Consider the following 120,286-nt stretch of genomic DNA (forward strand, 5'->3'; position numbering starts at 1 on the left):
GGAGGGGGCTTCCCTGGTGGCGCAGTGGTTGAGAGTCCGCCTGCCGATGCAGGGCATGCAGGTTCGTGCCCAGGTCTAGGAAGATCCCACATGCCGCGGAGCGGCTGGGCCCGTGAGCCATGGCCGCTGAGCCTGCGCGTCCGGAGCCTGTGCTCCTCAACGGGAGAGGCCACAACAGTGAGAGGCCCGCGTACCAAAAAAAAAAATAATAATAAAAATAAATTAAAAATAAAAATGGGTGGAGGATCTAAACAGGCATTGTTCGGAAGGAAACATACAGACATCCAACAGATAATCACATAAAAATTATGCTCAGCGTCACTAACTGGGGAAATGCCCATCAAAACCACAATGAGATATCACTTCACCTGACAGAATGGCTATCATCAAAAAGAACATGTGTTGGTTTAAAAGGATGTGCTAATAATCACCTGCCCAGGTGACCCACGTCTTAAGTTGCTTCTGCCACAACCTACTCGACTCAGACTAATTTCTCGATCCCATCCCACACATTAGTCATAAGTGCACCATTGCTTCATCAACACATTCTTACTCACATATTTGAAACTTTCCTCTCTGGAATATTTCCCCAATTCCCACCCAGTTCTCCTAACATGCATGTGGCTATATTTCCTATAGGCTGAGTTTTGAATACGCCCCACAGCAGATGTATGATAAAGGGTTAGTATCCAAATTCCCGGCCAAATTTCATAAAAATGACTCCACATAATAATATGATTCTCCAACTAGACACATTTACGGATAGCAACCATTTCATTTCTTTGCACTCTGAGCACCTGGCTGGTCAGAGCCTGGTTGGGCATTCCAATACTGCTCCCACATTTAAAACACCTGGGGATCACCATTGCAAGATCAGCTGCTACTTACACGACTTTCTGGAGATGACAGGTGACATGGGTTATCTGCTCACAAAGAATCCTCACTGAGGACTGACTCAGAAAGCTTTCCCTCACATCCAGGAAGTTCAGGTTCTTGTTTGAACTGAACACAGAGCAGAGATCTGCCCAGAGGTGAAGAGAATGATGGTCGTGCTGTGACCTAGGAGAAAGGCATCGACAAGACCACCTATGAAAAGCACGTACAGGAAAAGCAACAAGAACGGGTAGGCTGCACAGCCAAGAAAAGCATCGGCAACATAAACATGAACCTACTAAATGGGAGAAAATGTCTGCATACTGTATGTCTGATAGGGGTTAGTAGCTCAAATATATAAAGAACTCATACAACTCAACTCAACAGAAAAGAAAAACGATTGTAACATGTGGGCCGAGGACCTGAACAGACATTTGTCCAAAGATGACATACGAATGGACAACAGGGACATGAAAAATATTCAACATCACTAATCACCACGGAAACAGAAATCAAAACCACGGTGAGATACCACCTCACACCTGTAAGAATGACCATCATCGGAAAGACAAGGAACGGACTTCCCTGGTGGCGCAGTGGTTAAGAATCCGCCTGCCAATGCAAGGGACATGGGTTCAAGCCCTGGTCCGGGAAGATCCCACGTGCCAGGGAGAAACTAAGCCCGTACACCACAACAAGAGAAGCCACCGCAATGAGAAGCCCGCGCACTGCGACGGAGAGCAGCCCCCACTCGCCGCAACTAGAGAAAGCCCGTGCGCAGCAACAAAGACCCAACGCAGCCAAAAAATAAATAAGTAAGTAAATTTATTTTATTTTTTAAAAAAGTGGTGAGCTGATCAAAAGGTACAAACACCCAGTTATAAGATAACTAAATCCTGGGATGTAACGTAGCATGGTGGCTGTGTATTAAAACAAATTTTTTGAAAGAATTGGCAGGGAGGGAAGTTATATGAAATGTCTAGAGTGTCCTGAGCCCATTTGCCACACGGAAACTATACTACTACAGTATTGTACTCCAGTATTACAGTATTATAAACTGTAATATAAATATAATAAATAATATAATAAAACTATATAATAAATATAAATATAATTATAATATAATAATAAAATATAATATAATACATATTATAATATAATATATATTATTATTATATTATAATATAATTATAATATATAATAAAAATAATATACTATATAATAAATATAATAAAAATATAATATAATAAATAATTTATAATTAATTTATAATTTTTATAATATAATAAAAATAAATATATATAATAAATATAATATATAATATAATAAAACTATAATACTAAAACAAAGTAAGGTTCCAAAGCTCCCATTCCTAATCTGAACATCATGTTTCCCAACTTTAATGGTGAGTTGGCAGAAAGAAATTTCAGCCAGGCATCCCAGAGGATTCTGACCCTAAGCCATAGGGAGTAGTAGGGACTCTGTCCTCTTCCTAAAAGAGTGTGGGCTGAGGCTGAAGATGGGAGAACTAGTAACATTAAAAAATATATATTTTTTAATGGGTTCTTACCTCTCAACCTGAGCATCTGATTTCAACGTGGTATCATTCTCCAGGAATATCCTCTTTCCTACCTGCAGTGAAATTTTCTGCAAGTTTTGACAATGTTTAAGGCAGAAAGAAGACTGCATCATTTCCAATGTACTTGTCAAGTGGATAGAGATCTCCGTGACAGCGGCCACTGCATCCTCCACAAGCTCCTCCTCCTGAGATTCATAAAGACAATACAAAACCTCCTTCGCGTCCAAGGTTGAGAAGGGTTTCTTCCCCTGGGGCATTGATCTGCATTTCAGTAACTGCTGCTTGACCTCCACGGATACCAGGCAGCCAAAAGTCGTCTCCAGCTCCATGGCCCTTTCTTTGTTGGAGAGGCCAAATACGAAGTAGCCCACCTGGGTCAGGTTGGGGTTCTTCAGTCTTCCTTCCTTGGACAGCAGCTTCTGCACATCCCCAATGTGGCACCTGTGGCCACCCACGCCCTCCTTCTCCGTCTCCAAGACATAGAACATGGCGGCCAGGAACTGCTGGACGCTGAGGTGGATGAAAGAGTAGCAGGCCTCACAGTCTTTGCTCTTCCGGAGAATATTCTTGTCCAGGAAAGGACGGAGGGCAGACTCCTTTACCCCAAGTCTCCTGAGGTCTTCTCCATCGAACACAGATGTCTGTGTCCATATGCCCTCAGCGGCCAAGAGGCACACAGACTTCAACGGAGCTTGGAGACAGTCACTGGGGCAGCTGCTGCGAGCTGCTGTGAACTGGCTGCAGAGAAAACGCAGGAACAGGGACGTGGTGGTCCGGCAGGTCGAGGCAGGGTCCTCCCCCCTCTCCATCTGCCGTTTCAGACACGTGCAGACAATCCAGCACACGGCAGGCGCTGAGCCCATGTGGAACAGAGCTGCGTTCTCCTTCATCAACTCGAACGCTCGCAGGGCTTGCGTCTCCTCTTCAAAGTGTTTCAGGAAATACGCCTTCCTGTCCAGCTCCAAGAACCCCTCGATCTCTATGAAGAGTGGCTGTTCAACCAAGAGCCGGAGCCCCCTCAGGGCCCCCGGTCGAGTGGTGATCACTAAAGTGGACCTGGGTAACATCTTTCTCTTCAGCAAACTCCCCAGGAGGACGGGCACTGGCTTCTGCTTCTTCCAGTCACCGCATATGTCATGGATGAGCGCCCCCGAGGGGACTCTCAGCTCATCAAAGCCATCAACGACAAACAGGATTTTCCGTGCTTGGGTGAGGATCCCTGGAATGGCATCCTGCAAATCCGGCCCGTTCGCAGATATCAGCTCTGCAAAAGTGCACGTCCCCTTGTGGTTGAGGCCCTTGCAGCTGAGATAGAAGGCGGAATTGGATGTCTCCGCCTGGTCGTCCTGTGTCCAGTCCAGCATCAGCTGTTTGGCCACTGTGGTTTTCCCGACACCGGCAGGACCATGCAGCACCACTGTAAGTGGCATCGACTGTATGGACGTTTGGGGCTTCAAGTATGATATCAACTTTGGGCTTCTCTGGGTAATGTTGTGGAAACCACCATCAGCTCCCGGCCAAAGTGTATTCTTCCAGATAGAAAATTTCTCCATCGTGTTTCTCTCTCTCCTCTTCACCTATATTGATCTGTAATGGGAGAGAATTGAGGTACCAGTGATTACACTTAGCTGGAAAATTCATACTGTGAAGGACCAGCGTCAGGGAGGAAGTAATGTTCCTCTACCCTTCTGGGCTCTTCCGGCTGGTCTAAGAATTAAATTGACATGAGACGGATTAACAAGAGAAAAAAACAAAATTTTAATAATATATACATGACCCGGGAACACTGAATTACTCACCAAAATGGCTGAATCCCTCACCTTAAATACCATCTCAGCCAAACAAAAGAAGGAAGATGTTGAAGGTAATGGTTTGGGATTTCAAAGGGGAGGAAGCAAATACACTTGGAAATGGAAAAGCAAATATTCGGTAGACAAAGGTTTGCTGGGCCAGCAGGAACTATGGGACCCAGAGTGCACTCTGGTCTCCAGATCCCGCTGAGTTTCCCCACCACCCTTAGCCCACGTTTTTTGCAGACATCTCTGGTGACAGCTCTGTTCCGGGAACAGGGTCTCTATCTAAAGTCTTAAGGTGGTTAAGAGGAAGTCAAAGTTTCTTCCTGAGTAGTTTGGGCCTCGATCGTTTCAGCTTGAAATAATCTGCAGGCCAAAGAGACATTTTGGGGTGGTAAGTTTTGCTCCCCTACACCAGAAATGAGGAAGCAAGAAGAGGAAAATTACCGCGCACACGACCGAACACCAAAGCTACGACTATAAGACAGTAGTTCCCTGGCGGTCCAGTGGCTAAGACTCCAATGCAGGGGGTGTGGGTTCGATCCCTGATAGGGGAACTCAGATCCTGCACGCTGCATGGCCAAAGGGAAAAAAAGGGGGGGGGCAGTAGTTCTCCACCTGCGTTTTCTAACCCCCAAGTCTCCTTTTGCCTCTTCCAATGATACCTAGCAGGGCCCTGTGGGGCTCCTGGGCACCAAGCCTTTCTGTGTCCCCCCATTTCTTGATTACAGGAAACAGCCTTCATTCAGCCTCCATGACCTTCCCTGGGTTCCAAGAAGCAGGTTCAAGCGGTTGTTAATTAGGGGGAAGGAGGGGATGTGAGACCAGGGAGAAACAGTCAAGAGAAACATTTGTGCTGCCCTGGGGGCAAGGTCCTGGTTCCCCATCAAGGAATACACACAACAACATCTCTGAGCTGTTTTGCAGATACTGAAACCCCTCCAGGTGGGAGAAGTTAACAGTTAATGATGATATGCTGCCCAACAGCACGTACACCCCAGACCAGTTGTACCTTGAAGGTTGATGACGCTGACCTCCACTTACCTCACTACCAACCAGTCAGAAGAAACGCCCATGAGCTGATCACGGCCTCTTTGAACCATTACTATAAAACTTCTCACTACCCTCTCCAAGGGGGTGGGGGGGCACAGTTTTGAGGGCATGAGCCCGCTGTGGCCCCCTTTGCCTGGCAAAGCAATAAAGCTATTCTTTTTTACTTCACTCAAAACTCTGTCTCCGAGATTTAATTCGGTATCGGGGTAGAGGCCAGGTTCAGCTGCACTAGCTTTGAGTTATCTATTCTTTGCACTGTGAACGCTTCGTTAAACCCACATGGGTGAAAGCTCGACCCACAAGGCTATCTGTGCTTCCTAGATTAGACATTATTGTAGATAAAGAGAACTTTAAGTATTGAGTCTACTTTATTTTTATTATGGTAAAATACACAACATTTTTAACCACTTTAACGTGTACGATTCAGTGGCATTGAAAACATGTTCAGAGCTATGCAACCCCATCACCACTATTTAGTTCGAAGACTTTCATCGCCCCAAACAGACACCCCATATGCATCAAGCATGCATTCCCCATTTCCCCCTTCCCCAGTCCGTGGCCATCAATCACCTGCATTCTGTCTTGGTGGATTTATCTATTGGGCACATTTCACATATGTGGAATTATAAAATGTGGCCTTCTGTGTCTGGCTTCCTTCACTTAGCATAATATGTGAGTTTCATAGAGACTCTACTATTAAGTCTGTATTGCCTTCTTGGCTCATCCATCTTAAACTGTGACGTCAAAAGTAAACCCCGGGCTTCCCTGGTGGCGCAGTGGTTGAGAGTCCGCCTGCCGATGCGGGGGACACGGGTTCGTGCCCCGGTCCGGGAAGATCCCACATGCCGTGGAGCGGCTGGGCCCGTGAGCCATGGCCGCTGAGCCTGCGCGTCCGGAGCCTGTGCTCCGCAACGGGAGAGACCACAATGGTGAGAGGCCCGCGTACCGGAAAAAAAAAAAAAAAGTAAACCCGAAGAATCCACACGCCATTAGAAGTGATTGAATGGCTCAGGTCTCTATGCTGGGGGGAAGAGTTACATACGTATACACCAAATACCTAAGAATAAGTCTAGGATCATGCATCCCATCTCTCCCTTGAGAGCCACAAGTCTGTAATAAAAAAAAAAGTTGGGGTTAGGACTCCGCATTTTCACTGCCAAGGGCCTGTGTTCAATCCCTGGTCAGGGAACTAAGATCCCACAAGCTACGCCGTGTGGCGCACCCAAAAAAAAAAAAGAAAGAAAGAAAAGAAATCATCAGTAAATGGAGAAATAACATTCATGAGTTGGCAGGCTCTGTATTACAGTATCCGTTCTTTCCAAATTGTTCTACAGCTTCCATTGTAGGGAAGCAAAACTTGGTGCCCCAAAACGTCTCTGGAGCACGTGCGTTATCTCAAGCTGAAAACAATGGAGGCCCAAAAGACTCAGGAAGAAACTATGACTTTCCCCCTAACTTCCAAAAAGTTTTAGACAGAGGGTCTCTTCTTGGAATAGAGCTGCCACCAGAGGTATATGCAAAGAACACGAGCTAAGTGTGGCAGGGGAAACTCAGCAGGGCCTGGAGATCAGAGGCCACTCTACGTTCCTGCCTGGCCCAGCAAACACTTGTTTACCAAACATTTGCTTTTCTGTCTTCAGGTGAATGGCCTTTCTCCCCTCTGAAGTCCCAAACCGCTACCCACAACATCCCCTTTTGTCTTGAGAAATGGAATATTTCCTGCCCTATCGGTAAACAAAGGATGTCACAGTCATCAGCGATTACAGCCACCAGCCACCAGTCAGCTGGTGAGCCCTGAGGGAACTCAGGAAGGAAACAAAGGATACCCGCCATCTAGCAGCCAGCAGACTGCAGCCACTCCCCACGATGAGCCCTGAGGGAACTCGGGATGAGAAAACGGGGGATACTGACCTCAGCCAAGGTGCCTGTCAAAGGAATGGTTTCAGTGAGCCCAGACTCTTGCATCTTCCTATACAGAGAAAAGTGCTAAGTGCCTTAACTCGAGATATCTGGTTTTCTTTTATTAACGGTAACCTTTTGCTCCTACCACCTGCCCTTTATTGCAAAACTCCTGTATATCCTAGCTCCCCCCTCACCTCCTCAGAGCAGTTCTCTCAGGGTTACTTGACACCCTGACTCCCAGGCTTGAAGTCCTCAGCAAATCCCCCAAATATAACATAACTCTCAACTTTTAGGTGGTGAAAGTATTTTTTTAGTCAACAGTCTTTAGCTGAAGATGGTACTTAAGGGTTTGGGCCATTATGGCCAGTTATGCAGTCTCCCTGACTCTCTCCCATTCATACATATGGTGCTAAACAACTGGCAGATTTTTTTCTTGTTTATCAGTCCCAGGTCAATTCTTAGGCCAGCCAGAAGAACCTAGGAGGGTGGAGGAACAGTTCTTCCTCCCTGACATATTAAAACAAGATAAAACTCAATGGAAAGAAATCAAAAGATGTGGAAAAGGCACTTCAAAAAGGAATGGCCAAATAGCCAATAAGCATATTGAGACCTTCAACCTCGTTAGACTTCAGAGAAATGCAAATTAAGAACCTGATGAACAGAAAAAAACGACACCCCCATCAGAATGGTTAAAATTAAAGACGGGCACAAGCACTTCACACAATGAAGGACAACTCTTACATGCTGGCACGAGTTAAACGGAGAAAACAGGGACTTCCCTGGTGGCCCAGTGGTTGAGAATCCGCCTGCCAATGCAGGGGGCACAGGTTCGAGCCCTGGTCCGGGAAGACCCCACGTGCCGCGGAGCAACTGGGCCCGGCGCGCCACAACTACTGAGCCTGCGCTCTACAGCCCGCGAGCCACCACTACTGACCCTGCACTCTAGAGCCCAAGCTCTGCAACGAGAGAGAGAAGCCCGGGCACCACAACGAAGAGTGGACCCCGCTCGCCGCAACTAGAGAAAGCCCACGCGCAGCAACGAAGACCCAACGCAGCCAAAAATAAATAAGTAGGTAAATTTAAATCGAGAAAACACCACTGCCAAACTTGCGGGTGATTTTCGCTACAGCTAACTAAGCACATGTGCTCTATGACACAGCAATTTTACCTCCAATTAGAAACCCCACGATAATCAGTGCTTAGGTCTGCAAAAGATTCACGCACATCTGTTCACAGAACCTTTATTCTTCATGTCCCCAAACTGTAGTTGTAAAAGAAACCATACAACGAGAACTCTGAGTTGATTCAATGTATGTGAAGTTTACAACAAGCAAAACGAACGTGTGGTGGTAGTAGTCAGAATAGAGGTTGCCTTTCCCAAACAGCTCAGAGAGAAGAGTAAACCTCCCCTGGAAAAGTTGTCTATTGACCTGGTAAGTGATTACATGGGAGTGTGACTATATACATGAACATACACTGATGTAATCGCTCATCAAGTATGATTAGCTAATTAAGTATGACAGTAAATATGTACAACCAGAGATTATATTTATACATATACAAATGCACACACGAAAAAATGTTTCAAAAACTCAAGAGGAAGTTAGCATAGCTTTTTAACTGAGAAGTGACAGGATAAAAGACAAAATACGCCTACATAAGATGTTCACTTTATAAACATACCCCCTTTATCTGGATAATCTCTACATTTTCTGTCATCCCTGTCTTTCTAAGGAGCCACTATGATAGTCAACATCTGAGTATTTACCATGTACAGGAACTATTATAAGCTCTTCTACAGATCCTATTTTTTTCTTCCAACCATCTTACTGGGTAAATTCTATTATCTATGCTTCGTATGAGGAATCTGAGGCTTAGGGAAGTGGTTCTCAAAGTATGGCCCGCAGACCACAGCATCATCTGGGAACTCACGAAAATGCTGATTCTTAAGCCCTATCCCCAGCCCTACAAAATCAAAAGCTCTGCAGGTGGGCCCAGAAAACCGTGTTTTAACAAAGCTTCCAGGTGATTATGATAAATGCTAGTTTTAGAACCACGGGCATAGGGAAACAAAGGCCCAAGCACTCACATTTGCTCAAGTTGAAGCCAAGATTATATCCAGGAGTTTAACTCAAGAACCTGTGCTCTCAACCACTGACACTTCCTCAATGGAACAAAAAGCAAATAAATAAACAAAAATCCTTATATCCTCGGGCATTAAATGGGCAACACTGGGGAAGACTCACAAGAAGAAAAACACTGTTAAGTAAGCACGTGGGGGAAATTACACCCAATTAGAAGATTTACTGTGAAAAATGTTTCAAATCACAACATATAAGAGCTCACAAGTGTTATATTTAATATAAAAATGCTCATGCTAAAATGCTAAGTCATGGGCTTCCCTGGTGGCGCAGTGGTTGAGAGTCCGCCTGCCAATGCAGGGGACTCGGGTTCGTGTCCCGGTCCGGGAAGATCCCACATGCCACGGAGCAGCTGGGCCCGTGTGCCATGGCCGCTGAGCCTGCGCGTCCGGAGCCTGTGCTCCACAACGGGAGAAGCCGCGACGGTTAGAGGCCCGCGTACCGCAAAAAATAAAATAAAATAATTAACATAACTTAACATAAAATACAATAAAATAAAATAAAATGCTAAGTCAGAAGAGCACAATAACCAAAAAGCATCATCACACCTGTAACGTGCCGACTGAAGCAAGACAACCACCCCCTCAGACAGAAAAGTGCTGGAAGCATACACACCCCCAAAACCCAAGGACTGTGCCTGAGTTTCCATGCCATGGATGATTTTATCCAGGTATTTTCCCTTTTTTCAATGCTGCCTCTGGTGAACATGCATTTGGTTTGGGGAAGAAAAAATGTGAAAGGGAAATGAGTCACCCAGGTCACAGAAAGTCAAAGGGTAAACACGCCGCCTGTCATGTTTTCCAGTTGAGATGAGGAGGAAGAAGTTCCAGGAAGGTGGCGGGTGATGAGGTTAGAAGCCAGACTGAGTAGACGGGGACACACAGGAGTGATGGCGACTTGGAGCCACACAGAGCTCTTCTTAGAAACCTGACAGGGAGAGTGAAACCTACATTTCAGGTTTAAGAGCCCACAGGTGAAGGGAGGGGTGAAGGTCCTCGACAAGCATAGGGAGGGGGACACGAAAGCTGCTGGAATTTTGGATCAGACAGTGACGAGGAAAAGGGCTTGCGTCTGAAGACGGAGCGCACAGCAGCACAGCGTGAATGAAGCGGACCATTAAAGTAGGCAGAAAGTCACCATCTCGTTCCAGCCTGGGCGCTGCTTACACGTCAATAATGTGGTTCTCACGTAACTGAAGGACGACCAGTTAGGATTGCAGGTAACACCACGAACCGCTCGTTGACTAAAGGAGGTAGCCCAGTACAGCAAAACCGCATTAGAGCCACGTGGGAAAACAAGGAAGGTACATGCCCAAGACTAAAGGGTGCACAGAGGTAGTTAGCTCTCTGGACCCCCCAGGAGACGGAGCATAATTCCTTGAAGGAGATATTGGGGGGAAACCCGAATGAAGTCAGAGAAGGAAACAAAAGAGGAATTTCTGGTTCCGTACGAATGGCTAAGGATGAACATGTACATGTGAGAACCCCCGGAGTGGAGAGTGACATAACCTCTGGCTTCCTACCCTAACCCTGCTCAAGTAACTGGATAAGTCATTTAATTTCCAGTTCCCACTGCTAAGCCTGTTTGGCCAAGAGCCACACCTGAAACCATGCGATGCCAGGAATATAGAGGCTCCTTCCCTGAGTGAAGATGCCTTGTAATGACAGCAGCAGAGACACTCCCGCTTAGGTCATTCTCTCTGCTCTTACCATCATGAAAGCGGATTTTTCCCACCCAGAATGAATGGGTGACGGGAGAAGGGGGGAGTCCTCGACTTGGGTATATTCATAGGCAGATAAAAGCAGGACCTGAGAGGTAGCCTTGAAAAATGAATAACAAAATGTGTTGATGGAGTCAAATAGACTACAGGTGAATAGCTTTACCCTTAGCGGAAAGCAGTTCTTTGTTTTGGTGGGTTTTTTTTTTTTTTTTTTTTGGCCGTGCCACGGGGCACGTGGGATCTTAGCTCGCAAACCGGGGATGGAAGCCGTGCCCCCTGCAGTGGAAGCTCAGAACCCTAACCACTGGACGCCGGGGAAGTCCCAAGCAGTTCTTTATTTGAAATAGGTATGAGTAACGTAAGGGTGAAGACCAGTGCTGAGAAACTTAGGACCTGAGCTGGAACAAGCCTGAAAGGCTCTGCTGTCACAGCAAAACAAATGCAAAGACACTTGCTGAAAAGGAAGCGATATGCTGCCGCCTGGAACTACAAAATTGCTCAGGACTCTGCATCTAATTAGCAGCAGTAGTTCCCCTTGATGCTCTGTCACCACAAGCATTTGGGGGGAAAAAAACACAAATTTATAAATTCATGACCACGTCGCTGTCCCCCACCCTTCATGACAGTGACACCTGGATCCGTCTTTTGAGATCAAGGAGTGACACCATCCCGAATTATAGATGCAAAACTGAGGCTCTGACACAGTAGTCCTCTGCTCGAAATTACAGTGGGAATGCAAAGATACCGCAGGTGGGCCGGAGGGATCTCTTTGGGGTGATGGAAACGTCCTGAAATTGGGTTATAGTTATGGTTGCACAACTCTGTTGTAAGTCTGGTAAAAGTCACTGTACACTTAAAATGGGTGGATTTTGCAAGATGGAAATCATACCTTAAAGAAACACTTAAAAATAGCACTGGGGGCTTCCCTGGTGGCGCAGCGGTTGAGAGTCCGCCTGCAGATGCAGGGGACTCGGGTCCGTGCCCCGGGTCCGGGAAGATCCCACATGCCGCGGAGCGGCTGCGCCCGTGAGCCATGGCCGCTGAGCCTGCGCGTCCGGAGCCTGTGCTCCGCAACGGGAGAGACCACAGCAGTGAGAGGCCCGCGTACCGCAAAAAAAAAAAAAAAATGGCATTGAAAGAAAAAAGTTACACATGAGAGGCTTCCCTGGTGGCGCAGTGGTTGAGAGCCCGCCTGCCGATGCAGGGGACACGGGTTCGTGCCCCGGTCCGGGAGGATCCCACGTGCCGCAGAGCGGCTGGGCCCGTGAGCCACGGCCGCTGGGCCTGCGCGTCCGGAGCCTGTGCTCCGCGGCGGGAGAGGCCACAGCAGTGAGAGGCCCGCGTGCCGCAAAAAAAAAAAAAAAGTTACACATGAAATCACTGGCAGCTGTCCCCCCCTCCACATCTCGTCTCCGCCTTATAAAGAGAGAACTCACCTTGAGGCCCGCAAAAACCTTCTCGAAGTCTCACGCCGCCATTCAAGCTCGCAACATTCTGTGCAAAGGCTCCACCAATAATTGCCACTGAGTTAAGAGATCAGACAGAGAAACAGGTACAAGAGTAGGTACTCACCTCCCTTCGGCTACGACTCAGTTGCAACCTGTGGGTTACCTCACGCAAAGCAAAGCCTCCACCAAGAGGAAGTCTTCTACCAGCCCGCACTCTGTGATTGGCCCGTGGGACCTGGCGGGAGGGCAGGACTTCCGGTCCAGGGTGCAATGGCTCTCCTTATAATGGTCAACCGGTGGTTCTCAATCTTTAAAGTGAGACTCACATTGAAATTACCCAGGTCCAATCCTTGGTCATCCTACTCGAATTGGTCTGGGGTGGGCTTTAAGAAGCCAGAAGCCTTCAAAAGCCCCCCAGGTGATTCTGCTACTGACCAGGGTTCTTGACCTTCCCCAATCAATAGAAATTGATCAGAGGCCAGACAAGAAATTCGTGCAAGGTTTTATTGGGGCACTTGCTGCAGCTGGGGGGAGAGAGAACAAACTTCAGGTTCCCTTGCTGGCTTGCTCCCCAAGGCAGGGGGAGGGGGGGTGAGCTCTCTCCTTATATGGGGAGAAGGTAGGGGTGTGTCGGGCTGGAGGGGGGGCTTAGGTGGTTTGCCCACCCATGAGGTGGTGTTTTGTGCAGGGGGCATGCTCAGTACCCTGCTTTTGCTCCCAACCCCCCGCCCCCCCGCTTTTGCTCCGGGCTCTTCAAAATTGTCAGTTGCGTTTTCTGGTCTCTTTGTATCTCTTGTCCAGAATTTGCCCCACCTGTAGGTAGGCACGCAGTTATTTTTAGTCCCATGTAGTTTCTTTGTATTTTGTTGCTCGAGGAGTCCAGGTGCAAGCATTGCAGCAAAGGGTCCCAGGTCCCAGCCCGTCTCAATTCTTGTATTTTTTTTAATTTTTAAAAATTGCTGTTTACTATATTTTATTTATTTATTTTTAATTTTTGGCCACACCACGCAGCATGAGAGATCTTAGTTCCCCGACCAGGAATCGAATCCACGCCCCCTGCATTGGAAGGCGGATTCTTAACCACTGTACCACCAGAGGATTCCCCAGCCTGTCTCAATTCTAATGTGCAATCTCTCTCCCAGACCAACTAGGTCAGGTTTTTCAACCTTGGCACCTAGCAATATTTTGAGATGGATGATTCTTTGTTATGGGGAGCTGCCCAGTGCATGGTAGGATGTTTAGCAACATCCCTGGTCTCTACCCACTAGATGCCAGTAGCACCATCCAGTTCTGACAACCAAAAATGTCTCTGAACCTTGTCAAATGTCCGCTGGGGAACAAAAATCACCCCAGGTTGAGAACCACTGACACAGGTGCAATTAGCTGACTCCATCATACCAAGGGTATTGAAATGCATCCATATTCCATGTTAACTAAAATGTATCTATCACAATGGTCAAGTGCATTTGTTCTACAGTTGATGGTATTAGTTACTGTTGACATTTAAGCGTGCATCCATGTCACTTATTTTGTATCAATTCTTATAGGTATTAATTTTAACTCATTTTGCCTCTTTGAGAGCCAATGTTTTTCAAGGAAAAAAAATTGAAAACCTGAGGACTCTCCAGGCTCTATGACTGGAAAATAGCCTGTGGCTAAATAACAATATTTAATATCTTGTAAGAACCTATAATGGAATATAATCAGAAAAAAATAACTGAATCACTATGCTGTACACCTGAAACTAACAATATTTTAAATCAACTCTACTTCAATTTTTTTTTTTTTTTTTTTTTTTGCGGTACGCGGGCCTCTCACTGTTGTGGCCTCTCCCGTTGCGGAGCACAGGCTTCAGACGCACAGGCTCAGCGGCCATGGCTCACGGGCCCAGCCACTCCGCAGCATGTGGGATCTTCCCAGACCGGGGCACGAACCCGTGTCCCCTGCAACAGCAGGCAGACTCTCAACCACTGCGCCACCAGGGAAGCCCCTACTTCAATTTTTTAAAACCATAAAATTTAGTGATGATAATATGTCACGTACATTCTAAGTCCATTGCACATATTATCTCATTCAATCCTCAAACAATAATATGAGGCAGGTATTACTATTATCATAACTGTTTTGTACACCTGAGGCAGAGCGTGTGAAAGGCAGTCAAAATCTAGAGCACATACTCTATTTTTTTTCTTTTAATAAATTTATTTATTTTTGGCTGCGTTGGGTCTTTGCTGCTGCACACGGACTTTCTCTACTTGCCGCGAGTGGGGGCTACTCTTTGTTGAGGTGCGCGGGCTTCTTACTGCGGTGGCTTCTCTTGTTGCAGAGCACGGGCTCTAGGCATGTGGGCTTCCGTAGTTGCAGCACGTGGGATCAGTAGTTGTGGCTCACGGGCTCTAGAGCACAGGCTCAGTAGTTGTAGAGCACGGGGCTTAGTTGCTCTGCAGCATATGGGATCCTCCCGGACCAGGGATCCAATCTGTGTCCCCTGTATTGGCAGGCAGATTCTCAACCACTGCGCCACCAGGGAAGCCCTAGAGCACATACTCTTAACCAGGGGTCAGCAAACTTTTTCTGCAGAGCCAGATAGTAAATACTTTCAATTTTGCAGGAAATATATTATCCGTAGCAACTACTCAATTCTGCCATTGCAGAAAGAAAGCAGCCACAGATAATATATAGTGAATGGGCTGACTGTGTTCCAATAAAACTTTATTGACAAAAACAAGTGGTGGTCCAGATTCAGCCACTGGCCACAGGTTGCTGGTCCTTGCTGTTGTCTGTTATTCTCAACTTTCTATTTTATTTGTTTTTTTTGTTTTGTTTTGTTTTTGCGGTATGCGGGCCTCTCACTGTTGTGGCCTCTCCCGTTGCAGAGCACAGGCTCCGGATGCGCAGGCTCAGTGGCCATGGTTCACGGGCCTAGCCGCTCTGCGGCATGTGGGATCTTCCCGGACCGGGGCACGAACCCATGTCCCCTGCATTGGCAGGCAGACTCTCAACCACTGCGCCACCAGGGAAGCCCTCAACTTTCTATTTTAAATTGGAGACATAGAGGGAAAGGGTGAGGGAGAGAGATGGGGAGAGGAAAGGAGTTAAAGGAATAAAGAAGACAGAAATGAGAATTAACTAATATCAAGGACATTCTCCAGGTCACAGTAGGTTCTCTACATAATTAAACATGTGAAATCTCCACCACACGTCTGTGAAAAGGACAATATTTCAACTATACTATTGAGAATTGAAGTTCAAAGACATTGCAGAGCTTGACAAAAGTCTCAGAACTACCAGGGTAGATAAACCCAGAGCAGAAAGATATTAAAACCTCTCTCCAATAAAATTCTTCTCTAACAGTAGAAGGAGGTCATATCCTCCAATGCTGCACACCAGGATTCATCAGACATTAGGGGGATCTTGTAGCCTTAGCTGATATATAAGTGACAGATACAGTTGTGTGATTTTAATCCAATGTTTATTATAGTTATTCTCCGTGAGACATTTGGTCTGATACACCTGGGATAGCTAGAAATGGGAGTTACTGAGGGAGATTTTAAATTTCTGATTTTATTTCTTTGGTTTCCAGAAATATTTACATTTTGCTCTATTACATGAGTCTGCTTTTTTTCCGGCTTTATTGTGATATAATTGACAAAGAGAAATTTTATATATTTAAGGTGTACAGTGTGATATTTTGTTATACATTTACATTGTGAAATGACCACCGCCATCAAGCTAACACATCCATCACCTCACACAGTGTGTGTGTGTGTGTGTGTGTGTGTGTGTGTGTGTGTGTGTGTGTGTGTGTGTAAGAAGTGTTTTCTATTTTGCCCTGATTTGCTGAAACTGAAAGATCTTTGGCCAGAGACGTTCTGGATATTTTTACTCAAAACATAGGAGAAAAACCTTGATAACTGTTGTCAACTTTTCTTTCTGTCTCCCTTGAAAATAAATTAAACTGTGTAATATTATGTTTGCCCTTATCAGTCAGCCTAAGCCAGTGGGAACTGAAATCACATCCTGCTATGTGTCAACTTACTGTTTATAAAAAGCACCTGGCACTTTGATGCTTCTATACACACACGTACAACACAAGCCCTGAAGATACACTTCTCCTTCACTGTGTAAAAAGTCACATCTCATCCTCTTTTCAAAACTCACACTTAGGGCTTCCCTAGTGGCGCAGTGGTTGAGAGTCCGCCTGCCGATGCAGGGGACACGGGTTCGTGCCCCAGTCCGGGAAGATCCCACATGCCGCGGAGGGGCTGGGCCCGCGAGCCATGGCCGCTGAGCCTGCGCGTCCGGAGCCTGTGCTCCGCAACGGGAGAGGCCACAGCAGTGAGAGGCCCGCGTACCGCAAAAAAAAAAAAAATACTGAATATGTAATTACTCCCATTCCTTTCTCCCCTCAACCCCTGTCAACCAACCACTCTGTTTCTATCTCTGTGGATTTACATATTCTAGCCTTCAGAACAAACTTAGTTAGGACTTTGGACTTTTTTTCTAATATAAAGGCGAGCCACTGGCATGTTGGTTATAATTATTATTATATTCTAAGGGGAAAGAACAGAATGCCCCAAAGCCTGAAAGAACCAGGCACATCTCGAGAAACAAAAGGAGATTTTTCAGACTACAGCTTAAGATAGGGCTAGAGCAAGGGTTAGGTTTGGGGATAATCAGGAAAAAAAGCACAGAACTGATTCACTCTGCTGTACACCAGAAACTAACACAACATTGTACATCAACTACACTCCAGTTAAAAAAAAAAGAAAAGAAAAAAAAGCACGGGGTGTGCACGGGGGAAACGTGGGAGAGTTTTGTGCAAAGGATAGAACAGGTCAGCTGTGAGAGGTGGGAATATGAGAAGTCGATCTGAAACTCGTATTAGGGAAGGTTGAAGAAAGAGTAAGTGTGATGGCCCAGGTGAGGTGCCACAAGGTCCACAATGAGCAAGACATCAGTGAGGAGACTACGGCATCCACTAGATTCCTTCCATCCCAAACAAAGAGAGTCCTGGGACACACAGCCAAATAGACACTGACTCAACGCCTTGATGGGGCCCCAAGAACACCCCCCCCCCGCCGCCCTCCTTTTCCACAGCTGTAGGCTCTATCCTTTCACTCTCACACTCCACACCAAGTCCCCTCCCCGCTCCCATGACCTATCTCTTAGAGACAACCAAGCCTTGGGATTCTAATGATGGGATCCTCAGTTATGATCATCTGGTCGACCCCCATCCTGACAACTGTGTGACTTCTGGGTCTGAGGGAGGGGTGGGAGTGGCCTGTGGACAGCTCTGACCCGGTGCGTCAGGGGTTTCTTTCGGCTGTGCCAATCTTCTGCCAGAAGCCCCACCAGGAGTATTAGGATCACGGCCCCAAGGCATATCCGGACCAGATTGCTCCTAGTGTAATACTGGAAGGCAAGACCTGGAGGAACAAGAGAGACAGGAGCAGATGATAAGAGCCCATCTCCACAGGGGGCCCAAGTTCGATCTCCAGTCAGGGAACCAAGATCCCACATGCCGTGGGGCAACTAAGCCCACGTGTCACGACTACAGAGCCCACGCGCCCTGGAGCCCGAGTGACACAACTAGAGAGAGAAACCCTGCACGCCACAACTAGAGAGAAGCCCTCGCACCACAATGAAAGAACCCGCCTGCCTCAACAAAGACCCCGCGTGCCGCAGCTAAGACCTGACGCCACCAAAAAAAGAAAGAAAGAAAATAAATAAGTGAATAATCAATTTTTTAAAAAAGATCTCACATGCAGCACGGTGCAGCAAAACAAAACAGCCCTTCTCCAAGACCCACATGCATATTGGGTTTCTCATAGCCGTATCCCTCATCTGAGACTCTGTTACTCCCGGCTAGCTAGGATGCCAGTCTCCTTTCTGGAAGGCTCCTCTCCTCCTCACCAAGGGTTAGGATTAGATAAGCCCAATTGTCTAAGTATCACCTCTTCCATACACCCCCTCACAGGCCTCTGATACAGCCTCACCCCACACACAGACACTACCTGGTTATTCGGCTAATCGTGGATCAGGAGACGGTTGTAATGGGTGGGGAGAGAGATGAAATTTATCTTTCTCTCTCTGACCTTTGAGAAGGTCACCTTCACACCTGATCCCTGCCCAGTTCGGAGCTCCACACACTAACAGTCCCCCTCCACTTCATACTTGACACACCAGAACCCAAGATCACGGAGCTGCAGCTCCTGTGTAGGGAAAGCAGCCAGCTTTGGGTAAAGACATGGGACGGGGAGAGGAAGTTGGTCCAGAGAAGGACACTTGCTCACCTGTTGGAGGGTCTGACTCCTTTGGAAGGATGGTGATATTCCTAGAAGTTTCTGGGAAACAAAAAGGGTAAGTGTAAAGGGGTGGAACCATCTCTTCTCCTACCCCTGCTTCTACCGCTATCCTGAACACATGCACTTGGGAGCTGGAATTCCAGGGTTATAAGAAGAGCATGAACTGTAGAGTCAGGGTGTTCCAATTTGAACCCCAGACCCATCACTTATTAGATGCAGGGTCTCGGGCAAATGACTTCACATGTATGAGTCAGTTTTCCTATCTGTCCTGAGAGTGACTGGGAACCCAGAAAGGTTCTGAACAGAGGGTGAAGAGGAATCTCATCAGGGTCTTAGACCCTGCTGGCATCGGGAACCTAAAAAAAGCTAGAGCTGTGTGGACGCAGTGGAGATATCTAACCTGTCCTCTGGGGATCTGTCAAAGGTTTTCCATCTTGGGGGAAATGGAGACTTTTTTCTGGGGAAGCCAAGGGCAAAGAGAATGGCAACATAAAGGAAGCATATTTGCATTGGACTGGAGGAATAAGAAAAATGTACTGTGTCCAGGTAACTATGATCTATTTGGGGCTGAAGCATGGGCTCTGCCTGGAAGCAATGGGAACGAGATTACACACATGGATCAGAGCCAAGTCAGAAGAGCAATGTGTAGGGACGAGCAATGGCCTTCCCATGATAGCCTTGGTGCCGCCATCTTGGAAAGAGCCACATTACCCAGAACACTCTTCTGCCCCCAAGCTCAGAGCCCATCTCCATCCCATCCTCATCTTCAAACCCAGGACTTTCCTGGGAAGAATCAGGTGGTTTGAGAAGCAGATTAAAAGCCTACAGCCTGACACAGACGTAGAGAACAAATGTATGGACGCCACAGTGGGAAGCGGGGGTGGGGTGCGATGAATTGGAAGAGGGGGATTGACATCTATACACTACTGATACTATGTATAAAATATATAACTAATGAGAACCTACTGTAGAGCACAGGGAACTCTACTCAGTGCTCTGTGGTGACCTAAATGGGAAGGAAATCCAAAAAAGAGGGGATTATACGTATATGTATAGCTGATTCACTTTTCTGTACAGTAGAAACACAACATGGTAAAATTTTTAAAAATTAAAAAAAAAAACGCCTACAGCCTGAGCTGATGGAAGAGAGCCCAATCCTCCAACCCCTTTCTGCTGAGCAGTGGGCGCCTGGCTACTCACCAGTGGTGGCAACTTCGTTCACGAGCGAGTGGTTCAGTTTCTTGGGGGCTTCTGAGAATTCTAAGCAAGAAGATTATAAGGAACTGGGTAATGCCAGGTTTGCCCAGTAAGTCCCTACTCTCCATACCCCTTCTCAGATACCCAGTCTCCCTGGAACCCATTTCTCTAACACACACTGCCCAGACACAGAGGAAAGACAAACTCAAAAGGCCCAAAATATACTGCCTTCTACTTCTGAGTGGCTTAATAAGAAATGAGGTGTCAGGGGTCATTTCGAGATGTCACAGCCTAGCGTACTATTTCTTTCTTTCTTTTTTTTAAATTTATTTTATGTATTTATTTTTGGCTGCACTGGGTCTTTGTTGCTATGGGCGGGCTCTCTCTAGCTGCGGCGAGCGGGGACTACCCTTCGTTGCTGTGCGCGGGCTTCTCATTGCAGTGGCTTCTCTTGTTGTGCAGCACGAGCTCTAGAGCGCAGGCTCAGCAGTTGTGGCACACGGGCTTAGTTGCTCCGCGGCATGCGAGATCTTCCCGGACCAGGGCTCGAACCCATGTTCCCTGCATTGGCAGGTGGATTCTTAACCACTGCGCCACCAGGGAAGACCTAGCGTACTATTTCTTAAGACACAGGCTGACATCCGATACCGCCGGAAGCAGCTGAGATGCCATGAAAATTGGGAAGACCATGGCTCACACAAAAGTTAGTGCAGTGGTTCTCAAAGGAGCATCCCCAGACCAGCAGCATCAGCATCCCCTGGGAACCTGAAAATTATTGGACCCCACCCCAGACCCTCTGAATCAGAAACTCTACGGGTCTAGGAATCTGTCCTGTATAAGCTCTCTAGGTGATTCTCAAGCCCACTACAGTTTGAGAACCACTGATCAATGGAATCAGAGACTCAGAACTGGAGCCCAGGAATCTACAATTTTACAAGCCACCCTGCTTATTCTTCTACAGGTTAGACATCATAAACCATCCCCGAAAGGCTGGAAAGAGGTGGAGATGTGGCACAGGACAGTCATATCTATACATTTATTATACCTTCTTTACAAGCAGAAATAAGGAATTTTTAAAATAAAGCAAATCTGGGAAAGAGGCAAAGGAAATAAACTGAGAAATCTAGACAAAGAGGAGAAAGAAAAGGGGGTCCATGTGCCTTATACCACGGAAACCAGGGTGAATCCTCCGGAACTTACCTGTCACAGAGGAAGGTGGTTCTGTAGGCAACCAGCTGGGGGTAAAAGAGGTCCCTGAGAAATCAGAAAAAGAAAAGAGAGAGAATTCTGTGCTCTGTTAGGTATGGAGCCTGAGCAAACCCAGTTTCCTCACCTGGAAAATAAAAATAAAGACGCTTCCATCATTGGACTGTTGTGGGTGTTAAATAGCATTTGAAAGGCACACCTAGCACATTCTGGGGCTGATTAATGACACTCCCTGCAGCTGCCTTCCCTGCTTTTCGAAGCTCAGTGCTTTCCTTTCTTCTGGATCTCTGTGACCTGCCGTCTTACTTATCTGCCTTCCCTGGGAACAAACCGGGCTCTTGCCTCCTGGGAAGCAGATGAGGAGACAGAAACTATGGGATACATCTGGGGAAGACAGGCATCCCATGTGGGGAGAAAAGGGAACTGCCTACGGAATAAAACACAGCCCCGCTTTCCCCTCCCACCACCCTTGCTGCTTGCTTCTGGGTTTTTTTTTTTTTTTTACCTAGACAAGTCACAAGGCATTATTCATAGTATTAAAATTTCTTTTTTTTACATCTTTATTGGAGTATAATTGCTTTACAATGGTGTGCTAGTTTCTGCTTTATAACAAAGTGAATCAGTTTTACATATACATATGTTCCCATATCTCTTCCCTCTTGCGTCTTCCTCCCTCCCACCCTCCCTATCCCACCCCTCTAGGTGGTCACAAAGCACCAAGCTGATCTCCCTGTGCTATGCAGCTACCTCCCACTAGCTATCTATTTTACGTTTGGTAGTGTATATATGTCCATGCCACTCTCTCACTTTGTCCCAGCTTACCCTTCCCGCTCCCATATCCTCAAGTCCATTCTCTAGTAGGTCTGTGTCTTTATTCCTGTCTTACCCCTAGGTTCTTCATGACATTTTTTTTCCTTAAATTCCATATATATGTGTTAGCATACGGTATTTGTCTTTCTCTTTCTGACTTACTTCACTCTGTATGACAGACTCTAGGTCCATCCACCTTATTACAAATAGCTCAATTTCGTTTCTTTTTATGGCTGAGTAATATTCCATTGTATATATGTGCCACATTTTCTTTATCCATTCATCCGATGATGGACACTTAAGTTGTTTCCATCTCCTGGCTATTGTAAATATAGCTGCAATGAACATTTTTTTCTTGGGAATTCCCTGGCGGTCCAGAGGTTAGGACTCTGTGCTTTCACTGCTGTAGGGCATGGGTTCAATCCCTGGTTGGGGAACTAAGATCCCACAAGCTGCACAGCATGACCAAAAAATTTTAAAAAATAAAATTTAGGGCTTCCCTGGTGGCGCAGTGGTTAGGAGTCCGCCTGCCGATGCAGGGGACGCGGGTTCGTGTCCCGGTCCGGGAAGATCCCACATGCCACGGGGCGGCTGGGCCCGTGAGCCATGGCTGCTGAGCCTGCGCGTCCGGAGCCTGTGCTCCGCAACGGGAGAGGCCACAACAGTGAGAGGCCTGTGTACCGCAAAAATAAATAAATAAATAGATAAATAAATAAAATTTATTTTTCTTAGTGTGTATACCCAGAATAATGGCCTCCCAAATATGACAGTATCCTAATCCCCAGAACCGGTGACTATGGTACCTTCCGTGGCAAAAGGGACTTTGCAGATATGATTCAGAATCTTGGGCTGATTTGCAGCAACATGGATGGATCTAGAGATTGTCATACTGAGCGAAGTAAGCAGGACAGAGAAAGACAAACATCACAAGATATCGCTCATATGTGGAATCTTAAAAAAAGGGTACAAATGAACTTATTTACAAAACAGAAATAGAGTCACAGACATAGAACAGAAACTTACGGTTACCGGGGGAAAGCGGGGGAGGGACAAATTGGGAGATTGGGATCGATGCCTACACCCTACTATGTAGAAAACAGACAACTAATAAGGACCTACTGTATAGCACAGGGAACTCTGCTCAATACTCTGTAATGTATGGGAAAAGAATCTTAAGAGTGGATATACGTATATGTATACCTGAATCTCTTTGTCATACACCTGAAACTAACACAACATTGTTAATCAACTATACTCCAATATAAAATATAAAAAAAAATGTTTAAATAAAAATAAGGGACCTCCCTGGTGGTCCAGTGGTTAAGACTCCACACTCCCAATGCAGGGAGCGCAGATTCAATCCCTGCTCGGAGAACTAAGATCCCACACGCTGCATGGCCCGGCCTAAAAATAAATTAATTAATTAATAAAATAAAGTAGGGAATTCCCTGGTGGTCCAGGGGTCCATGCATCCACTGCAGGGGGCACAGGTTTGATCCCTGGTCGGGGAACTAAAGCTCCCGCATGCCACGCGGTGCGGCCAAAAAAAAAAAAGGAAAAAACAAAATTTTAAAAAATAAAAATAAAATAAATGAAAAGACTGCATATATGTATATGTATAACTGATTCACTTTGCCGTACACCTGAAACTAACACAACATTGTAAATCAACTATACTTCAATAAAAAATTTTTTAAAAAGAATCTTGGGCTGGGGAGATTACCCTGGACTACCTGGGTGGGGCCAATCACAAGGGTCCTTAAAAGCATAAGAGAGAGGCAGGAAGAAGGAAGAGTCAGAGATAGATTAGAAGATGCTATGATGGGGACTTTGATGATGGAGCAATGGACCATGGAAGCCAAGAGATGTAGGCACCTCTAGAAGCTGGAAGAGGCACCAGAAACCTCCCCTTGAGCCTCCAGAAAGAAGGCTGGCTGACACCTTTGTTTTATCCCCGCAGGACCCCTTTTTGACCTCTGACCTCCAGAACTGTAAGGTAATAAACTTGTGATATTTTAAACCAGTGAATCCGTGGTGATTTGTTACAGCAGCACTCAGACACTCATACACCCTCCAAAGCCTCTGTCTTCTCCTGCCCTCCCACTGTCTTCATGCCTATTGCTCCCTCCCCTTGGAGCTTCCACCAGGGCCTGTGAAGGCTGGGGGAAAAGGTTTGGTCTGCACCCCTAACCTGTGACCACGAGCTCCAGGGGGTCGCTGGGGGCCGACCACAGGTATGGAGATGTGCTGGAAAAGCTGTAGCACTGGTAGGTCCCACTGTGGGCAGCAGTCACCGTGGTGATGGGAAAATCAGCCTGGTACCACCTTTCAGGTGTCTTGTAGGGCCCAGTGTCCCCCTCCTTGTACAGAGCAAATTGGTCAAAACCATACTGGCTGTGACACCGTAGAGTTACGTCCGCTCCTGGGGCCACTGCCGTGCTGGGCTGGGCTGAGAGCGAGGGCTTGGTGAAAACTCCTGGGAGAGAAGAAAACTCTGGTATTAAAGATGGTGGCCCCTGTGGAAAACAGTACGGAGGTTCCTTAGAAAACTAAAAATAGAATTACTATATGATCCATCAATCCCACGCCTGGGCATATAGCCGGACAAAACTCTAATTCAAAAAGATACATGCACCCCTATGTTCATAGCAGCATTACTCACAATAGCCAAAGCATGGAAACAACCTAAATGTCCATCAACAGATGAATGGATAAAGAAGATGTGGTACATTTATACAATGGAGTACTACTCAGCCATAAAAAGGGATGAAATAATGCCATTTGCAGCAAACTGGATGTAACTAGAGATTATCATACTAAGTGAAGTAAGTCAGAAAGAGAAAGACAAATACCATATGATATCACTTATATGTGGAATCTAAAATATGACACAAATGAACATATCTATGAAACAAAAACAGACTCACAGACATAGAGAACAGACTGGTGGTTGTCAAGGGGGAAGGGGCTGGAGAGGGATGGAGTAGGAGGTTGGGGTGAGCAGATGTAAGCTTTTATATACAGAATGGATAAACAACAAGGTCCTACTGTATAGCACAGGGAACTGTATTCAATATCCTATGATAAACCATAATGGAAAAGAATATTTTAAAAAATAGAATATATATATATATATAACCAAATCACTTTGCTGTACAGCAGAAATTAACACACCATTGTAAACCAACTATACTTCCATTAAAAAAGTATTAAAACTGAAAATAAATAAATAAATAAAATAAATAAAGATGGTGGCCAGTGTCTCAGCTGTAAACCAACTATACTTCCATTAAAAAAGTATTAAAACTGAAAATAAATAAATCAATAAAATAAATAAAGATGGTGGCCAGTGTCTCAGCTGTGGGGATGAGTTCCCCACCTCTTCACAGGCTAGGGAACTTTCCAGTTGTATCCAGCCTAGAGAAGCTACTCTTCCCACCACCAGCTCACAAAGTGGTTAAGGGAGCATGACAGGAGTGACATGACGGTACCCAGGCTCAAATCCTGGTTTTGCAGCTTAGGGGCTGGACAAATCTCCCCCTATATCTGTGCCTCCGTGCTCTCTACTATAAAACGGGAATGATTGGATGAAACAATATGTGTTAAGCATTTAACAGAATACGGAGTGCATAGCAAGCACCCAAAATATAATGGTAGTAACAAACTAGCTTAACCTGATACTATACCGTAAGCTTGTATTACAGTATACGATAGTTATATTGTAAACGTATTAGAGTGCCAGATTCCAGGTGCTGTTCCGAGACCATGCCATTTATCAATTCACTGAACCCTCACAAAGACCTATGCATTCATTCCTATAAATATCCCCACTTTATATATGAAACTAAAGTCCACAATGCTGAATCACTTGTCCGAGGTCACAAGATAGTATAAGTGGCGGAGCTGAAATTTGCAATCACGGAGGTTGGCTCCAGGCTGTCTGCTCCTAAAGGCGAACCTATCCTACTATGTAAGTTGATATTATTATCATCATCATGGAGTGTCACAAGCCACGCCTGGAAAGCCATACTCACAACAGCCAAAGTTGCCTGATAATTATGGCTCGTTCATTCATTCAACAATTTTTTCCTCTGAGCAACTATTATGTATTAGTCTCTAGAAATAAAAATCCCGTCAGGAAGAAAGAATAGCCAACAGCTAATAGATAAGTAGGGCTTCCCCGGTGGCGCAGTGGTTAAGAATCTGCCTGCCAATGCAGGAGACACGGGTTCCAGCCCTGGTCCGGGAAGATCCCACATGCCACAGAGCAACTAAGCCTGTGCACCACAACTACTGAGCCTGTGCTCTAGAGCCCACGAGCCACAGCTACTGAGCCCACGTGCCACAACTACTGAAGCCCGCACGCCTAGAGCCCGGGCTCCGCAACGAGAGAACCCAGCGCACTGAGAAGCCCAGGCACCACAATGAAGAGTAGCCCCTGCTCGCGGCAACTCGAGAGCCCGTGCGCAGCAACGATAGACCCAACACCGCCAAAAATAAATAAAGAAAAATAAGTTAAGAAAAAAATAGATAAGTAAATGCGTGGCATACCAGATAATGATGAGTGCCATTTTAAATCGAGATGGAATTTTAAGTAGGGTGGTGAGGGAAATAATGAGAAGATAGTATTTGATGGGGGACTTCCCTAGCGGTGCAGTGGTTAAGACTCTGCACTTCCAGTGCAAGGGCGCGGGTTTGATCCCTGGTGGGGGAGCTAAGATCCCCCATGCTGCGTGGTGAGGCCAATAAATAAACAAATAAATAAGCTACCTTCTTTTAAAAATAAAAAATTAAATTAAAAAAAGATAGTATTTGAGTCAGCCCCCAAGGCACACTGGTGGACCACTGTACCTCAAGTAGTCAGGAGTTAGGGTGAGGCAAGCTAGGCACTCTCTTCGGATGAAAAAAAAAAAAAAACCTTCAGTAATCAAGATAAATATTATTTTAATGCAAATTTTAAAATAAAAATGAATGCAAACACATTTACAGGAAACAAAATATCAAGATTTTAAACAAAGACAGAATCCATCTGTGCCCAGGGGAGCCATGCTGAAGTCTGAAACATGAACCTACCCTGCTATATAACTTGCTATTATTATCATCACAGAGCCTCCCAATCCAGCCTGGCACACGGTACTCACAACAGTGAAAGCTGCCTGATAATTGGAGGCAAAAGGCTCAAAACGTTTTTATGGCTTTTTACGGTTCATTTTTTCCACGTTATGAACATAGCTGCAAAAAGACTGAAAAGTTTAAAAGTAGGTTACTAAAACTCACATTATTTTAAGTTTAAATATTTTATTTATACAAAAAATAAACAGAATTCATTTTCATTTTACTCTCCTGGCTTTGATGGAAGCAAACTCAGTATTTTGTGAAGCCACTTCAGAAAATAATCATTTAAAAATGCATTAGCTAGAAAAGCATATGCTGAGAACATTTTATTCCATCAAAAAATAAATAAAAAGGCATAAACGTGGGACTTCCCTGGCGGTCCGGTGGTTAGGACTCCGTGCTTCCACTGCAGGGGGCATGGGCTGGCTCCCTAGTCAGGAAACTAAGCTCCCGCGTGCCGCACAGTGCAGCCAATAAAGAAACAAATTTATTTTTTCAATGCGTAAATGTGGCTAGAGGGGTACGCATTTTTCCTCTTGTGTCAGGTTTGGATGTGGCTTGGAACGGCATTCCCGGAATTTGTCTTTACTTAAAATTGCGGTATTGTGTACATCGTGGATGTTTTTGCATTGATTTGGGTTTTGGGTTTTTTAAGATATTGCATTAACGTATTACTTATGTTGATTACTGAGTTTTTTGGCACCTAAATTTAGCACTTAAAGCCAATGCCTCGCTTGCCCCACCCTAAGCCCAACCCCTCTGGGACTCTGGATTGGGACTTCGGATTTACGGTCACCATAACCCCCACTGTCTGAGCCCAGAACTGAGGACCACGCAGCCAGGCGGCTACAAATCCAGCCGCACCCCACGCCCAGTTACCAGTGGCAACCAGCTCCAGCTGGTTGCTGGGGGGAGACCAGCTGGTCCCGCTCTGATAGGAGCAGCGGTAGCGTCCGACGAAGCGTTGTTCCATGGCCGAGATGGAGAGCTCCGCCTGGTCCAAATACTTCCGGGATATCAGTTCCTCCAGGCGGTACAAGTCCGCGCCTGGAGGGCCCTGACAGCTGATGGTCACCGGCTTCCCCAGGGGCACAAGGGAGCCGGGCCGGGCCTGGAGGGAGGGCTTGGGCAGCAGGCCTGGAAGGGAAGCAGAGTCTAGCAGAGGTCAGCTTCCAATAGAGCCTCCTCCTGGGCTCTCCCACCCGCTTCTGCCCTCTCGCTGGCCGAACCCAGAAGAGGGATCTGGACTCACCTTTCTGAGCCTGTATCACCTGCCCCAGACACAGCCCTGAGGAAAGAAGCAAAGGGTCAGTCACCAGGACCTCAGCATGAATCCACACTTCCTGCGTGCTGGGCACCAGGATGAGAAACTTGCATGCACTGGCTTTCTTTTTTTCTTTTTTTAAAATGTTTATTTTTTGTTGGGGGTATAGTTGATTAACAACGTTAGTTTCAGGTGTTCGCTTTCTTTTGTCATAATTTTTTTTCAAAGACACACATGCACGTAATTGAAGTGAAAGAAGCCAGCCAGAAAAGCCCATTATTGTATGATTCCATTTCTATGAAACATCCGGAATGGATCAGTCCGTCCAGAGACAGTAGACGGGGGAGGGGGGTGGCGGGTACCGGGAGGAGCGGGGATCGGGGAGTGATTGTAACGGGTATGAGGTTTCCTTTTGGAGTGGTGAAAAGGCCTCGGAACTAGAGAGACGTGTTGCTTGCACAACATTGTGCGTGGACCGCATGTCATCAACGGTAAATTTTATGTGAAGTGTATTATTTTACCACAATTTTTAAAAAGCTGAACGGGGATTCCTTGCCGCACCCCCCAGCTCCCTGCAGTACACTTCCCCGTTCACACAGCTGGAAAGAGAGCTCCCTGCAGTACACTTCCCCATTCACACGGCTGGAAAGAGAGGGGAGCTGTGTGCTAGCAGGGGCTCTCACTTTTTTCCAGTTTCACAGAGATGTAATTGACATGTAACATGGTGTACGTGTAACAGTGTTGATTTGAGACATTTTTCTGTTGCAGGATGGTTACCACCAGAGTACTAGCTGACACCTCTAGCCGGGCACATAGTTGCTATTTCTTTTCAGTGGTGAGAACACTGAAGATCTAGTCTCTTAGCAACTTTCAAGTATATATTACAGTATTATTAGCTATAATCACCATGCCATATATTAGATCCCGATGTGGTGTCTTGCATTAAATCATAAGTCAGGAGCTCTCAGGGTGCATTAATACTGGATTCCTCCCAATTTTATGCTTTTGGGTTAAATCAATATTCTCCCTATTTTGTGCTTGTGGGTTAAGTCATTATTATGACTGTGCAAATATTATTCACACCTGAGCATTATAACGTACCTACTATTTTTCTATTTATTTTCCCTAGGATCAATAATTGTATGTTTTATTTCCATCCACATAGTGTTCCTTGAACCTATATCTAATGCTTTTCACAATTTTCAATAGCCTTTCCATGTAACTTTACACATCTATCAAACTGCATCATCTATACATTCCACTTTTATCCTTGGAGGTGCCTTCCCCCCATTTTCTCTTCTAACTGAACTAATTCTTCTCTAGGTTGAAAAACTGCCCTTTTTCTCTCAAGCTAAGACTCTTTTTTTTTTTTTAACCGTTTTGCTGAGTTAGTAGCAGTAACAATTTAAGTCTCCCTAGGGTTGCCAGATTTAGCAAATAAAAACATGGGACTCCCAGTGAAATTTGAATTTCAGGTAAACGACAAATAATATACAGCATATATTGCAGAGTAGGTCCCGTGAGGCCCACGACCAGGTAGATTCAAACACTAGCAGCATATTTTCGTGGTAAAGAATGTGGATTTGGGGCAAACATTCCTTAGTTTGTATTCGAGCCACAGCTGTGTGACCTTAAACAAGTTACTTCATCCTTCCGGGCCTCAGTTTTCTCACCTGTAAAATGGGAATAATCGTAGGCCCTACTTCATCAGGCTGTTATGGGGATTAAATGAGTAAGTGTCCGTTTAAAAACACAGAATAATGTATCTGTAAGTGCTACATGAGTGTCTTTAAAGAATGAATAAGTGAATGAGAGGCAGTTTGTGTTCATAGTATACACCCTTATCCCCAGTAACACCAACTGTTTCCTTCCTTCTTAGCCGCTTGGAGCCTCTGTCCTTTTAGCGATAAAGTTCTTTTGAAGAAATAAGGAAATAATGCACACACGTGCCCAGAATAAAGCTTGATACGGAGAAGGCAGTAAAAACGCATCTGAGCCCACCCCCAGTCCTGTTAAGGGGGACTCTTACTAGAGCCTTAGTGAGGTTAATTGACAAACAGAAATCTTATATATCTAAGGTTTACAGCATGATGACTTGTGAAATAATTACCACAATCAAGCTAATTAACACATCCATCACCTCACGTAATTATCTTTTTTTTTTTTTGGTGAGAAATTTAAATGTACTCTCTTAGCAAATTTCAAGTATATGCTACAGTATTATTAGCTATGATTATCATTCTATAATTTGGATCTCCAGAAGTTCTTCATCTTATAGCTGGAAGTTTGTACCCTTTGACCAATATCTACCTCCCCATTTCCCCCACCCCCATGCCCCGGCCCCTGGCATCTACCAACCTACTCTCCGCTTTTGTGGGTTTTTGAGATTCCATGTATAAGTAAGATCCTGCAGTATTTGTTTTTCTCTATCTGGATTATATCACTCAGCATAGTACCCTCAAGGTCCGTCCACGTTGTCACAAATGGCAGAATTGTTTGCACCAGTACCATGAGGGATACTGACAAGCTAAATATGTAATCTAGCCCTGATACCAAATCCACATTAAACAAAATTAAAACATAACAAGGACCAATTGTATAGCACAGGGAACTCTCCTCAATACTCCATAATGGCCTGTATGTGGAAAGAATCTTAAAAAAGGTGGATATATTTATATGTATAGCTGATTCACTTTGCTGTACGTCTGAAACTAACACAACATTGTAAATCAACTATACTCCAATAAAAATTAACAACAGGGCTTCCCTGGTGGCGCAGTGGTTGAGAGTCCGCCTGCCGATGCAGGGGACGCAGGCTCATGCCCCGGTCCGGGAAGATCCCACATGCCGCGGAGCGGCTGGGCCCGTAAGCCATGGCCGCCGAGCCTGTGCGTCCGGAGCCTGTGCTCCGCAACAGGAGAGGCCGCGACGGTTAGAGGCCCGCGTACCGTAAAAAAAAAAAAAAAAAAAAAAAAAAATTAACAACAAAAAAAAGCGAAGAGCCAAGGAAATGTTTAAATACTGTGGAACAATATTCAGCTATTTAAAAGAATAAATTAAAAATTATACATGTCTACTGCTATGTGTCAAAAAGTAAGCTGCAGAATGTGTACCATATGTTCTTATTTTTATAAGAAAAAACTCTATGTACGTATGTGTACACATTTGTACTAAAAAATTAAGATAAATGTAGAAGGATAAACAAGTATTGGCTACTGTTGGTGAGTTAAGGGGGGCTTAGAACAGAATTTATTGTTTTCTTATATGTTCTCTTACAACTTGTAAAAAGAAGCATAAACTTTTATAAAGAATCTAATAAGTTTAATAAAAAAAAACCACACACACAACAAGGACCTACTCTATAGCACAGGGAACTATACTCAATATTTTGTAATAACCTATAAGAAAAAGAATCTGAATAAGAACATATATATGTATATATCTGAGTGACTGTGCTGTACACCTGAAACTAACACCACATTGTGAATCAACTATATTTTAATTAATTAATTAAAATTAAAACAGCATGGAGTAGTGGGAACGTTGCAGTCAACACTGGGAAACCTGTATTTATTTTTTAACTCAGCCATGAATAAACTAGAGTAATTCAGACAAACACCATCTCCCAGTTTTCCCACCCAACAAATAAATGTGGTGACCCTTGGTCACCTCCTGCCCTGAAAATTTCCTCTTGCCTCTTGTACTGATGCAATTTTTTAAAAATTCTTTGTCTCATAGCCCACTGCCTATCCCTCAGCATTTTGAAGATTGACTCACCAAGACAGAAGAAAGCAGCCATGGTTGGGGACATGGTTCCTCGGCCGGTCCTGAGCTGTATAGCCCAGGAGGGAAGCCCTGGGTGCGGGCTGGAGCAGAGATACAGGATGTGATGGGAATGAAGAATGCTCTCCTCCCTTCCCCCATCGGCCTGGCTTTCCCTAATTGAGACTCATCAAGCTGGAGGCGTCCCCTCAGTAGAATGAGTTGCACACAAGCTCCAAGGAGCCTGGCTTATCTCCCGTCACCAGTGTCCCAGCAGGTCTGCCTAGCGAGGCATCGTCTGCGTTCTGATACTCCCAGAAGCTCCCTGGCATTCATTAGGGACATGCAAGTCAAAACCACAATGAGATATCACTTCACACCCACGAGGCTGGCTCTATCAAAAAGACAGATATTAACAAATGTTGGTGAGGAAATGGAGAAGTTGGAGTCCTCATGCTTTGCTGGTAGGTGTACAAAATGGTGCCTCCGCTGTGGACAACATTTCCTCACAACGTCAAGCAGTGAATGCTTCAGCAACTCCACTTCCGGGTATATACCCAAAAGAACTGGCAGCAGGAACCTGAACAGATATTTGTATACCTGTGTTCACAGCAGCATTATTCACAATCGCCAAAACATGGAAACAACTCCAATGTCCATTGATGGAAGGGTCAATAAACTGTGGTGTACACATACCACAGTGGAATATTGTTCAGCCTTTAAAAGGAACGAAATTCTGACACAGGCTACGACCTGGATGAACCTTTATGAGGCTAAGTGAAATAATCCAGACCCAAAAGACCACACATTATACGATCCCGTTTATATGAAATATCCGGAACAGGCAAATTCATAGAGACAGAAAGGGCTCTGACGTTATCAGGGGCTGCGGGAAGGGGGAATGGGAAGTTACAGCACCATTTTAGACCTCTACCGGGGCAAAATGCGTGGAAACTTTGGTAAGTGTTTTGAGCAAGGCGCTGACACGGAATACTAGCTGACGATCTCTGTGATAGCGTGGTTTCAGGGAACTTCTCTTCGGAGCGGTGATGTTTTGAGGGCACGCCTGGTGGTAAGAAAGATTCATAGAGGAAAGGCAGCACGTTCAGCCTGCCCTAAGGTCTTGATGACATAAAGAGCTTGGCATGTTCATGTAAGCAGAAAATGACTGGTGTAGCTGGACTTCAGCGAGCAGAAAACTAAGCCTGAAGTGATTATAAGGGTCAGACCAGGATGGCCCAACTTTCGCAGGTGATTCTTTTCCTTCTAATTATCTTTTATTTCTTAGTTGAAGGATAGTTAATTTACAATGTTGTATTAGGTTCACTTGTACACACAGCAATTGTTATACATACATACATATACACGTGTATTCTTACATGTATAAATACATGTATGTATATATGTGTAGGTATGTATATTCCTTTTCAGATTCTTTTCCCTTACAGGTTATTACAAGATATTGAGTATAGTTCCCTGTGCTGTACAGTAGATCCTTGCTGTTTACGTATTTTATATATAAGTAGTGTGTATCTATTAATCCCAAACTCTTATCTCCCCACCACCACCCGCTACTCCCTTTGGTAACCATGAGTTTGTTTTCTCTGAGTCTATTTCTGTTTTGTTAATGAGTTCATTTGGACCAGGTGACTCTGCTGGAGTAGGGGAGGTCTGTCCTGTGTATTAATAGGGCTAGCAACATCCCTGGTCTCCATACACTAGATGTCACTAGCGCTATGCCCCCTCCAGTTGTGACCAAAAACGTCTCCAGACATTGCCGGATGTCCCCTGGGGGGTGCAGAATCACCCCCAGTTGAGAACCGCTGGGTTACATCATTCAGGGACTTAGAGGGCAAGATAAATTTGGACGCACAAATATCCCTTTATAATACTCCTCACTTTTCAAGCATTCCCTCATTTGATCCTCATGCAAGCCTGAGAAACGGGTTCTGCTTTACTCCCATTCTGGTGAGAAAACTTGAGCTTAGAAGTTGTTTACGTATGCCCTTTAGTTCTCACTTCTTTTCTCCATCTCCAAGGAACAACTCTACAATATCTCATGGAATTAGTTCATTTCTGCAAAACGTGATTTCGTACCGTGCAAAATGTATACTGTATTGTAAATTGTGCAATGCCGTGGAAGTCATTCGTCTTTCCATTGCCCACAGAGATTTCATAGATCTGTAGAATATTGATTTGCTTCCAACACATTTATCCCTCCACTGTCCCAGTAACAGACAGCCACATCATATCCAAATATCTCCAAGATAAACAATTCTGAGCTAAATATCATTCTACATGTGCCTCTGTGGACATATGTGAAATGTCCTTGAAACATGCACCCAACAGCAAACGCCAGCTCTTAAGTGTATCTTTCATTTACTTACTGCCAAACTGAACTCTGCATCCGCCGCACCAGTTTCTTCCCCTCCAACGGTGCAAGAGGACCCCCATACCTCCCCAATACCCCCAACATGTGGGGCTACCCAGCTTGGGACTGACAGGTACACACTGCTGTATTTAAAATGGATAACCAACAAGGACCTATGTACCGCACAGGGAACTCTGCTCAGTACTCTGTAACAACCTAAATAGGAAAAGAATTTGAAAAAGAATAGATGCATGTCTGTGTATAACCGAATCACTTTGCTGTACGCCTGAAACTAACACAACGTTGTTAATCAACTGTACTCCAATATAAAATAAAAAGTTTTTTAAAATGTGGGATTACCCAGCCTTCTAATCTTTGCCAGTCCGATGGTATATTAGCTTCCTAGGGCTGCCATAACAAAGTATCACAAACTGAGTTGCTTAAACAATACAAATTTATTGTGCCCTGGTTCTGGAATGTAGAAGTCTGAGATCAAGATACTGGCAGATTTCCTTCTGAGAACTGCGGGGTAGAGGTCGGGGCAGAGTGGGGGGACTTGGTGCGTGCCTCTCTCCTAGCTTCTAGCGACTTGCTGGCAATCTTTGGTGTCCCTTGTCTTATATTTTTTAATTTTTATCTTTTTATTAATTTTTAATGGAAGTATAGTTGATTGAAGATGTGTTAGTTTCTGGTGTACAGCAAAATGACTCAGTTATACATTCTTTTTTTTGATATATTAATTTATTTTATTTATTTATTTTTGGCTGTGTTGGGTCTTCGTTGCTGCGTGCAGGCTTTCTCTAGTTGCGGTGCGTGTTTCTCACTGTGGTGGTTTTTGTTGCAGAGCACAGGCTCTAGGCGCACGGGCTTCAGTAGTTGTGGTTCTCAGGCTCTGGAGCGCAGGCTCAGTAGTTGTGGTGCACAGGCTTAGTTGCTCTGCGGCATGTGGGACCTTCCTGGACCAGGGATCGAACCTATGTCCCCTGCCCTGGCAGGTGGATTCTAAACTACTGTGCCACCAGGGAAGTGCCTCGTATATATATTCTTTTTCATGTTCTTTTCCATTATGGAGTATTACAGGATATTGAAGAGAATAATTTTTAAATGTGTACACGATCATTCAGCTAGTGGGTGCAGAAGAGAATGTGAACCCTAATTAGCCCATCTATTCTAGACTCTGAGCTCTTACTACTATGCTCTCCCACCAAATGTCACTCGCCGACATCGTCCACATTATTTTTCTCCCTGGGTCTACTTCCATCAATCAACACACATTCTCAATTCCCGTCTATTTCTTCTACTCTCCACTCCAAACCACTTGGTTGTATTTCACTGACCCTATCATTAACTTTCTTCTCTACTTCCTCTCATCAAAACTTATTGGATTATTATTATTATTATTTATTTATTTATTTTGCAGTACATGGGCCTCTCACCGCTGTGGACTCTCCCGTCGCGGAGCACAGGCTCCGGACGCGCAGGCCCAGCGGCCATGGCTCACGGGCCCAGCCGCCCCGCGACATGTGGGATCCTCCCGGACCGGGGCACGAACCCGCATCCCCTGCATCAGCAGGCGGACTCTCAACCACTGCGCCACCAGGGAAGCCCCCTTATTGAATTATTTTTAATACCAACTCCAATTCCTCTCCTGTCATTCACATCTCTTTTTGATTGTGTTCTATTTTTTTAACATCTTTATTGGAGTATAATTGCTTTACAATGGTTAGTTTCTGCTTTACAACAAAGTGAATCAGCTATACATATACATATATCCCCATATCTCCTCCCTCTTGTGTCTCCCTCCCTCCCACCCTCCCTATCCCACCCCTCTAGGTGGTCACAAAGCACGGAACTGATCTCCCTGTGCTATGTGCCTGCTTCCCACTAGCTATCTATTTTACATTTGGTAGTGTACATATGTCCATGCCACTCTCTCACTTTGTCCCAGCTTACCCTTCCCCCTCCCCATGTCCTCAAGTCCATTCTCTACGTCTGCATCTTTATTCCTGTCCTGCCCCTGGGTTCTTCAGAACCTTTTTTTTTTTTAGATTCCATATATATGTTTTAGCATACGGTATTTGTTTTTCTCTTTCTGACTTACTTCACTCTGTATGACAGACTCCAGGTCCATCCACCTCATTACAAATAACTCAATTTCATTTCTTTTTATGGCTGAGTAATAGTCCATCGTATATATGTGCCACATCTTCTTTATCCATTCATCTGTTGATGGACACTTTGGTTGCTTCCATGTCCTGGCTATTGTAAATAGAGCTGCAATGAACATTGTGGTACATGACTCTTTTTGAATTATAGTTTTCTCAGGGTATATGCCCAGTAGTGGGATTGCTGGGTTGTATGGTAGTTCTATTTTTAGTTTTTTAAGGAACCTCCATACTGTTCTCTATAGTGGCTGTATCAATTCACATTCCCACCAACAGTGCAAGAGGGTTCCCTATTCTCCACACCCTCTCCACCATTTACTGTTTGTAGATTTTTATTTATTTATTTATTTTTTGCGGTACGCGTGCCTCTCACTGCTGTGGCCTCCCCTGTTGCGGAGCACAGGCTCCGGACGCGCAGGTTCAGCGGCCATGGCTCACAGGCCCAGCTGCCCCGCGGCATGTGGGATCCTCCCAGACCGGGGCACGAACCCGTGTCCCGTGCATTGGCAGGCGGACTCTCAACCACTGCGCCACCAGGGAAGCCCTGTTTGTAGATTTTTTGATGATGGCCATTCTGAACAGTGTGAGGTGATATCTCATTGTAGTTTTGATTTGCATTTCTCTAATGATTAGTGATGTTGAGCATCCTTTCATGTGTTTGTTGGCAATCTGTATATCTTCTTTGGAGAAATGTCTATTTAGTTCTTCTGTCCATTTTTGGATTGGGTTGTTTGTTTTTTTGATATTGAGCTGCATGAGCTGCTTGTAAATTTTGGAGATTAATCCTTTGTCAGTTGCTTCACTTGCAAATATTTTCTCCCATTCTGAGGGTTGTCCTTTTGTCTTGTTTACGTTTTCCTTTGCTGTGCAAAAGCTTTTAAGTTTGTGTTCTATTTATTTTAATTGCATAACTAAAGGGGGAAGTTCACCAAAACTAGGGAAAAACCATAAATCCCCGACCTAAACACCCTCTGCATCATTCCCTTCCCCAAGAGTAACCCTTCTGTAGTTGAATTATTGCAATTTGGTTCCTTTACAAAGAAAATTTCCTTGTTCATTTTTTGCTGCTCCGAAGGCTTCAGCTCTCAGAAACTCCTAGAACGTTAGACTGAAACGCCATTAGGAACTGCCTCCTTGCCCAATTTTTTTGTCATGTGGCATGCAGGATCTTAGTTCCCCGACCAGGGATCCAACGCGTGCCCCCTGCAGTGGAAGTGCCAAATCTTAACCACTGGACGCCAGGAAAGGCCCTCCTCCTTGCCCGATTTGACTCTTACTTCTTTTTATAAATTTATTTTATTTATTTATTTTTGGCTGCGTTGGGTCTTTGTTTCTGCACACAAGCTTTCTCTAGTTGTGGCGAGTAGGGGGGCTACCCTTCCTTGCAGTGTGTGGGCTTCTCATTGCATTGGCTTCTCTTGTTGCGGAGCAGAGGCTCTAGGCACGTGGGCTTCAGTAGTTATGGCACGCGGGCTCAGTAGTTGCGGCTCACAGGCTCTAGAGCGCAGGCTCAGTAGTTGTAGTGCACGGGTTTAGATGCTCCGTGGTATGTGGGCTCTTCCCTGACCAGGGCTCGAACCCTAGTCCCCTGCATTGGCAGGCGGATTCTTAACCACTGCGCCACCGGGGAAGCCCGACTCCTACTTCTTGGCTTCTCCTTGTATTTTGGTACCAGGGAGTTCTCCTTAAACGTGCTTGGACAATTGTTCCTGCTCAGTGACCCAACGCATCCTTAATGCCTGCTCCCTCTTTGCTTTCTAAGGGCCAGATCATGTGATTTGCCTCTCTCAGTAGACCATGAGTTCCTTAAGACCAGAAGCTATGCCAAGTGAAGGGGAACTTGGAGTTTTTGTCCTATTTTTGCAATTGTTCTCTTTGACATTGATTTGAAATAAAAACCAATATGCAAAATAGAAGGAAAAAAAAAAAGACCAGAAGCTATATCTTACTAATATGTATACCGTCAGCTTCTGTGAACATTTGTTAAATAAGCAAATGAGTGGGTAAATACACAAGGAACCAGGAATCCGTTGAGAGATATGTGATGCGTCCCAGAATTTCTTTATGGTTGACAAGGCTTCTCTATTCTTGAGCCTTTGCGGGGGCTCCAAGATGATGAGTGGCGTGGGTACATGAGTAGGACAACTCACGCAGCCCCATTTTCCTTAAGGGGCACTTGAACCCTGGAGTCCACACAGCCAGTTCTGGCTCTGCTCTCTGGACAAGGTGAAGGTGGCATACACACAGGGCTATTTTATGGAATCCTCAGTGGTACAGGACGGAAGTGAATCCCCGCTCCCTGTAAGGGGGTCCTGGTGTAGCTGAGCAGAAGACTCCGGTGGGCCTTCCTCTGTGTGGACCTGCCCGCATGAAGATACAAAGTGAGGGGAGAACACCTGGGGGAGGGGGCAGGGGAAGGAGGACAGACTCACATGCATGTCCATTTGTCTGTCCTCCTCAGGCAGGATATCCACTGAGACATCATCTGCAAGAAAAGAGGAGAGGAGAGGCTTCCAGGAAGAGCCTTCAGATTATCCAGTCTTGCCATCTATATTTCAGAGATGGATGACTGAAATCGGGGAAGGGCAGTGACATCATACCCAGTGAGGTTTGCCCCCAACCTTCTCGGCTTCTCTAGGATGCCTTCTATCTTCCCCACCCTGGCTACCCCTACTTCTCACTCCTCTTACGTTGATTTTCTTCCTGGAAGTCCATGTCTGGGCTGGAGCTAAGGGAAAGGAGATAGACGCATTCAGGTAGGTCTGAGAAATGAGACAGACACAGCATTCTCTATTGAGAGAGTCCAAATGTTCTTACCTGTTATCATTCACTTGGCCCTTGGTGTCATCCTCAGTGGCTCCTACAGAGAGTCAGTGATCAGAGTCCTGGTAGGGGACCCACAAAGCCCCTCCCCACACTCCTCCCAGGTTAACCCTTCCCCCTCCAGGACGTACTGTTTTTGGCTCGACACCAGCACCAGCAGAGGAGAAAGATAAGGAGGAAGAGGAAAGGTAGAATGCTGATGACTGAGGTCACAGCCACAGTGGGAAGGTATTCATCTCCAGGAGGATTTAGGTAGACTTCAGGTAGATCTAGGAATTAGTAAACAGTGAAGATCTGTTATTGATCTCCTCTTGGATTAATTCATCCGTTCAATAAATATTTATTGTGTGTCTTCCATATATGAGGCAAGTTATTGGATGTTTTGGAAACTGTAGTGAACCTACCCAATAACAGAGTCTAGACATGTGAACCAGTACACAGAAGTTGTTACTCTTATTATATGATAAAACTATCTACCCTGAATTATAAGAGAGATTTCTTTGGGAGATGATCCCCGAAGGATAAGAAACACATAGATCTCCGAAGTGCAAGAAGAACTGCCTTCCAGGAAGAGGGAACAACATATGCAAACTCAGAGGTGAGAAGGAGTTTTGCGTGACCCACACACAGAAAGGACAAATGGTACATAATGTGAAAAATGGCTCTTGGTAAAGATAGAAAGGTCAGGAGATATCAGCAAAGGTCCAAAACATTGGAAGCTGAGGAGAAGAGTCTGGATTTAAGTTTAAATGTAATAATGACCCACAAAGGGATTAACAAGCAGTGAGCTTGTAATTTTTTAAATTACTACATTCCTGGTGTGATAAATGGATTTAAGGGGCCAGGTGGAAAGTGGAGGGACAATTAGGGAACATGCTACAGGCAGCTACATGACAAATGGTCATGTAATGACAATGTGGTGGTGATGAAAGAAAAAAGGGAATGGATGTGAGGAGTTTTTGAGGATAGAAATGATGAGCTTTGAGATTTAGAGATGGAGCAGATGGGCACTGAGAGCAAAAGAGGGGCATCATATATCATTCTCAATGAATTGATCATTGGAGAGGATGGATGGCATCTATTGAGATGGGAAGACCAATACAAGGAGGAGGTTCTGAGATGTGTTGGGAGTTCTGCCGAGATTCTCATTAGGTGTCTGAGCAGATGTCAAAGATTCCATTGGATAAGAAATTCATGGGACCATTTTTGACTGGAGTGAGTGATAAGTTTGATAGCCATCAGCAGATACTGGACAACTGAAGCAGATCATCTTTAATCTACCCATTTTAATCCAATGTTAGTCTTCCCTGTCAACTTAAGAACAAATATCATTGCTTGGCATGATAAAAACTCTCAGCAAAGTGGGCATAGAGGGAACATACATACTTCAATATACAGACCATATAAGACAAACCTACAGCCAACATCATACTCAACAGTGAAAAGCCAAAAGCATTTCCTCTGAAATCAGAAATAAAGACCCGGATGTCCATTCTCACCACTTTTATTCACATAGTATTGGAAGTCCTAGACACAGCAATCAGACAAGAAAAATAAGCAAAAGTCATTTGAATTGTAAAGGAGAAGTGAAGCTCCCTGTCTGCAGTTGACATGATACTATATATAAAAAAATATCCTAGACACCACCAACCTAATACTAGAGCTCATCAGTGAATTAGGTAAAGTTGTAGGATATAAAATTAATATACAGAAATCTGCTGCATTTCTATACACTAACAACAAAACATCAGAAAGAGAAATTAAGGAAACAATCCCATTTACCATCACATCAAGAAGAATGAAATATCTAGGAATAAACCTGCCTAAGGAGGCAAAAGACCTGTGCTTAGAAAACTATAAAACACTGATGAGAGAAATTGAAGATGATAAGACAGAAAGATACATCATGTCTATGGATTGGAAAAATTAACACTGTTAAAATAACCATACTACCTGAGGCAATCCACAGATTCAATGCAATCCCTATTAAAATGCCAATGGCATTTTTCACAGAACTAGAACAAATAATTTAAAAATTCTTATGAAAACACAAAAGACCTCAGATAGTCAAAACAATCTTGAGAAAGAAGAATAGAGCTGGATTTATCACACTCCCCACTTCAGTCTATACTACAAAGCTACAATAATCAAAACAGTATGGTACTGGCATAAAAACAGACATATAGATCAATGGAACAGGACAGAAAGCCCAGAAATAAACCCACTTAATCTGCAACAAAGAAGGCAAGAACATACAATGAAGAAAAGACAGTCTTTTCAATAAGTGATGCTGGGAAAACCAGGCAGCTACATGTAAAAGAATGAAGTTACAACATTCTCTAACACCATATACAAAAATAAACTCAAAATGGATTAAAGACCTACATGTAAGCTTGGAAACCATAAAATTCCAAGAATAAAATATAGGCAGAACACTCTTTGACATAAATTGTAGCAATATTTTTTTAATCTATCGCCCTAAAGCAAAGGGAAAAAAAGCAAAAATAAACAAATGGGACTTAATTAAACATAAAAGCTTTTGCACAGCAAAAGAAAACACTGACAAAATGAAAAGACAGTGATTTCCCTGGTGGTCCGGTGGTTAAGAATCTGCCTTCCAACGCAGGGGACTTGGGTTCAATCCCTGGTCAGGGAATTAAGATCCCACATGCCGCAACTAAGCCCTCATACCGCAACTACTGAGTCCGCGCACCACAACTATAGAGCCTGCATGCCACAACTACAGAGCCCATGTGCTCTGGAGCCTGTACACCACAACTTCACAGTCCACGTGTTCTGAAGCCTACACACCACAACTAGAGAGAAGCCTGCATGCCACATCGAAGAGCCTGTGGGCCACAACAAGAGATCCCACGTGCCGCAACTAAGACCCGATGCAGCCAAAAATAAATAAATAAATAAAGATTTTTAAAAAATGAAAACACAACCTACTGAATAGGAGAAAATATATGCAAATGATACGACCAACAAGGAGTTAGTACCCAAAATATGTAAACAGCTTATACAAAGCACCAGCAAAAAACCCCAAACAACCTGATTTAAAATGAGCAGAAGAACTGAATAGACATTTTTCCAAAGAAGACACACAGATGGCCAACAGGCACATGAAAAGATGCTCAATATCATTAATCATCAGAGAAATGCAAATTAAAACCACAACGAGGGACTTCCCTGGTGGCGCAGTGGTTAAGAATCCGCCTGCTAATGCAGGGGACACTGGTTCGAGCCCTGGTCCGGGAAGATCCTACATGCCACGGAGCAACTAAGCCTGTGCACCGCAACTACTGAGCCTGCGCTCTAGAACCCGTGAGCCACAGCTACTGAAGCCCACGTGCCTAGAGCCTGTGCTCCGCAACAAGAGAAGCCACTGCAATGAGAAGCCCACGCACAGCAACAAAGAGAAGCCCTCGCTTGCCGCAAGTAGAGAAAGCCCACACACAGCAATGAAGACCCAATGCAGCCAAAAATAAATTAATTAATTTAAAAAAACCACACACACACAACGAGACATTCTCTCACACCAGTCGGTATGGCTATCATCAAGAAGACCACAAATAACAAGTGTTGGCAAGGATGTGGAGAAAAGGGAACCCTCATACACTGCTGGTGGGAATGTAAACTGGAGCAGGCACTATGGAGAACAGTATGGAGACTTCTCAAGAAACTAAAAGTGGAACTACCACTACTGGGTATACATTCGAAAAACATGGAAACACAAATTCTAAAAGATACATGCACCCCGATGTTCATAGCAGTACTATTTACAAGAGCCAAGACATAGAATCAATCCTAATAGTCCATCAGTAAATGAATAGACAAAGAAGATGTGATATATAGGTATATACAATGGCATATTAGTCATTAAAAAAAATCTTGCCGGGCTTCCCTGGTGGCGCAGTGGTTGAGAGTCCGCCTGCCGATGCAGGGGACATGGGTTCGTGCCCCGGTCCGGGAGGATCCCACGTGCCGCAGAGCGGCCGGGCCCGTGAGCCATGGCCCCTGAGCCTGCGCGTCCAGAGCCTGTGCTCCGCAACGGGAGAGGCCACAGCAGTGAGAGGCCCGCATACCGCATTAAAAAAAAAAAAAAATCTTGCCATTTGTGACAACATGGGTGGATCTAGAGGGTATTCTGCTACGTGAAATAAGTCAGAGAAAAGACAAATACTATACGCTCGCGCTTATATGTGGAATCTAAAGAACAACACAAACAAAACCAAAATAGAGTCACAGAACCAGAGAGAAATAAACGGGTGGCTGCCAAAATAAGTGAAGGGGCTTAAGAAGTACAAACCTTAAGTCATCTAATAAATAAGTGACAGGGACGAAATATACAGCACAGGGGATGTGGTCAATAATAATGTGCCCTCGGCAATGGGAAAACCTCAATAAATGTTATCTAGCAATTGTTAACATTACACAATGACCCCTAATCTGAGCAAAATGTTGTTGTCTGAGCTTGACACGCACTGTATCTTAACTGATGCAACACCATTCTTCTTCTTTTTTTTTTTTTTTTTGGCCATGCCCCCCGTGGCTTGTGGGATCTTAGTTCCCCAACCAGGGATTGAACCTGGGCCATGGCAGTGAAATCGCCAAGTCCTAACCACTGGACCCCCAGGGAACTCCCGTTATTTCATTTTAGAAAGAAGGAACTTGGGACCCAAATGCAGGAAACTGCTTGCAAAATGTCCCAGAACCAGTAAATGTTGAGGTCTTCATTTTAAATAACTTTTTTTTTTTTTTAGTGGTACGCGGGCCTCTCACTGCTGTGGCCTCTCCCGTTGCGGAGCACAGGCTCCAGATGCGCAGGCTCAGCGGCCATGGCTCACGGGCCCAGCTGCTCCGTGGCATGTGGGATCCTCCCGGACCGGGGCACGAACCCGTGTCCCCTGCATCGGCAGGCGGACTCTCAACCACTGCGCCACCAGGGAAGCCCGAGGTCTTCATTTTACTGCAAGTCTGCCTCCTGAGTAAGAGTACCTTCCTGTGAACAAACCTTCCATAGATGAGGGAGATGGAAGCAGTTGAGGTGATAGATAGCAAATGGAAAGGACACACAACACACCCAATGGGTGATGGTCCCATACCCACAGGGGGGTCTGGTGCCCGTACAAACGTCCCCAGTTCTCTGTGTCTGCGTTGTGAATGTCGACCTCAACTGTGTTCCCTTTCTGCATTATTTGAAAACCTGGGCATTCCCTTCTTGACTTCCCTTCTTGACTCATTCCCTTCTTGCTGATGGGGAATAGCAGGGGATCAGGAAGCTTTCCAGAGAAGGGGAGAGGTTTTCCACCAAAGATTGGCATAATGGTGAAGAATTAAAACATTAAAAACAAATAACACGACGAGTGGATGAAGAGATGGTGCAGGTTAAAGGCTGGGATGCTTTCAGGGCCACTCAAGCTCATCCCTCAGTCCACTCGGCCCAATTCAGAGTTCTCTAGGCAGAAAAGGGAGAAAACACTCACCCGTTTGTGCCCGAACCCTTTGATCCCAGCAAGACACTGAAACAGAGAAAGACTTGGTAAGAGATGTCTCCCGATGATACAGTGATTCCCAAACACCTGAGCTCAGGGCATCACGTCTAGACCAAACTGAAGAAAAGTGGCCCTATGGGTGATCCCTCTATAAGTCACCGACCCCAGGACTTCATAAAGGAAGAGTCCCACAAGAGGAACCCAGGTTATAAACCTCTTATCTACATCCTCTTCCCTCACCAGCCTCCCACACAACGTCCCTTGCCCCACTCACCAAGTCCGAGAAGAAAAATGACCCCCAGGGACATGGCAGTGCCTAAGTCCACAGCTCCGCACCAGGCAGCACAGCCGACTGGGCAGCAGATCTTCGCAGCAGGACACGCCCGTGGAGGGGGCAGCCTGGGGCTCTAAACCCCTTGCCGAGGAGTGACAACATCCCCTGCTCAACATAAAGGGGAACCGCTCCTTGTGCAAGACTAGGGCTTTGCCTCTCAGCCCTCCACCACATCACCCCGCTGGGCATGAGTTACTCTGTGGGTTTCCTGCCGTGATCTTACGGCCACAGAGACGTGGGAGATTTGTGCCACGCTCTCCACAATGATTTATCTGCCATCGAAGAACTGAAGGCAGCTTTACCCACCCCCAAAAAAACGAGGTGAAATGTCGTTCGAAAAGACTGAATCTAATATATGAAACTATGAGGGATGGTGTTGCAGACCTAAATCGAACTAGAGAATGTGGTGGAGAGCAACGTGGGTCCAGGGAAGGTGCCTGGAAGACCAGTTCTTTTGTAGGATTTGGATTCTCTGTAGTAACAGTGGGTATGAAAAGGTTCAGCGAAGAGTAAATTTTTCCTGAATGGCTGCATTCCAAGGTTTATGTCCTGCCCAAAAATCTCTGATGGGGGCATTAATATCAACTCACTAGAAATGAGTGTTTTAGTTTGCTTGGGATGATCAATGACCCTCCTTTAATCTGAGAAACATGTAAATTCCTGAGTATCTGATGTCTTATATAGGCTTCTTTTTTTAAAAATTAATTTATTTCTTTCTTTATTTTTGGCTGTGTTGGGTTGCTGCACGCAGGCTTTCTCTAGTTGCGGTGAGTGGGGGCTACTCTTCATTGCGGTGCGCGGGCTTCTCTTGTTGCGGAGCATGGGCTCTAGGTACACGGGCTCCAGTAGTTGTGGCACGCAGACTCAGTAGTTGTGGTGCACGGGCTTAGATGCTCCACGGCATGTGGGATCTTGCCAGACCAGGGCTCAAATCCATGTCCCCTGCCTTGGCAGGCGGATTCTTAACCACTGCGCCACCAGGGAAGTCCGGAACATCTTTTCTTACCCCTAGCATAGCAAGTAATTTTTCAAGCTTTATTGAGGTGTAATTGCTATGCAAATAAATTTTTACATATTTAATGTATACATCTTGATGGATTTAGACATATAGCAGGTAATTTTTTTTAATGAATCCTGGACATCATGTATGAAAATGTGAGTATCTTATGACCTTCCTCCATAAAATATATCATTTTCATTTGTCAGGAAATTATAGTAGGAGCATATTCCTGTTATTACATGTAACACTGAAATGAATTGCTTTGAGCGTTTATACATATAGATTCTATCAAATATTTGAGAGTTGTTGATGGCTTATGGTAAATGCCAGTTCCTCCTTATTTTCAGATGTGTACACAGGTGCACTGTCACTCTTTGCCCAGCCATACCCTGTGGTGACTTTAGGAGAAACTGTAATTCAGGATCTACGTATGATCTTTTTACTCTGTCCAAGCAACATGGTGAAGGTGACTTCATGAACTGTATCAAGCAGAGCTATAATAGATTCCACATCTCCCCAGTGACAGCAGCCCACAGTGGGATCTGCAGGTGTATGGCTCGTACAAGACTTTCCCCTATAAATGGAAAAGCTCCAGTAAACCACTGAAGCTCATAGACATAGGTAAGGAATCTACGGCTCGGACACCCTCTCCATCCCTGTGAACTCCCTGGGCCCCTAAACGGACTCGCTCAGGCTGTGGGAGAAGAAAAGGCAGCTCCCTGCAGTGGGATGTGTTACCCGCCTATGATCTTCCCAGCCCCTTTCCCAGACTGGGTCACCTCCATGTTGGTGTGTGACATAAAAGGGCAAGTGGAAATCCAGATTCACTGCCTGTATCCAGTAAAAATTTCCTGAAGCCCTTAGGTGCCTGACCCAGGCCTGGGCAACCCTGGGGGCGCAGGGATGCCTTTGAGAAGATGGCAACACACAGGGGGATGCAGGCAGATTATTCTTCCACAAGTTTTTTTTTTGGGGGGGGGGCTGCATTGGGTCTTCGTTGCTGCACACGGGCTTTCTCTAGTTGAGGCGAGCGGGGGCTACCCTTCATTGCGGTGCGTGGGCTTCTCATTGCGGTGACTTCTCTTGTTGCAGAGCACGGGCTCTAGGCGCTCGGGCTTCAGTAGTTGTGGCACGCAGGCTCAGTAGTTGTGGCTGTAGAGCGCCGGCTCAGTAGTTGTGACGCCTGGGCTTAGTTACTCCGCGGCATGTGGGATCTTCCCGGACCAGGGCTCGAACCCGTGTCCCCTGCATTGTCAGGCGGATTCTTAACCCACTGTGCCATCAGGGAAGCCCCCTGTAGGACCTTTTGAGTCACAGTAAGGACTCCTGGGTGAGAGGAACAGTAATGGAGACTGAATGAATCAGGGAGAAAAAGAGACACAGAGGAAACAAGGACAAAATGGGAGAGGCCTCAAGCTCAGGTGTAGCAAGACAGGTGTAGCAAGACAGGAAGCATGCTTTCTGGGCGTTAGGAAGATGTGCTCAGGTTAAATCGGGAGGAAGCAGGGGGCGGCGCCCGCCCACTCACCACCTTGCCTCTCTTCCTTCCCAGGTGTGGACAGAAAACCCTCCCTCTCGGCTCACTGGCGCTCCTTCTCCAAGAAGACCCCCTCTAAGAAGCTCAGTCTGCGGTATCACTCAGAGACCTGGTGTGACACACTCGTTCTTTCCAGGAATGGAAGAGTAGAATTTGCCCAGAACCTAAGCTCCAAGTACAGAGCTGGGGCTTTTGAGGCCGACTTTCCTGTGAATGCCATCTTCCTGATGCACCCGGGGACCTACGGATGCTACCACGGTCTACACAAGAACTTCCCCTACCTCTGGTCAGAACCCAGTGACGTCCTGATGCTCCCAGAGAGAGGTGAGGGGTCCCCACGCTTCCCACCTGCTCCCGGGACTCCCAGACTATGGCAGCGACTAGCTAGAGGCAGTTCTTTTGCTTTCAGTTAATGAAAATTAAATAAAACTTAAAATTCACTTCCTCAGTTGCAATAGGCACATGATGTGCCCTGCAGCCACTGAGTGCCTAACGGCTCCCATATGGGACAGCACAGCCCTAGAGAATCAGTAGTAAAACTCAAATGATAAAGGACATTTCCATCATTGTATGAGGGTCTATGGGGCAGAGCCATTTCCAAATGTCAGCTTGTTGACCTGTGACCAAAGAGTCCCTGATGGGGATGGCAGACCCAGCGCTACTGGGGTTGAAAACATGGGGCAGAGATGGAGGGGATCTTAGCCCTGAAAGAGCAACAGTGAGGGACTTCCCTGGCTGTCCAGTGGTTAGGACTCCAAGCTTCCACTGCGGGGGACACAGGTTCCATCCCTGGTCAGGAAACTAAGATCCCACAAGTTTCAGCCAAAACAAGGGTATTAAACCAAAAAACAAAAAAACTTCATAAAACCCAAAACTAACCAAAAGCTGGCTTTTAAAAAATTAATTCCATTAATTAAAGCTTCCACCTTTAGGGACTTCCCTGGTGGTCCAGTGGTTAAGACTTCACCTTCCAATGCAGGGGGTGCAGGGTCGATCCCTGGTCCGGGAGCTAAGACTCCCACATGCCTGACAGGAATGTGGACTTCGCTGGTGGTGCAGTGGTTAAGAATCCACCTGCCAATGCAGGGGACACGGGTTTGAGCCCTGGTCTGGGAAGATCCCACATGCCGTGGAGCAACTAAGCCCATGTGCCACAACTACTGAGCCTGCAACTACTGAGCCTGCGAACTACTGAGCTCACGTGCCACAACCACTGAACCCCACGCGCCTAGAGCCCATGCTCCCCAACAAGAGAAGCCACCACAATGAGAAGCCCGCGCACTGCAATGAAGAGTAGCCCCCGCTCACCGCAACTAGAGAAAGCCCGCGCGCAGCAACGAAGACCCAACGCAGCCATAAATAAATAAATAAATAAGTTTATTTTAAAAAAGAAGCAACATTGTAACCGATTCAGTAAAGACTTTAAAAATGGTCCACATCAAAAAAAATCTTAAAAAAAAATTCCACCTTTAAAAAAAAAAAAAGAAATAAAAGCAACAGTGAGTAATATTGTTGGGGCATCCCCTGCTCCAGGTGAAGTTAGTCTGAGGTGAGGGAAATCAGGGGCAGCCCCAGCTGTTGATCATAATTCTCATAATCCTTTTAGACCTTCACCTCCATACAGTATTGATAAGTTACTTGAAGAGCCCTGTAGGAGTTTCCTAGTGCTGTCCTACAAATTACCACAAAGTTGGTTGCTTGAAAGAACAGGAAATTGACATTATGCTAAGTGAAATAAGCCAGCCACAGAAAGACAAACACTGTATAATTCCACTTCTATGAGTGGTCAAAATCACAGAGACAGAAAATAGAATGGTGGGTGCCGGGGCCTGAGGGGATGGGGACAAAGGAATGAGCAGATATTTAATGGATACAGAGTTTCAGTCTTGCAAGATGCAAGAGTTCTGGAGATAGATGGTGGTGAGGGTCGCGCAACAGTGTGCACGTCTTTAATACCACTGACCTGTACATTAAAAAGGATTAAGATGGTAGATGTATATGTGTTTTATCCCAATAAAAAATTGGAATTTTTTAAAATAAATAAAAATTTTTAATTGTAAAAATGTACAATAAAAAAACACTATTCTCTCACAGTTCTGGAGGCCAGAAGTCCAAAATCAAGGGTCATCAGGGTTGGTTCCTTCTGGAGGCTTTGAAGGAAAATCCACTCCATGCCTCTATCCCCGCTGCTGGTGGACGCAATTCTTGGCCTCCCTTAGCTTGCAGATGCATCACTGCAATCTCTGCCCTCCATTTTCTCCTTTTCTGCCTCTAATAAGCACGCTCATCACTGGATTTAGGACTCACCCTAATCCAGGACTGGAGGACTCAAGAGCCTTCCCTTAATTACATCTTCAAGACCCTTATTTGTAATACCAAATAAGGTCACATCCTGAGGTTCTGGACAGACACATCTTGGGAGGGGAGAGGGGCACTGTTCAACCCACTACAAGTCATTATCCCCTAAAATGCTGCTTCATTACTTGGAAGAAAAAAATCGGTCCTAAGGAATTCCTTGGCCGTCCAGTGGTTAGGACTCTGTGCTCTCACTGCTGAGGGCCCAGGTTCGATCCCTGGTCGGGGAACTAAGATCCCACAAGCCGTGCAGCGTGGCCAAAAAAAAAAATCAGTCCTAGAAGCAACCATTGCCTTCAGCTAGGGCTTATGATCTGGTGAGAGGAGAGCAGAATAGTTATACTCCTATCCACCCACTGACCGACTGCTCTTATGCAGTTAACAACCTGAACAACGCCATGCCAAGATTCTGGTACTCGGGAGTTCTCAGTTCAAACAGGGCTACCTGGCTGAGAATGATCAAACCGAGCGGATGAGAAAACAAATGTGATACTAGGCAGAGTAACTGTGCCCCAGAGATGTCCACACCCTCCTCCCCAGAACCTGGGAATCCGGTACCACAGAGAGGAATTATGGTTGATTTAAGGTTGCAAGTAAGTAGACCACCCTGGATTAACCCAGCAGGCTGAGTGCATCACAGGGGTTTCTGAATGTAGAAGAAATAGTGTCAGAGTGATGTGATATAGGAATGACTCAACTCGTCATTGATAGATGTGAAGGTGGAGGAAGGGGCCACGAGCAGACGAGGTCAGGCCGCCTCTGGATGCTGGGAAAGGCAAGAAAACAGATTCTTTCCCAGAACCTCCAGAGCGCAGCCCTGCCAACACCTTGATTTAAGCCCAGTGAGACCCATTTGGACTTCTGACCTCCAGAATCATAAGACATTAGTGTTGTTCTAAGCCACTAAGTTTGTGGTAATTTGTTACCGCAGCTGTAGAAAACTATGATGATTTTCAAATCTGGGGCTTCTGTTTAGACTGTTAGGTATAAGGTACAAGGATATATTGTACAACATGGGGAATAGAGCCAACATTTTATAATAACTGTAAATGGAGTATAATCTTTTAAAATTGCGAATCACTATATTGTACACCTGTAACATATAACATCGTACATCAACTATACTTCAATTTTTAAAAACAATTTTTGGGAATTCCCTGGCCATCCAGTGGTTAGGACTCCACAATTTCACTGCCAAGAGCGTGGGTTCGATCCCTGGTTGGGGAACTAAGATCCCGCAAGCCGCGTGCCTCGGCCAAAAATAAAGAAATCAGATTTTTTAAAAGTCTGGGGCTTCTGGGGACTTCCCTGGTGGTCCAGTGATTAAGACACCGTGTTCCAATGCAGGGGGCGGGGTTCCATCCCTGGTCAGGAAACTAAGATCCCACATGCCCAGCAGTGAGGTCAAAAAAAAAAAAAGAGTCTGGGGTTTCTGATGTGAGACTGGGCAAGTTTCCACGTCAGGAATTTCTCTGTCTCTGTCCCCAGATGCTGCCCCTGGGAACCACGATGCAGAGAACGTCGTCCGCTTCGCTCCGGCTGCAATGTCTCTGGTGATCCTGGGGGTCTTCCTGGTTGATGCCTGGTTCAGCAGAAAGGATTTCAAGAGGAAGTCAAGAGCTCGTTAGCCTCAGCCGACCGCGGAGGAGCCCTCGTAACTGTGAACCACACCCCAAGATTCTCCGCTGCACAATGCTTCATTCGAGTGCACAGCTCTGCCCACTGCGTGTTCATTTTGGGGAGACCCTGGAGCGGAAGACGTCAGGACAACGGTGGAGGCTGGCAAGGAGGAGTCATCGGCCCTTGGTTCAATCCACAACTTCTCTCCCCACGTCAGCTTCCCCGTGCTTCTCCACGCTCTCTGGCACTTGTGATCCCAGGCTCTTCCGAAATCTTCCATCCTCAGCTTCGGGGGTTCAAGACAAGTTTTCTCCTCTCTCTGACTCACCCCCCTCTGCTTTTTCTTCTTCTCAATTCCATTTCATCAGATCCACCAAATCTTCTCCGTCAACCTACACCTTCTCTTGCCACGCCGTCCAACCCCGGGAATATCCTTCTAGTGTGTCACCTCTAAGGAGATGACCCCACTCCTGAATTTCCTGCCCCAAAGGGCTCCTTGGACGGACTCTCATTTTAAGCTCTCTCTCGGACACATGTTAATGATGGTTGGTCCTGGCCACGTGGGGAAAATAGTGCCTACTCGTGAGGTATTGTGTTTATCTCCTGTCCCTCTCTCTACTGTCTTGCTGCAGGTGCTATGGTGTCCACGCTGGCTGGGGTCCAGGCGCATAAGTCCCATCCACCCACATTTCACTATGCCCTCATTGAACACTTCTCCCATACGATATGTTTTAAAATAACAGCAATAAAATAAAATAAAATAACAGCAAAATAGTGTTGGTGCTTCCCAACAGCTGCAGAATGTTCCTTTCCTTGGATGCGTCACTATTTGCTTAAGATGGCCCTGCTGCCTAACCCTAACCCTAACCCTAACCCGCACTGCTGCCTAACCCTAACCCTGGCCCTAACCCTAACCCTAACCCTAACCCTAACCCTAACCCGCACTGCTGCCTAACCCTAACCCTGACCCTAACCCTAACCCTAACCCTAACCCTGGCCCTAACCCTAACCCTAACCCTAACCCTGACCCGCGCTGCTGCCTAACCCTAACCCTGGCCGGCGCTGCTGCCTAACCCTAACCCTGACCCTGACCCTGACCCTGACCCTGACCCTAACCCTGGCCCCCACTGCTGCCTAACCCTAACCCTGACCCGCGCTGCTGCCTAACCCTAACCCTGGCCCGCACTGCTGCCTAACCCTAACCCTGGCCCGCACTGCTGCCTAACCCTAACCCTGGCCCGCACTGCTGCCTAACCCTAACCCTGACCCGCACTGCTGCCTAACCCTAACCCTGGCCCGCACTGCTGCCTAACCCTAACCCTGACCCGCACTGCTGGCTAACCCTAACCCTGGCCCGCACTGCTGCCTAACCCTAACCCTGGCCCGCACTACTGCCTAACCCTAACCCTGGCCCGCACTGCTGCCTAACCCTAACCCTGACCCGCACTGCTGGCTAACCCTAACCCTGGCCCGCACTGCTGCCTAACCCTAACCCTGGCCCGCACTGCTGCCTAACCCTAACCCTGACCCTGACCCTGACCCTGACCCTGACCCTGACCCTAACCCTGGCCCGCACTGCTGGCTTGTACGTTGTTGCCAGCCCTGCTGTATTAAAGAAATGCAACTGACATGCTTTCACAAATGTCATCAACACATCACGTTTCCCACACGCATGCATGTTCATAGGCTACATTTTGAGGGAGGAATTGCTGAGTCTGCATCTGTAAATTGAACAGATACCAACAAGGAGATTCTGCCCTGAGGAAGTCCTTGAGGGTGTGTGTAAGCGGGGGAGATAAATGGAAAAACTATCCCCGAGCCTGGTCACAGCTTTGGCTTCACTCCACGTTACGGGCTGGAGTGTGAAGGGCAAAACCTCCCAAAGATGCTATCTTTCACTGAAAATCTTAAGCTCCATGATGTATTTAGTTTAAGGCCACTCATTAAATTCTGAAGTTTTTCTCCTGCATATACCTTTTTTTTTAAAACTGGATTCTTTTGCCTAGTGCAAGGATTTGCCCTCCTTAAATACAGAAAAGGCATTCCATAAGTATATTTCCAGGTGGCAATTCCACATAGCATAATGTTTTCAAGGTTTATCTATGTTATGGCATGCGTCAGTGCTTCATTCCTTTTTTTTTATTTTTTTTGCGCTACGCGGGCCTCTCACTGTTGTGGCCTCTCCCGTTGAAGAGCACAGGCTCCGGACGCGCAGGCTCAGTGGCCATGGCTCACGGGCCCAGCTGCTCCGCAGCATGTGGGATCTTCCCGGACCGGGGCACGAACCCGTGTCCCCTGCATCGGCAGGCGGGCTCTCAACCACTGCGCCACCAGGGAAGCCCTCATTCCTTTTTTATGACTGAATAATATTCCATTGTATGGATAGACCACCATTCATCTGGTGATGGGCACTTGGGTTGCTTCCACTTTTTGGCTGTTGTGAATAATGTTTTTCCGAACTCGGGTGGAAAACAATCTGGCAGTTTCTCAAGTTGTTACCACACGACAGCAATTCTGCTCTTAGTTGTATATCAACTGAATTTTTGGATTCTCATTTTTGGAGGTGGGGGGGTGGCTTCTTTTGGTGGAAGTGTTTGATAATTCCTATTTGTGCCCATGCATTTCTATGTAGAGAGCTGGTGGCTTTGGGGTGATTTGCACATTTCTTGTTCAATGTATTCCTAAATATATATTTAACACTTGTGATTGCTACCATAAAGTTTTTAGTACAAGGGTGCCCTCTGCTGTCAGGGTAGTGAAGTACAGCTTTTTACTAGATGACTAGCAAATAGGGGGAGTTTTAAGTCCTTGATTTCTTTTTTTCCTTTTTTTCTTACAAAATCCTAATTTTTCTTTCTCTCTCCTTTTTCCCTTCACCATGCGGTATACAAAAGGTACCTCTCCCCTTTAACTTCAATTCTCTTTTCTCAAAGGAGGGTCACGTTTCCAAGACCGTAGTAGTCAGTGCCCTGATGTGTCTGAACGCTTTTTTACTATTTTCACACCTTTCTCTTTCTGGTGGTGGTTTTCACACAACTACTATGTATAAAATAAATAAGGTAAAATTATATATTGTACAACACAGGGAATGTAGCCAATATTTTATAATAACTATAAATGGAGTATAACCTTTAAAAATTATGAATCACAGGACTTCCGTGGTGGCACAATGGTTAAGAATCCACCCGCCAATGCAGGGGACACAGGTTAGGAGCCCTGGTCCGGGAAAATCCCACATGCCACGGAGCAACTAAGCCCATGCGCCACAACTCCTGTACTCTAGAGCCAGTGAGTCACAACTACTGAGCCCACATGCCACAACTACTGAAGCCCACGCGCCTAGAGCCCGAGCTCCGCAACAAGAGAAGCCACCGCAATGAGAAGCCCAGGCACCACAAGGAAGAGTAGCCCCCGCTTGCCGCAACTAGAGAAAACCCGCACGCAGCGACAAAGACCCAATGCAGCCAAAAAATACATAATTTTTTTTAAAAAATTGTGAATCACTATGTTGTACGCCTGAAACTCATATAATATTGTAAATCAGCTATACTTTAATTTTAAGTCCAAAGGACTTTTACCTGAACCGTCTGAGACTAAGTTGCAGACCTGATGCCCCACCATCTAAATCCTGATGGGTTTTCCTGCAAAGACGTTCTCGTACGTAACCACGGTGCAATCAACGAAATCAGGACATTAATATAAGGCTGCACCGTCTGTAGAGGTTATGTGCGAGACACGTTCTCATGCAGTTGCCACAGTCTCCAGCTACCCAGAAAGCCTGAAATATTAAATAAAACCTTCATTATAGATGAGTGACCCTCTGCCCATGGATTCTCCACAGCTGGTCTCATATTTCATCCCCAGTCTAACTCCCCCGAAATGCACTCCCAGGTATGGTCCCCAGGTTCATCTCAGCCAGACCCTGCAATGCACCAGCGTGTGAGCTGGGATTCGCCACAGGTGATGAGGCGGACCTCGAGATGATGAACATCATCTTGTGAGGCACCTGCTTGAGGAAGGACCACGACCGTCCCTCAAGGGGTGCTGGTCTCCAGCAACGGGGGTGTTCTCAGGGAAACTGAGCAGCTCAAGATCTTCAGGTTCGTCCACACCAATGACCCAATCCCAGGTCTCAGGTGGGTTCCAAGAATGCTTACTTCATTTCCTTGGAAGCTCTGCCACTGTGATAAGAAGACCCCTCGCCGGATTTTCAGCAGCGCCTGCCCTGCAGCTTCAGGAGGACCTCTGGATTTCGTGACATGTCTTCCATAGGAGATAGGCTGCCCTGAGTCAGTCACCTGTACTGTTTCCATTACGACCTGTTTCCCAGCACCTTGCCTGTCAGCTGCACTCCACCCCAATGAAGCCCAGGTGAGAATAAGCAAGGCCCCCGTGTGCTGGAGACTAGCTCCACCTGACCCCACCCTCGGCTCGCTCACAGACCCACAAACATACCCAGATCCGCCTCCATCCGTGGTTCTCGACCGAAGGCGAGTTTCCCTCCTCGGGGACGTGTGGCAATGTCTGCAGACAGTTCTGGGGGTCTCACCCGGCCGGTGGGGGCTACTGGCATCTGGTGGGTAGAGACCAGGACTGCTGCTCGACATCAAACAGCGCACAGGACAGACCCCTGCCCCACAGCAAAGAATTATCCGGCCCCAAGTGTTAGCAGCGCTGGTGTTGGGAAACCCTGCTTGAAGTCCGTTACCTTCTGCCTTTCCCTGGGGGGCTTTTGTGGGTTCTAAGATGAGCGCATGACCTCAGCCCAATTTGACAAATAAAAGAGAAATGCTTCTCTCCCCGTCACTGGGCAAAAAACAAGAAAACAAGTGGCCCAGATTGGCTCTGACAGTCATCTCGTGACCCACCCCCCAAAGAGACTGCACTAGTTTCTTCCTCCGGCTGCTGTAACAAACACCATCACCTTGGTGACTCAGAACACATAAATGTATTCTCTCACACTTCCAGAGGCCGGAAGTCCAAAGTCAAGGTGGCGGGGCTGGGCGGGGTGGGGAACACACCCTCCAGCAGCTCTGGGGGAGATTCTGTTCCTTGCCTTTGCAGCTGCTGGGGGGTCCAGCCATTCCACGATTTGAGGCTCCATCATCCGTCTCTGCCCTCAATCCCCTCATTGCTTCTTCCTCTGCTCTGTCTTCTAAGGACACTTGTTGGATTTAGGGTCCACCCAGATAATCTAGGACAATCTCACCTCGAGATCCCCAATTACATCGGCAAAGCAACTTTTTCCAAATTGGCTCCCGTTCACAGGTATTTGGAGTTAGGACTTGGACGTATCTTTTAGGGGGAGGCACCCCACCATTCAACCTGTTACAAACACCCAGCCTTGGAATGACGTTGCACTGGTGACTGTCAGACCGTCATCTTGCAGTAGGAATCTTGATGATGTCACTGAACTCAAAGCCCGCCACACCCCTGGGCTTCTACTTCTGTGCAATAGTGTTCCTTCTTGCTTTTGCCTGGGGTGAAAGTCAGCCCAGCTTACATCCTTTGAGTGTGTCCTGTCATCAGCAGCCCAAGGCATCCTGACAGAATTCCCAAGCCCCAGAGTGAGGTGTGAGGATTCAACCCTGACTTGGTTTCCCTTTGTGAAGAACCCACCCCCTGAAGCATTGTCCTTTCACGTTGCATTCCTGGGTCTGTTTATTACTTTGCACCATCTCCTCTCTGGGCTTCCGTGGCTTTGGGTTTTGTTTTGCATTGTTCTGAGATTGGTTTCCGTCATCTTTCATCGGTCTGAAGGTCGTAGCTAGGTCTGTGAATCACCTCAAAGCCTTCAGAGAAGTAGGCGGCGGCGATTAGGTTGATGTGTGTCAACATTTGTGATCCTTGGGGTTTCCGTTTCAGAAAGGAAGCAGATATTGGTTGTGAAGGTTTGTGGTTAGAATTAGCCCTGAGGTGTGCTGCTCGCATCTACATAATAGACAAATCTCCCTGTGATTAGCTGTTCTCCTGGGCATTTAGACCTCTAACGCTCCCCCCAAAAAGAAAGTGGGTTCTAGAATCAGACTTTGAATTCCAGCTCTTCTTCTTGCTAACACACCCCCAAGTTTTTTTCTTCTCTTTTAGCGGGTAGGGAGTTTGTGACTTTAAAAATCTGTTCTTCCCAGTTGATTTGCTTGCAAGCCACACTAGTGAAGCTGACTCCTTTTTTTTTTTTAATTAAAAAAAATTTTTTTTGGCCTCGCCATGTGGCATGTGGGATCTTAGTTCCCTGACCAGGGATCGAACCCATGCCCCCCGCAGTGGAAGCGCAGAGTCCTAACCCCTGGACTGCCAGGGAAGTCCCTGAAGCTTATTCCTCTTTATTTGAGCAGAAGGGAACGCATGGGAAGTACACTGGGGGTGCTAGGGAAGCAGATTTTGAAAAGGACAGAGCAGTAGGCAGAAAAGTGGGTCCTCCCAAATGTGTCCACATCCTAGTCCCCAGAACCCTGTTACTTTACAAGGCAAAGGGGGGATTAAGGTGGATGATGGGATTAAAGTTTCTAATCAGCTGACTTTAAAGGAGGAAGATGATCCTGGATTATCTGGATGGGCTAAGTGATATCACAAGAGTCCTTAAGAACAGGAGATGGAGGCAGAAGCAGGAGAAACAGAGAGACGGCAGCGTGAGAAGGACCTGGCCTGCCACTGTCTGCTCTGCAGATGAAGGGGCCACAGGCCAAGAAGTGCAGGCGCCTCTAGAAGCTGGAAAAACGTAAGGAAACAGGTTCTCCCTGGGAGCCTCCAGAAGGAACCATACCTGTCCACTCTTTTTTTTTTTTTTTACTTTTATTTGAGTATAGTTGATTTACAATGTTGTGTTGGCTTCAGGTGTAGAGCAAAGTGATTGAGTTATACATACACACGTAATCATTCTTTTTCAGATTTTCTCATATAGGTTATCACAGTATACTGAGTAGAGTTCCCTGTGCCACACCGTAGGTCCTGGTTGGTTAGCTATCTTATATAGTAGTGTGTGTATGTCAATCCCAACCTCCTGATTTATCCCTCCCCATCACACACACGTTTCCCCTTTGGGAACCGTAAGTCTGTTTTCTGATATCTGTAAGTCTGTTTCTGTTCTGTAAATAAGTTCGTTTGTATCATTTTTTAATTAGATTCCACATATGATGGTATCTGTCTTTCTCTCAGAACTGTTCGCTCCTTGCGTTCAGCCCAGAGAGGCCCACTTCGGGTCCCTCCAAGGGCCGCCCACAGCATGGCAGCTGGCGAGTGGGGATGGGAGGGAAGGTCGTGATCCCAGGCATCCCGTTTCCTCAGTGGTTCCTCCCCACCATGCTGTCCCCGGTGTGACGCGGCGACAACAAGGCCAGGTCTGAGTCGGTCTGTTCCTGGAGGGCATCCCCAGCGCCTTGCCAGGGTCTGGCACACAGAAGGTCCTCAGTAAACGTCCAACGGCAAGGAATATGCAGCGGCCATTCTCCAAGCCCAGCGATAACTCACGGCCTCCAATGAGGTAGTCAGGTTATTCTGCACAGTTTACAGCTGGAGAAACCAAGGCTCAGAGAGGAGACTGGAGGTGTGCAAGGTCCAACGGGGGACCATGAACTCAAGCATCAGCCAGACAATTTGCCCATGGCCATCCAGTCCCCCACATGGCCCACACCAGAGGGAGCTGATGCCGCTCCCCAAAATTCCTGCTTTGGATTCCCAAGGGAGGCATCTGATGGCCCAGCTCACCTGTTGGCAGCAGGGCACACTGTACCAGCCAGCCCCTGGGTCAAGTGCTCACCGGCTGTCCAATCCACTGTGGCCAGAAAAGGGGCAATACTGCCACCTAGAGGACGCTTCAGGCATGGCAGCCAGCATTCTTTGCTACCTAGAGGGTGCAGTGGCCATGGCAGCCAGCATTCCTTGGCCAATGCTGCCACCTAGAGGGTGCTTCGGGCATGGCAGCCAGCTTTGGTTGGTTACTGTTCCACCTTGGTGACTGCCTCCCTGGTGGCTTTCATACCTGCTCCAAGAAGTTATTTGGGGAGGCGCTGTCCCCTTTCAGAGGATCCATAGGACATCTCCAAGCCCACAAGGCGGGCACTTTCAGCCCAAAGCCTCCCGGCTACCTCCTCATCCTCAGCTTCCGGGGCCGGAGCCTTCTCTTTGAGTCCCTCAAAGTACTTTCCAGAAACGCCCTCCAACTCCTCCGCCACAGCCAGGTAGGTGCTGGGCTGGGCCGCCAGCTGGGGGCTCTTGACCAGCAGCCAGAAGATGGGCCCTGCATCGGCCCACAGAGAGTTCAGTCCACACATTCAGAGAGGATGATACAGAAAGCCCAGCACCACCCCAGGTGGCTCAGGGCCCACGAAGGCCAGAAGTTTCCCTGGAGTCCCACAGAGCTCTCCTCCAGGCCTTTACCCCTCTGTTTCCCAACACCAGGAGCTCCCTTCCCTGGCACTGCCCAGACAAATAATTCCAGATGCAGGGACCAGCTTGAAAGCTGCCTCCTCCAGGAAGCCCCCCTGGCTTTTCCCAGGCAAACAGAAGGTCCCCCTCCTCTATGTCAGCCCCAAGTCCTCATCCCACCTGATCTTTCTTTAAAGTAGCTTCTGTGTATTCAGTGTCTCCAGTGCCAGCTTCAGCTTAAGGTCCCTGATACCTAGCCCCCACCAACTAAATGTTTTTCAGGATTATAAACACTAGTTATAAAGCTCTAATTATTTATTCGGCCAGGAATTGTGCTGGCTCTTTTAGGGAGGTCTCATCTAATCCTCCCCACTGAGGCAGGTACTATTATAACCCTCATTTTGCAGATAAGGAAAGGGAGTTTCAGCGAGAAGTCACTTTGCTGGGTGGCCCAGCTAGTTTGGGATGAAACTGGAGTTAGCCCAAGCATGGCCGGACTCCAGGAAGTCAGCTCCATGACCTCCACCTCTGAAACAGTCTCATCAAACAGGCTCTGGCCTGTTTCCCGGGGCTATTCTGAGGCTGGCAGGCTGGGCAGACATATGAAAGTGACTCAGTACCAGGGAAGATACAGGGCAGGGGGCAGAGCAAAGCCCCCGAGATAGTCTCTGAGTGTGATGTTAATTTTATGTGTGAACTTGACAGGGCTAAGGGATGTCCAGAGAGCAGGTAACATTATTTCTGGGGTGTCTGTGAGGGTGTGAAGAGATTAGCATTTGAATCAACAGACTATGTAAAATCCACCCTCACCAATGTGGGTGGGCACCATGCAGTTTGTTGGGGGTGAAAACAGAACAAAAAGGTGGAGAAAGGACGAATTCTCTCTCTCTCCTTGAGCAGGGACATCCATTTCCTCCTGGCCTCAGACACTGGCGCTCCTGGCCTTCGACTTGGACTGGGACTTACGCCATCGGTTCCCCTGGTCCTCGGGCCTTTGGGTTTGGACTGCAACTACACCGTCAGCCTTCCTGGGCCTCTGGCATACAGATCAGATCCTGGGACTTCTCAGGCCCCACAGATGCATAAGCCAATCCCCCCTAATAAATCTCTCTAAATATCTATGTACATCCTATTGGTTCTGTTCCTCAGGAAGACCTAATACACTGAGGGAGGGTCCCGAGCTCCAAGCTAGGAGGACAGGGGTTCAGTTAAGGGACCCCAAACTGGGAGGGGACTTACCGAGCGTGAAGCTGGAGAAGGTGGAGCTGTGCATGCCCGTGTGTCTGCCCAGCTCTGTCCTGGCCACGCCAGGGTGCAAGGCATTGACAGTCACACCCGTGCCTGGGGAGAGAAGGAAAAAGTGAGGCAGGCAGACGTCAGGTTCACCCCAACCATCCTAGGGGGCTCCCCCTGAATCCATGTCGCCCTCTTGCTCTGACACCTCCACATCCCCAGTTTCACTTGCAAGGCAGCTCTGTCTCACGGCTGCCCAGGGCAGAGCTTCTGAACCAGAGTGTGTAAAAATCACTTGGGCTTGAGAAGCCCAGACCGCCGGGCTCCACCCCACAGAGTCTGAAGCAGTGGGTCAGGGTGGGGTCTGAGACGCTGCAATTATGACAAACACCCAGGTGAGCTGACACTGCTGGTCTACTGCCTCTTTGAGAAGCAAAGGCAAAGGGCAGACTTTTCAACTGCAGCACGATGGACACTGAGGTCAGATGATTCTTTATCCTGTGCCTTGTAGGAAGCTGTAGTTGGCCTCTGCCGACTAGATGCCAGGAACATCACCCAACCTGCCCCTGCTCCGCAAACTGACAGCGAAAAATGTCTCCAGATATTGCCAAAGCTTCACTGGTCTAGAGCACCAAAGGCTCAGGTGCCTGTCCGGGATGAGCAGAGAAGGATGCTGTGATTGGTTGGTGATGTCTGCTTCAGGCACCAGCAGGGAGCGTGGTGGTGAGCGTGTCATATGTTTGCCTACTCGGTCCTGGAGTCAATGCTTGACCTCCCGTCCACCCAGAGTCACAGCAGGACTGTTTCGGGCTCGGAGCTAAAGGAAAGGGGAGACCAGCGAGGCTCGCCACACACACACCTTGCAGCCGCCGGCTCAGCTCCTTGGTGAAGAGGACAACGGCCAGCTTGCTCTGGCAGTAGGCTGCCTTAGTGTCATACTTCCTCTTCTCCCAGTTCAAGTCCTCGAAGTCTATGTGCCCAGCAACGTGGGCCAAGGACGAGAGGTTGATGATGCGCGAAGGAGCAGAGGCTTTCAGCTTGTCCAGCAGCAAGTTTGTCAAAAGGAAGTGACCTGGATGATGGAAAACGGAAAGATAACTTTCACTGAGTTCTTGTCCCGTGCATAGGACCATACTGAGAACATCACCTTATTTCATCCTCCCATAACCCATTTTTCTCAACAGGGTCCAACTTTGCGCCCCCCACCGGCAGGCATTTGGCACCACCTAGAGACAATTTTGATCATCACAATTGTGGACAGTAGAGGGAGTGCTACTGCCACCTAGTGGGTGGAGGCCAGGGATGCTGCTAAAAATCCTACAATGTGGGAGTTCCCTGGTGGCCTAATGGTTAGGATTCTGGGTTTTCACTGCTGCAGCCAGGGCTCAATCTCTGGTCAGTGAACTGAGATCCCACAAGCCGTGTGGCATGTCAAAAAAAAAAAAAAAACCTACAATGTACAAGACATTCCCGATAACAAATTGTCACAAAGCCCTGTGATAACCCTCTATGAGGTCAGCTAGAGAAGAGATGCCTTCTGTCTCCCAAAATCCGTTCTCCATTTCTTCTTCAGTGATAGAATTTTGGGTTATGCATGAGACTGCCCAGTGAAAGACTACATTTCCCAGACTCCCTTGCAGCTCCATCAGGTCACATGACTGAGTCCCAGCCCAAAGGGGGTGAAGGGTAGTCACATGTGTTATGGGTGAATTGTGTCACCCTCCCCAACCCCCCTAAAAAAATATGCCCTACCCTGCAGTACCTCAGCATGTGACCTTATTTGGAGAGAGGGTCTTTAGAGAGGTGATCAAGGTAAAATGACGCCATTAGGGTGGGCCTTAATCCTACATGATTGGTGTCCACCCAACGTCCATCACCCTTACTAACGGACTGCAGATGCATTCAGGGTCACAAAAGATAAACTGACACAGTGAGAGAAGGACAGACAGAGACTGGGGGACAGACAGACAAAGAGACGAATGGCCAAGAGGCTGATGGAAGGTCCGAAGGACTGAGGGTCCAGCGATGAACAGGCGATTCCCTGAGCTGCCAGGTGACCCTGCTCATGGCCGCCTGGCCACATGCAGAGAGGAAGACCCCACCCGGAGCTGTGTCTGGCCCACGGGGGCTCCTGCTCACGTCCCAGGCCGATGCCACACAGCCTGCAGCCTCACCCAGGTAGTTAACGCCAAGCTGCATCTCAAAGCCGTCCTCGGTGGTCCAGTGGGGGCACCGCATCACGGCTGCATTATTGATCAGGATGTGCACTCGCTCCTCCTCTGGAAGACAGGGGTGAGGACAAATGTGTGACTCAGTTTCCCCTTCTGTAATGGGGTGATAATACAACCTGCTGGGTAGAACAGCTTCGTTATTATCTATTCGACAAGTATTTTCTGCAACCTAAGTGTCCATCGACAGAGGAATGAATAAAGAAGATGTGGTACCTATATACAATGGAATATTACTCAGCCATAAAAAAGAATGAAATAATGCCATTTGCAGCTACATGGATGGACCTAGAGGATTATCATACAAAGTGAAGTCAGTCAGAAAGAAAAAGACAAATACCATATGATATCACATGTGGAATCTAAAAAAATGATACGAATGACCTTATTTACAAAGCAGAAATAGACTCACAGGCATAGAAAACAAACTTATGGTTACCAAAGGAGAAGCGGGGGAGGGATAAATTAGGAGCTGGGGATTAAAATATACACATCACTATATATAAAATAGATAACCAACAAGGACCTACCTATTGTTTAGCACAGGGAACTATATTCAGTATCTTGTACTAACCTATAATGGAAAAGAATCTAAAAAAGAATTTGTGTGTGTGTGTGTGAGCGTATGTGTATATAACTGAATCACTTTGCTGTACACCTGAAACTACAAAAACACTGTAAATCAACTATATTTCAATAAAAATTTAAAAAATACACACACAGGAATACCCTGGCAGTCCAGGGGTTAGGACTCCATGCTTCTACTGCAGGGGGCACAGGTTCCATCCCTGGTCAGGGAACTAAGATCCCACATGCCACGCAGTGGCCAAAAAAAAGACCAAAAAACCCCCAAAAAACACAAGCTAGCCACAAGAATAGAAGGGAAAAGTTCTGCCTGTAATGATCTCCAAGATAGAACCGGGGAGAAAAAACAAGGGGCAGCACCAGGTATGTAACAGGCTCCGCTTTGTACAAAAAAGCCAAGGGGAAGTGTTTCCCCGTTTGCTTTATAAATGCATAAATGGTCCCCAGAAGGACACACAAGAGGTAGAGCACTGAACACATCTGAGGACGGCATGCTGGGAGCTAATGGCAGGCGTGGCGGGAAGATGTTTTGCTGTATCCCCATTTGCACTTTCTGAACGTTTAACCCTGCAAATGTTATTCCTGTTTGAAAAAAAATAAATTCTTAAGTGGTTCTGAGACCATGTGGTGGCGAGCAAAAGGAGTGAGTCAGGCATCAACGTGACGGAAGTGCAGAGAAATGCCAGCCTGATCCCTGGATTTGCAAAAAGAAACACCCAGGAAAGAATGTGGGAGCTCCAGACGCTCTGCACTAACTCTTAGTTACCTATTGTCACAGCCACGTCCCCCAGCGGCCCGGGCGCTCCTCGGAAGCAGAGCCTGAATCTGACTTACATCTGTGTCACCTGCGTCACCCAAGAGTCAGAGAGCCCCCGGAAATGTTGGCTGAATCAGTGTTTGTGCCCTTCTCCACCTAACTCTTCCTCCCTCCTTGGCCTCTGCTTCTTGTAGGATCCAAGCACACATAGGACTTAGTTTTCCTAGACAGCAGTCAGTTAACTTCTTCTGTAAAGGACCAGGTAGTATATACTTCTGGCTTTGCAGGCAATATGGTCTGTCTCTACTAAACTATGCCCTCCCAGGACTAAAGCAGCCACAGATAATACATAAACCAATGGGCATGGCTGCATGCCAATAAAACTTTATGGAAACTAAAATCTGAATTCTGGGAACTCCCTGGCGGTCCAGTGGTTAGGGCTCTGCGCTTTCACTGCCAAGGGCGCCAGTTCCATCCCTGGTCCAGGAACTGAGATCCCACAAGCTGGGGCTTCCCTGGTGGCGCAGTGGTTAAGAATCCGCCTACCAATGCAGGGGATGCGGGTTCGAGCCCTGGTCCGGGAAGATCCCACATGCCGCAGCGCAACTAAGTCTGTGTGCTACAGCTACTGAGCCTGTACTCTAGAGCCTACGCTCTAAAGCCCACGAGCCACAACTACTGAGCCCACACACCACAACTACTGAAGCCCGTGTGCCTAGAGCCCGTGCTCCACAACAAGAGAAGCCACCGCAATGAGAAGCCCGCGCACCACAATGAAGAGAAGCCCCCGCTCTCCACAACTAGAGAAAGCCTGCGCGCAGCAACAAAGACCCAACACAGCCAAAAACAATAATAATAATTAATTAATTAAAAAAAAAAAAAGAAATCCCAGGACTTCCCTGGTGGTGCAGTGGTTGGGCATCCGCCTGCCAATGCAGGGGACACAGGTTCGATTCCTGGTCCGGGAAGATCCCACATACTGTGGAGCAACTAAGCCCGTGCGCCACAACTACTGAGCCTGCACCCTAGAGCCCACAAGCCACAACTACTGAGCCCACGTGCCACAACTACTGAGCCCGCATGCCACAACTACTGAGCCCGCACGCCTCGAGCCCATGTTCCACAACAAGAGAAGCCACCACGATGAGAAGCCAGCGCACCACAATGAAGATTAGCCCCCGCTTGCCACGACTAGAGAAAGCCTACGTGCAGCAACAAAGACCCAATGCAGCAAAAAATAAATAAATAAATTTATTTAAAAAAAAAAAAAAAAATCCCACAATGTGGCACAGCCAAAATAAAATAAAATCTGAATTCCATATAATGGTCACACGTCATGAAATGTTATTCTTTTAATTTTCTTTCCCCCATGTAAAAATGAAAAATATGTAAATGTGAAAATGTCAGAAGAGAAAAAAATGTAAAATCTTTACCCAAAGGCTGAACGAAAACAGGTGGCAACCAATACCTGGCTCTAGGACCTGCCTGGTATAATTCCCTCCTCACAGCCTGGCCGCCCAAGTCCTCGCCCCGCAAGGCCAGTGTCATCCCTCTTACCTTCACTGATCTTCGCTGCAAACTCTCGGATGGACTTAAGGGAGGCCAAGTCCAGGTGCCGGGCGTTGACGCGGTGATTAAGGGTCTCCCTTCGAATCTCTTTGGCTGCTGCCTCACACTTCTCCAAGTCTCGACAGGCCAGAATGATGGTACCTCCTGGAAGAGCCAGACCAAAACAAAAAAAAACAAAAAACTTTTTAATGAAATTTTTAAAAAAACTTCCACTCCTGAAGCAACCTAAACGTCCATCAGCAGAGGAATGGATAAAGAAGATGTGGTACATATATACAACGGAATACTCCTCGGCCATAAAAAAGAACAAAATAATGCCACCTGCAGCAACATGGATGGACCTAGAGATTGTCATACTGAGGGAAGTAAGTCAGACGGAGAAAGACAAATATCAGGTGATATGACTTATATGTCGAATCTAAAAAAAGGGCACAAATGAAGTAATGTACAAAACAGAAGTAGAGTCAGTATGCAGAAAACAAACTTATGGTTACCAGGGGATGGGGGGATAAATTGGGAGACTGGATTGACATGTACACACTATTATACATAAAATAGGTAACTAATAAGAACCTGCTGTATAGCACAGGACGCTCTACTCAATACTCTGTAATGACCTGTATGGGAAAAGAATCTAAAAAAAAAAAAAGAGTGGATATATGTATACGTATAACTGATTCACTTTGCTGTACACCTGAAACAACATTGTAAATCAACTATACTCCAATAAAAATTTTTTAAAAATTAAAAAAAAAAAGATCCACTCCTAAGTATAGATACCCAAGATAAATGAAAACATCAGTCCACACAAAAATGTGAACTCACATGTGCACAGCAGCACTGTGCAGAACAGCCAGAGGTGGAAACAACCCAAATGTCCATCAAGGGATAAATGAATATTGGTGGGAGGGATAAATTGGGAGCTTGGGACTGACATGTGCACATTACTATACATAAAATAAACAACCAACAAGGACCTACTGTACAGCACAGGGAACTCTGCTCAATATTCTGTAACAACCTAAACGAGAACAGAACTTGAAAAAGAACAGATACATGTATATGTATAACTGAATCACTTTGCTGTACACCTGAAACTAACACAACATTGTAAATCAACTATAGTCCAATATAAAATTTAAAAAAAATTTTTTTAAGGGATGAATGAATAAGTGACATGTGGTTTGTCCATCAGTGGAATGTTAGCCATGAAAAGGAAGGAAATTCCAACCTATCTACACCATGGACGGACCTCACAAACGTGATGTCAGTGAAAGCCAGACACAAAAGGACACAGAGTGCATGATTCATTTATCTGAAATGTCCAGAAGAGGCAAATCCACAGAAGGAAGATTAGTGGTTTCCTAGCTTTGGCGGGGAAGGGAAATTAGGGGATGATGGCTTAGAGAAGCCAGGTTTCGTTTTGGGGTGATGAAAAATGTTCTAAAATGGAGACCAGTGACGGGTGTACAATTCTGTGAATATACTAAAAATCATGGAAGTGTACACTTTAAATGTGTGAATTAAATCTTAATACAGCCTTTAAAAAGAAAACTTTTGGGGGACTTCCCTGGCAGTCCGGCGGGTTAAGGCTCCGTGCTCCCACTGTAGGGGGCACAGGTTCCATCCCTGGTCGGGGAACTAAGTTCCCGCATGCCGGGGCGGCACAGCCAAAATTTAAAAAAAAAAAAAAAGGAAAAAATTTGATTTTTTTAAACTTTTATTTTCAAATTAGAAAAGTGAGAAGAAACAGGGATTGAGAGGAGGACAGGCAGCAAGGATGCCGAACCGCGTGGGTCCACAGGGCTCATCCTCCACAGCTGGGCCAGCTGCCTCCTACACATCTGGCCCCCCCATCACACAGTCCAGAATGGATCATCAAGTCCTGGATCTGTCTGTCCTCCCAGTGGCAGCCTGGCTCTCAAGGGACCACAGTGGGTGTGTTGGCCCAATTTCCCTTCTCACTTTTTTCTTTAAATAAATTAGCTGTCTTATTTTTTGTTTTCATTTTTTTAATTTCTTTTTTTTTTAATTTGTCTATTTATTTATGTTTGGCTGCGTTGGGTCTTTGTTGCTGCGCATGAGCTTTTTCTAACTGCGGCAAGCAGGGGCTACTCTTTGTTGCAGTGCGCGGGCGTCTCATTGTGGTGGCCTCTCTTGCTGCGGAGCACGGGCACTAGGCGCGTGAGCTTCAGTTGTGGTGCGCAGGCTCAGTAGTTGTGGCGCACGGGCTTAGTGGCTCCGCGGCACATGGGATCTTCCCGGACCAGGACTCGAACCCACGTCCCCTGCGTTGGCAGGCGGATTCTTAACCACTGCGTCGCCAGGGAAGTCCCTCCCTTCTCACTTTTTCCTGAAGGGAGCGCCTGTCCCTCCCTTGGGGAAACCCCATGTGGTGTGGGGGGCAGGGGGGCTGCCCTCATGGACCCCCACCACTCTCACCTCAGGGGTGAACAGGCAGCTCAGGCCTGGTCAGTCCATCAGGGACTCATTCACTGGTCACCTCGACTCGACCAGCCCAAGGAGAGTTTCCAGTCTCCCCAGCCCTCACCCCTGCCCTGCCCTGGCCTCCCCGTCCCAGCCAAGGCAGCTTTGGTCTTCCAGCTGTTCAAACAAAACCTTAACTCCTCCCTTTCTCGTACCTGAACCCACAGGAAACCCCACTGATTCCAAGTTCAAAAGACATCTGCATGTGCTGAGAAGGGACTTCTCCATAAGCCCAGTCTGACCGTGAGAGAAACGTCAAACAGACCCAAATCGAAGCGTGTTCTTTCTACAAAACGCCTGACCAGTAAGCTTGGGAGAGCCTGACCCCCAACCTGACCTAGGCCCCGACCCAGCCATTAGGACTGAGTCCAACTACAGTAGGAAAGAGCACAGCCGATGCAAAGAGAAAAACCCAAACCAATAACTGCTGAGCGCCCACGGCCTCCTCTGAGACCCTGAACCTGCCCTTCCCTCTTCCAGAGACACAAGGCTTTCGGGCTTAAGCCGGCGTGAGTTTGTTTCTGCCACTTGCAACCAAAAGAATCAGATGCCTTAACATCCCCCAGGAAATCAAACCATCCATGGCCAGATCTCGCGCCCGAGCCCCAGGCAGAGAAGCAAGTGCCCACTGGGACTTCACCTCTTCTGGCCAGCTCCAAGGCCGTCTGTTTCCCGATGCCCGTGTTGGCGCCGGTCACAATGACGGTCTTCCCGGGAATGGTGGTCTTGCTGGGACAAGCCCCGCCGGCGACAAAGTCCCTGGAGATAAAAAACGGCAGGTCAGTTCGGTCTGTCTGTCCTCTCTCACCACAGCTGTTGTGATCTCAGGGAAATGACCTCTCTGAGCTTGTGTTCCCCCAACGGAAAGATGGAAGCGACATTGCATAACTCCATGGGACCGGTATCGTGGTACAAGTAAAGGACTCAGCATGGTCTGGTGCGGGGAGCGTGCACAGCGAGACAATCGTTATTTTAGAAAGACCCCCTGTATTCGCTTCCTGTGGCTGCTCTAACAGATCACCACAAGCTCAGTGGGTTAAAACCATGCAACGGGGCTTCCCTGGTGGCGCAGTGGTTGAGAGTCCGCCTGCCGATGCAGGGGACACGGGTCCGTGCCCCGGTCCAGGAAGATCCCACATGCCGCGGAGCGGCTGGGCCCGTGAGCCATGGCCGCTGAGCCTGCGCGTCGGGAGCCTGTGCTCCGCAACGGGAGAGGCCACAGCAGTGAGAGGCCCGCGTACCGCAAAAAAAACCCCAAAAAAACCATGCAACGGTATTTCCTACAGTCTGCAGGTCAGAGTCCGAAATGGGTCTCACTGGGCTAAAATCGAGGTGTCAGAGCTGTGTGCCTTCTGGAGGCTCCAGGGAGAACTGAGAATCGTCCCCATACCTTTTCCAGTTTCTAGGGGCCGCCTGCATCCCTTGGCTCGTGGCCCCTTCCTTCACCTTCAAAGTCAGCGGCAGAGCATCTTCAAGCCCCTGACTCTGATGCTTCTGCCTCCCTCTTATAAGGACCGTTGTGATGATGTTGGGCCACCTGGATAACCCAGATCATCTCCCATCTCAAGGCCCTTAACACAGTGACATCTGAAAAGTCCCTTTTGACAAGTTCTGGGAATTAGGACATGCACATCGTTGGGGGCCCTTATTCTGCTACTATGCCCACATTCCAGAGGCTAAATACTGGAAACAACCAAATGTCACCAACAGGGAACTGGCCAAATAAACAATATTATCTCCACACAAAAGAAGGGCAACGTACAACACGGTAGCCACCAGCCACCAGAGGCTATTATTTTTCTTTTTTTTAATTAATTAATTTATTTATTATATTTATTTTTTGCTGCATTGGGTCTTCGTTGCTGCGCAAGGGCTTTCTCTAGTTGCGGTGAGCCGGGGCTACTCTTCGTTGTGGTGCGCGGGCTTCTCATTGCAGTGGCTTCTCTTGTTGCAGAGCATGGGCTCTAGGCACCCGGGCTTCAGTAGTTGTGGCACACAGGCTCAGTAGTTGTGGTGCACTGGCTTAGTTGCTCCGCGGCATGTGGGATCTTCCCGGACCAGGGCTCGAACCCGTGTCTCCTGCATTGGCAGGCAGATTCTTAACCACTGCGCCACCAGGAAAGTTCCCTGAGGCTAATTTTTTTAATTTAATTAAAAATAAAGAGTCTAAACTAACACAACATAGTAAAGCAACCATACTCCAATAAAATTGTTTTTAAAAATAAAAAGTAAAAAAAAAAAAACAATAGTCATACTTTCCCCCCTAGGGCATTCAGTTTTCTTTTATTCTTCCCATGCTGGCCCTTTTTTATTTTTAAGCTTTTTCAGAACTGAAAGGCATCAGCATGAATAAAAATAACAGCAGCCGAGGAACGTCTCCAGTGGCGCAGTGGTTAAGAATCCGCCTGCCAATGCAGGGGACGCGGGTTCAAGCCCTGGTCGGGGAAGACCCCACATGCCGCGGAGCAACTAAGCCCGTGCGCCACAGCTACTCAGCCTGTGTTCTAGAGCCCGCGAGCCACAACTACTGAGCCCGCGTGCCACGACTACTGAAGCCTGCACGCCTAGAGCCCGTGCTCCGCAAAAAGAGAAACCACCGCAATGAGAAGCCCGCGCTCGCCGCAACTAGAGAAAGTGCACGCGCAGCAACGAAGACCCAAGCAGCCAAAAATAAATAAATAAATAAAAAGTAGTCGCACGGTATGGCTCATAATGGACAGGGCAAATGTAAAACATTTCGATGATCACAGGAAGTTCTACTGACCGGTGCTCCTATAGAATATTTGGTAGCTGTTTTTTGGTTTGGGGGGATTTTTATATTGAAGTATATAGTTGATATACAATATTATATAAGGTACAGGTGTACAATATAGCGATTTTCAATTTTTAAAGGTTATATTCCATTTATAACCTATTCCATTTATAACATAAAATATTTGCTATATTCCACGGGTTGTGCAATATATCCTTGTAGCTTATTTTATACCTAATAGTTTTTACTTCTTAGTCCCGTTTTGTCTTGTTTTTATTAAACGAATTAGCCTAGGAAAGAGAAGAAAGAACTACAGTATGTCTATATACCACGCAATACGATCTTTTCACTTACTGACTTGGACAATTCTAATTTGTTTCTCTAATTTCGGACAACGGGAGCTTAGGTGGTACACACTTTCCTTGCATCTGGGCCACGACTTGACATATGGGAAGTGCTCAATAAGTGTCCGCTGAATGAATGAATTAATCCATTAAAAGTCCAGAAGCAACTAAATCAAAATGTTTACCAGGGCCCGGATCCGCCCCTTTCTCTGGGTGACCTTGGGCCGTGACCTGCCCTCTCGGGGACCAGGCTTGCCCCCGCATTCTCTGGGAGCACTGCTGGACGGGTGAGCTGGAGGACTCCTGGGTGGGCCAAGGGTTGGCAATCTCCACTCGGCTTTCCCTCCCTCGTCCTTGCCCACCGGCCAACAGTTACCGCGCCTGCGGGACCCGCACGTACTTACTTGAGCAGCACGGCGCCACCCACCGCTGTGCCCAGCACGGACAGCGGCAGAATGTAGCGATTCATTACGGGCCGGAGCCGGTAGGAGTGTGGGGTGGGGTCCCACTGCAGCCGCCCGCAGACCCGCGCCCGGGGTCAGTCCTAGGAGCGCGCTGCCTGGGACGCACGTGGGGAAGTGCAGGCCGGGCCGGAACCCTCGGCTTCCGGAAACGGGCGGGGCGGAACTTCCGGGGGAGGGACCTATAGGGAGGGGCCGTGAGCGCAGCTGCAGCTGGGCATGGTAGTTTCCGGAGCCGGGGGCGAGGCCGTGGTCTCGGGGGCGGGGCCTACACGCCGCTCCAATAATGTCACACTCGTACAGCTGCTGGAGGGACCCCACGATCCCAATCCAGCAGCTGCTGCTTCCGGACTTCGGTCCTCTGTGTCTTTCAAATGTACCAGCATGTTTCCTCTTCTAAAAATATGTTCCTTACAAAGTACTATGTATAAAATAAGCTACAAGGATATACTGTACAGCACAGGGACTATAGCCAGTATTTTATAAAAACTGTAAACGGAATATAATCTATAAAAATTTTGAATCACTATGTTGTACACCTGAAACTAATATAATATTGTAACTCAACTATACTGCAATAAAAATAAATAAGGAACATAAATATATGTGTTCCTCGTAGACTTTCTGGGACAATTTGATAATTTCAATGCTCAGAATCCAAGACCTATTAGCCTGGGAGGTTCCCAAACTCCTGGGTCCTGAGGCAGGAGGACATGGGGGCATACACTCGGTTTGAAGGAGGAGGGGCTGGGGGCCTGGACCCCTGGGTCTGAGGGAGGAGAGGCTGGGGGTCTGGACCCCTGGGTCTGATGGGGGAAGGGCTAGGGACCGGGACTCCTGGGCCTGAGGAGAGGCTCACCCTAATTCAAAACGACCTCATCTTAATTAATTACATCTGCAAATACCCTATTTCCGAATAATGTCACATTCTGTGTCTACTGCAGGTTAGGATTTCAACATATGAATTTGTGGGGGGAGAGGGGCGAGGCAATTCAACCCATCCCACTTATAATACCCAAAAGTTGGAAGCAACCCAATTTTGTAATTGATACGTCCATCGACAGCTAAAGGAGTAAGTTATTTATAATAACTTCATATAATGTACTCAATAAAAAGGAATGAGGACTTCCCTGATGGTCTAGTGGTTAAGACTCCAAGCTCCCAATGCAGGGGGCATGGGTACAAACCCTGGTCGGCAAAGATCCCACATGCCCTGCGGTGCGGGCCCCTTCCCCACCCCCACCCCCGCCACAAAGAAGGAATGAACTACTGGTATTTACACAATATGTATGATGCCAGTTACATGACAATCTAGGAAAAACAAAACTATAGTGAGAGAATGAAGATCAGTGGTTACCAAGGGCAGAGGGGTTGGGGGAAGTGATTACTGCAAAGGGAACTTTCGGGGGTTTGGAAAGAACCTCTAAACCGCACTGGTGTTTATGTACATGATGACATATTTGTCAAATCTCATCAGCATGTTCACCTAAAAATAGTGAATTTTAGGGCTTCCCTGGTGGCGCAGTGGTTGAGAGTCTTGCCTGCCGATGCAGGGGACACGGGTTCGTGCCCCGGTCCAGGAGGATCCCGCGTGCCGCGGAGCGGCTGGGCCTGTGAGCCATGGCCGCTGAGCCTGCGCGTCCGGATCCTGTGCTCCGCAACGGGAGAGGCCACAACAGTGGGAGGCCCGCATATCGCAAAAAAAAAAAAAAATAGTGAATTTTATTGCATGTAAATTATAGTGCAATAAAGGTGAAAAAAAACACTGAAAAGATTTGCATAGTTTTGTTTTGGAAATTATTTGACTCCAAGTAACTCATTTGGTTTATGATTGGATCAGGTTTGACAACAATCCACAGGCATACTTCAGAATACTTATGAAATGACAGATATCTGACCCATAAATCGTTTCCACATGTCCCAAGAGGTTTTTTTGGTTTTTGGTTTTTTAGCAAGACAAAACATGCTTATTTAGTTAAAACTGGTGAGTGGGGGCAGGACACGGCAGAAGTGTACAGAGCTGGAGATGAGAGGGTCAGGGGTCAGCACAGCACTCAGGATGGAGGATCCAGAAGTCTTGGAGGTGGGCAGTTCTTTGGAAACTTATCACCCACTTTCCTCGGAGCTACATGAGGCTCAAGAGCCCCAGGGGGCTCCAGAGTCCTGACCAGGAAGGGAAGGCTTGTCCCAACAAGTCTAGGGAGGCCCTGCCCCCAGCAACAGCAGGAACTCTTGGGGACAGCAAGCTCCAGGTTTGTCTCTAAGATGGGGATGTCCAGGGTAGAGAAAATCTAGAAACTCTGAAGCTCCATCATCCACAGATGAGGAACACCAGTAGCTGAGCCCAAGTGGGTTATCAAATGGATTAACCACACACACACAGACTTTGCAAACTAAAAAGCAAAAACAAGAGATAAAAACAACCCCAACGCTGTCATGAATCACCATCTCATAGAGAACAAATAAGTGGCTACCAGTGGGGGGACGGGAGCAATATAGGGGTGGGCGAGTGGGAGGTACAAACTGCTGGGTGTTAGATGGCTACAGGGAAGTATTTATTGTACAACATGGGGAATATAGCCAATATTTTGTAATAACTGTAAATGCAGTGGAGCCTTTAAAAATTGTATTTAAAAAATTGTATAAGGGGCTTCCCTTGTGGCGCAGTGGTTGAGAGTCCGCCTGCCGATGCAGGGCGCACGGGTTCGTGCCCCGGTTTGGGAAGATCCCACATGCCGCGGAGCGGCTGGGCCCGTGAGCCATGGCCGCTGAGCCTGCGCATCCGGAGCCTGTGCTCCGCAACGGGAGAGGCCAAAACAGTGAGAGGCCTGCATACCGCAAAAAAAATAAAATAAAAATAAAAAAATAAAATAAAAAGTACGGACGCTGACTCTCTCAACCTCGAATAAAGCATCCCCCTCTGAGCGTTTTTCTTCTCTTTTATAAACTGGTCTCCTAATACCTACCTCTAGGGCAGGAGTTAACAAATATTTTCTGCAAAGGACCAGATAGCAAATAATTTCAGCTTTTGGGGTCATCTGGTGCCTGTTGCAACTACTCTGCCATTACAGCAGGAAAGCAGCCGCAGACAGTATACAAACAAATGAGCAGAGCTGTGTTCCAATAAAACTTTATTTACAAAAACAAGTGGAGGGACACAGTTTGCTGGCCCCTGTCACTAAGTTTGGAAGGATGACAGAAAGTAATTCATGACAAAGATCTAACCCACATTAAATGCCAGAGCATTGATGGCTGTAATGTTGTTACTATAAACAGAACAATGCATCCAAATTCCTTCCTCTGAGGACCTCCTACGTGATTCCCATATGCACCCAAGGTGTTTAGAATATCTCTTCCGGCTACCAGGTAAGCTATGCATCCTTTATCATTGTTGAAGTTGTTAAATTCCTGATAAATGTTGGGTGCTGTTCCAGGTACTGAGAGGACTCTTCCCCCAGCAGAGGGCTTATCATACCCAAGTCATTCTCTCTCTCTCTCTCTCTCCATGCATTTTCAGAACCCTTAACTGACATGTAAGAAACACGTTTCTCTACCTTGAAGCTACCATGCTGGACAGACCACATAGAGAAAAGGTCAGATGGTGGAGGAGCCCTAACTGGTCCATGCTCCAGCTGTTTGAGCCTTTCCATCCAAGACACTGCCCCAGCTTCCAATCCACCCCCGTTGTCACCATGTAGAGCAGAGATGTGTCACCTCCACCAAGCCCTGTGCAGATGGCAGGTTCGTGAGCAAACTAAACGTGGCCGTTGTCTGAAGCCACTAGGTCTTGGAATGATTTGTCACATGACCTTAGTAACTGGAAAAATGGATTCCTTGTTTAGTACAGGTGCTGAGTGCAGTGCTTTCATGCTCCATAACTGGGAGGAAGGGAAGGCAAAAGGGAGGAGGGGCAGAGTGTGGACAGGAGGGAAGGGTGGTGAGAAGGAAGGAAGACAGGAAAGGAAAGACTTAGTGAGTTTGCCTGGAGTAAAGCAGGCACCATACAAATAGCTGACCTCTCCGCTAGGATGGGGTGACGGGGACTCGGAGAGTTTGTGAGAGGCAGAGGGCCCCACTGTAGGGAAGCTGGGCAAGTTTCCTGCAGGATGTGGTGTTGATCACAGTGATACAAACAGAAAGGATTTCCTCAGGCCAGAGAGGATGCTGCAGACTGTGGGATCAGCTTAAGGAAAAGGTAGCACACAGGTACGTGCGGATATTGTGGGAGTGTCAGGCGTGGATGGGGTGGAAGGAATGAGGCTGGAGTGGTTGGAAGGTGGAGCCAGATTATGGCTCAAATGCCAGGCTGAGAAACTTGGCTTTAATTCAGAGGATACTGGAGGCCCATGAAAGAGTAATGAGCCATGGAAGGTCATGAGCAGATCTATGTTTTAGGAATTTTGTTTCCAGGTGAGATGTAGGATACGGACTGGAGAGGGACATAAGGGATATAGGAAGAGCAGCATTCAGGACCCATTAGGGAAAGTTGACTAGTTGTTCCCCAAACATACATTCTTCCTTTCTTGCTCATAATACTAGAGCCACTGGTTTATAGCTGGGCACGTGAGCATCTAGAACAAAGAATCATTTCCCAGCCTCCTCTGCACCTAGCTGTGGCCATGTGTCTAAGTTCTGACTTAGACGAGATGTGAGCAAAAAGGACATGTGTACTCAAAATGAAAAGACACTTGCCCCCTTTCTTCCTTTCTTCTGGCTGCAAGGCAGATGTGATGGCAGGACCTGAGGCAGCCATTTTGGACCATGAGGTGGAAACCCTATTTTGCCAGAGTAATGAGATGGAAAGAGCCTGGGTCCCTGATGATTTTGGAGCTGCCAAACGGGCCCTGGATCAACTGCAATAAATAAACTTCAACCCGATTTAAGCCACTAATAGTCCAGGTCTTTCTGTTACAGCAGCGATCCCATCTCAGAAAATAGCAACTCCAGTCTTCCCATTGCCTAGAGCAAAACATGGAGTCATGCTTATCTCCTCTTTTTCTCTCAATGCCTGCCAGCTCTTCCTTGAAAATATATCCAAAAATCTGACCATGTCTCAGCATGTCCATTGCTACCATCTCTCACTGGATTAATATGAAAGCCTCCTAGCTGGTCTCCCTGCTTCCCCCTGTTCTCCACACAGAAATTAGGGAATCCATTTGAAACTTAACTCAATTGCCATTGGGGAACCATCTTGGTCATCCTCGATTCAGGCAGGAAGCATCCGTAGATGCCAAAACTAATGAGTCAAAAGTTTTATGACACACAGGATATTTACATAGTCTCAAAGTAGCTCTCCCCAAGATACTTATTAATTACAAAGGAAAAAATGTACGGAAACCCGGCAGAGGTTTTCTCTGTATGCTTTTGCAACTTTTCTACAAGTCTGAAATTATTTCAACACTGGACCAATACAACATAGACATACGGCCGATTCACTTTGTTATAAAGCAGAAACTAACACACCATTGTAGAGCAATTATACTCCGATAAAGATGTTAAAAAGAAAATAGAGGAACCTCAAAAACACTATGAGGTCACATATTGTATGATTCCATTTATAGGCAATGTCCAGAACAGGCAAATCCACAGAGACAGAAAGCAAATGGTGGTTTTCAGGGGCTGTGGGGAGGAAGGAATAGGGAGTGACATCTAATGGGTATGGACTTTACTTGGGGAGGGTGAAAATGTTTGGGAATTAGATGGATATGATGGTTGCATAACATTGTCAGTGTACTAAATGCTATTCAGTTCAATTTAAGATAGTTAATTTCAGGGACTTCCCTGGCAGTCCAGTGGTTAAGACTTCGCCTTCCAATGCAGTGGGTGCGAGTTCGATCCCTGATCGCGGAGCTAGGATTCCACATGCCTTGTGGTCAAAAAAACAAAACATAAAACAGAAGGAATATTGTAACAAATTCAATAAAGACTTTAAAAATGGTCCACATCAAAAAATTTTTAAAAAAAGATGGTTAATTTCAGGTCAATTTTTTAAAAAAATTTGATCAAAACACTTCTATAGCACCGTCAATTTCTGATCCTTACAGTGACCCTGGGAACCCACAATCCACCCCCATCACCTTTCTGACTTCATGTCCTACCCCTCTGCCCTCAACACTCTGCTCCATAAACACTAGCCTTGCTGTGTGAGCATTCACCTCAGGACCTTTGCACTGGCCCTTGCTTCAACCCAGGATCCAGACTCAAGTCTGTCTGGAGCCCTTTCCCCATCACTGCCTCCTGGGTGCAGTCCCCCAACACGGAAGCCAAATGCCTTCAGCTTCAGGAGACACATCCGCCCTAGATCCCGCCCAGAGAATAAACAGCTCACCACCAGCCTCCCTCCTCTGGCCAGGCCAGTTTTTAGACTCACCCTCCTGGTGCTACTCCCCGCCCGCTCTCCAGGAATTTCAAGGAACAACCTTTCCTAACCCCTCAGGTCCCAGGAAGAACTCCTCCGAGCTTCTACCCTGCCGGAGCGACCTCCATTTATGGCACGTTTCAGGCAACCCATGTTTAAGTCACCTCCCCACCCAGACAGGGAGCTTCTTGAGACTCAGGCTTGGGGCAAGGGCATTTGAGTTGAAGTTTGGCTACCCTATCCTTTGCAATTGTCATGGTCAACACCAATATCATGACCATCCTCATAGCTGTCTCCAGTCTCATCTCCTCTGGCCAGCCACACCCCCACCTGTCCAGCCTCCCCAAGGTGTTCCCTCAGCCTAAAACCCTCTCTGCATTCCTGGCTCCACCTTGAAATTCAGGTCAAGGCTCCCATGACACCTCGTCAGAGAGGTCATCCCTGACTACCTCACCAGAAGTGGCCACACCTGCCTGTCCCTCAGTGACTCCATTTCTTCACATTTATTTCCTCCACAGAGATTACCACAATCTGAAAGTCTTACTCATGTGTGTGTCCCTACCTGTTTATCTTCTGTCTTCCCACCACACCCGCTAGAATGACAACAACACAAGGGCAGGGGTTTTGTCTGCCTAGCACTTAGAACGTGCTTGGTACACAGTAGGTGCTTGAGTATTTGCTACTACATGACTTTGGGACTTTGCATACGCCACTCCCCAAGCTTAGAATATCATTCCTTGCCGCATCTTCCTTGGCGAACTCCTATTCACCCTTCAGAACCCCATCCAGTTATCACTTAACCTGGGTGGTCTTCTTTGACTGCCTCACATACCCACCACAAAGTTGGAATAAGTGTCTCCTCTGGGGACACTCAATGCCGTGTTGCCACCTCCAGCAGTGCACATGTCACTGTGAATTGCTACTGTGGGTGCCAGCAGGGTCTATTTCCCCAATCGACCTGACTTCTTGAGGGCAAAGGATGAGGCACAATTAGGTCTCAGGGACCATTTATTGAATGAATGAATGAATGGACAAAAATGTAAGTAACTATATCTCCCTGAGACCCAGCTCCCATCTTATTTATATGCCCTGCCAGACCTGTGAATTCGACCTCCCTCCTTGTCCTAGGAATTCATCAGCAAATCCTACAGTTGGGGGACAGATGTGGGGGGCATGCCTTGGGCGAGGAGGATGAGGGAAGAGATGGGGTGGTTTCAGATATGACATACAGAGGATCCTGGCTTAACAAGCAGCAGTGAGAATTCTGTTTGGTTCCTGGGATCTCCCAACAGAGAGAATAAACAATCCAGTTCCCCAATAACAAGGCTATCCCAGTTCAGGGACAGAGGCAAATTCAGACCCACAGAGTCCTAAAGTTCACTCAGTAAAAGGCGCTCTACTGTCGGTGTTTTGGTGCCGGGTTCCCCCCCGGGGGGGGGGCGCCTCCACCCAGGGCTTACTGAGGCAGACAGTGCAGGGGTGTGAGCCTCCACTGGTATTTGGGAACCACGTGCTACGGTTTGGAGAGAGGGAGGTGCCTCCTTTGTGGCAGGGATGAAGGAAGGAGGCCCTGGGCTCTGAACGAGGGCAGGGCGGAGGCTGGGTTTTGGTCTCACCTGCTGCTCCGGAGCGCAAAGAAGCTGCTGTGGGTGGGGCCTGGGGGCGGCTGCGCTCCACCGCCCTCCTCCCTCAGACCCAGGGACCAGGCCCCCAGCCCCTCCTCCCTCAGACCCAGGGACCAGGCCCCCAGGCTCTCCCCACTCAGACCCAGGGACCAGGCCCCCAGCCCCTCCCCCTCAGACCCAGGGTTCCGGGCCCCCAACCCCACCCCCCTCAGACCCAGGGGTCCGGACCCCCAGCCCCTCCTCCCTCAGACCCAGGAGTCCAGGCCCCCGACTCCCACTGAATGCCTTTACAAGGACACTTCTCTCCACCTGCACACGAAGAAAGGGCCTGGTCTCAGCCAGATCTGCATTTGTCATGGCCCGGAGCCACTGAGACTTGGCCAGATGGCCCTCCCCTCCGTGGCTCAGGCAGCTCCTGGCCTGGAACACTCCTCCCTCATCCTCCAGGCCACCTGGGGCTGCCAAACTTGCCCTTCAGGTTTAGCTCTGGCCACCCCACCCCTCCTCCTTCAGGAAGCCTGCCCTGACCCTCTGAGGAGCCGCTTCCAGGCTTCCGAGGCACCCTTAGCATCTGCCATTATAGGACCTGTGGAAAGAAAGACATCATCGATGTGGTTGCTAACACTTCTTCCCTAGGATTTTCTCTTCGTCGAGTACTGTACTAAGACCTCTCCGTAACCTCCTTTAATCTTCCCAGTGCTGTTATCCCCATTTTACAGATGGGGGACTGGGGCACAGAGAGGTTAAGTAATTTGCCCAGGGTCACACAGCTAGATAGGGGCCTGGCCCATGAGGTGGTAGCACAGAGTAACAACCAAGATGCAGTGTCTAAACTGTATGGCCTGGGTTCAACCATCTCTACCACTTATTAGCTGTGTGATTATAGACACGTTACTTAACTTTAATATGTCTTGGTTTCTTCATGTATAAAATGGGGATCATTGAACCCATTTCTTAGGACGTTGTGAGGTTTATACAAACACACACACACACACACACACACACACACACACACACACACAAGGTACTCAGAAGAGGATATAAGCACACAATAAGTATTACCAAAATTATTAAGTGGCAAAGCCAGGACTCGAACCCACACCCACCTGGGCTCTTTATGATCACACCACACAATAGGATTATCTCTCTTTCTGTCTGTTCTTTCTTCCCCATCAATCCAGGACAAGGATGTGCCTTCTCTGGTTTCCAGCCTCTCTTAGTATAGACTGTGGGGTCAACATGTGTTCAGTGAAGCAATAATGCACATGAGTGCACCAACTGCAAAAACTCGGTAATTCAACAAACGCCACTCTAGCACTTACTACGTGCAAGACCCTATTCTATATGCTGCACATACATTGGGGGACTGAACATACAATAGTCTTTGTTGTCATGAAGCCTTACATTCTAATGGGGAGGACATAAAACAGACAAAATAAACAGGTAATATAGTGAGTTACAGGGTGATAAATGATCTGGAGAGAAACTAAATGTTGGGGGAGGGGGAAGAGACTCTGAAGGAGGGACGGGTCAGAGGTGCTGACATGTTAAACAAGGTTGCCAGCCAGGCCTCCCGAGGTGCTGCCATTCAAGCAAAGACCTGAAGAAGATGAGGGAGCAAGCCTCTTCTCATCGGAGGATATGAGAAGAGCTTTCCAGGCAGCGGGTACAGCAAGTGCAAAGGCCCTGAGGCAGAATGGCATCTGGGTACTCAAGGAGCAAAGGAAGAGATGAGGTAGGGTACCATCACTTAAGGCCTTGTAGAAGGTCTTCTCTTTTATCCAGAGAAATGGGGAGCCCCCGAAGCCTTTTGAGAGTGGAGTGACGTAAGCTGATTTAGGTTTCTATGGGGTCCATGCATTGAGACCGGACTGGGGAGGAAGACGGCAGGGAGACCACTCACTGCATGTGTAACTCTGAGCAAGTCTCTGAGCCCTCGTGAGCCTCAGTTTCCTCATCTGCCAAATGGAGACACCCCAACACTCACTTCACTGGGTTCGGGGAGGAAGCGGTGTGTATAACTCAGTTAGCGAGGTCCATGGCACAGGGGAAGTTCTCGAAAGGAGATTTTCATGCCTGGGGAGCCTGTTCATTTTTGTGATGCCCTTGGAGCAGTGTTGGGCATTGAGTCTTAGCTGTCATCGTTATCGGGAATTACTGAGGGACATTTCCAAAGGAGGAGGGAAGGGGAGGGCTGGGGGCCGAGGGCACCAGTGGAGATAGGAACGCCAGACAGGAGGTGTGCACAGAGCAGGGATGGACACCAGCCCTGGAGATGGAAAGGTGGCTCCGGGTTCAAAGCCCACCCTTCCACATTGACCATGAACAAGCGGCAATCAACTTCGCAGAGATTCCAGGAGAATCGCAGAGATACCAGGAGAATTCCAAGGGGGTATTTCTGACGCGTGAAGGAGTTTGACATCGAATTACTGTAGTTTCTCCTGTTGTGATGGAGACAATAAGCTTTCTGGCTCCCCTGAGGACATCCCAGCCGGCGCCCTGGGTCTGTCAGCCAGCCCCGCCCAGGGGCCACGCCAGCAGGCTGTACCAGGTGAGTGCTCAGGTATGCGGAGGAGGGAGGGCCCTGGGAGTGAGCAGGAAGGAGAGGCCCCTGTAGGGAAGGGAGAGAAGAGCTCAGAGCCTCCCGTCTGACACAGCTTGAGCAGCAGGTGAGGAGGGGGCCCAGGGAAGAGAGCTGGGTCCTAGCGAGGAGGGATGGGAGGTGGGGACTCCTGGGTCTGGGGGAGGGGAGCAGGGGGCCCAGACTCCTGGGTCCAGACACAGGAAAGGCTGGGGGAACTAAAGTCTAGTTCTGAAGAGCTGGGGGCTGGAGATCGGACCCGAACACCTAAGGGAAGACCATGGGGTCGTAGGGGCTGAGGAATTGGATGAATGTTCTCTGAGGAGACTTGGTGTCCAAACCCTTTAGCTCCAAGGGACAAGGAGCTCTGAGTTCTGGACTCCTGGGCCCCTGAGAAGGTAAAAGGCTAGAAGACAGGGAGACAGGACCCCTGGGCAGAGGAAGGAAAATGGGGTGCACACAGGCTAGGGAGCTGAATGCACGGAGCCCTGAGGGACTGGGGGTGCGGCGGTGGACTAGGTGTGAGGGGGGAGGGCCTGCGGGTCTAGATTCCTGGTCTGAGGAACGACGGCCTGAGGGCCTGGACATCTGGGTCTGAGGGAGGAGGGGCTGGGGGCCCGGATTCCTGGTCTGAGCGGGGAGGTGCTGGGGCAGGAACCGTAGGTCCTGCGATCAGGTCCGGCCTCACCTCTTTGCTGGCTCCCAGGGCTCCAGGTGGCAGGAGCTCCCCATTCTCGGCACCATGAGCTCCACCACTGGGTAAGTACCCCCGCCCACCGGGTCCCCCAGCCGCCCCGTCCTTCCCCCCGACCCTTTCATCCACACCCGCAGCCTGGACACTCTGAGGACCACCTGAGCTGCCTCCCTCCTGCTGCCAAGCAGACAGACCTGGGTCCAAATCCAGGCGCTAACTTTCAGCAGTGGTGTGGCCCTGGCCAAAGGACATCACCTCTTCAAGCCTCAGTCCCTCCTCCGTGAAACAGGGACAATTCTGACAGGCTAATGCACATACAGCACCTAGCAGAGCATCTGACCAACAGCAGGTGTTCAACTCATGAGAGCTGCTAGGCCATCGCTGTTACCCTTTTCCTTTTTCTTTTTTTGGCTGCGCTGCGTGGCATCTGGGACCTTAGTTCCCCAACCAGGGATGGAACCTGGGCCCACGGCACTGAAAGCACCGAGTCCTAACCACTGGACCTCCAGGGAATTCCCAGTTGTTATATCTTATTATTAAATATTGACCCTTTGCTAAAAGCTCAGGGCTGTTTATAATGAAGGGTCAAGTCTCCTGGAGTAAGCAGGGAGAAGGATAAAGAGAGAAGCGTGGGAATAGCTGCATGGGAGATGGAAGGGAGTGAGTTCTCCAGCCCAGAGGTAAACAAATTGTGGGGAGATTTGACTGACAAGGGCAGGAAGAGGAGCAGAGGTTTGACTAAAAGAGTTTCTCATCCTTCATCTCTCATCTCCGACCCCAACCAAGCTCTGAGCTGTTATTTCTGTGGAAATGGGGACTCGAGAATTCTCAGAGAAAGATCTGGCTGAAAAGAACCTGGCCCGTGGGGGTAGGAGGGGAAGAAGATAACTTTCCATCTACTCCCAATACTAATGCTATTGTAAAAAATCCCATTTATTGGGAGTTCCCTGGTGGTCTAGTGGTTAGGATTTGGCGCTTTCAGTGCCATGGCCCAGGTTCAATCCCTGGTCGGGGAACTGAGATCCTGCAAGCCACGCAGCACAGCGCAGCCACAAAAAAAGAAAAAAAAAATCCCATTTATTGAGCAACTACTGTGTGTTAAGCCCTTTGCATCATCTTAATAATGATAATAACAGTTACTAAGGCTGCACAACATTCCAACTGCATCATCTCATTGAATTCGCCCAACAGACCTACCAGACAGACACTATAGTGTAACTAACCCCTGTCTTATGGAAAGGGAAACTGAAGAAGGAGAGATCGTCTCCCACCCGGGGTCTTATGACAAAGCAGTCGCTGACAGGGGATTTGAACCCAGGTCTGGGTGACAGTAGAGACCACACTCGCCACCACGAGCCAGTACCACTGCCATACTTGTCTCGTTAAAGTCCAGCTCTGGCCCTGCCCTCCCCTGCTCAAAACCCTCCATGGCTCCCCACCGCCCTCACAAGCTCTGCTGGGCACTCAAAACTCCCATGATCTGCCCCCAATTCCCATGGCCCCTCTCACCCCTCTTTTCCTTCACTAGGCCAGAAGCTTCTCCCAAACGGAGTGCCAAGTCTATCTATGGTGAGTTGAGGGGCAAGGAAGACCCAGGCCAAGAGAAACTAGGTCTGAGGGAGGAGGTAACTGAGGACCCGAACTCCTGGATCTGATGGGGGAAGGGTTTGGGGGTCTTGACTCCTTTTCTGAGGGACGAGGGGCTGGGGGTCTGGACTCCTGGGTCTGGAGGGGAGGGGGCTGGGGGGCTGGACTCCTGAGTCTGAGGGGGAAGGGGCTGGGAGCTGGGTCTCCTGCAGCCATTCTCCTTCTTCCCCCACAGAACAGAGGAAGCGTTACTCCACGGAGGTTATGGCCGATGTTTCCCAATATCCAGTCAATGTGAGTCTGGGGTCTGTGTTGCCACGGGGAGTCTTGCAGGAGGCAAGGCAGGCCTGAGGAGATGGGGGAGTTGAAAGCAGTTGGACCTCCAAGCAGCAAGAACTTGGGAAACTCAGTTTGCTCACCTGCAAAGTGGACTCCTTCTGCCTTGCCTCAGATGTGGGTACTCAGTGGAGGAACTCAATCCCACTTGAATCTGCCAACTTTTCCTCTGGACCAGCTCCTGTGCTGGACAGTTGGACCACAGGGACAAGTCAGATGCAATCCTGGATGAGTAGGGGTCAGACAAGGTCCAGAGGCACCAGCAAAATTGCCAGGTGCTCTAACGGAGGTAGAGCTGCTTAGAAGGAACTAGATATAATCCAGACCACTCTCTGCCTTCAAGGGGTCTAGCTGGAGAGCCAGACCCAGGGAAGACACACAAAGGGCACTGGGAGGAGGTGGAGCAGGTGATCAGAGAAGGCTTCCCAGAGGAGGTGTGCGTAGTCGCAGGCTATGGGGCTGATGCCAGGGGCTTCTCAGCCCACCTGGCTTCATCCTGGGACTCACTGCTTTCTCCAGCACCTGGTGACCTTCTGCCTGGGTGAGGAGGATGGCGTGCACACGGTGGAGGACGCCTCGCGGAAGCTGGCCCTCATGGACAGCCAAGGCCGCGTCTGGGCCCAGGACATGCTGCTGCGCGTGTCTCCCACACACGTCACGCTGCTGGACCCAGTCTCCAAGGTGCCACGGGGCACACGGGTGGAAGGAGCAGCTTGGACTGAGCCCACCAAGGCATGGAGAGCCCTAGGGACCTCAGGGATCTGAGTGTGAATCTTGATTCCTGCACGGTCTTCCTCTAGGAACTTTGGCGAGGGACCCCCGCCCCCTTTTTGAACCTCATTAGCCTCATCTATTAAACAGGGGTTAACTATCCCTGGCCCCTCAACTTGGGGTGGAGGTTGCCCTGCGCAGTGCCTGTACGTGCTGGCACTGCTGGCACTGCTGTCACCACTTAGGAGTATCCTTGGCTCAGGGTCTCAGTTTACCCGCTGTCCCACCCTCCACCCCACAGGAGGAGCTGGAGTCTTACCCGCTGAGCGCCATCGTGCGTTGCGACACGGTGATACCGCCGGGCCAGAGCTGCTCACTGCTGCTGCTCGTGTGCCAGGAGCCCGAGCGCACGCAGCCCGACGTGCACTTCTTCCAGGGCCTGCGTCTGGGGGTGAGCGAGCGGGGGTCGGGGCCACAGACTGAGACCCTGCGGATTCCGGGCGGAGTCCGGAGCCGGACCTCCAACGGGGCGGGGCCTCTAACACGGGGGGCACGGTGTACGGCAAAGGCGGGGTCGGGGCCAGCGGAGGGGGCGTGACCTGTAGAGGAATTCTGGGAGGGAGGGGGATTTGAGAACAGATTGAACGTAGGGTCGAGAAGGAACGAGAGGGCCGAATGGAGACGGAGGCTAAGAGCTAAGAGCTCGGACAGAACGTGGACAGAACATGGAAGTGAGGGTCGGGGGGAGCAGCCAGAACTAGGATGGGAGTGAGTGTGGTCAGGGGCGAAGCGCCATCTGGACGGGGCCTCCGTGGTTGGGGGAGGGGCCTAAGGCAGGGACAGTTTAAGAGCCAGGGTGTGAGTTCAGGGCGTGGACGTGCGTGGGCGCAGTGCGTGAGCCATGACTGGACGTGGTCTGGGGCCGAGCTGAGGAATCGATTCGGAGAGCCGCCTGGGCGGGCAGTGGGTGGGTTGCGGTCGTGGCCTGACGGCGTGATTGACAGGCGGAGCTGATCCGAGAGGACATCCAGGGGGCTCTGCACAACTATCGCTCGGGCCGCGGGGAGCGCAGGGCGGCGGCGCTCAGGTAAGGGGGTCGGGCTGGAAGCTGGGGAGAAGAGACGACGGGGAGGTCTCTGGGGAGCCGGCTCCCCTCTTTGGGCCTTAGTTTCCCCAACCGAGAAATCGGTGGATACCACTAGCCTAGAGCAGAACGAGTTTTAAATGGAGTCAGACAAACCCTGTACCAAGTGTACTCTCCTCCCCTCGGTTTCTCCTCCCTCTGCCTCAGTTTCCCTCCGGAGAGGTGCTCTCCCATCCCCCATATATCGGATTTCTCCTTACCACTGAGAGCCTAGGTTTGAACCCTTTGGGCCACAGTGTTTCAGATTGAAGCCCCGAATTTCTCCCCTCCCCGGACCCCTCGGTGTGCCCAGCCTTAGTTTCCCCTTCTTCCCCCGCAGGGCTACGCGAAAGGAGCTGCAGTGCCACCCCTCGCCCGCCGCCGAGACCGCGCCCCTGCAGCACCGCCCGACGGTCCGCGCCGCGATCAACACGGTGGAGCCGGCCGCGGGCCGCGGGCGACCCCAGGCGGACCCCATCCCAGAGACTGCAGAGATGCGGAGGCCGGGCCGGGCGGAGGTCTGCAGCAGCGCTGACCCGACCTCTCGGGACCTGGGCCCCTGCGGCCCAGACCTGGCCAGTCTGCAGGCGGAGCGGGAAGTGGTGAGTGAGGCGGGGCTAGGGCCGGGGCGGGACTGGCTGCAGGTGTGAATCTTCTGTCAGGGGGTGGGGCTTGGTTCTGGGGACTTGGTCAGACTTCTGGGGGGGTGGCCGGAGGGAACAGAATGGGGGCAGAGTCAAGCATCAGAGGGCGTGGCCTGGCCTAAATGTGCCTAAGCGCTCTTGGTTTGAGAGGGCTTGGACAGGGGTGATGAGGGTCCAAGATTCAGGGGTCCCGCGTATCCCCCTGCTCTGCCCCCCAGGACATCCTGAACCACGTGTTCGACGACGTGGAGACCTTCGTATCAAGGCTGCAGAAGTCTGCCGAGGCGACCCGAGTGCTGGAGCACCGAGAGCGCAGCCGCAGGACCCGGCACCGGGAGGCCGGGGGTGAGGAGGCACCACCGAGTGGCAATCCTGAACACCCCCTTCCTGGCCACTCCCAAATATCCACCCTCTCCCTTGGGTCTCCCCTTGCACCCCCTGCCAGTTTGACTCCCTATCGCGATCTCACTGGGTCTCTGCCTCTCTCTTCGACCCTGCCTGACGCTGTCTGCATGTGCCCCATCACCGCGCCTGCCTCTCTACCCACAGAGGGCCTCCTGACGCTGCGGGCCAAGCCGCCCTCAGAGGCCGAGTTCATTGATGTGCTTCAGAAAATCAAGTACGCCTTCAGCTTGCTGGTGAGGACGCGTTCATCCCGGGGCGTCAGGGGGCGAGGGGAATAACAAACCTGACCTGTCCGCGCACTAATACCAGCACCTCCCCGGCTCCACAGGCCCGGCTGCGCAGCAACATCGCCAACCCCTCCTCCCCAGAACTGCTGCACTTCCTGTTCGGACCTCTGCAAATGGTGAGACACCCCCGGCCTGAGGGCTGCCTGCAGCAGGAGGGTTCCACTTCAAGAAGGTCTGATGGCTTGCCCACTCTTGCGCCGCTGCCAGATTGTGGACACCTCGGGCGGCCCCCAGTTCGCGAGCTGCGTGCGGCGGCCGCATCTGACTTCCGAGGCTGTGGCGCTGCTGTGGGACAACGTCACCCAACTTGAAAACACGCTCTGGACCTCGTTGGGGGACTCTTGGACCCGCCCGGGGTAAGAGGCGGGGGTGGGAGGCTGGAGGAGCAGCAATTTAGGGGCGGGACTGGGAGGCTGGGGTCGTGGTGATTGGAGAGACAGGCCTGGAAGGCAGGAGGCGTGGTGATCCAGGGGCGGAGCGGGGCGGGGGTGGGGTGGGTGCTGGCTGGGAGCGTGGTGATTGGAGGGACAGGGCTGGGAAGCAGGAGGCGTGGTAATTTAGGGGTGGGGTTGGGAGGAAGTGGCGGGGCTGTTGGAAAGATGGGGCTAGGAGGGTGGGTTAGTTGTGGGGCTTAGCTAGAGGATGTCGCCAAAGAAATTGAAGTTCAGGTGGGACTAGGTCAAATGCCACGATCCGATGAGGGAAGGCGAGCAGCTTTGCGTGGCGTATGAAACTGTCTGCTGAGCCTCAGACAGCAGCTACTCCCTTTGGTGGTGTGGCAGTGCCGGTGGTTCTCTCCTAGGCAGGCCTGTCAACTCCAGGCTCTGGTAGTAATTTGTACCCAGGACCTGTCGTCTTAGCCACTCACCTTTCCCCAAGGAGTGTGTTGTTTTCTCTGTTTAAAAAAGTTGCAAAAATAAATCTTAAAGTTAGGTAGTTAGGTTTTTCATAGCATGATTTAAAAAAAAAAAAAAAAACTCAAACCGGAATAAAAGGCAGGACTTCGAGGAATGGAGTGAGGCTATGCCGAAGAGGCGGGCTTAGGAAACGTTTGGTCTGTGGTTTTGGAAAGGGGGAGCAGTCTTTGCGCTTGGAGGCTGAGAGCTTCAAGGGAGTAGGTGCAGAGCTAGCTGCTGGACTTAGGGGAAAGGGACGGGATGTGTGTAGCTAGAAACACGGTTTGGAATCAGAGGCCAGGGCGGAGCATGAATGGAATCAGGGTATTTACAAATATAGTTGATGTCGTGGATGCAGCTTAGAGGCAAGGGCAGGGCTTGGCAAAAGGGGGCAGGATTAGACTTGTTGGAATAGAACGAGGCTTAAGGAGAGGGGGAGAACTTCATGAAGTTACTGACAGGGAGGTCATACCAGGATCCCTGAGGATCCCTTGCCCCTCCTTGGCTGCAGGATAGAGCTACCCTCAGAGGAGGGACCCCCATACAGACCTGAGTTCTACAGCGGCTGGGAGCCCACAGCCACGGACCCACAGGGCCGCGCCTGGGAGGACCCGGTAGAGAAACAGCTACAGCACGAGCGGCGCCGCCGGCAGGTGAGGCTAAGGCTTAAGCTCCCCCAGGTGACACAGGGGGGCCGTGACTGGGAATTCTGGGGCGCAGGCCGGGCCCCACCTGATCTACTGCTCTCATCTCCTGCAGCAAAGCACTCCTCAGGTCGCTGTCAATGGGTAAGTGTCAATGGGTGAGTCGGGTCAGGTGGGGTCCAGGAGGGGTGCGTCCTGGGGGGTCCCAGCGCTGACTCCGCTTCCCCTTTTTTCTTTTTCCTTTTGTCTTCCCGGCTCTTCGAAGGTGGGTGAGGTGGCGATGAGGCAGGGGCCTGGGCTGGGACGGGGGGAGGATCAACGAGGGAGGGAGTGGGGCCCAGACTTCTGGGTTCTAGGGAGGAGGGAACTGGAGGCCCAGATTCCAGGGTCTAAGGGAGGAGGGTGCTGGGAGTGGGTAAAGTCTGAGAGGGACCTCTAGATCCCCAAAGGTCTGGAAGAAGGCAGTTTGGTTTCCCAGGGCCTGGGAAGCTCCCTGCCTGGGTCCCTATATGGACAGAGTCCTGGGTGTTGGAGAGAAGAGGCTGGGGAATTAGATATTGGGTTTTGAAGAAGAGCTCAAGTCTGGTGCTTGGGACCTTGGAGACCCAGGGAAGTAGGCTTGGGACTTAAAGGGCCAAGGGGCAAGTTTCTGGGAAAGTTAGGAAGTGGTAGTATCTCTGGGCTCCTGAGAGAGGTAAAGGCTGGGAGGCTGGACCCTTGCTTTCCCAAGGCTCTAGAGCAATTGTCTCAGTCCCTGCTGGGTGTCACACTGGGACCTTTTAAGCATTAAAAGGTCGAGGAAATTAAAGTTTGAGATCTGGACTCCTAGGTCTCTGGAGGAGGAAAGAACTGGGGGTGCAAATTCATAGTTCCAACAAGCAATGGCGGTGCAGACTCTTGGGTCCCGGGGGAAGAAGGGCCTAGAGGAGCTAGGATTCCTTGGGCAAGTCGGGGGGCAGATGGGAGGGAAGCTGCGTGGGATGAGAAGACAACAAAGCCGCAGGTCTGGAGGAGCAGAAGGGGGTCTGGGTGAGGGCTTGGGCAGAGAGTCTCAGCAGAGACGGCGGCGTGCTGGGAGCTGCCGCCGGCCCCACACAGGGGGTGCCTCGGCCCTGAAGACTCCCCTCTCCCTTGCACAGGTAGGCCTGATCCGGGCTGAGGTGCCTTTTACTGGGTTGTCAGAGCTAAAAGTCTGCTCCCCACCCCCCAGCTGCCTGGTCTAGCGGACCCCCCTCTCGGTGCGCTTCTGAACCTTGAGCTTGACACCCACAGCTTTTAACTCACCTTTTTTTTGTGCTTCAAGTTCTTTGCGGAGGGCAGGAGGGGAATGGAAATAATACTAATCCCTCCCTGAAAGAGGGAGAAGTCTGTGAGTTTGTACAGGCTAGCAGTCAGGAGCTCAGGGTCATGGGAGCACGCAGGTTCACATCCAGCTGTGTGCGAGTAGAATGGAATTACTCAGGACATGAGCTCTGGGGCCAGCCTGCCCGGGTCCCAGCCTGACTACACCTCTTTCTTGCTCTGTGATCTTTACATCACCGTGTCACTTGATATCACTGTTCCTTTCCTGTAAAATGGAGATAATAATTGGGTCTCTGGAGGGAGGAAGGAACTAGGGGGTCCAAACTCATGGTTCTACCAAGTGTTGTCTCTAACATCAAATCAGCTAATACATGTAGCAGACTTTGAACAGTGTCTGGCATGTAATAAGTGCTATATAAGTGCTATTGTTTTTATTATGTTTATGAGTTATCATTATGCACGAGTCAAGTACACAGTAGATGCTCAATAAACAGCAGCTGTCTCTAGCTGTGTAATCTGGGGAGAGTCATTCTATTTCTCTGAGCCTGAATGTTCTCATCTATAAAATGGAGCTGATGCTAGTCCTCATATCACGTGCCTACTGCATGGTGCCAGGCACATAAGGAGCACAATATATTCAAACCGGTATTACAATTTCAAACCTCTGTTAACAGTATTAACCGGCCTCCCCTGCCTCGACCCCTGCTTGGCTTTAACCCCAGCTCACACCAACACCCTACAGTCCAGAGCAGTGGAGCTGGCTACCTCCTTACCCTGCAACCCTTTCCCCTTCTCCCCAGTCACCAAGACCAGGAACCAGAAGCTGAGCCCCAGGGGCTGGAGCCGGCGGGAAAGTGGGTCCTATGTAATTATGACTTCCAGGCGCGCAATAGCAGCGAGCTGTCCGTCAAGCAGTGGGACATATTGGAGGTCAGAGGAGTGGGGGACGGGGTGTGGGGCTGGGGGGTTGGAGTCCACCCAGCCCTAGGTACAGACACAGCCTCTGAACCCTTCCCTCTTCCAGGTCCTGGATGACCAGCGCAAGTGGTGGAAGGTTCGGGACCAGAGCGGGCAGGAGGGATATGTACCCTATAATATCCTGACACCCCACCCGGGGCCGCAGGGGGGCCCCAGCCTGGTGAGCCAGGGCAGACTCCTGGGTCTTGAGGGAAGAGGGGCTGGGCTCAGATCCTGGGTCCTGGGAACAAGAGGCGTGAGGGATAAGGGGTCAAAGTCACTGGCAGAGGAAGTGGCTGAGGATTCGGAAATTCACCTCCAGGCGAAGGGGACTGGGACCCAGTCCTCTTTCCGATCCAGGTGCTCTCCTCTTTTTCCCCTCTCCAGGAGAACAGCACTCCCTCTCCCCCTCCACCACCAATGTCGGCCCCGGCTCCGGCTCCCCCTCCTCCACCAGCACCAGCGTCCGCCCTGGCTCCGGCTCCCCCTCCCCCGTCAGCCTCGGCCCCGGCTCCTACCCCCCCGCCCCCTCCCGCACCAGTGCCGACCCTGGCTCCAGCTCCCGGTGCCCGACCAGCGCGGACCCAGGCTCCGGCTCCATCTCGGTCTCCCAGGGACAGCTGCGAGAGCCTCAACAACTTGGACTCCGGCAAGAAGGGTGAGTGGTGGGGACCTCTTCGAAGGAGCGGTCCTTGTCCTCGCTTTCCAGGCAGAGAAACCGAGGCTCAGAAAGAGTAAACCGAGTCCCGACCCATCACGAGGACGCTGGAGGTCCCCGACCCTCTGAGCCCAGGGCCCTTCGCCCTGAGTCCGCCCTCCCTCCCGGTTTCCCGCTTGCAGAGAAATTCTCCCAGATGCTCAGTATCAACGAGGAGCTGCAGGCACGCCTGGCCCAGGGCCTCACGGGCCCCAGCCGCGCAGCCCCGGGGCCCCGCGCCCCGGAGCCCCGCGCCCCGGAGCCGCAGCTCAGCCCGCGCTCCAACGCTTCGGAGGTCCGCGCCTGGCTGCAGGGCAAGGGCTTTAGTTCAGGGTGAGTGTGGCAGGTGCCGGCTAGGGGACCCTGAGATACCGGCGCTAGGGGCGGAGCACTCCGATTGGCCCAGAGGGGGCATGGCAGACCACGGGAGACCGGGATTGGTCCAAAACGGGGGTCTGTCTGAGAGCAACTGTGACTGTCGGGCTGTGATTGCCATGTTTTTCCAGGCTCCGATTGGAGTCTCTAGGGAAGCCCCGCCTCCCTTGGAAGGCAGCCCCGCCTCGCTTGGAAGGCAGCCCCCCCCCCCCACGGCGCGCTATGATTGGTGGATGGGGATTCAGGAGCCATGAGCAGCGGCCGGCCCCCCCCCCCCCCCCCCCCGGCTTGAGAGCTAAAATGCTGCTCAGATTGGACAAAGGGCTAAGCGGGCGTAAAGTGGTTGGTGGGGCTGAGGAGGCTTGAGCCGTGATTGGCCAACAGGCCTGACTGTGCCCTGGATGCCCCTGCTCAGGACCGTGGCCGCGCTAGGCGCACTGAGCGGCGCGCAGCTATTCTCGCTGCAGAAAGATAAGTTTCGGGCGCTGAGCCCCGACGAGGGGGCGCGCGTGTACAGCCAGATCACAGTGCAGCGCTCGCTGCTGGAGGTGAGGCGGGCGCTCGTCCCCGAGCCCGGACTGGGGAGGGCGCTGAGGTCTCTGCCTCCAAGGTCCTGATTTTCCACCCCCACCCCCACCCCCACTCCAGGACAAAGAGAAAGTGTCAGAGCTGGAGGCGGTAATGAAGAAGCAAAAGAAGAGGATGGAAGACGAGGTGGAAACGGAAGTCATTTGATCCTTCCCCGCCCCTCCGCTAAGTTTCCAGGAAGCAGCCCCGCGGGAGAACGGACTCTGCAGACTGCCCCCACCAACGGAAGTAGATCCCTCCAGGGATCGCCGACCTGTTCCAGCCTTGGTCTTACCCCGTCCGGTTAGATAAATCGGCCCGTCCTTAATGGAGTCTCCTAAGAAGTGCTCTCGTATTGGCCGAGAACGGGCACTGAGACAATTTAGGGCAAGTGCTTGCGCTCGGGAGCCCTGTGTATTGTGATAATGCTACCCAGTCTATAAACAGCCTCCTCTTAGCAGGCGATGTCAACTGCTGTCCCTTTTCTACCCGGGTACCAGGGTCCAGGAACCTGCCCCTCACCCCAGCAACAGCCTCACAGGAAAGGAATCTAGCAGATGTCCCCACTCTCTTTAGTTTCTTTCTCTGAATCCTCCCAACTCAGGCTTCCTCCTGACCTCCCAGCCTCCAGTCTGTCCTCTAGTTCACTCCAGAGGGATCTTCTGAACACCCGAGGCCCCAGTCTACCCCTTGCTCAAAATCCTTTTCTGGCTCCCCGTCGCCGTCTTAGCCCCATAGCCTGGCATTCGAGGCCCTGAGTGGTTTGGTCCCTACATCTCCAACCTCGTCCTCACCTCCTCATCCCCAGTGCATTCTGGTCCTGCCCTCTCCACACACTCCCCAAACCCCTTCAACCACTGGAGTTTTAACAATGGCTGGTTTCTGCAGGCTGGAACGATTCTCTGCCTGTTGAAATCCTATTCAGCTGTCCTGACCCAGCTCAAATACCCTCTTTGGAAAAGCCTGCCCTCATCCCCTAGGCTAGTCTCCCAGCATCCACTTTTACACCTTGTTCTCCACCTCCAGCCAGGGGTCCAGCTACGGAGAAGTGGCTGCCTCCTGAATGTGCCACAGGCTTCCTGGCCACTCGTCATCCTGTGAGACGACGGCCTAACAGGAACTTCCTACCTCCTCAGCCACAGCTCCTTTTTTTCCCTCTGGCCAGCCAGCAACTTTTTCCCGTCATCTGGGTGGCTGGCGAGGCTGGTTTGGGACTGGTTTTCTCTGGATCCCAACCTGGTTCAGCTTGGACGCTTCTGCTTCCCCAGAATGCCCCCTGACAAGCTCCCCTCCCCACCCCAACCAATTCCTGCTGGCCTCTCCCCCGGAGCTCAGTCAGCTTCCAGCCGAGCCACCAGATGGCGCCCTCCAAAACCAGATCGGAAGGGACCAGAGGCACAGCCCTAGGCAGGCAGGAGCTGATCCTCAGCCCCTATTTGCCGCCCTCACGCCTCTGCTTCCTTCGGGAACCAGACACATCATCGCTCCAAGATCCCTTCCCATCTCAACCCCACCCCCGCCCCTGCTCACACACCTCCCCAGGCTCCCCATGTCCCCCCAGATAACATCCACGATGCGGCTCGGCGGCTGAGGGCCTGTGGCCTGCCTAGCATACAAGCTTCTCGAGCACAGTGCCCTGCTTCCCTCTTCCTGTCTCCACGCCTCAGTCATGCTGTTCGTTTCACCCGGAATACTCTCAGCCCCAGCAGGTGTCTAATCGTCTTTCAGCCTCTTGCCGGGTGCCCCAGCCCCTGTTTCTAACCAAAGAACCACAGAAGCAAGCAGTTCCCCAAAACAAAAGTTTTCCCCTGGGACTTCCCTGGGGGTCCAGTGGTCAGGACGCTGCGCTTCCACTGCAGGGGGCACAAATTCAACCCCTGGTCGGGGAGCTTAGATCCCGCAAGCCACGCAGCACAGCCAAAAAAAAAGAAGTCCTTACCAGGGCCACACTCCTACGAGGCCAGCCCTTACTTCTCCAACCTCATCCCCTGCTACTTTCCTACATTTCAGGCACGTTTTTATCCCTTTGCCCACGCTGTTCTCATCCGGAAGACTCCTCAAATACCCACATGGCTCGTTCCCAGACGCCTTCAAGTACCTGCCAGTGCCAGCTTTCCAGTAAGGTCTATTCTGACTACCCTGTACAAAATGTCACAGCCCGACATTCGGTGTTGCAATCAGACACGCCCCAGTTTTGGACCAATCCCGGACCCCCGTGGTCTGCCACGCCCCCTCTGGGCCAATCAGAGTGTTCCGCCAGGCACGCACTCCTGCACACGCGCACACCAGCCTCCCTAACCCCTGCCGCCCCCTCTGCTTTCTCTCCGCAGCACTACCACTGGCAACGCATTTATTTTGTCACTGGGTGCCTCATGCCTCTCCTCCTGAAATGTATCGGATCTTTACCTGTCTCATGCACTACTGTACCACCAACACGTAGGACAGGGCCAGGCAAGGAGAACAGGACCATGAACGGGCGAGTGAATGAATGAATGCCCCAACTTGGAGGACAGCTCCTACTTGGCTCCAGCCAAGTGCTGCCGTGCAGGACCGAACAGCTCGCACTGTCAGAGTCCTGTTTATTCAGAAAAGTCAAAACCCCGGACTTTTATACGTGAACTACCCCAAATTTTAAATGTTGGCAACTGACTCAAATTTGTTTCAAAAGCAGTGATGGCAAGACCCAAGCTCCCCAACCCAATATTCACAGCCCCTACCCCTCGCCCGGCTGACCCTTCCTGCTCTGTACCAAGCCAACTTGTGACCACGTGGGCCCTGGATTGGGACCTCTGTTCCAACTGACCGCTCTTCCTGAAGCCCTGTCCCACCCCGTGACGGGCAGGCACAGCCCCAGCACGGGAATGGGAAGCAGCGCCCCACCTCCAGCCAAGGACGCAGCCACTGAGTGGCAACTTCACGACTTTTATTTGTGGTGCCTGTGCTTTATCTCGAAAATACCTTCTCCCCCTGCCCCAGACAGTGGGCCGCGAGGGGGCAGCAAAAAATAGAAGACATCCCTCCCTATTGCACACGGACCCTATACACAGGCCCACCTGGCCGAGGCCGGAGGGACTATTGGCACATTCTCGGATCCCTGTTCACGAGTGGGAGGGGTGATGAGGGTGGCATCACACGTGAGGGGGGACCTCTGGGCGGCCACTCTGGTCCTGGCGCTTCTTGGTCCTCGGTTCCTTCCTGGTCCCGCCTCCAGCCCGTCCCCCCTCAGCGACGTCCCCCTACCTGGCTCGGCCTCCGCCTCCATCCTGGCCTCGGATGGCCCCCCTTGGCTCCTGGGGACTCTGTACTCCCCTCCCAGTCTGGAGGTCCCGAGGGGAGGTTATGGCTTCTCAGAGACTCCCCGGGAGCCCTGTCACTCGTGTTCACGCAAAGGAAGGGGTGCATGTGGCAGAAGCAGCTGTATAAATATGGGTGCGGGGGAAGGGCCTCCTCCAGAGTCACTTGGAGAGTTTGCTGATGACGCGAATCAGGGCTGCGTTCTCATCCTTGAGTCGCTGGTTGTCAGCCCGGAGGTCGGACAGGGCCTGCGAGGTGGGACGGGTCAGCCAGGTGGCCCTGGGCAGGCTGCACCCACTGCCCACCCTCGCTCTGCCCTCAGCTCCCCATTAGCATTCACCTTCAGCTCCTCCTCCAGCTCCGCTGCCTTCCGCTCCAGGGCCCTGCGCTCCTGGAATAAACGGGAAGGTGAGGACGAGGGACCGGGGGTCGGGGAGGGCCGGAGGTCAAGTATGGCTGAGAGAGGCGGGCAACGGGCAGAGGGGCACGTTAGAAGGTCAGTGTGGCCCTCTTCATCCAGACCCGCCTGAGCTTGTAAGGCTGGGGACACAGCTGGCCCCGCTCCAGCCACCCTTACTCACGAATCTCTCCAGCTCCAGAAGGGCGGGCCTCTCTGCAAATCGCTCCTGCCTCTGGTGAGGACACAAAAAGAGCAGGGCTCTGAGAAGCGTCCAAACCGCAATGGCCAGAAGGGGGAAACCAGCAGTGAGGGGGAAAGGCAGACTCCTGGCTGGCCCAGGCCTCCCCACCCACTGCTCAGGACCACAAGCCCAGCCCCTCTTGGGCCAGGCTCCGCCTCCGAGATCTTAGCTCTGCCCCTCATTCGCCCCTCGTTGCCCACGCTCCTCCTCCCAAGGGTCCTAGTACCCCCACCACTCAGGCCCCTCCCCTCGACGCTCTGGCCCTACCTCCCAGGGATCCGGAGCCAGCACTGGCACGCCGGCCAATTCCCACCACCTCCAGGGCCGCGGCGTCCTCACCTGCGTGGCACGCTCCAGCTCCACCTTGAGCTGCGCCAGCTGCAGTGTGGTCTCGGTCAGGGCCTCGCGAAGTCGTTCGTTCTCACTGCGCAGCTCTGCATACAGCTGGGGGCCCCAGGAGGAGGGACACGGGGGTCAGGCTTGCCGGCTGAGATGCCGCATGTTTGCAGGGAAAGGGGGTGACTGTGGCTCAGGTGGGGCCGGAAAAGAGCAGGATGCCCGGATCGGTCAGGTAGAGCCACTAAGTAGGGGGCAGGAGGGCAGGTATATAAAAGCCAGCAAGTGGGGGTTAATGGCACGATCGTGGGGTGGGATCGCGAACCTTCCTGAAGCCTCCATCAGGCTCTTCTGGTTCTGGCTCTGGTTCTGGGTTGAGGTCCCGCTGCCTGCGGGAAGAGGGGCCGCCCTCGGGAGTGCTGGGGTGAGGGCAAGGAGGGCGTCATGGGGCGTGCCCACGGCCCCACAGACAGCCCAAACCCTTCCTGCCCACCCTGTACCTGGATCCTGGGCTGCGGTCTGCAGGCGCCGGCTCCGCCTCCTCCCCCTGTGGGCGGAGGTGGGGTTCAGCTTGGCTCCACCCCCAGCCCACCTCCAAGGCCGGCCCACAGCCCCAGCTCGGCCCGCCTGGGCCCCGCCCCGCACCTCCCGCACCTCGGCAGGTCCCCGCCACTCCTTGCTGACTCTGCGGTGCTCCTCGGCGGCCTGTGGTCCTTGCCCTTGGCCGTCAGGCGCCTCTGCTGGGGGAGGGGCAGGAGTCAGCCCAGTGATCTGTGGAGGGGTCCCCTCTGCAGGGTCAGGGTCTCTGGGCCCAACCCCCAGGAAAACAGTAAGACTGTAGCAGGAGGGAGCCGGTGGGCCCAGGTTGACCACCTCCCAGAGACCAGACCTCACCTCTCTGGGCAGGGCCATCAGAGTTCGCGACCCCGGGGACTCGGGGTCGCCGGGAAGGGTCCTGTGGGAGAGGGGCACGGGGGTCAGAGGACGAGGGCATCTTGTATCACCCCCTGCCCGGGCACCTGAGCCCTCTCACCAGGCTTTGCAGGCACGACTTCTCTGGCTCTGGGGCCTTTCCTGCAGCCTTCTCTGCTTCTTTAAGGTCTGTCAGAGTCACACCCTGGCACGGAGAAGGGGGCAGTCAGGGGGTCCAGGACTCAGGGCCCAGCCCCTTCAGGACAGTCTAGGCCCCCAGGCCCTCCTCCCGCAGACCCAGGGGTCCAGGCCCCCATCCCACACCTGCGTGGACCTCCGAGACTGGCGCATGAGGCGAGAGCGAGCTTTCCGCTGAGATTCAGACTCCTCGTCCCGTACAGGCATCTGGTAGGACCTGAGCGAAGGGCCCCGACCTCAGAGAGGGTTCCTTTGGAACCTGTCCCATCCCATGGTTGACACTCTCTGGGGGAGTCAAGTTCGGCCAGAGGACCTCAGCGCCAACCCTGGGACTCCTGGGTAAGGCAGCTGTCTCCCAGCTGGGGAGACAGCTGCTTCCTGCCCCCAGGCCTCTTCACCTCACCTCCGGCGGTCGCGGGAGTCCGCTGGGGGCGCTGCAGAGGCTACGGGGACATTTGGCTTCACTGGGGATTCAGGCTCCGGAATCCTGGAGGCAGGAGTGGAGTTACCCAAGGGAGGAGGAGGCCTGGAGATCTCAGACCTGTGTGAACGCATTCAATCAGCAAATGTTACTCAAGCTTGCGTTACATGGCAGGTACCACACATACAGCAAGAAGCACAAGAAAAAGAAACAAATCATCTCTGCCCCGATGAGTCAAATCTGAGCAGAAAAGATGCAAGCAAAAGAGAGGATAACCACAGAAAGCTCAGGACGCCACATGGTACGTCAGAAGAATGAAGCACCCTGGAGAAGAAAAGACAGAGCAAGGACAGGAGACCGGAGGTGTGCGTGTCCGGAGGCTGGGGCAGTGAGTGCAGTGGGGCTGGTGGGCCTCCCTGAGAAGCTGACATTCAAACAAACCTGAGAGAGGGAGGAAGGAAGCCCTGTGGGGGTGAGTGGGGAGCCACAGTGAAGGGCCCGGGCAGGAGCGAGCCCGCGTCAGAAAGGAGGGCGGAGGGCTGGAGAGGGGGGTGGGGGCCGCCGGAGGCCGGATCACGGTGGCCTTGGAGTTTTACTGTGAGCTTTTACTGGATGCACCAAAAGGGAAACTGAGGCCAAGAGTGGGAGGCAGGGACCAGACCCCAGAGAGCAAAGGCTGACAAGACAGGGGCCCAGACCTGCCCCACTCCCGGCGGGACCCGGGCCGTCAGACTCACGGGGCAGAGGACTCCGGCACCTTCCGGGAGGGGGTGGGGGTAATTCTGGCAAGACGGGGCTCCCTGGCCTGCGGGGAGAGGAGAGGAGGGGGCTATTCTCCTTGACTAGGCAGGGTCTGGTCCCCTGCCCCTCACCCTGCTCACCTGAGTGTAGGTCCCTTCCAGCCGCGAGGAGGAGGCGGAGCGCTGCAGCCCAGCCCCCGAGGCACCCTCGGTGCCCCGCCTCTCCGCAGGACCTAGGGCCCCAGAGCTCCCCGTCTTCTGGAGGCCAAAGCGCGTGGAGAAGGGGACCTCGTCGGGGGTCTGGAGAAGGGAAGGGTATCAGTTACAGGGAGAGGGTCCTACTTCTCAAGAACTTCAAGTGTTACCCCCAAAAGGACCATCACAAACTACAACTGGGGGGTGGGGAGGACAGGCACAGTCAGGAAAAGGCAGTCAGTTGTCCCAGAAGATTCTGGGAACTGTAGTCTTCACCCCACCTGCCCTGACAGGAGGTTCACAGGCTTTATGGCTACGCCCCCCACAACCTCCCGGGCCAGCACGGCCTCCGGGAGCCCAGACTCACCATGGGGCTCCTGGGGCTAGAGGGTGGCGGGGAGGAGACCCCGTTGAGCGTTCTGGATTCTGCAGGGGGTGGCTCTACAGCGTAGGAAGCAGGAGAGGTCTCTGAGCACCAGCCCTTCCTCCCGCAGCCCCCTCCTCTCCAGATTCAGGACCCCAGACCCCCAGCCCCTCACCCGAGGGGCCTTCTTCTCCCTCATCCTCATCCCGGATTGGGGGGCCCCCTGCCCCACCAGGCCGGCGCTCCTTGGACAAGTCCTGGAGGGAGATCTTCTCACGGCTGCTCAGACGACATACAGAGCTCCTGGTGGGAAGGGCAGGGCGTTGGGGTCCAAGCCCTGGGGAACCTCCAGCCCACCCACCCTCCAGGCGCCTCTCCCCTACCTTCGGTGTTTGCTGCTGGAGGGCCCCTGGGGCTCCTGGCCCCTGCTCTGGGAGGCTTCCTTTTGGTTCCGAAGCTGAAAGGGGGAAGGGGGCCACTGGGGAGGGGCAGAACACGCAGACCCTCCTGGGTCCCACATACAACTGTGCCGGGGTGGAGGTGGTACAGGGGGGAATGGGATGATCTGTGCACTCGCTGAGTTTTCCTAGACATGGCGCCCTGGGTCTCAAATGAGTCGTCCAGTACTCAGGGGCCCCCAGGCTTCCTGGCCTCTACCTCCCAGGGGCGAGCTACCCAATCTTCTCCCCAACACCTCAGCACACTGGACACGGGCTGCCAGGCCCGGCCTCCTCCCTTAAGGCTCGCTGTCAGGCCCAGCCCCCAAATGGCATCTCAGGGCGCAGTTCCCCAACTGCTGTCTTCACACCTCGAAGCCTGCACCGCAGTTCCCCCGCCCCTCCTAGCAAACCCCTTGTGCTACAGGTCTCCCTTCCCAGACACCCCTAGGCCTCGTCTGTGCCCCCACCTCTCAGAGACCCTGCTTCACCCACTAAACGCCTTCCCAGAGCCCCCAGCCTCCTCACCTGGCATTCAAGGCCCTTCAGGGTCTGCCCCTCTCCAAATTCCGGGTACCATACGACTCCCCCCCCGCCGAGCCTCTGCACGTACTGCTCCCTCGACAGTGTGCGAGCCCTGGTCCCCAGGAAGCTGCCCAAGTCCGCCAAGCCGGAAACAGGACCGTCTCCCTCCGTGTTGCCACAGCCAAGCTGTAAACACGGGGTCTGGTCCTGTCTACCTGCCACTCGCCAGGAGCTCCAGGCAGAGGGCCTGGCCCCCAGAAGGCCTCAGGAGATGTTTCTTGCCACCTAAGAGTGCTTACTGTGTGCCAGGCAGGGTTCTGAATGCTTTTGTTTAGTTACATACATACCACTCATAGCATAATACGTACTCCACGTAAGAGAAAATGTAACTCATAAAGTGCGCCGTACTATCCCCATTTTACAGATGAGGTAACTGAGGCCCAAAGAGGTTAAGTGACTGGCCTGAGCTCACACAGCAAATCCATGGCAGAGCTGGGATTCAGACCCCGAGTCCGCACCGTTTCACCCCTTCATTCTGCGTTTTTCCAGCAACAAGGCCTGGCCCAGTGCTGGCGGGGGGGCGTCCCAGGGGTGACAAGGCCCAGCCCAAGCCTGGATAGATGACTGCCATCTGCATCCCAAGGTCCCCCGGGGCCCAAGGCCCCGCCTCCCCCTAGTGCCCAGTTGTGCCCCTCCTCCTGGCTCCCCACTGGGCCCAGGTCACCGGCCAGGGAAGGGCAGGTCCCCAGGGACGTGGAGGCCCTCTCTCCTGGCTGCAGACAGACACTCACGTCCTCCTGCTTCTGGGCCAGCTCCTCCAGCAGGCTCAGCACCTCCTCATCCGCTAGATCACAGGGACGCTGCCCCTGGGTGGGGGGGGGAAAAGGCAGGTGAGGAGATGGTGGAGGGGCCCTCCCAGCCCCCACCGGTCCCCGGCCCCGGACCGGCCCTCACCGCATGCGTCAGCGAGTCCATGCCCCCGCCGTGCTCCGCCAGCAGGCGGCAGGCGTCCTCCACGCCCCAGTGGGCTGCGGCGTGCAGGGGCGTCCAGCCGTCCCCATCCCGCAGCTCCGGGTCGTAGCCGGCCTGAAGCAGCAGCCTGGGGGCCAGGGAGGCTCAGGTCAAGGACCAGGACAGGGGCTCGGGGCCAAGAGCTAAGGTCGGCCAGCTGTGCTGTGGTCGCAGTACCAGCTGTGACAGTACCGAAAACGGTCCTGGGCCAGGGGGTGAAGCGTCATGGCCCCAAGGCGCCCCCTCCCGGAAGTGACCCTCTGCCACCGCTTTGACTCCTCCCCTGGCCTAGCAGGTGGCCTCTGGAACCCTGCTTCTTGTACCTGCAGTGCTCAACTCTTCTGACCGTCACCCCTGGTTGTGAGACAGCTCCAGGGGAGGTGAGGGCAGGGGTTCCCCAGCACCCAAGCCTAGAGAAAGGATGAGACCCCAGAAGGGGCGGCCTGGGGGCAGCACTCTTCCAGGACCCCTCTGGCTCAGAGCAGCGGTTCTCAACCAGGACCACATAGCCGCCTGGGGACGTCTGGCCGTGTCTGGAGATGTTTCTGGATGTCACAACGTAGGGGTGGGAGCCAGAAGCATCAGTGGGTCGGCGCCAGGGATGCTGCTAAACAGCCCGCAGCACAGAGGATGGGCCCACAGCCAGGAACGATCTGGTCCAAATGCCACCAGTGCCGAGACGGAACCCCTGGCTTAGACGGTTCTTTCCCGTGAGATAATCACCACCTTAGACCACACGATCTGGTCCAGGGCAATTCTGCAAACTCGGCGTAGGGTAGACACGCCTGCTTTTAGAGAACGGCATTTAGGTTCCGTGTCAGTGAGAAAGAGCTGAAGCCAGGCGGGAAAGGCGGAGAGACGAGGTACCTTGTAAAGAGCCATTTTAAACAAAAGCGCCTCTGCGGGCCCCCAGCTCATCTGCTCCAGCCGTGCGGGCATCCGCTCCTCCCCCAAGCACGCGCCCACCTTGGGCTCCGCTGTTCTCTCTGCCCAGTGAATGTTCTCGAGGCATCAGTGCCTTTCACGCGGCCACCCTCTCGGTCGTCACAACCTCCTCCCCGAATCTCGAAGGGGACCTCCCCACCACACTCGCTCTCCCCCACTGCCCTGTTTATATCCCTCTGGACCAGTGGTTCTCAACTGGGGACGACGCTGACCCCCAAGGGACGTTGGGCAACGCCCAGAGATGTGCCTGGTTGTCGTGACTGCGGTGGGGTGTGGCTCCTGGCACCTAGTGGGTGGAGGTCAGTGTCCCACCCCCATGAACAGGACAGGCCCCCAGGGTTATCCAGCCCCACGTCACCAGGGTGGAGGCTGAGGACCCCTCTCTGAGCACTCAGGGCCATGTGATGTGACCGGCTTCCTCAGTCACTTGTCTCTCTGTCTCCTCGACAAGGCTGCGAACTGCACATGGGCCCAGATCTGTCTCGTTTGCTGCTATATCCCCAGTACCTAAAAGATGGCCTGGCATACAGCAGGTGCTCAGTAAGTGTTGAGTGAACAGCATCAAAGAAATGTACACCTTTACCCTGCCACTCATCTTTAACGAGGAGAATGTCAGCTACATTCTTCCAAAAATGCAGTCCATAGATAGATCTGGTTGTAAACCCATACTAAGGGGCGGAAATGAAATTCCAGTCGGTGAGTATCTCTAAGGCCAAAGCGTTTCAGTTCTGTGGCAGAGAATGAGGCTGTCCATGAACATCCACTCTCCTTCCACCTTTAATCATGGCACCCAGGGACCTCCCCGGTGGTCCAGTGGTTAAGACACTGTGCTCCCAATGCAGGGGGCCCGGGTTGGGTTCAATCCCTGGTCAGGGAACTGGATCCTGTGTGCTGCATCTAAGACCTGGGGTAGCCAAATAAATAAATGAATAGGCGGGGAGCCACTGCAGAGCCCCGAATGAAGATGAGGCCCCCTGCCCTGGGAAGACGCTTCTAAAAAAAAAACATGGCGCCCAGCTTTCAGGGGGTTGCCTGCTGAAGCAGAATCTCCCAGCCTCCCTCACAGCTAGGAGCGGCCAGCCGAGAAGGGTCTGGCAAATGGGATGTCAGTATTCAGTGTGTACGCCGCTTCTGGACTGTCCTTTTGAAAGACATGGACATTTGCTCCTTTTGCCCCCTGCTTTTTCCTGCTGGCTGGGACACAGATTCAAGGGCAGGAGCTGAGCAGCCACCTGAGACTCAGGGGTGGAAGCCACGGGTAGAAGAGGGCACAGCTTCCAGGGCTGGGCACATCACCGGGCCTGACCGTCCCACCCTCCTTGCCACAGGGACCAGCCCTGGGATGAGCAGGCGTGCCAGGCAGCCCAGTGAGTATCAGACCCAGGACTTTCACTGGAACTACGGAGGACGAGGCACTCTACCTCTGAATGAGGGGAAGCAGCCAGGACATGAGACTGGAGCTGTTAGGCGTCATCTTAAGCTCCTCACTGAAAAGCTTCCTTTTTTTTTTTCTTCCCCAGCCGCACCGTGCAGCTTTCGGAATCTCAGTTTCCCGACCAGGTACTGAACCTGGGCCACGGCAATGAAAGCCCAGCATCCTAACCACTAGGCCACCAGGGAATTCCCTGGAAGACCTTTCTAAAAATTCATTAACACAGAGGTGAGCAGAGATGGAGAGATTCATCTGGACTCCATTTATATACTAAATATAAAGTATAACATCACATGAGAGAGAGCGGAAAAAATAAAGAGAGAACAGGGGAGTCTGATGATAAGAAGTAGAACCAACTACTGACAGGAAGGGGTGAGGCACTCAGAAATGGACAAGACCAAGGTGAGGATGAGAAGCAGAGAGTACACGCTGCAACAATTTAAAATATAGATGCACCAAATAACCTGGCCTTGAAATACGCAGCACAAAACCTGACACAACTACGAGGAGAAACAGCAAAAATCCACAACCATCGTGAGACATTTACTGCACTTCTCACAGCAACTGAGAGAATAAGCAGATGGGGGAAAAAAATCACTACGGATACAGAAGATTTAAATAGCATGAGTACAAAGTGGACCTAATAACCTATATAGGACGCTGTACTTAACAACACAATTCTTTTCCAGCTTACAGACTGGGTTATGAAGCATTCCAGCTTACACAGACTGGGGTGTGAAGCAAACCTCAATGAATTCCAGAAATCTGGAATCACAGAGAACCTGTTCTCTGACCACAGTGCCAGTAAGCCAGGAAGTGAGTACAGGCAGACCTCGGAGATATTGAGGATTTGGTTCCAGACCACCGAAATAAAGCAAATACTGAAATAAAGCGAGTCACATTGATATTTTGGTTTGCCAGTGCATATAAAAGTTAAGTCTGTTATGTGTACAGCATTATGTCTTTAAAAAAATGTACATACATTAAAAAACACTTTATTGCTAAAAAACGTTCGCCTTCATCTGACAACGTAGGGTTGCCACAAATCTTCAATTTGTAAAAAAACAAAAAAACAAAAAAACACTATTAGCGAAGCACAATAAAATGAGGTATACATGTAATTCAACTACGACTAGAAAATCCCATGTATTTGGAAATTAACGACATACTTCTAAATGATCCCTGGGTCAAGGAAGACTACAAGTAGGAAAACGTTTTAAACTGAAGGACAGGGAGAAGCCTGCACATCAAGACTTATGGATGCAGCTAAGGCTGTATTTAGAGGGAAATGCATGGCCTTAGGTACATAAATTAGAAAAGGGAGGGAATGGACAAAATCCACAAGAAGGTGTAAGACAGTGAGAAGCAACAGGCTGGCCCAGCGCAAGGGGCAGGGGAAGAGGGAGGGTCTACACCGGCCCAGCTCACCTCATCACTTCGATGTAGCCCTTGGCGGCGGCCACGTGCAGGGCAGAGGCCCCCGTGCGGGGGTGCCGGGCCTCTGGCATGGCGCCCCCGTTCAGCCAGCACCTTGTGTCGTGAAGCAGCAACTCCTCCTCGGCCCGTTTGGCTGCTTCCACATCCACACCTGGGAGGACGAGAAGGGGGGGATAGGTGGGACTCCCACCCTGAGACCCAGGAAGCACAGAGTGGCACGTGGCCTGGTCCCTCTGCTCTGAGCCCCCTCTGGGAGGACTAGCTCTGAACTAGCTCTGTTACTTCCCAACCATGCTCCGTGAAGCCCTGGGGTCCACTAAGGGTCTCTGAGTCACTGCTGGGGGCTGGGAGGATGGAGGGCGCAGGAATCTTACATCTTACACTTCCTATCACTACAGATACAGTCCTTAGCCCAGCATCTTTGTGTGTTTTGTCACCGTTATCACTCATGAGTAGGATAAACCAGGCAAAAAGCCACTAAACAGTGCCCGTACCTTGGGGCAGCGGCACCTTCCCACCAGCTGCTGTTCCCTGCTGTCACCTGCACAATCTGTGCGAGGCAAGCATGCTTCCTCACTCGCCAATTTCACTGTAGTCAACTGGTCTCAGGGAAAACTGTACTGCATTTATGGATGCAAAAGGCACGTTATGACTTTAAACATAAGTTGACTGTGGATCAAAACGGGCAGCCTTGTTGAGGCTGGAATACTACCTTTAGACTGTCACTGAGAATCTGTACTTTGCACGTTATGAACTACTGAGACGGGAGTCAAAAACAGTCTCTTCTAGGGAATGTGTACTCTCTCTCCTGGGAAGTGTATTACTGGCTGCTAGTTTTTTGATTGTGAAATTTCTCACTCACCCAAGCGCTGCACAGAGTTGAGCTGCCCTGCTCAACAGCCGTCAGCAACGTGCGGCTACGGAGCCCCTGAACTGTGGCTACTTCCCACTGAGACGCCTTGTAAACGTAAAATACACTGGATTTCGAAGCACAGAAAAAAAGAGTCTGCGGCAGCTCACGCGTAGTTTTTCATATTGATTACATATTGAAATGATAATGTCTCGGACGTACTGGATTAAATCACTATATTACTATAATTAGCTTCAACTGTTTTTGTTTTTCCGCGCACCTACTTGGAAATTCTCAGTTACGCCTGTGGCTGACTCTGGCTTTCCACTGGACAGCACTGGCGACGACGCGGTGTACGGCCGCCTGGCTTACAGCAGTACAAGGCGACAGAGGCCATGACAGGTGCCCCTCCCCGCAGCCCCGGAGGTAACCACCTTCATCAATCTGCTTTCCTGAACGGGAAACTGGTTACACCCTTACTGCAGGTTGGAAATGCTGCCCCGGGGCTACCCGGAGGATCCCAGAAACGCAATCCCCGCCCGGACCAAATCTGTCCGGGTCCAGCTGCGCACTGGCGCCACCCGGTGGCACCTGGGCCCTCGGACTAAACGCCAATGGATTACCTTAGGGTCCCCTGGCTGGCGGGGACTCCCAGGGGCAGCTATTCCAGGAATGTCTGGCTGGCTAGGGCCCATCCCGCAGGCCCAGGCTGGGGTGGAGGCCAGGAGAGTGCCAGGCACTCAGGGACCCCCCCTCCCTCTCTCCTCCCCGACCTCCTTAAAGGGAATCACCTACATTCAGTCCTATTATAGATGCAGGCGCCTTGCTGCGGGGAGGGAAGGGCAGAGTTTGCCAATCTTTTATTCAGCAACCACAGTTAGTATCCTGCGTGTTCAAACGCATGCTTCTGCAACTTTGCTCTTTGCCGAGATCTGCCCATGTTTATTAACAGAGCTCCTCATGGGGGTTGGCAAACTACAGCCTGCACGTGCGGGCCACCAGTTTGGTTAACATAAAATTTACCAATTTCACTATTTTATTTATGTATTTATTTTATTTAATTTTGCTGTGTTGGGTCTTCGTTTCTGTGCGAGGGCTTTCTCTAGCTGCGGCAAGTGGGGGCCACTCTTCATCGCGGTATGCGGGCCTCTCACTATCGCAGCCTCTCTTGTTGCGGAGCACAGGCTCCAGACGCGCAGGCTCAGTAGTTGTGGCTCATGGGCCTAGTTGCTCCGCGGCATGTGGGATCTTCCCAGACCAGGGCTCGAACCCGTGTCCCCTGCATCGGCAGGCAGATTCTCAACCACTGCACCACCAGGGAAGCCCAATTTCACTATTTTAAAGCGTACTACTCAGTGGCTTTTAGGACTTTCACAACGTGCAACCACTGACCCTATCTGTACCTCAACTTTCTCATCACCCCAAATGGAAACCTCGTACCCCATTAAGCAGTCCCTCCCCAGCCCCTGGCAACCACCAATCCACTTCCTGTCACTGCGGACTTGCCTCTTCTGGACAGCCACCTGTGTTTGTAAGTAAAGTTTTATTGGAACACAGCCACACCCACTCATTTACATATCCTCCCTGGCTGTTTTCCCCACCACAGCAGCAGGGTAGAGTGGTTGCAACCTGACAGCATGTCCCGCAAAGCCTAAAATATTTACTGCCTACGGACTTCCCCAGTGGTCCAGTGGTTAAGACTCTGAGCTTCCATGGCAGGGGGCCTGGGTTCAATCCCTGGTTGGGGAAGTTCCACATGCCATGTAGTGTGGCTAAAAAAAAAAAATTTACTGCCTAAAACGTTTGCCGACCACTGCTTGGACCACTCATTTATAGATTACTGACTGATCCGTTCGCCCTTGGGTGTCGGCCACATCCTCTCAACACTGAAGCCTCCATCGGGTGGCCTAGGAGTGCTGGAACACTGGGAATGTGGATCTCCAGCTGTAATCCATGCTGTCCAGCTGGTTCCCACAGTGGCTCGAATCACCCGCACTCCTGCCGGCCAGAGGTAAGAGTGCTCTGCCTTGCCATCACTGGAACTGACTGTCAGAGCTGCCCGTCTCTGAGAGTAACTGCCCCACGTCCGCTGTCCTGATGTTAGGATTCCAAGTGGCTGCTGCAAATGCTTCGGAAACACTTTGCGTGTCCTCCCTGCCCAGTTCCAAGTCCCTGTGGGTCCGGCCATGGCCCTCTGAGCAGGCAGCCAGAGAGCCCTGTGCTTGGACTGTGGCCCTGCGGCCCGGGCCGTGCAAGAGCATCTGCAGTGGAGCTGCTGCTTGGACCTGCAGGCATCCAGTCTCCCGCCTCCGTGAAGACTTCTGCCTTTTCCTGACCCCTGTTTTCAGCCGACGTGGCTGAGCCCACAGCCCGGCTCCATGGGTGACCCCTTCACCAGGCCTGACCGTCCTCCTTGCCACCGTGACTGGCTCAGGGGCAAGCTTGTGACCAAGGTGGCCCTAAGAGCGTCAGGCAGAGGACTGTGGATGGGACTACGGAGGAGCTGGGTTCTAGCTCTGCTGGGGCATCAGCCTGCACTGCTAGCAGCCATGCTCAGAACCAATACCTCACGGAGAGAAGCTGTCTAAGAATGCAGTCAACACAGAGTTCAGCAGTGATGGAGGGATTCTTTTGACTCTATGCACCTCGATCAAACCACGCCTCAAGTCCATATAACTCCTAGACCACGGTTACCTAAGCCCATAAGTTGTCTTCTTTTTTATTTTATTTATTTTTTTCTTTTTGCGGTTCGCGGGCCTCTCACTGTTGCGGCCTCTCCCGTTGCAGAGCACAGGCTCCGGACGCGCAGGCTCAGCGGCCATGGCTCACGGGCCCAGCTGCTCCACGGCATGTGGGATCTTCCCGGACCGGGGCACGAACCCGTGTCCCCTGCATCGGCAGGCGGACTCTCAACCACTGCGCTACCAAGGAAGCCCTTCTTTTTTAAACTGTGGTAAAATACAGAGACTCTGCCGACCACGCTCCGCTGAGGCTTCCGTGTGAAGGCGAGCATCGCGGAGCCGTGGGGCAGGAGCCGCCCGACTCCGGAGGCGGTGGCTGCAGTGCTGTTGGCAGGTGCCTCCCACCCCCAGCAGTGCAGCAGAGCGTCCTCCCAGTAGGACCACAGGCCTTTGTGCCTGGTCGGCCCTACAAGCCAACATCCCCCAACCTTCGCCCCGCAGAAGGGGAACATGGGCTGCTGTGAGAAGGTGATGTGAGCTCTGGGCACTTCCTGCAGAAACACACAGGATGTCCGAGAGACCACCCACCCCCTGGTGGCCTCCAAGCATTGCCCTGCAGACTTTTTTTTTTTAATTTTTAAATTTTATTTAATTTATTTTTTATACAGCAGGTTCTTATTAGTTATCTATTTTATACATATTAGTGTATTATGTGTCCATCCCCATCTCAGACTACTTTTTAACTACAAAGGGAGGAAGATGCCTCCACGGTAGAGTCACCTGGGCAACACCCCAAACGAGGTTCAAGGTTAACATCACCAGTAACGGGGCAGAGAGACAGAGCCTGTCTCCCGGAGGGACTCGCTAAGAAGTTCCTGCCAAAACTGCAGAACTGAAGAAACAGCCAGGTCCAAGCTGAGGGACCTGTGTGTGAAACAAGGGAGGGTGAGGAGGGCGAAGGCTGATCCAGGTGGAGGGAGCTGGACGTGACATGAGAACCAGGTGCAGGGAGAGACCCAGGGAGGTCCACCCCTAGAGGAGAGGGAGGGAACACGGGCAATCATGCCAAAAAGTGAAAAACCCCTGAGTCCATACTTTACGATTCCACTTATACAAAACGTCCAGAACAGGCAAATCTAGAGACACAAAGCCAATGAGAGGGATGCAGGGCTGGGGATGACAGCTCTGGGGTGTGCGATTTCTCTTGGGGTGATCCAAATCATCTAAAATCGATGTGGGGACTTCCCTGGTGGCGCAGTGGTTAAGAATCCGCCTGCCAATGCAGGGGACATGGGTTCGGGCCCTGGTCCAGGAAGATCCCACATGCCGCGGAACAACTAAGCCCGAGCGCCACAGCTACTGAGCCTGCGCTCTAGAGCCCACGTGCCACAACTACCGAGCCCGCGTGCTACGACTGCTGAAGCGCGCGCAGCCGAAACTAAATAAATAAAATAAAATTTTAAAAAATAATTAAAATTTAAAAAATAAAATAAAATCGACGTGGTGGTGGATGCACAACATTGAGTGTGAATAAACTAAAACCAAACGAACACCAGATCGCACACTTCCAAAGGGTGAACGGTACACACTGTGAATTGTATCTCCACGAAGCTGCTGAAAAGCTCTGGTAAATCTCAGTGAAGGTCATGTGGGCACTCAGCGGACTGCTATCAAAACCTGCCTCTGTGTTTGAAGTTTTTTGAGATACAAAGGTGGAGAAGGGGAGGGAGAAAACCCCGGTTCTGTCTTTCCTTTGCTTCCCACTCCCCTCCACCTGAACCAAAGCAGGGCTCCTGGACCTCAGCTGCCCACCTCGGCTCGCCCACCAGCACCTCCATACCCTACGTGGCTCTCACGACCCCCGACACACAGCTGCCCAAGGGCGGGCCCTTGCCCCTCCCACCCAGAGCCAAGCCGGCCGTCTGGGCGTCACCTCAGACGCCCCGGCATCTACTTTTCACCAGCCTGCCCGCACCCCCTGTGCAGCCCTCCAGACCTGCCAGGCCCACTGGCCCTGCGCTCACACCTTCCCACCCATTGAGCCCTGACAACCCGCGAGGCACTGCTGCTGCCACCCTCGCTCTGTGGGTGAGACAGTCACCTCCACAGCTGGGCTGTGACCCAGGGCTCCGGCGGGAGACTGGGTGAAGCGGTGAAGCTGCTGGCCATCCCCCACCTGACCTGCCCCGTGTCCTCCGCCCCCAGCTCAGCCACGCACACTGCACACCAACTGGCCCCAGACGGCTACTTGTAGCGGGGCAGGGGGAAGGTGAGAACCTGCTAGAAGTAATACACACTCCCCCTAGAAAAATGAGCATGGCCAGACAGAGTTTTGAGGGGTCCTGGGCCCCATATTAAGGACACTGGGGCTCAGTGATCCTGAGCACAGGACAGACCAGCTCCCCAGAAGCCTGTGCATTCCCCTACCCACACCCCAGCAGAATTCCTATCACCTGCAATCACGTAACGAACCCCTGGACAAGCCTCTACCTCACCTTCCTCAGTCACTCGAGGATAAAGCGACACTGCAGGCCAACAGCAGTTTGCGCTCTTATTCTGTGCCCCGCACTTCCTCCAATTACTCTGGATAGCCCTGGGGGTAGGTACTCACACCCCGCTTCCCATGTAGGGACTGAGGCCCAGAGAGTCAGGGTCCTCGGGAACGGAGGGCCCGCCCCGCAGCAGCCCCCGAGGCCCACCTCGGCGGGCAATCTCCACCTTCAGCAGCCCCTCCATGGCGTCAGACTCGGCCAGGTCCAGGGGCAGGTCCCCATCACTGTTCACCGCGGCGATGTTGGCCCCGTGGCTCAGTAGGTACCTGGGGGCAGGGCGAGGTCAGAGCGGAAGGGTCCGGCCCGTTCTCATCAGGCCCCGCCCACCCTCCCCGCCTCACCTGGCGATGTCCAGGTAACCACAGGAGGCGGCCACATGCAGGGGCGTCCAGCCCTCATTATCTGCCTGGTTCACCGTGGCACCCTGCTCCACCAGGAAGCGCACCACCTCCAGGTTCTCGTCGATGCAGGCCTGGGGGGCGGGACAGGCTGTCACCTTCACCTGGTCCAGACCCTGCATGCCCTGCCGTCAGGACCCCTGGCAGGGACCGCTAGGCAGATGCAGGGCCAAGCGGCCCTGACAATCAAGGAGAAGACCCAGATGGCTCTGGAAAACACCAACCCTGTCCCCAGAGGCCCCTCCAGCCACCCAGCTGTTTAAAACCCCCCGGCTTCCCAGTGGTTAGGTCAGCCAGGCATCTGGGGCTTACTGGATACCATGAGAGGAGGAACTGGACAGAGAAGAGAGGGGGGCTTCACACCCAGGTGTAGGAATCCTGCACGGTGCTTGTTAGATGAGACACACCCACAGTCACCACCGAAGGATGGGGCTTCCAGTGATGAACCAAAGGGAGGAGGCCCAGCCCCTCCTCCCTCAGACCCAGGGGTCCAGGGCCCCAGCCCCTCCCTCAGATCCAACAGATACTCTACAAGAACTGACCGTGGCCCTGCCTTGTACCTGGAGGGGAGACTGCTGGACCCCTGGGGCCCAAGGCTGTGCAGACCTAGCTGGTAAAGTCACCAGGTCCCTGGAAACCTGGGACAGAGTGAGGGTCCCGGGCAGGCCTCCTCCACTGGGAGACATGACTGAGTTAGCGTGTGCCCGGGACCTGGGGCCCAAGGAGAGGCAGCTCCCCTGCACCGAGGGTCTCCTAGGCACAGGGCACTGCACCAAGGGGCTTGCACGGGCATCTTCCCCAATCCTACGGCTGTCAGGGTCCTGTTTGATGGAGGAAGAATCAAAGCTCCAGGAGACAAGCACTCACACCAAGTGGGGGCCAGAGAAGGGATTCAGCCCCGGGCGCGTGTGGACACTGGGTGGGCGCTGGGACCTGAGCAAGGGCTGAGGGACAGGAGTGGACCTGGACTCCCAGGTCCTCAGGGTAGGTTAACCTCCAACTCCCTCACCTCTCCAAAACCATCCATCTGGAGAAGGGGGAGGGAGCTACAAGGGCCAAGAGCATGAAGTCATGGAAACTCAGGCTGTGAAAGGGGGGCCACACGTGCCCTGGGAACGGGATGAACTCTGGGCTCCGTTTATTTCCATTTGGTTGTCATGGTGATGGGGGAGGGGGGCAAGGAGGGAGATGGGCCTTTCCCTTTCAAGGACCTGGCCGGGCACAGGCATCCATGTGAAAGATGCCTGCGGCCTGGGCACCAGGGATCCAAGAATCCAGGCCCCCAGCCCCCCCTCCCTCAGACTCAGGGGTCCAGACTCCCCCGCCCCTCCCCGTTGAGAACTAAGAATCCTGGCTCACAGTCGTTCCTATTCCAGACCCCAGACCCCTGGCCACTAATTACAAGGTAACTTTAGAGAGGGGGTAGAATATACCAGCCTCGTCTAGCAGTTGACAAACCAGCCTGAGGTTGGGGCTGAGGCTCGAGAACGCCTAGGGACCCGACCAGAGCAGGGAGCTGATGCCTGGGGACCTGCTCCATGCAGAACAGAAACCACAGCCGCAGGACTCACCCAGATAACGTGGGCAACTGCTCCGGTTTGCCTGTCTGGGGGTTTCCTGGGACCTGGGACTTTCAGTGCTAAAACCAGGCCAGTCTTCGGCAAACCAACACGAGTTGGTCACCAGACGCCCAGACCTGACCCAAACCCCCGCACCCCTGCTTGCTGGCTGTGTGACCCTAGGCAGGGACTTCCCCTCTCTGAACCTCAGATGCCCTAATCCTTCATGCCTCCTGCAAAGTCCTGGCAAGGGAGTGTACCGAGTGCTCGCCTGTAGCGGGAGTGGGAGAGGGATCCCACCTAACAGGCCAGGCCGGGGTGGTCTTCTGCAGGGTCTGGGCCAAGGGAGAGGGCGGGGAATGGGGCTTGGCCTGCAACGCAGGGCCAAGAACCCCTTCGGGAAGGTCGAGGGGAGCCAGGGGCAGGGACGATGGCGGAGGAAGGGGGACAATGAAACCTGAGGCCCCTTTCCTGGGCGTGCCAAGCTCTGAGACCCTCCTCTAGATGGAGGAAAATGTCCCAGGAAGCACTAGGGCCTCTGCAGGGCACAGGCCTGGGGGTAGGGAAAGGGAAAGGGGGGAGGGGTAGTACTTGGACCAGGGGCTGCAACTCCCCAACTGGATGCCCACAGCCGCTTCCTGAAGGGTGTTTTTCCTCCTTTGCCAGAGCCCTGCCAGGGAGGGGCTGACTACTGGCCCCATTAACAGATAAGAAACCTGAGGCACAGAGAGAGAAGACACTAATTCGAGATCACAAAGTCGAGCAGCTGAGATCAGAACTCAGGACTACTCTGCTTTGCTGAGCCTCTCCTCTTCCTGGGAACCTGAGAAGTGGGCCTCTTCCTGCCTCCACCCCACTCCTCTGCCCCCTTCCAAGGTTTCCTTCCCAGGGTCCTCTCTGGGCCCCAAAGTAACCAAACCCTAGCGGTTCCGGCACAGAAGAGGGCTGGGGACTGGACCAATTCGAGGAGACTAGGAGGCAGACAGCCTCAGGGACAGAGGGAGGGGACAGAGCTCTTCTATGGCTTGTGCCTGGTGGTCCCACTGGAGGGGGGTGGGGAGTGATAAAAGCACGCAGAACTAGAGAGAACTCTAGTTGTGGGACATTTGGGGGGCCCTAGTTCAGAGGAACCCTGGAGACAGCAATCAGAGTGTTTTGGAACGGCATGGGGGCCCCAGGGTGGACAGAGAGGAGAAACAGGGTGCTAGACCCCTTGGGAAGGTGATATGATGAGGGGCTGGGAGAAATGGCACATGCTACGGGAGAAAGAACCTGCCCAAATCCACAGGAGGGGATCCAGGCAGCGAAAGCAAGGTGACCAAAGAACAGAGAGGTGTCCCGAAGCCAGGAAGAGGTGGGTGCTTTGAGTGTTCCCAGAAAAAAAGGGTGATGATGCAGGTCTGGCCAAGACAAGAGGAGAGGAGAGAGGAGGTGCCTGGAGAAGAAGAAACATCTCTGAGAGAAGGCCTACAGTGGGAGACAAGAGGTGGCACAGCCCACAGAAGGAGAATGAAGAGGCCATGAGGGTGAAGGGGGGCGGGGAGACAGCATGAGGTGACCCAGACCCGGGGAGCATCCCCTTCAAGAATACAGAGCTGGAATTCCCTGGGGGTCCAGTGGTTAGGACTCCACGCTTCCGCTGCAGGGGGCATGGGTTCGATTCCTGGTCAGGGAACTGAGATCCCACGTGCTGCGAGCCACGGCCAAAAAGAGAATACAGCGCCTTGAAGGCAGGGGCTCAGGAAAAAGCATCCTTAGACAACAACAGATGGCACAGACCAAGGATGAAAGAAGTGGCGTGGAAGGCCCTGGGCCTAGCCAAAGAGGTGGCCCAGCCCAGAGACCAAGGGGGGAAGCAGCACAGGCCCAAGAAAGAGGAGGAGGATGCTCCAGGAAAGTGATACCTGCCTGGAAGGGGGAAACTGTGGGCACCGGTAGAGCTGTAAGTGTCACCGACTCAGGAAAGAGGTCCAGCATTAGATGACAAAGTAGAGGTGGAACCAGTGGAGGTGGCACAGGCGAGACTAGTAAAGAGAGCTCAAGGTCGGGAAAGAGCAGCGCGAAGTGACGAGACTAGGAGGGACTGGACTGAGGCCGTCAACAATGGCTCGGGTCCAGGGAGAGGGCGGCGCAGGGTGGCAAAGACCAGGGTCAGTTCAAGTGTCTCAGGGTCGGAAGAAGGGAGCTCGAGGTGGGTGGGCGGAAAAGAGGGCCAGCACGGGATGGCAGGGACCGGAGCAGCAGCAACGGCGCAGACCAGGACTAGCAACGGTGACTTCGGACAGGGGAGGGAGGGTGCTCGAGGTGGCTTAGACCCAGGGCGATTCAGGTCCCCGGGACGGGCCCGGGCGGGGGCGCTGACCTGGTGCAGGGCGCTGATGCCGTCGGCGTTGGTGGAGTCCAGCACTGCGCGGGCAGGCGGCGGGGCAGCAGGGTCGAGCTCGGCGCCCGGGCCGGGGTCGGCCGCGCGCAGCATCAGGCGCGCCTCGTCCAGATCGCCGCCCGCGCAGGCCGCCAGGAACTCGGCGGCGCGCTCGAAGCGCACGGTGCGGGCGCGCCGCTCCCCGGGGCCCGGTTCGGCGCCCGCCCGCGCCCCCCACTGCCGCAGCTGCTCCCGCCGCCGCTCGCGGGCCGCTGCCGCCGCCGCCCCGGAGCCCGCCCCCGGGCCATCCTCGCCCGACATCGCACCGCCAGCCCGTGAGCGAACGAGCGAGCGAGCGAGCGCCGAGCTCCGAGCCCTGAGCTGCCGCCGCCCGCCCACGGGCCGCCGGGATCTACCGCCCGCCCAGCACCGTCCCGCGCCGCCCCGCGCCGCCCAAGGATCCACTGGCCCCCGCCCGGCGCGTGACGTCACCCCGCCGTCCCGGGGCGCTCTGGGAAATGGAGTCCTCAGCCTGGAGAGGCGAATGGCAACCGCCTCACGGAAGGCCGCGGGAGCTCTGGGAAATGGAGTCCATGAGCGGAAATTGCTCTTGGCAACGCTCCGGCCTCGATCGGCCCCGAGGCACACTGGGAAGTTCGCAGCTCCGAGGTGTCGAAAACATGATTGAGAGGATTCTCCTGCGAGTGCTGGGAAATGGAGTCTAAAGGCTACAGGTGTGCCCCCCAGGGCATGCTGCGAAATGTAGTTCACAGCATCAAAAGGACGAAGAACTGTCCCCTGGGGACCTAGTAGGAAATGGACTTGACAGCCCGGGAGCCCTAAAAGGACTAAAAGTCCTAAAAGTCTGCTCGCTTCATCTAGAAATAAGCCCCAGGAAGACAGGAATTTTTGTCTTCCGTGTGCACTACTTGCTCCCAGTGCCAAGACCTGAGCCTAATAAAACGCGATCGGAAATAGTATTTTGGATGAATGAATGAATGGATTACCTAGGTCGTGGGAAACGTCAGGACACTACGGGAAATTTAGTCCGCAACCCTTAGACCAAGACAATCCCTGGGTGACCTCCCGGGTCATGCTGGGAAGTAAAGATTGCGGTACAAAGGTCACGGCGATCGGCCGCTGGGCACGCTGGGAAACGTAGTCCTCGGGGCCACGCCCCTAAAGGCACAGTTGGTCCTAGGCAGAGTCCCAAAGCACCCCAAGTCCCTGATAGAACCCCTGGGTCACATCGGGAAAGGAACCGAAGAGACGGGGTCCACAATGACAGCTCCCCCAGAGCCTTCACTGGCCCTCCCCGCTACTGACTGTCTCCTTGGGACGTAGAGCACGCTGGGAAATGTAGTCCGGGCTCTACATCCTCGCAAGCCATGCTGGGATTTGTAGTCCAGGGCGAGGAGATCGAACAGATGTGGAGGATGAATTGCCTCATACATAGCACCATAAAGCGTGAAATAATCCTTATGTTAAGCACTCTGCACTTATATCCTCATTGGGAAAGAGGCAGGCACTTTTAGACCGGAACAAAGACCCATAAAAAGCGCAAACGTTTCAGCATAACGGCGCTGAAATCCAAACAGAAGCAAGATTCTTTTTTCCCAAGGGATGTCAGAGCAGCCCTACTCACTCTGAAGTCCCTGGGCTTGTGCAAAAATAATAAAAATAATAATAATAATAATAATAAACTACAAATCCCGTGAGGCCTGGAGACCGTCGGGATGGACACAAAGGGGATAGCAGTCCCGGAGCCAGAAATCATATTGTGACCCATCTGTGACCTCACAGACGACGCAGAACAGAAAGGCGGGTGGCATCTCGATTCCCGATGGCAGGTTTTTTTTGTTTGTTTTTGTTGTTGTTGTTTTTTCCGATGGCAGTTTTTTTTTTTTTTAGGTTTATCCACTTTTGGCTTTCTGTTTTTGTTTTGTTTTGTTTTCAAGAGCCACAGTGCCTTTGTTTAAACATTTTTAAAAATTGAAGTACAGTTAATTTACAATGTTGTGTTAGTTTCAGGTGTACAGCAAAGTGACTCAGTTATTTTATATATATATATATATTTATTATTATTAAGATTCTTTTCTCCTATAGGTTATTACAATTGTTTTTTAGGCTACGCCCTGCAGCTTGTGGGATCTTAGTTCCCCAACCAGGGATCGAACCCAGGCCCCCGGCAGTGAAATCCTAACCACTGAACCACCCTATTACAAAATATAGAGTATAGTTCTCTGTGCTCTACAGTAGGTCCTTGTTGGTTATCTATCTTACATATAGCAGTGTGATCAGTGGGTTTTTTTTTTTTTTAGTCTATTGACAAGGTTGTGCAACCATCACTACTGTCTAATTCCAGAACACTCCCATCACCCCCAAAAAGAAACACCATTCCTTTTAGCCATAACCCCTCATTCCTTCCTTCCCCTGAGGCCCTGGAGACCACCACGACTGTACTCCCTGCCTCTATGGATTTGCCTTCTAGAAATTTCCTATCAGTGGCATCACACAATGCGTGGCCTTTTGTGTCTGGCTTCTTTAGTTATG

The 120,286-nt window shown here is 50.5% G+C and overlaps 5 protein-coding genes across 8 annotated transcripts in view; 1 reads left to right on the forward strand and 4 right to left on the reverse strand.

Moving 5' to 3' along the window:
* LOC309976375 (NACHT, LRR and PYD domains-containing protein 2-like) overlaps window positions 1-3,882 on the reverse strand; it is a gene marked incomplete at both ends in the record, with an annotated part of 22,097 nt that extends 18,215 nt beyond the window's left edge. Inside the window, 2 exons of the mRNA XM_082861942.1 lie at window positions 889-1,059; window positions 2,444-3,882. Of these exons, the coding sequence (XP_082718068.1) occupies window positions 889-1,059; window positions 2,444-3,882 (1,610 nt within the window). The remainder of the gene's footprint in view (window positions 1-888; window positions 1,060-2,443) is intronic.
* Window positions 3,883-17,717: 13,835 nt separating this feature from the next.
* On the reverse strand, window positions 17,718-39,255 carry GP6 (glycoprotein VI platelet; the record flags this gene model as incomplete). The annotated part of the gene is made up of 9 exons (XM_082862433.1): window positions 17,718-17,938; window positions 18,806-18,856; window positions 20,018-20,077; window positions 21,215-21,268; window positions 24,222-24,506; window positions 28,025-28,282; window positions 28,398-28,433; window positions 32,187-32,275; window positions 39,140-39,255. 9 exons carry the CDS (start codon window positions 39,253-39,255, stop codon window positions 17,718-17,720), a joined length of 1,170 nt encoding a protein of 389 aa, XP_082718559.1.
* A 19,156-nt stretch (window positions 39,256-58,411) lies between these two features.
* RDH13 (retinol dehydrogenase 13) lies at window positions 58,412-72,739 on the reverse strand. The gene is made up of 7 exons (XM_082862532.1): window positions 72,598-72,739; window positions 69,738-69,856; window positions 66,599-66,754; window positions 63,646-63,750; window positions 62,331-62,543; window positions 61,478-61,579; window positions 58,412-60,110 (listed from the first exon to the last, which is right to left on the reverse strand). Exons 1-7 carry the CDS (start codon window positions 72,660-72,662, stop codon window positions 59,866-59,868), a joined length of 1,005 nt encoding a protein of 334 aa, XP_082718658.1. The 5' UTR covers window positions 72,663-72,739; the 3' UTR covers window positions 58,412-59,865.
* A 12,600-nt stretch (window positions 72,740-85,339) lies between these two features.
* EPS8L1 (EPS8 signaling adaptor L1) lies at window positions 85,340-95,179 on the forward strand (the record flags this gene model as incomplete). Its single annotated transcript, XM_082863306.1, has 18 exons — window positions 85,340-85,481; window positions 85,735-85,793; window positions 86,355-86,567; window positions 86,848-86,997; window positions 87,551-87,633; window positions 88,010-88,271; window positions 88,532-88,658; window positions 88,863-88,951; window positions 89,047-89,121; window positions 89,213-89,361; window positions 90,413-90,554; window positions 90,661-90,689; window positions 92,648-92,777; window positions 92,872-92,985; window positions 93,192-93,462; window positions 93,645-93,834; window positions 94,292-94,424; window positions 94,525-95,179. 18 exons carry the CDS (start codon window positions 85,340-85,342, stop codon window positions 94,609-94,611), a joined length of 2,445 nt encoding a protein of 814 aa, XP_082719432.1. The 3' UTR covers window positions 94,612-95,179.
* Window positions 95,180-97,357: 2,178 nt separating this feature from the next.
* On the reverse strand, window positions 97,358-118,150 carry PPP1R12C (protein phosphatase 1 regulatory subunit 12C). 4 transcript variants are annotated; one of them, XM_082863305.1, is made up of 22 exons: window positions 117,734-118,150; window positions 113,756-113,886; window positions 113,562-113,680; window positions 107,323-107,482; window positions 103,461-103,605; window positions 103,298-103,372; window positions 101,928-102,001; window positions 101,720-101,847; window positions 101,548-101,621; window positions 101,127-101,285; window positions 100,983-101,050; window positions 100,228-100,311; window positions 99,951-100,041; window positions 99,748-99,831; window positions 99,609-99,669; window positions 99,369-99,454; window positions 99,215-99,261; window positions 99,040-99,133; window positions 98,718-98,822; window positions 98,319-98,369; window positions 98,078-98,128; window positions 97,358-97,985 (listed from the first exon to the last, which is right to left on the reverse strand). In XM_082863305.1, exons 1-22 carry the CDS (start codon window positions 118,052-118,054, stop codon window positions 97,899-97,901), a joined length of 2,295 nt encoding a protein of 764 aa, XP_082719431.1. In that variant the 5' UTR covers window positions 118,055-118,150; the 3' UTR covers window positions 97,358-97,898. The 4 variants fall into 4 exon arrangements, with proteins under 4 accessions (XP_082719431.1, XP_082719429.1, XP_082719430.1 ...); XM_082863303.1 differs by having other exon boundaries at window positions 99,369-99,451; window positions 100,228-100,365; XM_082863304.1 differs by having other exon boundaries at window positions 99,040-99,103; window positions 100,228-100,365.
* Between the last annotated feature and the right edge of the window lie 2,136 nt (window positions 118,151-120,286).

Source organism: Leucopleurus acutus (genome assembly GCF_964270905.1).
Source record: "Leucopleurus acutus genome assembly, chromosome: 20".
NCBI classification, from domain to species: Eukaryota; Metazoa; Chordata; class Mammalia; order Artiodactyla; family Delphinidae; genus Leucopleurus; species Leucopleurus acutus.

Bases quoted from the DNA above. Each gene is read 5' to 3' on its own strand.
- RDH13 (XM_082862532.1), bottom strand. From the start codon at position 72,662: ATGAATCGCTACATTCTGCCGCTGTCCGTGCTGGGCACAGCGGTGGGT. The intron at 62,544-63,645 runs GTGAGGCTGCAG...TCCATCATCCAG, and splicing joins GCTTGGCGTTAACTACCTGG to GTCACTTCCTTTTGACAAAC. The intron at 61,580-62,330 runs GTGTGTGTGTGG...TTCTCTCCCCAG, and splicing joins GCTGAGCCGGCGGCTGCAAG to GCACGGGTGTGACTGTCAAT.
- PPP1R12C (XM_082863302.1), bottom strand. From the start codon at position 118,054: ATGTCGGGCGAGGATGGCCCGGGGGCGGGCTCCGGGGCGGCGGCGGCA. The intron at 99,134-99,214 runs GTACAGGGTGGG...CCCTCACCCCAG, and splicing joins GACCGCAGCCCAGGATCCAG to CACTCCCGAGGGCGGCCCCT. The intron at 98,823-99,039 runs GTTCGCGATCCC...TGGGGCCCCCAG, and splicing joins CTGATGGAGGCTTCAGGAAG to CTGTATGCAGAGCTGCGCAG.